This window comes from Ambystoma mexicanum, chromosome 6q (assembly GCF_040938575.1).
Source record: "Ambystoma mexicanum isolate Mex_15411 chromosome 6q, UKY_AmexF1_1, whole genome shotgun sequence".
Taxonomy (NCBI): Eukaryota; Metazoa; Chordata; class Amphibia; order Caudata; family Ambystomatidae; genus Ambystoma; species Ambystoma mexicanum.
In genome coordinates this window covers 707,408,304-707,552,482 of record NC_090937.1, presented here as the reverse complement: position 1 = coordinate 707,552,482, position 144,179 = coordinate 707,408,304, and positions in this window count along the sequence as shown.

Below are 144,179 nucleotides of genomic sequence, written 5' to 3'. Positions count from 1 at the left end.
GCTTTTACAAAACTTCCAGTATAAACGTTAGCTAACGCAGATGCAGAGTTTCACCTGTGTCATTATGACAGGTGTCACGTCACACGCTGACGTTGTAAACACTGTGATGTCTTCACGTTTTTACGTGATGATGTCATGATATAAACAGCAGCCATTTTTTCACTGATATCAGCGAGTTAGAGCGCGACTCGCAGAGCGGAGTCCTGGAGTTCCTACCTTTGCTGAAGGTAAGACAAATTGAGAATACAGGCTGATCTTTTTCATGTGTCAGCACACTGACACTAGAAGATACCATGGATAAAAACGAGATGAAAGTCGGCTATTAGCCTTCTACAATGGCCATATTAGCCATTTATTACCTCTGAATCAGCATGTATTTTCCAGGCACCGTTTTGTAAATACCTCCATCTAGCCATTTTGGTAAATTTTGACTCCACCTATAGCATTGTTTGCTATAAGTGATGCTAACCTCACAGAGAACATTTAGTTGCAAGCTCTACTTTTAAGGTTAAGACACCAGAACAACCTACTAAATCATATTCATATGTTTCCCACAGATACTACTGGGGCAATTTCCCGACTCAAAAATCTATCCAACACAGGATTTTTGCAGCGGATGGTGACCACATTATCTAAATTTCCTAAAGTGGCACCTTACGTTAAGAAACATAGGCACACCAAGTGTGAATACAATTTGATATCTCCCTTTTTTGACACAAAAAGCCTATATTAGAATTCAGGATTTAGCATCCCTTTTAATTAGCCTATTATTATTATTATTTTTATTGTTTTTCTAGGTTGCATATCGATTGTGAATTTACACAACCACTTAGTCCGTATTGATAAGACTACTACTAATAGGAATAGCCAGTGAAGAGACTAAGCATTGGACATCGAGGTGATTATTACACTTAACAGTGATTAAAATCAACATGACAGATATCAGTTAAGAGAAAGATCTGATTTTGCTTTTGTATATATTATAGGTTAATAAGAAAAATTGCAATGAAGAGGGCAAACTACTCTTGAGGAAAGGGATAAAACCAACCACGAAACGCGTCGAGTACTATAAATCAACACTTTCTATGTACAAAATAGGATGTAAGGCATTTCTCCACAAAAGTGATGAAAGTGTGATAAATATATTGTGTGCCCACGAGGAACATTGTGCTAGAACTTGAATATGACTTGAAAATGTATAATTTTATGTATGACATGAAATGTTGAAATTGCATTTACTCAAGAGCTGTTAATTCAGTGAATTCTAGATGCAAATTAGTAGCATGTGATTCATATCAAAATTAAAATGTACACATTTTTTGACATAATCAGTGTCTAAAATTGGTTCTTTAGAAAGAATATAAATGTATAGATATAATTTTCTTTCAAAAACAAATTATTACGATTGACACATAATTGATTGTCTTTACAATTGAAAGGGTGTGCAGGGGACGGGAGAGTTCCACAAGAGTATGGACATCTGTTTGTTCTGTACAGCTTTGAGACAGTGACAAGTGCTAGATTGTCAGTACATTTCTCAGCACAAATGACATAATTGATAGCATTGGTATTGGTGCAGACGACACACCAGTCCAGCAGGCACCATTATTAGATAGGCTCATAGAAGCACTTATGCGTCCATCGACCATCAATGTGGTGAAGTGTGCAGCACACACCAGTGATGCAGGATCAATTTCTCATGGCAACAAGGCTGCCTACTAGAAGCAAAAAGAGCAGAATATTTTCCAGAAGTATCTGACATTGCGATTGCACCAAATAAACATACATGTGCACACAACATGATGTTGAAGGAAAGTTTTAATAAGCACAAATTTCCGAATTAGAAGGGTGGGCACTACCCGAAGAGCAAGAGTTATGGAAAAGAAGAGGGTGCTCATTGTTCCCCGCACATGCAATGTGACAGCAGGATACGACCTGAAAACCTGTAATGCCTCTAGGGCTACTTACAGTAGCTTTAGAACAGTTGCATTACCCAGCACACACATCAAGAGAGTGTCTTGCAGAGCTGATCTTTGGGGAATGGTTCGTTCCTAATCTGGCTGAGCACTTTGCTAACTTTGTCAAACATTTTTTGATGTTTCAGAAATTCAAGGCTGGGCATACTTTGCAAACAGTGAGAGGAGCAATACCCTGCCCTACAGAAGCATTTTAGCATTTGAAGTTCGACTATGTGGATATGCTCCAAAAGTGTAATGGCTACAGGTATATGCTATTTGTTGTATGTCAATTTTCCCAATGGATTGATGTCAGATGTGCTGCAAAGTTCCTCACAGATGAGGTATTTCCACGATGGGGAATGTGTCAAATTCTCTGGTCTGCCAACGGACCACATTTTATAAATGATGTATTCAAGCACATCACTATCCTTTTGGGCATAAAGCCTATATTTTCATCTGCTTATCACCCACAAGCAAATGGCGTTTGTGAGCACCTAAATGGCATCCTAAAAGAAAGAATTGCCAAGCTAAAAGAGACTCTGAAAAAAGGCTGGTTGCATTGCCTTCCTTCTTTCACAAGGAAGTGGCACACCCCATGTTTCCAGGGTCTTTATGTAGTGGAGGGAGACTATCACTCAGTTTGCAGTGAAGGTGGAGGGCAAGCGTGCTTGTTTACACCTCATCGATATCAAGATATACAGAGGGGAGACCCCTCTTGTCTGCAAACATCGACACCGAAGGTGAAGAAGATGTGAGATGACCACAGACAAGATCAATGAGGGCCAATCTCCTACAAGAAGAATAAAGACACATTCTTTTTACATATGCAAGGCCAGTTAGTACGACATCCTCTAAAAAAATGATCACCTAAACTAAAACATGACATTTCCAAAGTAAAGGAAAAATAGTAAACATTCCCCATGGAAATCATATTCCCTTTGGTTTTGTCCTTTTGAACACTTTTCCCTTTTTTGGGAGCCTGGAACATCTGTTTGGCCATACTGTCATTTAATTTAAAAGCTTACATTGTTTTAGAAAGATATTTTCTCTCACTCTTGGCAAAGTTTTTCTTCTGAACACTTGTTTCCTAACAAACAAAAGGAAATATGTGTTTCTATAATGAAATGAGATATCGCCTTTTAGCACCTGGAAGAATTAACATCGATACACATTGGCAAAAGAGAGATACAATAACCATGACGATAGGAGCCGTTTTTTTTCCTCCTTTGTGTGTCTGTATTTTCTTTATTGGTTTGTAGTCCAACACTATAGGGCCTATAATCCGATAAAATCTTTTTCTGTTCTTCATGATGTTAACACTAGTACAATATGTATAGTAGTGAAAAGGTCCCTGGGAAATACCCTAAGCCTAGCAATCCCAGGGTGAGGGCAAAAAGAAGCGTGCTAGATGACTCAAGGCACCTGAACAAGTATATTGATGATTCTGATTGTGTAGCTAACAATCTGTGGTACCAATTCTTGAGCAAAGTAAGGAGTGAGATGTTTAAGGAGAGCTGTTATGTGTATTCACCCATACCCTATGCCATGAGTGCCTCCAGGATATTTGTGGCCACAGAAATACCTGCACACTGTGCACACTGCCTGACACACTTAACACTTTGCACTACTATGGGGAGATTTCAAGGAAGATGGGCCACCTTGTGATGGATGACAAAAAAAGAATGTTCCCTTATGAGGTTAGCTACATTAAACAAACATCCATAATGGATGAAACCTGGACAAAAAATAAAGTGATACAATATAGAGTGGAAGGCCTGAATAGAGGAGAGGTTAAAATAACGTACAATAAGTTGTTAGAATGCATCAACTCAGCACTGAAGGAAAGATTTGGCTGCTGAGACAGACCCCAGTTACTAATATACAGCACATATTCACCTCAGAATAGACTGAATATTCCAAATTGATAATGTGGGTAGTGGACGAAGCAGGCTCCCTACCCATAATATCCATGAAGAAAGCCACTTTATGCTACATGAATAAGGGCCCAGTAAAAGTAGGGGGGATGAAGGGTGCAAATGCCTTTTTGACATGTCTGGCATGAAAATAGGCACAGCTGTATTAATGGGCCACTATTGGGCTTGTGCTTCAAAGGCATATATGCAATTTCCTCAAATTGGGGAGGCCTACGATCCCTGGTGGTAATTAGTACACTGGCTGAGGAGCAGATTGTTGATTTCCCCAAGATGAATGCACACATAAGAAACAAGAGGTCCCTTACCATTAAGCGCACAAGAAGGGATAACTATAACTTGGCAAAGATGGCAAAGGCATATGGCAACATAACAGATGAGCATACATTGTTCAGTAGAACAAAGGTGTTCTTGGCATCATTCTTTACTCCCGGGTTGCAGGCCAATGTGAATGCCAAATGGTTGCAAATAACCAGATCGGAGCTGTTGCAGACCATAAGTACAAAAATAAAAGGATATAATAGTAGTGATGTAAGGGAAAAGATGAGAGCAATAAGACTCATGACCCTCCAAAAAAGGTAAGTTCTTGATCTGATAATGATCATGGAGGGGGCGTGTGTACAATAGTTGGACCTTCTTTCTGCACACACACCCGCTCAAGATGAGGAAAATGGGACTCTCACAAAGGCAATATCTGCCTTGACAAAAATCCACACAAGAATAGTGCTCCTCACCAGAGTCACTGATCACAAGTATATCATCTTGAAAGCATAGCACACCTCGCATGTCACCAAACAATCTATGTATCACCTTTTGGAAAACCGATGAGGATGACATAAGCCCAAATAGCATTCAGAAAAATTATTGAAATACTCCTTCATGTGTTATGAAGACTGTGAACTTAAGCGACTCTATCTCCAAAACAATCTGGTAATATGAGGATGATAAATCTAATTTTGAAAGCATTTTTCCATTTCCAATCATGCTTAGTATTTCTCTCATATTTGGCAGAGGGTGCTTTTCCACCAACACACACTTGTTCAGATCAACACAAAACAAAATGCTTCCATTTGGCTTCCTTGCCACCATAATGGGTGACACCCACTCAACAGCATTAGCTCTCTCAATTATTCATCCATCACACCATTTTATTAACTTTTCATTTACAATGGGCCTCATTACGACCCAGGCAGTAGAGGGTTAGCGGTGCCGATAAAGCTGACGGCGCTGTTAACCCTCTACCGCCTCATTACGAGGTCTGCTCACGGGTCCCGCTAAGGACGTCTGGTAAAGCTGGGTGTCCTTAGCGGGACCCACTAGCAGACCAGGATGCTAACAACGGGCCCGTCATTAACGGGCCCGTTGTTAGCATCTTCCCCATTCCCATTGAGCCCTACGGGGCTCAAATGGGAATGGGGATGTACCGAGTCTGGGTCCCGGGAAAGGGAATTACCGGGCCCTCCACGGTCCGAATGGCCTGGTAATTCCCCATTCCAGGAACCCAGACCCGGTACCCAGTATGGGGGTAGCCATGCCGCTAAAAGCAGCATGGCTACCTCCATACTCGTAATGAGGCCCAATATCTCTGAAAGTCAAAGGCACTGGTAGAATTTAGGACGCCACTGGAGCACTTCTTTCTTTCACAATAATCTGGTGAATCATGCCTTTTAGTCTCCCAATTATTTCAGAAAAGCGTGGTGCAAATAGTTCTTCCACTGAAGTTCCTTCACTGCATTGAACATGTAACACTTGTTCCTTAGTATTAGGGTCCAATTTCTTGTCCAAATGGTTTTGTTCTTTCCACCCTAAAGTAGATGTACCCTTAAGTGTTACATAGATTTTTCCAAATGTTGTTCTTCCCTTAAATTGAAAATTTCCTACGAAATATCCTAAAGGTTCAATGCAGTCCATATCCTAACCTACAATTTTGATATCAGGTGGCGTTATATTTTCCACCTTTGCTTCCAAATCTTTCTCATACACCTTACTTTCTATTAAGGTCACCTTGGTTCCAGGGTCCGCCATCATCCACAGTGCCTTCCCATTTATCAAGTCACTTGTCATCGGGCTTTCATATGAACGGCGCACCCATGAGGAGAACCGAGATGGTGAATAGGGCTGTGCAGGCCACTGGCACCCTGCCCTGCCTTGTGTGCCAAAACCTGCGTCCAGGCCAACCACTCGCCAGAGTGCCACTCAGCCTGGATGCAGCCAAGCCATTGGGGAGGAGGACAGCTTAGCCTCCCCAGCATCCCAGGCTGAGCCACAGGCCAAAAGGCGATGTGGGAGGCCCCCAGCTCCCTCCTCAGACTCGCCTCGTTCCTCTCCTCCATCTGCCCTCCATCCCCACCTCTAGACCTCCCTGCCACATGTCCAACCAAATATGGAACACCCTGCCCATCATGGCACCATCACATACACCCCTGCACATCCCCAGTTTCTCCCTGTACAGCACCACACACTTGCATGATAAAACTGTATGTACCACACAAAATGAAAACAAGTTCACCACCAACACTTGTCTGTCATGACTTGTAAGTTGCAGACATGGCCTGCCTATGTGTGTAGTGAAGTTGTGCCTGTGTACGTTGAGGGCTGGGGTGAGACACATTGTGAACACGCTCCCACATCTACACATGTATATTGGACACACAATATTATTACACACATCACCATGCAACAGACAATGACCATGTACCCTTCAGTTGTTCCAGCAGTCGGCATGCACCCATTCAACACATCCACACATCAGTCCAGTGATATCCAATGCTGAGCAGTACTGCAGTAGCATCCCTGTGTGTAGCAGCATCAGTATACCAATCACCCAACATACACACACCTGCAATACGCCAATAAGCTGAACAAGCTACATACCACATGCTGGAGTGACGCAACAGTGTCCAGGTTCACCAGAAGCAACGTTTCCACATGCAAGGTAGCACAACAAAAAGTCAACAGTCACATTGCACATTTGCCCCATACACTGGTCACTGGACAATGATGTTCGTGCATGCATGGCGATGCAGGTCATGCCATACATAATATGCACACATCAGACATATATAGTGGCAAAGCCACACAAACATGTGTCATGCACACAATGACAGAGCAACAAGGTGTGCAGACCGGACACAAAGACATTCACCAGTCCAGGCCTCAGCAAACACCTCAATACCTGATATCACATGGAAATGTCATAATTCCAAACATTGATGAGCCTGTCTGGGTCACAAAGCCATCATGTACATGACATTCGCAGGCAAAACCAACACACTTAGCCACTACCAACAGTCAGCCTCCTGATTGGATGCAATGCCAATCATGGCAGGCATACACACCAGCGGACCTTGTCTGCTGCACAACACGAATCAAGGACAGGTGACACATGATGTCATAACTCATAGGTACCCATGGCACATGCAGAAACATGAACAGTATATGACACAGGTGCCTATGTATGTACACTGCATCACAGTCCTGACTGATAGGGTCAAGCTGTCCCCAGCATGTGCACAGCAAGCCTAATGAAGGGCTCTGTCCTGTTTGTTCAATTTGGGCAACATCAACCGCTGCCTCGCAGTAGAGTTGGCACATAGAGCTGGGACACGGACATGCCATTGCCGGTTTGCGTGCCCATGGCCATCTGCATGTGTTTCTGTCTAATAGCCATCTGACATGGAAGTGAGCAGGAAATGCTGTGGAGGCAGGGCTGACAAAGACCCACAGGAGGGACCCTCCGGTCTGTGCAGGATGCTCACGAGGAGAAGGGTTGGGCAGCCCACTGTAGTGGCTAGGAAAAAAGTCATGTTTTCTGAGGGGAGAGCCAGTAGCTCGTGGTTACAGCATGGGCTTACCAATATCTAGGTTGCAAGCCTTTCATTGGCTAGAAAATACTAACATGGTAGGTTGAGACATCTGATCAGAGGAAATAGGTCAAATTCATAGCTTTTTACTTTCATAAATATTGTTTTATCTTTATTTTCATTACAAATGACTCAAAGATAAAGCAGCAAATGTGTTTATCGACACTAGCATTGCTAGTTCCCATATACAATTTCATACATTACTCCATTGACAATAAAAACAGTGCATCATAAACCTTCAAACTGTTTGGCTGAGCTTTCCAGTGGGAGGATATTTTGTTGCTTTTTACCTTTCTAAAAACATTTTTTTTATTTGTATTGCCATTATGAATGTCTCAAACAGAGGAGCAGATATGTTTATCCCAACTGGCATTTCTAGTTCCAAGATGCATATTTGTTAATGACCCCTTTAACAGCCATGTCATAATGAATAAATATAGGCTTTCTAAAGGAAGACTCAGTAACACATTGATTGGAGCACAGGTTTACCAATAGCATAGTTGCAGCTTCAAGTCCCCCATTAGCTGGAAAATACACAAACTGGTGACAGAGCATGGGTGGAACAATAGTAAGGCTGTGAAATACAATCCCTTCATGGCCTTGTGTCAGACCTTGCACCTGACGAAACCCTGAGGGGTGTGTGCTTTGCCCCCAACTGCGCCAAAGAGTGAACTAATAACACACTTCAGGTGGGATTAGGTGAAAAGTATGGGAGGCATGTGCCTGATTCTCTCCTGGCTGCAAAGGAAAACACCAGCAATTAAAACCAACTGACCTGTAGCAGGGGTTCATACAATACCTGATAACGTAACTCTGTAGGCAAGAAACCTAGAAAATCTGGGAGTGGGCAGCAGGGAACCAGAGTTTTCCAACCAAATGTCTTAATCCATTCATCCAAAACACAAAACCAGTTTAGGTCGATACCAAAAGTCAACTGTTGCGGCCCCAAAATCCACAGGGGCCACTCAAAAAGGAGAATCCTGGTGCACAGTTCCACAAGTCCAATCCAGGGAGGAAAATCAGAGCCAGAGAACAAAGATCCAAAAGACAAGGAAAAACCCAAACGTTTCAAAATCAATCCAAGAAAATCCATGGAAGGGGCAAAGGAGTCCAACACAGTCACAGGCAGACATGGAGAAGGCACAAGGAGAAATCCCAAAAGATGGTCCGAGGTGGAAGAGCCAAGACAGACCAGCTGATCAAATGATGGAATCCAAAAACAGAGCACCACAAGACAGCAAAGCGGATGGCATCTGAAATGCTCTGAGCCGCAGCTCCTGAGGTCTATTATTTATGGGTTATTTATGGGTTATGGCAGGGCTGCCTGTCATTGGGCAACCGCCAGTGTGACCATGCCTCTGGCTGTGGCTTAGCCACCAAGGGACATGGGGAGTGTAAGTCCTGGCATCGGAGCCTCTATTTGCGTTTGCAGAGCCGGTGGTGAATAGAGACTGCAACCAGCTGATGCCTTCTGGCACTGACAGAACCCCTCCCAAGGCCCTGCAGTCCCTGTGGGTTATCCAGATAAGTTGATGAAAATGGCACACCAACAGTGGAGTGTGCACCTGAAAGTCAGCTTTCCATGTGTCCTTCTCAGGCACATACCCAGCCCAATCAACCAGGTATGCACACTGCCCTTTTGTACACAGGAAACAAGAAAGAATTTCCTTGACTTTGTATTACTTCTTTCCCTGCACCATCACAGGGGCGGGTCGATTAGGAAAACGGGTCAATTGTGGGAAAAAGTGAGAGACGTGAAAAACTGGGTGGACAGACCACTTGGCTCTTGGTTGGGAGCTTCAGGCAGACATTAGATTGAGGACTTGCAGCATGGGGTAAGGTCTAATGTACTGAGGTAGATGTTTGCGCTTATCACAAAGTCATAGGTAACAGTTCAAAAGCAAGACCATATCCCCCTGTTGATACTCCGGTGAATCAGGTCTATGCGTATTTGCCTGTGCCTTAGTACAGTCTTGTTTGTGCTGTAGATGGTCTGAGATGGAAGAACGTATGGATCGACTGTGAAATACGTTCCTCAGTGGTTGGATTGTCTATGGAGACATGCACGTCAATTGGGATGGTCTTTGGGTGCCAAGCATATAAGGCATAGAACCAACTGAGGAGTGTGGTGCATTGTTGTAGAGAAACTCTGCCGCTGCCAGCAGGGAGAGCCAATTTGACTGAATATTGGGGAATTAGACAACACAGGTACTGCTCAAAGGCCTGATTGACTCTCTTTGTTTGACCACAAATATGGTGTCATAAACCTGTATGTTTGGCTAATCCACAATAAAATCCATGGAAATAGCACTCCATGGTCGTTGAGGTATAGGAAGGGAGCAAAGAAGGCCTACAGTTTCACTTTCGGGTCTTTGCATTGCGCGCAGACAGAGCAGAATTGCACGTATTTCATCCCATCCATTCTCATGTTTGGCCTCCAGCACCATTGGGTGAGCATGTCATAGGTCTTCAAACCACCAGGGTATGCAGAAATCCTAGCATCGTGGCACCAACAAAGAGCCTGCTCCTGTATGCTTTGTGCGGGAAGGTAGAATAGCCCCTGTGAAACATGTAATCTCTCTCATGTAGTAAAAGGAGGATTCCCCATGATGGGATGCCTCATTACACGGATGGCGGCAAGGGTTTACCAGTACCGGTATTTTACCGGTACCGGTAAATCCTTAACGCCTTACTACGAGGTCCGTTTGCGGGTTGGGGAATTTAACGCCTGCTTTTTGCAGGCGTTAAAAACCAACCCGCAAAGGGACCAGGGAGCTAATTAATGTACCGCAATTTGCGGTACCGTAATTAGCGCCTTCCCCATTCCCATAGAGCCCTATGGAGCAAAAATGGGAATGGGGAAGGGCAATGGTGGAAGGAGGAATTACCGCCCTGCCAACCTTGGAATAGGGCGGTAATTCCCCTTTCCACCAAGGCGTTGCTGGTATTTTACCGGCATGATGCATGGCACTAATAGCGCCATGGTTCACTGCCATCTGTGTAATGAGGCCCTCAGTCTTTTAGTTCCCTTATCAGATCTGGCGGTAGAGTGCACAGTCAGATAACCCACCCGATCCAGGGGCATAATAGGTTGCGAGAGCACCGGTTCGCCCTTCGAGCCATACTGCCATGAGAGCATGCCCGCTTTTCTGTTTCTTGACCTGGGACGATAGGATGCACATGAAAGTGTTTCAAAGCGCTCAAGGAGGGTGGGAACAAAGGGAAAAACAACAGTCGCTCAGAGCCCTTGAAATTCGGATACAATGGGCCTCATTACGACCCAGGCGCTAATGGGTTAACAGCGCCGTAAAAGGCTGCGGCGCCGTTAACCTATTAGTGCCTAATTACGAGGTCCCTTTGCGGGACCTGACCTTAAGCGCTATGGGGCAAACATGGGGTGGTAATTCCCCCTTTCTCCATGGCGGAGTCGGTAACTTACCGGCATGGACCATGGTGCTAATAGCACCATGGTCTTCCGCCAGGGTCGTAATGAGGGCCAATAATATTCTGCACATTCAGAGTAAGTGCGTAAAATACATTTAAAAGTTGATGCAGCAAACCGGCCTGACGGGAATCCTGCAGTTTCACCAGTTCAATTAAGGGGAGAAGACAAGGGGGAACAGACAGACGATCATCAAGCACGTTGCATTTGCGTTGTGCAAGTGCACAGGAGGTCACAAGGAGGGGGAGGTTCAAGTGCACCCAGTCAACGGAGACTGGGTTAAGTGCAGAGAGAGCCACTATCTTGGGTTGTTCTAAGTGCAGTGAAACTGGGTGGGGCTAGGGACCTGAGGCAAGTGTGAGAGAGGAGTGGCGGGGGTGTCTGGGACTGGTGAGACTCTGAGGTACACCAGGTGGCCAGTCAGCAAGCTGTAAGGAAAGGGAGGGAGAGATGGAGAGAGCAGAGGGCTAGGTTAACAGGGTAGAGGGAGAAGAGGAAGGTCTTGAGGAGTTTCCAGAATTTAAGAAGGTCAGGCTCAAGACGGAGGGTGGCAGGGAGGCTATTCCAGAGGGAGGTAGCTGCTGAGGAATAAGGATCTCCCTCCAAATCTCTGCTTGGAGAACAGGCTCACTTGCAGAAAGTTGGAGGTAGATGAATGGAGGGCTTGTGAGGGACAGTATTTAGGTAGACAGCGTTGCAGGTTGTTAGGTCCCAGGCCCCAGAAAGCCATGTGGACAATGCAGAGGGTCTTGAACTTGATCCTTGCAGCCACAGGGAGCCAGTGAAGAGATTTCAGAGCCAGAGAGATGGGCTTGAGGCCAAGGATAAGTCTAGTGGTTCTGTTCTGAATGAGTTGCAGGGCAGAAGAAGGGAGGTTGAGGAAGATTCTGTTGCAATAGCCAGCCTAGAGAGAACTAAGGCTCTGGAGATAGTGAGCCAGTGGGGGAAAGTGAGAAAAGGAAGAGTACCTCTGAGGAGGTGTAGCTGATAGACTTTTTAGAGATGTCAGAAATGTGAGAGGAGAAGGAGAGAGTGGAGTCGAAGATGACCCCGAGATGTGTTGCCTCGCAGGTAGGTGCGGGCACAGGTCCAAGGAAGGCCAGCCAGAGAGAAAGCAGGAAAGGGGGAGCAGGGGTCCCAATTAGAACGATCTCAGTCTTACTGGCATTGAGGCAGAGGTCGTTTGCAGCACACCATGACTGAATATCGGACAGACAGTCAGATATGAGCGAGGAGGAGGAGGTGGCTCAGGTTAGCCTGAAAGATAGTTGCGTGTCATCCGTGAACATATAAAATAAATGGTACCACAGGCATTGGCGAGCACAGGCACACACTGTGGAAGCCATGGCGGTAAGGTTACGCTGGTCAGTAAAGATGGTGACCTGGTGTTTAGCCCCCAAGAGAGGATAATGCCACTCGAGGAATGGGGCTCGATGGCTAATAATTATTTTTCATTGACCATGTAATTTTGCTCTGCTGCTGTCATGTTGTAAGTGAGTAAAACCACTGGATGCAATTGACCAGCTTTAGCACATGTTTGGGACAGGACCGTGCCCATGGCCACAGCAGATGCATCGCCTTCCACAATAAACGGTTCTTCTGGATCAGGATATTGTAGCACAGACGCTGACATGAATGCTTGCTTTAAGGTTTTAAATGCATTTTGTGCTTCAGAGATCATCAAAATGGTTGCTCCTTCTTGGTCAGTAGGGATAAGGAAGCCAAAATACCAGAGAAGAAATGGATCAAGCGCTGATAGAAATTGACAAACCCTAAAAAGGACTGGAGTTCCTTTAGGGTTGTTGGTTGTAGCCAGTCCAACACGGCCTTAACTTTGGTTTGACTCACCTGTGTGCCCCTGGAGGAAAATATAAACCCCAGGAACTCCACTTCTGCAGTGTGAAAGAGGCATGTCTCTGCCTTGGAGTTCTAAGTATTCCCTTGGACTCTCAGCAAGATGATCTTAAGGTGTTGGATTGAGTAAGAATTTAAAAAGACCAAACTGCCATCCAGGTATATGATGACAAACTGATCCAGGAGATTGTGAAAGTAGCAGGGGCATTGCAAAGTCTAAAGGGCATTACCTGATAATCGAACAGCCCATACTTCATGTTGAATGCTCTCTTCCATTTGTCCCCCGGATGGATTATTACCAAATTTTAGGCACCCCCTAAGTCCAACTTAGTAAATAAGACATCAGAGCTGCTGGTCCAGCAAGACTGAGATCAGTGGAAGTGGGTACTAATTCTTCATAGTGACCAAGTTCTGGGCTTTTTGGTCGTTTCAGGGTTCAAGGTCTCCTTCCCTTTTCGGGACAAAGAAACAAGAGACACTGATGGGGACATGGAGAATCTGGGAGAGGGCAGCAGGTGTTTATATAACCAGAGTTTGCCAACCAATGTTCTTAATCCATTTATCCACAACACAAAAACAATCCTTTGTCCAGATCCTAGTTAATACCAAAAGTATACTGTTCCAGTTTCAATATCCGTGGAGGCACTCAAAAACAAGAATCCGGGTACACAGTTCCACAAGTCCAGCTCATGAATAAATCCAGGGAGGAAAACCAGACTCCAAAAACAAAGATCCAAAAAACAAGGTAAAACCCAAAAGTTCCAAAACCAATCAAAGAAAAATCCAAGGGAGGGCAAAAGGAGCCCGCACAGCCCCAGAGAGACACTGAGAAGGTACAAGGAGAAATCCCAAAAGGCGGTCCGAAGTCGAAGAGCCAGGAAAAACCATCTAATCAAACGATGGAATCCAGAAATGGAGTGTTGTAAGGCAGCAAAGCTGATTGCAGCTGAAAAGCACAGAGCTGCGCCTCCAGAGGTCTTTTATTCATGCCTTATCGCAGTGCGCCCTGTAATTGGTCACCCACCAGTGTAACCAAGCAGTTTGTGGCATAGCTGCCAGGGGACATGGGAATTTTAGTGCCAGTCACGGTGGTGTGCACCTAGTCTTCATCTGAGCCTCCATTCACGTTTGTGGCTCCGGCAACGAACAGAGACTGCAGCCGGTTGGCGCTTACGGGCACTGACATCTAGCAGATTTTCAAACTTGAAGGCTTAGCTTGAAGGTAATAGGTCAGACTTTTAGTTTGTAATGCTTTTTACAGGTATAGAAACATTGTTTTATCCTGTTGTTCATTACAAATAACTCAGAGAGCAGCAGGTATGTGTATCATCAGTAGTATTTCTATCTCCGATATTCACCTTCATACATTACAACTTTGACAGCCAAGTCATAAAAAACCGTGCTCTTTAAAGACTGACCAGTAGTTAATGTGCATGGTTACCAATAGCAAGACTATAGGGTTCAAGTCCTTCATTGCACCAAAAATCCCCAAACTGGTTGGTTGAGCTTTTTTGGGAAGAACTCGATCAACTTTATAGATTGTAATTCTTTTTACTGTTATATTTTAAAAAAAAATGTTCATTAGGAATGACTCAGATACATAGAGCAGCAGATATGTTTATCCCAACTGGGATTTCTAGTTGTGAGATGCCCCATCATCCATTACACCTTTGACAGCCATATCATAATGAATAAAGCTATGCGTAGCACAATGGTTAGTGCCAATAGCAAAGTTTGAGATTCAAACCTCTTTTTGGATGGATTGAGGTGTGCATTTCGTAGGAAGTAGGTTAACATGCTTTTTACAGTTGTAGAAAATTGCTTTGTGTTTACCTTCATTACAAATATAGCAGAGAGAGAACAACCAATGTAGTTATTCCAATTGGCATTGCTATATCCTATGTTCATCTTCATACATAACACTGTTCAACCTATCATGAGAAGTGTCATGCTTTCAAAAGATTGACTCAGCAGCTCAATGGTTTGAGCATGGATTGCCAATAGCAATGTTTCAGGTTTACACTCCTCGCTGGCTCAATCATACTCAGAATGAAAGGGTGGTCTGTCAATTTGGAGGAAATGGATCAGATTTTGAGTTTTTATAACTGGCATTGCTAGTTCACAGATGCAGCTTCATTTCAATGTTCTCAAAAGGAAGACTCAGGTTAGAACATGGGCTAACATGGGTTAACCATTGGAATGGTTGCAGGTACAAGCACTTCATTGGCTTGAAATTACTCCAACTGAAAGGTTAAGGTGTCTGCAGGGCAAACATAGGTCTTCTAGATTGTAATACATTTTACTGTTAAAAAATATATTTTGGATACATATGTTCATTACATGACATGACAGCCATGTCATAATGAATACAGATATGCTTTGCAAAAGGATACTGAGTACCACAGTGGTTAGAGCATGGGTTTGCAAATAGCATAGTTACAGTTAAATTACTCAAACTGAAAGGTTAAACTCTATGTTAGAAGGAAATTGGTGACATTGTTTAAATCTTTTAACTATAATAAATACATTGTATTATCTTTATTTTCGGAGAGAGGAACTTATGTGTGCATTCCAACTTTCGTTTCGAATTCTCAGATGCTTCCTCATCCATTACACCATTGACAGATATGTCATAAAGAAACACATATGCTTTCTAAAGGGAGACACAGTAGCTCAGTGGTCAGACTCCAGGTTTCAATTAACAAGGTAGCGGGTTGAAGAGTCTTGGCATGTAAATATCAAATTGTGTGAGTGAGCTGCCATCGGAAGGCAGTTGGTCACATTTTAAAAGCTCTTTGCTGTAACAAAAACATTGTTTTGTCTAATTACAAATAGCTCAGAGCGAGAGAAACAAATGTTTATCCCAAGTGGCATTACAAGTTCTAGGATACTTCTTCATCCCTTAAACCTTTGACAGACATGGCATAGTGCAACAAGAAATGCTTTCGAAAGGGAAACCCACAGCTCAGTGGTTTGAGCATGAGTTTATGAATAACAAGTTTGCAAGTTCAAAACACTCGTTGGCTTAAACATTTCAGACTGTTAAGTTGGGCTGTCCAGTCAAAGGAAATAAGTCCATTTCTAGTTTTTAATGCTTTCTACTATTATAAATACATTGTTTTTAACTTTATTTGCATTACAAAGCCTCAGAGAGAGAAAAAAGAAACAGATATGGCTATCCCAACTAGCATTGCTAGCAACCAGATGCTTCTTCATCCATTACAGCTTTGACAAACATTCCATAATGAAAATAGCTATCTTTTCTCAAGGGAGACCCAGTAGCTCAGTGGTTACAGCATGTGTTTGCCAATAGCAAGTGTCACAGATCGTACAATAATTACTTCAAGCCTCAGAGACAGTCCAAGGGTTTTATTGATGTTTTGTTTGGTTCTATGGCCATCCCTCTCTCTCTCATCTTGGTGAGCACCTCCCCCAATAGAGGGATCCCTGGAACGTTAGAATATATATATATACAGTGAAACAACTGGTTAAAGGGACGTCATGGTTAAGCTGCTCTAGTAAAAACCTATGAAATTAAGTGAAAACACGTTGTTAAAGGGACGTTATGGTTACAAGTAAAACAGAAAAACCCCAGAAATTTGCATTCTCTGGTAAGCTAAGCAACCATAACTCGTGTCACCACTGTGCACTGCTAAGACTAACGCCCAGGACATCAAAGATGAAATCACATATATCACTGATGACATCACATATCGGGCCACTTGTTTTTGTTCACTGACATATTTAAGTCTCGGGAGGATAGCACAGGTGTAAAAGTGCTTGACTTGGAAGCAAGATGACGCAGAGCAAAACAGGTTCGATCCCCGGCCGCGCTTAGAAACCGCTGGGTATTAAGCGCATTATATATAACCCTTCATATTCATAAACCAGCCGGTTTTGTTCACTGACAGTCAAAATATGAAAATTGAAAAGGTGCTATATATCTAGACGTTAACCTTCTTACATGTTCTTAAAGTGCTTTCCTTGGAGTTTGGTCTCAGCTCATGGTATACATATATGGGGCAATAAGCAGGCCTCAAACACATAATTAATTTATAGACAAGATGATGAACTTTAATGTTATTGCCATTTTCTGATGATATTGTTTGTTTCTTCCTTACTTTAGTTTTCCTGTATGTGCATCTGATTTGTATGCATTGTGGATCTTCATATGCATTGTTTTTTACGAACACAAGTATGTAGTAAGCCTTGAATTATTAGCTATTTATTCCTTGTTTAACATTACTCAAAACTCTGATAAGGTAGCATTCATTATTTTACTGTCCAAAATTACCAGATTAAAAAATATTGTACTTGTATGGTACATGCTGCAGCCATTGCCTATCTGTATGTATGATTAGGTTCCTGTATTAACAACACTCCAATATGATGTTTTATTTAGATGAGTACATTCTTTAATACATTAAGTAGTTCATGATAGGTCTCCCGATCACCCCTGACATCTTGTTACCAACATTATAAACACAACTCTTTCTAAGGACTTTTCATAAAAATGTATTTCATATGTGATGTCATCAGTGATCTTATCAATGATATGTGTTATGTCATGTGTGATGTCCTGAGTGTTAGTCTAAGCAGTGCACAGAGGTGGCCTGAGTTATGGTTGCTTAGCTTAGGTGGATTTCTGGGTTTTTCCGGTTTTAATTGTAGCTGTAATGTCCCTTTAACAACGTTTTTTTCACTGAATTTCATAGGTTTCTATTAGTGCAACTTAACCATAACGTCCCCTAACAACATTTGTTCTGTGAATTACATAGGTTTTATGAATGAAAGTCATTAATAATTTCTTTTAACATATATGAAAGAACTGTAAAAGTCCTTTAAGAAACATATTGATGTGTGTCATTATCAGTAGTGCATGCTGGAGAAGCAAGTCATGGTTGAATTGCCTAAGGCATGAGGATTGACCATGTCCCCAGCCCCACCAAACCACCCCTGTTATCCACTGCACCTACCCTGCATCCTAGTTCAATAGCCACTATACCCTCGTAATGGGACCAATGTCCAGTGCTCATGGCTTGCAGTCATGGCCAGTCTCCACAATCCATGGGGCATGGGCTTTGGCCAAGGCACATTCCCCAATAGGCAAATCGGAGAGGGCCAGGCCCACTACCCAGGCAGCTAAGTTATAACACTATATTTTGTGCTAACCTCCCCAGAGATAGTTTAATTTGTTTACAAGTGCAATGTTGTGTTTTTACCGCAATGGCTGCGGACTATGGGTGCTGTCTGTGAATCCAACATGGCGTCCGTTTAAACAGTTTTGACGTATTGAAAATTTGGTGAAAATAGGTATGTCCAGCGGTTTGGGCTGTAGGCGCGGGAAAAACTTTTTTTTCATTGCGTCTCAGAGGATTTCTACACATTTTGGGCCCCCCCTATAACTTTGCCCACACTGGATGAAACCGCACCAAACTTCACAAAATCATTCTGCGGGGGCATATACTTCTTTGCAAAGTTTGGTGAGGATTCGTCCAGGGTGTTAAAAGTGATAAGCTGCCCAAAAAATGCTCTTTCTATGAGTTGAGAAACGTAACCATAACTACAGGGCCGCTATCACAGGCCCTGTAATATATATATATATATATATATATAGAGAGTGAATGTGACCCCTACAGTCTAAACTAAGACACACACTGACTGTTATGATCTATAGCACGGTTGGCTAGTCTACCTAGACACCCACAGGAACTTCCTTACTGCCCCTACTCTACCCAATGGTCAGTGTTCTACAGGGATAGGGATTTGTGCCTTTCAGACACCCTGCCCTGCTTGATTCAGTCTCCTCTTATCACAGTCACAAAATCCTCATCCTCGTTTTATCTTTGACTACTCTCCCCTATACACATTTTCTCACTTTTAGTCTCGTCCCTCTCTCCTCTTTCCCTCTGAAGTTTCTTGCTCCCTTTAGGCTTTACCTCAACTCTTCAATGTTAACTTTCCCTCCTCCCCACTATAATTCACTCCACCTGACTGCAACTGCCTCCTCCACCCTACAACTCCCTCCTCCACACTATGACTCCAACCTCCACACTACAACTCCCTCTTCTAAACTACAACTCCAGCCTCCACATTATGACACCTTCCTCCACACTACAACTTCCTCCTCCCCACAACAACTCCTTCCTCCATACTATGATTCTGTACTCCACACTAAAAGTACTTTACCTCCACTCCCCTTCCTAATCAGTCACACCTCTTTCACTAAGGTAAATACACTTCACTTGCACGCCTTACTCTGTCTGACTTAATCACACTTCTCAAACTATCACGCAATCTCAGTACCACTTGCACTCACTAACCATTACTTCACCTTCTCCAAAAATCACCTCAATAATCAGCTGCTACTTCCTTCATGCTGCTGGTCTCTTGGTCCACCACATTCACCTTCTCGGACCTCACGTGAACAACACAAATGTTTGGGCTACCTGTGCTTCTCTATAAGTCCCCACTTCTTCTGCCATTGTTCTGTCACCCTGTCCAAACTAGCTGTGTTTCCCCCCACTGGAGATGTTGTGTGGAAGTGGCAGGCCATTCGTGCTCCCTTCGCCCATTCAGTTCAAAATGCATCACTTGCTCGACCAACAGTTGGGGACACTTCCTTTGCCCCTCTGTGCATAACCAGCCCTCGTGCTGACAACAACATAGGTGGGGCTGTTGCAGAGACACTTGGCATCCATTTTGGACGCCCTCGACTCCATCTTTGGACTAGGCCTCACTGCGATAATATGAAAAGGCTTCTCTCCCCTCTGCAGTGCTGCACACAGCGCGCTCAAAGTCCCCCACCTTTTCTCCCTATGTCTGAAAGCCTCGCTGCTCCATTCTCACGCCTGGGCCAGAGGCAATTGCAACAATATAAATGTAACACCTCACCCTTCCTCTGAGATCACTGTCCTGTGCGTGAACCGGCTCGAACTAGGCTTTGCAGCCCATCCATCTCCACAAACCTGCCTGTGCCCTCTTACCGCCGCTGTTGGAAAATGACTGCCAGCATAACCCCATGGCCCCGCTAGGTACTCTCTTGATGTGCCAGATGTGTAACCGTGGTGTGATGCCCACCCCAGTGTGCCCCAACTAACAAAAGCCAACCTCTGTCACGGTATATTGCACCTTAGAACTAACAAATGTCAGCATGCCCCCTAGTTCTTCTGATGTGCCCAGACCCGCCCCACGATCAATTATCCCACCTGGGCCAAGACCCCTGAGTCCTGATAAACCCCACAAGCCCCCATTGAATAATGGTGTTATAATAACTCTAGACTTTATATAGTATCATGATTTGCTCAAAGAGGCCTTAGTGATTGTTATTTAGTGCATTCTCAAAACAAATATGTTATGTTAGGTTAGTTAGTGCCTGCTCTGCTTCATCGTGACCTGACCCTCACCCCACCCGGACACAGGCAACTGGACCTCGTGGCACGCACCCTCCGGCCAACTGAACAACCAATCCAGCGGGAGCAACGTCATCAAAGATATATGCAGCCGAATGTTTTACCCAATCCTGTGTCCATGTAGTCCCTTATATGATGATGTCAATTGTGACGATTGTTACCTTCTTAAGCTGCCACACTTGTAATGTTTGCCAGAGCGCTCTCGGGCAGCAGAGTTCTCTGGAAGCCAATTTCATATAAACGACTAAACTCTTGCAGCCTGTTCTCCTGGTCTCATTCCCAGATGGGGTGTGCCTCATTCCTTTGTATTTTGGACGTGTAAATCGGGAGTGGGCCTACTATGTTACAATTAGTGAAAACAGTAAATAGGGGGCTGTGCCCCACACACTTTCTCAGCATGGGCTTGCTGTAGTGTAGCAATGGCGGCCCAGGAAGAAAACTATCCAAGTTCATGTTATGGGGGGGTTTGTCCATGCTCCTCTAAGTTACATATAGTTCATATCATTGCCTGATGGTCTACGGAACTTCTTACTGGCTGCGTGCTTTTTCTGCAGTCACTGGCGATCACTGCACATTCATTCTCCCTGATGCATATGTGCAGCATTTGTAGCTCACTTTTTTTCTCTACAGTCTGTGTCTGCGGCTGTGCAACGAACGCTGCGCGAGACACTGGAGGGATGTGCACACTGGAGTGAGTCCGGATTCTTGCTATCTTGCTGTGAGTGACGAAGAGTACAGGAAGGCTTCTTTTTCTCTGCCGTTGTGTCTCTGGTCACTTCTCCGTTTCTTAGTCTCTAAAACAAACAGCAGCTAGCATTTTGCTTAAGAAGCATGGCTTGAGTCAAATAAGTATTTCACAATGACATGCTAGCACGAGGAGAGGGACATAGGAACTCAGACCTGCTCATCTGCCAACGTCCTCCAAAGAGGAAGGACTGGCTCTGCATTGCTCCCTGTTAGGCCTCCCAGCACTAGCATAGAGGGGATTATATCCTCTCTTGACAAGGCCAGTCAGGCAAGGTTGCAGATTCAAGAATCGCATTGGCTTGAAAAGGCTCTGGATGGTGGTTTGACATGTCCATCAGGAGGAAAGAAGTCCAGTTGTTATTGTGGTACTGGCCCATCTGATCATGGGCGTTTCACTGCAATTGTTGAAATTAGCTTTTTTTCCACATTTTTCATTCTGTTTGTTTAAGGGCTAGGCCAGGTTAGGGTGCATTCAAAATTGAATTTTGGGGTGCTAACGTGGTGGAGGAGGGATGGCAGCATTTGGGGGTTGGTATGGGCGGCTTGGCCCCATACAAACCACCATAAATGCAGCAAAATGCAAATACAATCCAATATCCCAGATCAGTTAGTTTTTAAAACTGTTTACTGTTATGCATACATTGTTATATCTTTATTTTCATTATAAATAACTCAGAGAGAGAAATATATATATTTATCCAAACTGGCATTGATCACGTGCAGATGCCTCTTCGTACATTGGACCTTTATAAGACAGACCATAATGAAATAAATATATGTTTTCCAAAGGAAGACCATGTAGCTGAGCCGTTACAGTATGGGGTTGCCACTAGTAAGGATGCAGATCCAAGAAACATTTGGCTTGAAAAGATTCAAGCCGGTAGATTAAGATGTCATACAGGAGGAAATAATTAACATTTTTAGTTTTTAATGCTTTTTTACTGTTATAAAATATTGTTTTATCTTTATTGTCATTACAAACAACTCAGAAAGTAGCAGATGTCTTTATCGCAGCTGGAATTTCTACTTCCGAGATTCCTCTTCATCCTTTCAACCTTTGACAGACGTGTCTTAATGACAAAAGCTCTCTTTTCTGAGAGTTGAGTCGATAGCTCATTGAGTAGAGTATGGATCTACCAATAGGAAGGTTGAGCTGTCTGAGGTCGGGAAATAGATCAAGTTTTTAAATCTTTTTATTGTAACAAATAGAGTGTTTTATTATTATTTTCATTACAAATAACTCAGAGAGAGAGAGAGAGAGAGAGAGATGTGCTTATCCAAACTTTCGTTGCAAGATCTCAGATGCTTTTTCATCCATTACACCTTTGACAGACATGTCACAATGAAAACATACTATGCTGTTGATAGGGAGACCCAGTAGCTCTGTGGTTAGAACATGGGTTTACAAAAAATAAGGTTGCAGGTTGAAGACACTCATTGGCTTGGAAATTAACTGTTTTACTGACCGTTGGTAGGAATTAAGTTATTTTTTCTGATGTTCATGCTTTTTAATGTTATAAATACATTGTTTTATCTTTATGTTTGATCCAAATAACTAAAATAGAGAGAATACGATTTGCTTATCCTAATTGCATTGCTAGTGCGCATATGCCTCTCCATCCCTTTACACCTTTGACAATGATGGAGGGATGAAAAACAACATTATTATCTAAAGGGAGACCGAGTTGCCTAGTGGTTAAAGAATGGGTTTATCAATGAAATGTTTTCAGATTAAAGACCATAATTGTCTTGAAAATATCGAACAATTAGGTTGAGTTGTCCATTGTGAGGAAATAAGTCAGATGTTTATTTTGTAAAACTTCTTTCTGTTATAAATTCACTGTTTTATCTTTAATCATCATACAAATGTCTCAGCCAGATAGAAACAGATGTTTATCCCAATTGGCATTGCCAGTTCCCAGATGCCTCTTCATGTATAGCACCTTTAACAAACATGCCATCATGTCAGAGGTTTTCTACAGAAAGAACCAGTAGCTCAATTGTTAGAGTATGGATTTCCCAATAGCAAGTTTGAAGTTTCAAGGACCTCATTTACTTGGAAATATCAAACTGTAAGGTTGAGCTGTCCACTGGGCGAAGATATTTCACATTTATAGTTGTAATGCTTTCTATTGCTATAAATACATGATTCTATGTTTATTTTCACTCCATATAACACAGAGAGAGAGAAAATATGATTTGTTTAGCCCAACCAGCATTGCTAGTTTCTGGGTGCATTTTCACCCATATACAGGCCGATTCATGGAATAATTAGCGCGGCGCAAGTGGGCAAAAACGTGCGAATCGCAGTGGAATAGCGAAAATCGCAGTGCAAGTGCGAAAATCGCACGAAAAGCAGCGCACATCGATTCATGGAAGGCCGTGCGCGAGAAAACCAGCGGATGTGCGATAAAAAAGTGCGCGGCGCACGTTGGCGCACGTTGGCGCACAGGCCATCTAACAGCGTGCGCCAGGTCACAGCGAAAATCGCACAGGCCACAGCGAAATTCGCACATAGCGCAGCGCACGCAATAAAAGTAGGCGGAACACGGGCGTAACACTCGGAATGGGGAACAACTTGCCAAAACGTGGGCGTCACGGGGGAAGTACAGGGCACAAGTGCGCGGAACGCCCACACGCTCGCCTACAACACGTATTCATGGAATAGAATAGGGGAAAAAAGCGCACGCTCAAACCAGCGCACAGGCACAAACACGACCGCCACAAGAAAGGAGGCGGTAGCGTCTCTGCGGCTGTAAGAAATGTGCGCCAAAAGGTGCTCCAACAAATAGCACCTATATACTGCCATGATGAATGTCCCATACTGTGGCCCTCCAGGAAAAATGACGTGCAAAGGGGTACCCACAAACACGGACACCCGCTGACAAAAAATATGTGTGCATGTATACCGGGGTGCGCGGGAAGTGTCACACGCGATTTGCAGGGTACGTGCATCACAGGGGTTCGCGTGAAGTTATTCACGCGATCGGGCCTGGGGGAGCGGGCTACGTGTATTACAGGGGTTCGCGTGAAGTTCCTCACGCGATCGGGCCTGGGGGAGCGGGCTACGTGTATTACAGGGGTTCGCGTGAAGTTCCTCACGCGATCGGGCCTGGGGGAGCGGGCTACGTGTATTACAGGGGTTCGCGTGAAGTTCCTCACGCGATCGGGCCTGGGGGAGCGGGCTACGTGTATTACAGGGGTTCGCGTGAAGTTCCTCACGCGATCGGGCCTGGGGGAGCGGGCTACGTGTATTTCAGGGGTTCGCGTGAAGTTCCACACGCGATCGGGCCTGGGGGAGCGGGCTACGTGTATTACAGGGGTTCGCGTGAAGTTCCTCACGCGATCGGGCCTGGGGGAGCGTGCTACGTGTATTTCAGGGGTTCGCGTGAAGTTTCACACGCGAATAGCCTGGGGACGTGAATTTGAGGGGTGCGCGGGAAGTTCCACACGCGATCGGGCCTGGGGGAGCGGGCTACGTGTATTACAGGGGTTCGCGTGAAGTTCCTCACGCGATCGGGCCTGGGGGAGCGGGCTACGTGTATTTCAGGGGTTCGCGTGAAGTTCCACACGCGATCGGGCCTGGGGGAGCGGGCTACGTGTATTACAGGGGTTCGCGTGAAGTTCCTCACGCGATCGGGCCTGGGGGAGCGTGCTACGTGTATTTCAGGGGTTCGCGTGAAGTTTCACACGCGAATAGCCTGGGCGCGTGAATTTGAGGGGTGCGCGGGAAGTTCCACACGCGATCGGGCCTGGGGGAGCGGGCTACGTGTATTACAGGGGTTCGCGTGAAGTTCCTCACGCGATCGGGCCTGGGGGAGCGTGCTACGTGTATTTCAGGGGTTCACGTGAAGTTTCACACGCGAATAGCCTGGGCGCGTGAATTTGAGGGGTGCGCGGGAAGTTCCTCACGCGATCGGGCCTGGGGGAGCGGGCTACGTGTATTACAGGGGTTCGCGGGAAGTTCCACACGCGAATAGCCTGGGCGCATGTATTTCAGGGGTTCGCGGGAAGTTCCACACGCGAATAGCCTGGGCGCGTGTATTTCAGGGGTGCGCGGGAAGTTCCACACGCGAATAGCCTGGGCGCGTGTATTTCAGGGGTGCGCGGGAAGTTCCACACGCGAATAGCCTGGGCGCGTGTATTTCAGGGGTTCGCGGGAAGTTCCACACGCGAATAGCCTGGGCGCGTGAATTTGAGGGGTGCGCGGGAAGTTCCACACGCGAATAGCCTGGGCGCGTGTATTTCAGGGGTGCGCGGGAAGTTCCACACGCGAATAGCCTGGGCGCGTGTATTTCAGGGGTGCGCGGGAAGTTCCACACGCGAATAGCCTGGGCGCGTGTATTTCAGGGGTGCGCGGGGAGTTCCACACGCGAATAGCCTGGGCCCGTGCATTTCAGGGGTGCGCGGGAAGTTCCACACGCGAATAGCCTGGGCGCGTGTATTTCAGGGGTGCGCGGGAAGTTTTACACGCGAATAGCCTGGGCGCGTGTATTTCAGGGGTGCGCGGGAAGTTTTACACGCGAATAGCCTGGGCGCGTGTATTTCAGGGGTGCGCGGGAAGTTTTACACGCGATTTCTGCACGGTACGTGTATTTCAGGGGTGCCGGGGAGTCCCACATGTGATTTGACAGTGTGGGTCCTCCCAGGTGTACCCTGTACACCCTCCACGGCCCCTGCAGGCAGCCCACACCACAGGGGACTACCCTGCATCCCTGGTCATGTCCCGCAGGCAGCCCACCCAACATGGGCATGCCCCCCAGCAAAGGCACATGTCTCCTTGAACTAATGAACACCAACACATGTCCCCTTGCACCCCCACCCCCCAGCACTGTGGGGCACATGCCAGCAGTCCCCCACCCATGTCCAACTCATGTCCCCCACCACCCCCACCCCCCAGCACTGTGGGGCACCTGCCAGTAGGCCCCCACCCATGTCCAACTCATGTCTCCCACCACCCCCACCCCCCAGCCACCAGGGTCACCCTCCACCAGGGCCCCACTCATGTCTCCCACCACCCCCACCCCCCAGCACTGTGGGGCACCTGCCAGCAGGCCCCCACCCATGTCCAACTCATGTCTCCCACCACCCCCACCCCCCAGCACTGTGGGGCACCTGCCAGTAGGCCCCCACCCATGTCCAACTCATGTCTCCCACCACCCCCACCCCCCAGCCACCAGGGTCACCCTCCACCAGGGCCCCACTCATGTCTCCCACCACCCCCACCCCCCAGCACTGTGGGGCACCTGCCAGCAGGCCCCCACCCATGTCCAACTCATGTCTCCCACCACCCCCACCCCCCAGCACTGTGGGGCACCTGCCAGTAGGCCCCCACCCATGTCCAACTCATGTCTCCCACCACCCCCACCCCCCAGCCACCAGGGTCACCCTCCACCAGGGCCCCACTCATGTCTCCCACCACCCCCACCCCCCAGCACTGTGGGGCACCTGCCAGCAGGCCCCCACCCATGTCCAACTCATGTCTCCCACCACCCCCACCCCCCAGCCACCAGGGTCACCCTCCACCAGGGCCCCACTCATGTCTCCCACCACCCCCACCCCCCAGCACTGTGGGGCACCTGCCAGCAGGCCCCCACCCATGTCCAACTCATGTCTCCCACCACCCCCACCCCCCAGCACTGTGGGGCACCTGCCAGTAGGCCCCCACCCATGTCCAACTCATGTCTCCCACCACCCCCACCCCCCAGCCACCAGGGTCACCCTCCACCAGGGCCCCACTCATGTCTCCCACCACCCCCACCCCCCAGCCACCAGGGGCACCCTCCACCAGGCCCCCACTCATGTCTACCACCACCCCCACCCCCCAGCCACCAGGGTCACCCTCCACCAGGCCCCCACTCATGTCCCCTATCACCCCCAGCCACCAGGGTCACCCTCCACCAGGCCCCCACTCATGTCTCCCATCACCCCCACACCGCAGCAGTGCAGGGTCACCCTCCACCAGGCCCCCACTCATGTCTCCCACCACCCCCACCCCCCAGCCACCAGGGGCACCCTCCACCAGGCCCCCACTCATGTCACCCACCACCCCCACCCCCCAGCCACCAGGGGCAGCCTCCACCAGGCCCCCACTCATGTCTCCCACCACCCCCACCCCCCAGCAGTGCAGGCTCAACCTCCACCAGGCCCCCACTCATGTCCCCCTGCACCCCCACCCCCCTGCCACCATGTGCAGCCCCCACCAGGTCCTCACAATCCCCAATTATGTGCGTAATGGTCAGCCTCCACAGCCAAAAAGCCCTACCAAGTAACCCATTCACCCACATGGAAATGGAAATCACATGTTACACCCCCAATGTACATGAAGCAAATGAACCCATGTCCGTCACACACATATTTTCAAATTGAATGGGAAAACACACAACATGACATGCATGAAACCAATGAGATGAAACCACACAGTGAACAATGGAAAAAAAAATGTATTGAAAAAAATACAAATGCCAAAGAAAGAAAACTAACTACAATGTAAATGTGAAAAAATAAGCTGCATGTCCGCATAATAACACAAAACTAGAAAATCAAATCAAAAAAATTATGTCCAAAGTGAAATGTAAAAACTCTCCATGCAACAAAGAACTATGTACAAAAATAACAAGGGTCCATCATCACAACTGAACTAAGGAAACCTCCTAAAAAACCTACCTAAATATCAACTATATACAAAAAGTGGAGCAGTGTCCGTCGACTCCAAATAATAATAAGAACGAAAGGAAACCTAAAACTAAAGAACTATATACAAAGGCGGCGGGCAAGTCCAGCGGCTCACTCTGTGGTGTTCCGGGCCAGGGCATCATCGAACTCCTGTTCGATGTCCCGGAGGCGGTCCAGTTCCATGGCCCCGAGGGTCCGCAGGGACGACGCCGTGTCCTCCTCCAACCCCCTGCGGATTGCCTCGAGGCAGGATTTTCACGTGCCAATTCACTCCGTACCAAGCTGGCCACGCGTGAGCACACGGGAGACCACGCTCCTGCCCAGAAGGCCGAATTACTGCCCCCCAGAGCCCCGAGCACGCTCCCACCTGCTATCTGCTGCTGCCTGACTGCCTGCTGCCCACGTGCACTGCCATTTGCTGCCTGCACATCAGCCAGGGGTGCTGTTGCTGTGACCACCCCTGCTGGAACAGAAGACTCCCGACTGGAATTCCATCGCTCCACAGCCCAGCCCCAGGACCCAGTTGCCCACCCACTCCTGCCTCTGGGGTTGTCATGTCGGGGCTAACACCATCTGCGACCACTGACAACCCCCGGCCAGAGAGGCAGAGGGGCACCAGCTTCAGTGCCACCGAAGTTGGTGTCCTGGTGGAGCAAGTCCTGGGGCAGTATGATGCCCTCTTTGGAAGTTCCCGCGCCGACAAGGAAGGACGGACTCGGATCTGGACTGACATCGTGACTGCCATCAACGCGGAGGGGGTGGCAGTCCGGGACTTACAACATGTCAGGAAGCGCTGGGAGGACTTCAGGTCCAGGACCCTGAACAAGGCCCGGCGCCTCTTGAAGGCAGCGGATGCCAAGGGGCGCCGGGGCCACTTGTCGGAAGAACAGATGGGGGTCCTGGAACGCATATCCCCAGCGCTCCACGTCCAGGTCCTAGAGAAGCAGAGCCGTCTGGAGTCGAGCGGTGAGTGTACATGCATCCTGGTTGTGAGCAGGGCGTGTGGTGATCATTCCCCATTGTGCCGGTTGCACATCTGTTTGTATGGGGTGGAGTATGGGTGGGGGTGTACAGGGCCGTGGGGCTGACACATGCGAGGGCTGTAATGTGTGAGACATGGATGGTGCTTGTGTGTGTGGGCTTGCATGGCAAATGCAGTTGTGCGTGCACACATGTTTGGATGAATGTGTATGTAAGTAGACATGTCCGTGATGTCAGGCATGTATGTTGTTTTCGGCTGCATGTATGAGCACTGTGTACATGTGCATGTGTGTGTATTTGTCAAAGGTGCAACAGTGATGCTACATGGATGCATGTGACAGCGGTATGTGGAAGCCTGATTGGCAGATGTGACATGGATGCCCGTCTGAACAGTGCGACACTTGGCAGAGGTGTAGACATGCATGCAAGTGTGGTGGTGTGTGTACATGTGTGGTGCACTTCCTGTGTTGCATGTGATGTATGGCTCCCCTTTGGCTGCTGATGCTGTTGTATGTGTAGGGATGGTGGTGGCAGTTGCGATATGGCTGTGGTATGGCTCATTTGTGCCAGTTGCAATGACATGTGTGTTGGGGATTGTGATGACATGTCTGAGGTTTGCCAATGCCACTCATGTGCAACTGTCATGCGTGTATGTGTCCATTGTACAGTGCCCTGATGCCTGTGTTTTGTTTCTCCCTGTCTGCAGCGTCAACTGATGAAGAGGGCGGAGAAGGTGCTGTGGAGCACAGCGGCGGGGATCCGACCGCCAGCCGGAGACGCAAGGCCCGGCTCCCCTCCCGTGTTGTCATCTCGTCGGGGAGTGAGGAGTCCGGTGCCGCGTCCCAGGCCGCAGCTGCCGGGGGGAGGTCCAAGAGGCGGAGGTTGCAGTTGGACTCCTCGGCAGCAGAAGGGGCAGCTGGGACCCCACAGGGCCCAACAGGGGAAGATGGCACGGAGTCATCCAGGTTGGTGGGGGGTCTGGTGGAGGAGGAGGCCGTGCAAGCACCAGAGACGGGGTCTGGAGGTGGGGATCCCACTGGTGCTAGTGGTGCAGTCCAGGACCAGGGACAGGAGGCAGCACAGGCGGCCGCGGAGGTGCCTGTGTGCAATCCTGTCCCCGATCCTGTCCCTGCATCATCTTGCACCAGCAGGGATGCCTACGTCCAGACCCGTTTTCAGGCAGGGGATGAGCTGACGTCAACTGGCCTTCCTCTGCCTGCGGACGTGGCTATCCAGGTCCGGGTTGAGCCTGTCCTGGCTGGTGTGGCGTTGCGTCAACGGGCCATGCGAGGTCACCTGCAGTCTTTTCATGGAGAGACTGCACGTCATCTCGAATGGCTTGTTGACCACGTCAGCCTGCTGGGACAGGTCACCCAGACCGGATTCCTCCGTCTGATGGGGCTTGTTCCGACCCCCTCCTCAACTGGACCCCCTACGCGCCAGTCGTCCTCTGTGCCATCTTCCCACCCATCAGTCACCTGGGTGCCCTGTGGAGCTGCCTCTGACAGTGCGGCCAGGCTGGTGGAGGAGGCATCCCTGCCACAGTCGGGAGTCGGACGTCCAGCAGGGGTGGCCACATCAACAGGTGCACCCCAGCCGGTGGAGGATGTGCAGGCAGCAGGAGGCAGTGCACGGGCAGAGGCAGAGCAGCAGCAGCAGCAAGATGGTGGGAGCCATGAAGGCTCGGGGCCTTCGACATCGGAGGGGCAGGCATCGGCCGGAGGGCAGGAGGACCCAGGACAGAGAGTGTCTTCCGTGTGGCAGCGGTTGGGCCACGCCATAGGTGCGGAGCGGCGGCGGGCGGAAGAGGCGCGGCTCACAATGGTCAGGGCGGAGAACTCCATGCGGAGGGCCCTGAGGCGGGCCGAGTGCCTCGAGGCTATCCGCAGGGGGTTGGAGGAGGACACGGCGTCGTCCCTGCGGACCCTCGGGGCCATGGAACTGGACCGCCTCCGGGACATCGAACAGGAGTTCGATGATGCCCTGGCCCGGAACACCACAGAGTGAGCCGCTGGACTTGCCCGCCGCCTTTGTATATAGTTCTTTAGTTTTAGGTTTCCTTTGTTTTTTCTTATGATTTGGAGTCGACGGACACTGCTCCACTTTTTGTATATAGTTGATATTTAGGTAGGTTTTTTAGGAGGTTTCCTTAGTTCTGTTGTGATGATGGACCCTTGTTATTTTTGTACATAGTTCTTTGTTGCACGGAGAGTTTTGACATTTGACTTTGGACAAAATTTTTTGGATTAGATTTTCTAGTTTTGTGTTTTTATGCGGACATGCAGCTTCTTTTTTCACATTTACATTGTAGTTAGTTTTCTTTCTTTAGCATTCGTATTTTTTTCTAATACATTTTTTTTTACATTGTTCACTGTGTGGTTTCATCTCATTGGTTTCATGCATGTCATGTTGTGTGTTTTCCCATTCAATTGGAAAATATGTGTGTGACGGACATGGGTTCATTTGCTTCATGAACATTGGGGGTGTAACATGTGATTTCCATTTCCATGTGGGTGAATGGGTTACTTGGTAGGGCTTTTTGGCTGTGGAGGCTGACCATTACGCACATTGTTAGGACCTGGTGGGGGCTGCACATGGTGGCAGGGGGGTGGGGGTGGTGGGAGACATGAGTGGGGGCCTGGTGGAGGGTGCCCCTGGTGGCTGGGGGGTGGGGGTGGTGGGTGACATGAGTGGGGGCCTGGTGGAGGGTGACCCTGGTGGCTGGGGGGTGGGGGTGGTGGGTGACATGAGTGGGGGCCTGGTGGAGGGTGACCCTGGTGGCTGGGGGGTGGGGGTGGTGGGAGACATGAGTGGGGGCCTGGTGGAGGGTGACCCTGGTGGCTGGGGGGTGGGGGTGGTGGGAGACATGAGTGGGGGCCTGGTGGAGGGTGACCCTGGTGGCTGGGGGGTGGGGGTGGTGGGTGACATGAGAGGGGGCCTGGTGGAGGGTGACCCTGGTGGCTGGGGGGTGGGGGTGGTGGGAGACATGAGTGGGGGCCTGGTGGAGGGTGCCCCTGGTGGCGGGGGGGTGGGGGTGATAGGGGACATGAGTGGGGGCCTGGTGGAGGCTGCCCCTGCACTGCTGGGGGGTGGGGGTGGTGGGAGACATGAGTGGGGGCCTGGTGGAGGGTGCCCCTGGTGGCGGGGGGGTGGGGGTGATAGGGGACATGAGTGGGGGCCTGGTGGAGGCTGCCCCTGCACTGCTGGGGGGTGGGGGTGGTGGGAGACATGAGTGGGGGCCTGGTGGAGGGTGACCCTGGTGGCTGGGGGGTGGGGGTGGTGGGAGAGATGAGTGGGGGCCTGGTGGAGGGTGACCCTGGTGGCTGGGGGGTGGGGGTGGTGGGTGACATGAGTGGGGGCCTGGTGGAGGGTGACCCTGGTGGCTGGGGGGTGGGGGTGGTGGGTGACATGAGTGGGGGCCTGGTGGAGGCTGCCCCTGCACTGCTGGGGGGTGGGGGTGGTGGGAGACATGAGTGGGGGCCTGGTGGAGGGTGACCCTGGTGGCTGGGGGGTGGGGGTGGTGGGTGACATGAGTGGGGGCCTGGTGGAGGGTGACCCTGGTGGCTGGGGGGTGGGGGTGGTGGGTGACATGAGTGGGGGCCTGGTGGAGGGTGACCCTGCACTGCTGGGGGGTGGGGGTGGTGGGAGACATGAGTGGGGGCCTGGTGGAGGGTGACCCTGGTGGCTGGGGGGTGGGGGTGGTGGGTGACATGAGTGGGGGCCTGGTGGAGGGTGACCCTGGTGGCTGGGGGGTGGGGGTGGTGGGTGACATGAGTGGGGGCCTGGTGGAGGCTGCCCCTGCACTGCTGGGGGGTGGGGGTGGTGGGAGACATGAGTGGGGGCCTGGTGGAGGGTGACCCTGGTGGCTGGGGGGTGGGGGTGGTGGGTGACATGAGTGGGGGCCTGGTGGAGGGTGACCCTGGTGGCTGGGGGGTGGGGGTGGTGGGAGACATGAGTGGGGGCCTGGTGGAGGCTGCCCCTGCACTGCTGGGGGGTGGGGGTGGTGGGAGACATGAGTGGGGGCCTGGTGGAGGGTGACCCTGGTGGCTGGGGGGTGGGGGTGGTGGGTGACATGAGTGGGGGCCTGGTGGAGGCTGCCCCTGCACTGCTGGGGGGTGGGGGTGGTGGGAGACATGAGTGGGGGCCTGGTGGAGGGTGCCCCTGGTGGCGGGGGGGTGGGGGTGATAGGGGACATGAGTGGGGGCCTGGTGGAGGCTGCCCCTGCACTGCTGGGGGGTGGGGGTGGTGGTTGACATGAGTGGGGGCCTGGTGGAGGGTGCCCCTGGTGGCGGGGGGGTGGGGGTGATAGGGGACATGAGTGGGGGCCTGGTGGAGGCTGCCCCTGCACTGCTGGGGGGTGGGGGTGGTGGTTGACATGAGTGGGGGCCTGGTGGAGGGTGACCCTGGTGGCTGGGGGGTGGGGGTGGTGGGAGACATGAGTGGGGGCCTGGTGTAGGGTGACCCTGGTGGCTGGGGGGTGGGGGTGGTGGGAGACATGAGTGGGGGCCTGGTGGAGGGTGACCCTGGTGGCTGGGGGGTGGGGGTGGTGGGAGACATGAGTGGGGGCCTGGTGGAGGGTGACCCTGGTGGCTGGGGGGTGGGGGTGGTGGGTGACATGAGTGGGGGCCTGGTGGAGGGTGACCCTGGTGGCTGGGGGGTGGGGGTGCAGGGGGACATGAGCAGGTGTGCAGGGTAGTCCCCTGTTTTGTGGGCTGCCTGCAGGGGCTGTGGAGGGTGTACAGGGAACACCTGTGAGGACCCACCCAGCCTAATTGCGTGTGATAATTCCCGCACACCCCTGTAATACACGTACCTGGCCAAATCGCATGTGAGAATTCCCGCGCACCCCTGTAATACACGTACCCAGCCGAATCGCGTGTAGAACTTCCCGTGTACCCCTGTAATACACGTACCCAGCCAAATCGCGTGTGATCATTCCCACATACCCCTGTAATACACGTACCCTGGCCAATCGCGTGTAGAACTTCCCACGCACCCCTGTAATACACGTACCAAGCCAAATCGCGTGTGATAATTCCCACGCACCCCTGTAATACACGTACCTGGCCAAATCGCATGTGAGAATTCCCGCGCACCCCTGTAATACACGTACCCAGCCGAATCGCGTGTAGAACTTCCCGTGTACCCCTGTAATACACGTACCCAGCCAAATCGCGTGTGATAATTCCCACATACCCCTGTAATACACGTACCCTGGCCAATCGCGTGTACAACTTCCCACGCACCCCTGTAATACACGTACCAAGCCAAATCGCGTGTGATAATTCCCACGCACCCCTGTAATACACGTACCTGGCCAAATCGCATGTGAGAATTCCCGCGCACCCCTGTAATACACGTACCCAGCCGAATCGCGTGTAGAACTTCCCGTGTACCCCTGTAATACACCTACCCAGCCAAATCGCGTGTGATGATTCCCGCGCACCCCTGGAATACACGTACCCAGCCAAATCGCGTGTGATAATTCCCGCGCACCCCTGGAATACACGTACCCAGCCAAATCGCGTGTGATAATTCCCGCGCACCCCTGTAATATACGTACCCAGCCAAATCGCGTGTGATAATTCCTGCGTACCCCTGTGATACACGTGCCCTGGCTAATCGCGTGTAAAACTTCACGCGTACCCCTGATATGCACGTTACCCGCTTTGCGTTCCTTGTTTGGCAGCCCTGTGGACTGGTCCAGGGTTAGCGCTGCCCTTTGCGATGATTTAGCGATTTTGATGGCTTTTCCTTGCGCGAGGGCGTTCTTGGGGGCGTTACTGGCGCTGCTGCAGGGTCGCTGCGATACTCTGCGCCACGGCTGGTTTGGGAGCCTGAAATCCATGAATACGCTGTGCGCGGAAATCGGTTTTAGCGCACGTGCCTGGCGCAGTCAATCGCACGCGGACACTCTGCGCCAGCCGCTTGCGACACTTTTCTGCGAAATTCTATGAATTACCCTGTAAGTGTTTGGCAGACATGCCAAAATGAAAAAAGCTATGCTCTTTAAAGATCCAGGAGCTCAGTGGGTATAGCATGGTTATATCAATGGCTTTGTTGCATTTTCAAGAGTCTCCTTGGCTAGACATTATTTAAAGTGATAGGTTGAGTTATCCATTTGGGGGAAAAGGCCACGTTTTTCATTTTCAGTTTTAATGTTTGTACTGTTACAAGTACATTGTTTTAACAAATTACTCAGAGAGATAGAGAAACAGATGTGTCTAACCCAATTGGCATTGCTAGTTCTGAGTTGACTCAACAACATTTACAGACATGCCTTAATAAAAACATATATGCTTTCTACCAGGAAACCCAGTAAGTCGGCAGTGAGAGCATGGGTTTACCAATAAAAAATGTAGCATGGACAAGACTTTCAGTGGCTTGAAAATATGAAGCTGAGAGGTTGGGCTGAAATATGACAAGTTTAGAAAGTTTTTACTGCTGTAGCTACATCATTTTCTGTGTATTTGTATTGCAAATAACTCACACAGAGATGAGCAGTTATGCTTATCCAACTGGCATTGCTATTTCCCAGATGCCTCTGTAGAGTGGAGGGTGTTGAAGTTGAGGGTGGATTTGTAGTAGGAAGCAGAACGTAGATCGTTGTAGTAGGAATGGGGGAGTGGTAGAATGGAGGCAGGGGGAGGAGCTTGCAGGGGGTGTAATAATAAGGATGAGGGAGGAGTATACATCAAAGGGTGGAGGTGAAGCCTCGAGGGAGTGAAAGAGATCAGAAGGACAGAGGAGAGAAGAAGTAGTGTGAAGTACAGAGAGGGAGATGAGAGGGAGGTAGATTAAAGATTGATTCAAGCAGGGTGTCTGAAACCCACCACCTCTGCCCTTTTAGAGCACTAACCACTAGATAGAGTATGGACAGTGTTAGGCAGCCCCTCATGGAGTTTAGTTAGAGAAGGCATCCTGCCTTTAGTCATCACAACCAGTTTGTACCAGTGCACAATCTGTTTTTTGAATGTAGAGAGAGGTCCCTGCTGTAGAGACTGGCACAAGATTGTGCTGTGTTGAAATTGTTTGAATATATATTTTTCTATTTAAATGTTTGTTTTGAACCCATTACGGAACACATGTTACTTAGTGTGTAATTCCATTGTAAGATGTGTTTTGAAAAATCATTAAATGATACATTTAACAAAGCTCAAATTTTGTGAGTTGAGAATTGGTAGGCTTTAATAAGGCAGGAAAGCCCAAAGCAATATTTGATCATTTACATAGCAAGCAAGGGCGTGCTACCCTCTGCTCCTCATATGCTCAACAATGTTTTCTTACCAAGAGTTAAAACGTTTTGAACATTCTTGAATATAGGGTTGTGCATGTCACCTGGTATTGTTTTCTATTGTAATTTGACTGATTTGCACATATGCATAGAATGCCCTTTTTAAAAAATAAGAGCATTGCCCGACGAAAAGGCAGAAAAACAGCATTGACAGACAAAAGGCAGAACAAATAGGGTTCACTCAAGAGGATGCTAGTACGATACTTAATTTGATTAAAGATACTGAACTGTTACTGGACAAAGTATGTAAATTCACGTTTTCAGAAGAGAAATATGCCTCAACATTAGGTGAATATTACAAAACCAAATGAATTCTGAGGGGGCTTAGAATTGCATTCAAACTCTCATTATGGCAACAAAATACGGAGTTCTTAGAGAAATGGTGCAGTATTCTGTACACATGTTCATTGGATATGATTGCATTAACAATTGAGGAATTATCCAAATCCCTTGAAAAATCAGACCAAGAAATAGAAGATTTATAAAGGAATTTATCACACCTTATTTACAGTACAGAACTGGAAGACATTTTAGAGGACATTGGTCATAAGCTTGCGGGATACAAAAAAGATTTAGAACAAAGACAAATCTGCAAATTCATGCTACACTATAAGAACAACATAGTATACACATGGCAAGAGGTATACAGTGGGCAGACGACAAGGCCTGATACAGGCAAACAAACACCTCTATTGAAACAAGTATTGAGCCACTATCGGAAGGCAGTTCAGACAGAGAATACATCTTAACCTTCTGATCGTAGAGCTATATAACACCATAGGAACTGGTTAATGATAACATTCCACCTGGAACTGTTTTAGGAATAAAAGTCACAAGAAGGGGGGAAAAAGACAACTAAGATCCAACATGACACAGAAAAAGACTGGTGTTCAATATATTTAAATATGAATATTCTGATTTTGAACTTCATACACTTCAAAAAGGATTAGCTTTCACACTGAAATACAACTCCTCTCTTTTCAAGGACAAGATTGACTTATTTAAATTCACCAGAAAACTGAAATTGAGAGTCATCCATGATTCATACAAACCGGTTCATGGTGATCCTACCTTTCCCTTAGTTTACAAGGACTTCAAACCTAAAGGTACATTCTGCCCGAAAATACCAAATAGAGCAATAGATGCATTTGAATCATCTGTTCCTAAAAAATGTAAGAACATTTACATACAAAGACGCCAGATAAAATAATTGAATTCAGAATGAAAGGCAGGTGACCAGAAGCTTATTTCAGAATCAGTCAATCCCAAGCAAACCCGCAGATAGGGGGGGGGGGGTTCTATTGTCATAATGTACACCAGTAAATATATCGAGGCTATATATCAACACATAAACACATATAGGAAGGCAAGACTGACCTTTCACTAGATAGTGATCCAACTGTAGAGGAGGTCCCAAGTATGGCCTGCACTACAACTGTCCATTTTGAAGTACCAGTAACGTTCACGCCGAAATATGTGATGTATGATGAGCAAATAAACCAGCAGAGAGCTGCAGTGGGGCTCTGTCCAGTACCTATCAGAAGAACAGCAGCACCTATTGAAGTACCAACACCAAGGAAAACATGGACAGTAAGGTACCCATTGAGAAAACCATATCAACAAATGAAACGAAATGAAGATCGTCTGAGTACAGTCCCTGAAGAAGCCAAAAAGGTCTTAATGGAAGACGAATGGTGACGTCACAAGAACTCGGACTGACCCACATATAGAAGATATGACGCCCTGAGAATGACGTAAAGAGACTAAACACCGTAGACAAGGGACATTGAGAACCTAAGATGAAAGGACGATGTCAAATGTAAGAAGCTTATGCCATGAGCATGACGAAGATATCCAACCAGTTTGCGCATGTACATATGCTTGGAACCGCAAGAAAGCTAAGAAAATCATGCGGCTTGCTATGCTTAGTAGTAAGATAGATTGCGGCAAGCGCCACATATACATATCTACCTCAAAGAAGCACGTGGTATAAGTATACTTCCACTATGCACAAAAAGCAGAATCAACCAAAGGTTACTAAAGGCCACATGAGGAGAGCTTCATACTTAACAAATCAAGAATAAAAGGCAGAAACGAAACTCAGCAGAGGCAAATTCGGGCCAGAAAAGCCAAGGTCGCATCAGCTAAAATAGATGAACAGTAGCTACAATTAATGAAGCAAGGAACAGAATATCCTGCTCAGAAAGGTGAAGATAAGAAACGGAAGGCAGGTGGTGGGCAAAATGAAAATCAAATACACAAATTACATGGAGAAGAAGGCAATTTCACTGTGTCTGAATCATGTGACCAGCCGAGCGAGAAGAAGTGAGACTTTGGGTGTCATTACGACCTGGGCGCAAAGGGATACCGGGCACCGGTAATGACATCGGTAATCCCTTTGCGCCCTATTCCGAGGTCCCTTTGCTGGTCCCTCCCTTAAGGCCTGGTAAAACCAGGCGTTATGGACGGGACCCGCAAAGGGATACCGGGTCAATAACGGTACCGCAATTTGCAGTACCATTATTGACGCCTTCCCCTTATGGGGAATGACTTTTCAAATGGGGACTTACCGGTCCAACAAAGGTCGGAATAGACCGGTAAATCCCCATACCACCAAGTCGGTGGCGGTACCGGTATTGGTGCTAGTCATGGTGCTAATAGTGCCATGACTAGCACCAACCTCGGAATGAGGGCCTTTCACATCTACGCATGGCAGTGGGCCAGGTGAAGATATCAGAACTTTCCCAGACAGGAGATGCTGTCTCGAGGCCAACCACAGTGAAATAATTGAGACATGGCCACTGAAGTGATGATTGATTGTAACAATAATTGGAGGAAGGCCGGGGGAGCTGGTGGGCACCCTGCACCTGGCCGACCATTCTGCATGCTGCTAGGCAAAGTGGAATGTATGAGTGGGGTTGGTGCCAACCCAATCATAATTGACCAAGTATTCTAAGGTCCTATAGTTAGTAGAACCAATGGGACGCAGTACTTTTAGTCATGTCTACAGTAGCCATTTTGAAGGAAGGGCTTAGATGCCCCACCTGATAGTGTTTAAACAATCCCCTTACTCCGTTACCATATACAGAAATAGTACCTATATTAAAGTTACCTTCCTAGAACCAATAGAATTGCATGCCAACTTTTAAGCATTAAACATCAGTGATGACAAGTTTTTAGTATAAATTATATGTTATATGTTTTTTATGAAGTTCGTTGGAGTTGTGAAGCGAGAGGGAAGATCACGCATCTGCTGAGACTCCCCCTTTTTTGTACTTGTCAATAAACGGACTGCCTTTGCCAAACTGTTGAGTTGTCATTGTTGATTTGATGTTTGCACATTAATCTGCATCCCCATCCATCTCACGGGTGCTGCTATTCCATCTTAGAGTGCTATTGGGCAAACCCCAGCTCTATGGGCCAGTTGGGGGTCCTGGTGCACACTTGGTAGTAGAGGATGGTTTTTCGATTATCGATTAGATAAGACACCCATTGACCGTCGACATAAAGTAAATCTAGGTCCTCGGCAATATCACAAGTCCTTTACCATCCGGCTAAGTAGACCGTGAAGTTCCCTGTAGATAGTGGTTAAAGTAAAGAGCAAAACTTGCTGGTAAAGGTCTGAAGGGACCTGTGTTTCCCCCACAAAACCCCTTCCCACGTCTACGAGCAGCTGAGCGGGTGAACGGCAGGAGAGGCAGTGACAAAGGTATCCAGAGAGGAACATGTGAACGGTGAGTGAAAAAGACTAAATGCTTTGGCAAAAAGTGCATGCTACAGAACAAGTAAGGGAAGGTAACAGAGGGAGGCAGGAAAACAAAAATACAGTCAGAAGTAGAGTAAAAAGTATATATATATATATATAAGCGGAAGGAAATATTGACTCAAAGGGTAACTGAGTAGTAGAGAAGAATACCGAGGAGGACACCCTAGAAGAGAGAGGATACCGGGAGGACACCCGAGAAGAGAGGATACGCCCAAATTCCTATGCTTAATATAGCAGTCAGATGAAGCCTGCATCCATAGTCCTGAATAAAATAGGAATAAATAGAAAACCACAGCGGTTAAAGATGCTGTGAAAGGGATGGGCTTACACTCCATGTCGGGGTAACATTAGGGGCAGAGGTCTGTGTAGCCAGATGGAGTTTGTCTAGTCTGTTAACGTGTGTCTTATGTGTTGTTTGTTGTGATGTCATAGGATGACATTTTTTCCTTCAAGGAACTAGCATAAAAATTGTGCGATTGAGTAACTGAGATATTGTAGAATATGAACCGATGTTTGTTGATTGAAAAGGGTGGTATGCATTTTTGTGAGAAAAAAACGGGATTGGAGCTTGCGACGATTGGTGCTCGCTCATATTGTTGAAGTTGTTTAAAAAACGAAAGACATAACAAGTGTTATATAAAGAGAAAGTGAACAGATTTAAACATGGAACACATGACCCATTGGTACATCTGTGCAAACAGTTGCCAAAACATGCACCTAAGCTGAAAAAGTACAGTGCAGAATGGGTTAAAGGAACCGCGAACAAGATGTTTATGCCATGGCCCCAGGGTGGATAGCTATCTAAAATGGTCCTACAGCACATGACGACATACTTGCACGCCACATACATAGGCAAAAAGTTAGACAAACGCCTAACTAGTTAAGAGCTTTGGAAGATGTACCAAGAGGATAAGGAGACGCTGTTAAATTGGATACTTAACATATGCACAGAGGTGGGTGAGACACCATCCGCGCCACCCGCCCCATCTGAAACGAAAAATGAAGTTGGTAAGGATGAAGGGTTATACCTGCTAAGAGAACTTAAAGCAGCTACGGGGTATAGCAACCCGGCATTTGAGTCACCTACACAAAGTAGTGACAAAAACCCAGACAAGGACACAGATAGAGATGTCACCTCCAAGTCCCGAGGGACAAGGAGAGACGCGAGAATGAGATATAAGACCAGGCACAAGCAAGTACATCTCTCGATACAGAGAGAGAGGGCAAAAGATGGAGAGGAAATGAGGATAGAACTGATGAGATAGCATTCACACAGAATGAATGGATGGGAGTTCAGATTTTATAGAAATTCGATGGTAAAGGCATTGATGACGCGAAACAACAAGGGAAGCTAGATGATTTACAGAGAAAGGAGAAGGAAAAGGAAAAAGGATTGAGAGACGAAAGAATCAGGAAAAAAGATAGGCACAGATGAGAGCATTTATATTGTGAAGAGCAAGAAAGGCTATGTGATCATAAGCAGCTAATGATCAGGACAGACAGGAGCAGCGGAGAATAGAAGAAGAGCAAAGGATACGAGAGAAAAGAATAAAGAGACAAAGGGATGAGGAAATTCGAAGGGCAAATGAACGTAGAGATGCAAAGAAAGAGGAAGAAGATAGAGTCAGAGAAGAAGCGAGGAAGCGCAGAGAATTCGATGACGACATAGAACGTAAGCGAAGACAAAGAGCACGTGATCTTGAATATCTGGAAAGGGAGGTTAAAAAACCCGATCCACTAGTAGATTAGAAAGACATAGAATCATTCTTTGCTGAGTATGATGCAGTACTAGCCACTTCTAGTGCAGATATTGAGGATGACTTCGACACCAGAAGCATCGGAGAGACAATCGATACAATATATGATGAAATGGGGCTAGAACAAGTACCTCAAGGAGGAGGGGGAGGAAGAGCGCCTGGAGAGCACTCAGCTTTCCGATGCTGAGGACTCTTCCCAAAGTAGTAGAAATAGAGAGCTGTCCCTAGATAGGTTGGAAATCAGTAAGAACAAATAGGATGCGAGAAGTTGCACGAGGTGGGCACAGACAATGTCGGACACCGAAAGAGAGGAACATGAGGAAAAGGAGGAATAGAGGAGACATGAAAAACGATTCTCAGGAGGAAAGGGATAAAATGGTCAGATTCTAGTGGGTCTGCACCGAGGGCCTCAGAGTCAGCCACACAGTCAGACCTACACGAACAAGTATCTTACAGTCAGAGGGGGGTGTCTCCACCACCCTATGTGAGCCAGCTAAGGACATTGCCAGGTAGACTGCGATGCGGGAATATTACTCCTGCAATAGACAGAAAAACAATGAGAGAAGAGAGAGAGGGCTATGCGTCCCAATTTCCGTTGCTCAAGAAAGGTGGATCGAGACCACTGTATATTCCATGGCCAACCATGGATCGGGCAAACCTGAAAAATAAGCTTCCAGTGCTGAAATTGGGGGGCCAAAATGACAGGAGGGAAAACATTAGCTGTAGGGGATATCAAGGGTCTTTTAATCGCCATACCTGGTGATAGAGTTGACGATGTGTGGACACGGGTAGGTTACCCTGGTGTGACTAGAGATAATACTGCACATGACGGAGCACCGTTTAACAACTGCAGAGCCGCGGTATGGAAAGCATTACGATTGCTATATCCGGATACTTCCGACAAGGAAGCTATTATGACACAGAAGATGAAGGAGTCGGAAGATCCTTTGCTTTACATTCAGAATTTCCAAGACACGTGGGTACGCGAGACTCGTGAATCTTGGGTGAAAGCTATACCTGTATTTTACCATATGTTATGCCAAGGGCTGCCAGATCAAGCACAAAAGCAGCTCAAGAAATTGGTAGCAATCGAGGCCAAACCGTGGTCCGAAATACAGTTGACCATAGTGCACTATTGCAGACTGCTGCAAGAAAAGAATCACAAAAAAGAGGCTGCACGAAAAGCTGAAGAGGCAAAATTAGTGCAGAAAAAATTGCCAAAATATGCCATTGAAGGGGCAATGATAACTAGCACAGATGGACTGAGCATGCAGCATGTCCATAATCCACAACAGAGTAATCAGGGCAATACTGCGTTTTACCCCAGAGGAAGAGGATTTAGAGGAAGAGGATGGCAGAGTAATCAGGGAGGTTTTCAGAGTAATCAGGGAGGCTTTCAAAACATGCAAAATGGCAATCAAGATATGTCAAATGGGCAAATAATCAGAACACCTCCAATATGTTTGTTGTGTGGGATGACAGGGCATCTAGCATGCACATGCAGAAGTCAAGGTATGATGCAAAACGACCAAGGAACAAGTTCAGGTGTGATGAATCCATCTGTAGTTTTACAACAGGGAGTTAAATGGAGTTGCACAGAATCACACAGTGCAACAGCAAATGCCAGGAGCACAACAAAGCTTGCAACCTCAGAATTTGATGAATTTTCCGATGTAACTGTCACAGACAGTAAGTGCAGGACGAGCTGGGAACTCTGGATTGAGAGGTAACACTGGTGATGGGGGAAGTCCATTCACGCAAAATGAGACAAAGTTGTATATGAACAAGGACAGCTCACTGGGAAACCTGATGTGTTCTACCCTATCAGTGACACCAGACCGTCACCAGGAACCAATGGTGGATGTTGTTATAGGGGATAAAGAATATTCCTTCTTAGTTGACATGCGTGCAACACGTTCGTGTATACGTGAAGGCAAGTTTTCCTTGTGCGGCGATGCTATAAATACTCTGGGCTTCACAGGAGCTACAAGTGGTGTTCCATTACAGAATCACTTCCGGTCTCTATAGGAGAATGGGATATGAATGTACCACTATTATATTCAAGACAAACACCAGTAAATATCTTGGGGCGAGATCTAATGACAAAGTTAAACATGACAATCTCGTTCACAGAGAAAAGCACAGTATGTTCAACTTTAGGAATGCACTATTTAAATTTATGCGAGATGTTTAGAGCATACGCAGCACACACAGCTATGAGAGCTATCCCATGAGAACCAGAAATATTTGCATATGGAGTATGTGTGCTAATGGCAGGACTGCCAGGCCTTGCAGACAAAACCATGAGGAACCCAGATGAATTTCTTTTTAGGCCAAGAATACCTATGCATGAGGAAAAGGAACAAGTATTTCCCTTGGTGATACACACAGCCTCTATACAAGGGAAAATGGCTTTGATCGATGGTTGTGATGATGAAGGCCGATAAAGGTGCACAGTAATCGCCATTGAAGAAGGGCACAGAGTGACTGATGTCACTGATGACGAGATGGGGAAGAAACAACAGTTGAGGTAAATCTCACTTTCTGGGTGAAAATTATCAAAAGAGAAGTGCCCCAGAGAATGATGTTGGCACGGAACCTTTCTGAATATTTCAAGGAAAACATGGCCCAGGTGCTTGTCTCAGTATGGATCACATGCCCATATGACATAGGCTTATTGAGTCGGAGAAGTAAAAATTAAACTGAAGCCAGGAGCAATTTTACCAAAAGCATGACAGTATCCCATGCACAGGGAGGCAGATGAAGGAATTTCCAAGACAATTTCTGCTATGATGTAACAGGGCATCTTAGTGACGTCAGAGTCATCATGCAACACCGTGGTTTATCCGATTAAAAAATCAAAGGGAGGGTCTTGGAGACTAATTCAGATTTACGCCCGATGAATGATATTGGCTAAATTCCCTTTAGTCCCTAACCCGGCTACAATCCTATGTAATATACCTGTTGAGGCAAAATATTTCACGGTGATTGACTTGAAAAATGCATTTTTCTCAACACCATTGCACCGAGACTCACAAGATCTAACGTAATTTACGTTCAGACAAATGCATCAGAAAAGCACAAGACTACCCCAGGGTACTATGAGTCTCGGTGCAAATGTACTTAAGCAATATTGCATTAGAAAGTGTTGTCTTGCTATATGTGGATGACATCTTAATTTGCAGCACTACAGAGGAAAGATGCAAACGCGATTCTATTCAGCTATTGACTATATTGGCTGAAAAAGGATATAAAGTTGACAAAGAAAAGTTACAATATTGTCAACAAGAAGTGCTGTACATAGGCCAGCTGATCTCACATGAGGGGAAAAGGGTTACCCCTGAAAGGGCTGAAGCCATACTGAATGCAGCCAAGCCACACACAATAAAACAGATGCAGAGCTTTTTAGGTCTTTGCAATTATGTCAGGGCATGGGTCTTTGACTACAGCTCATATACCAAGCCCTTGTTGCAGGCCCTTAAGAAGGCAGAGGTGACGAAAGGAAAAATTGAATGGTCTGAGACCATGGAAGAAGGGTTTACTGAACTCAAGAGAGCCATTTGCACGGCACCAGTTTTAGGGATTTCCAATTATGCAGAGGAATTCTACTTGTTTTCACACATGAATGGCAGCGTTATGACGGCAATGCTCACAAAGAGAACCACATTGGGGTACAAGCCCCTGGCATATTACAGTGGAAATTTGGACCCAGTGATGAGAGGTCATTCCCCTTGCGAACTAAGCGCAGCTGCCACAGTGTTCATCATAGAGAATGCTACAACCATTGTGATGGGATTCTCCATGATATTGTACGTCGAGCATGCGCTATTTGCTATTCTAGAGAAACCAAAGGGCACATTGACATTGCAGAGGGCTTCTGCCTATGAAGTGATCATATTGAATCCATCGATAAAGATAGTTCCATGCAAGATAGTGAACCCAGCTATGTTCATGGCAGAACCAGTCACCGAAGGAGAACCGATGTATGACTGTGCAAATTATGAAGAATTCTATGATGAAATTCCCAGAGTGAAAGAAAATGCATTGGCAGAAGGAGAAATTGTCTTCGTTGACAGTTCCTTGAGAATCGATCAAAACGGTGGGCAAAGATATACAGGTGGTGCTGTGATGAAGCACAAAGCAAATGGAGAATTTCGAGTACTCATTAGTGCACGATTACCATCTCACTATTCAGTACAGAATGCAGAATTATTGACGTTGATACTCACGATTGAGAAACACGCAGAGCAGGAAGTATTGGTGTACAGTGACTCCGCCTATGTGACGTCGAAAGTGCACGCAGGCCTAACACTCTGGAAGAGGAGGAGCTACCTCTGAGCGGATGGCACGCCAATGCAGCACACAGCCCTATTGTATAAACTCATTAAGGCACTACAGCTCCCAGTGGGCACGCGGTTGTGAAATGCACCGCCCACACGCAGGGGACAGATTTTATCTCGCAAGGGAATCAAGCAGCAGACACAGAAGCCAAGCATATGGAATCCAAGGGTGAGACGATCATGGATGTGGAAGTCACTGATGTGAATGAACAAAATGATTGTTAGCTCAAAGTGACCCTGAAAGCTAAAATCCCATGGGGCAAACCCAGTTAATGGAACTCCAAGGGGAGGCACCACAGGAGGAGAATAATCTTTTGAAGCGGCGAGGGTGTTCTTAAACTCCTCCGAAAGCTTGTGGCGACAAGACAGCACTGGTAAACCAGTAATGCCTATAGCCCTGTTCCAAATAGCATTGGAACAGTTGCACTATTTAGCACACATGACAAAAGAGAATCTTGCGGCAATGCTCTCTGAAGACTGGTTTATACCGAACGTAGCAGAGCATGTTGCATTTTTTATGATAAACTGTATAATCTGCCAGCTGTTCACAGTTGGGCACACACTAAAAGTAATTAGAGGAGTCATCCCAAGGCCCAATGGACCTTTCCAGCACTTGCATGTCGATTATGTCGATATGATTCAAGTATGTAACGGTACAGGTATCTAATTGTTGTGGTGTGTCCATTCTCTAGATGGATAGAAGCAGGTCCATGTACACACCCAGACTCTATGTGTGTGGCCAAAATCCTAGTGAGGGTGGTATTTCCCAGGTGGGAAGTATGTGAAGTCATGAGATCAGATAATGGAACTCATTTTGTCAATGAAGTTTTTCAACAGCTTAGCTTGTTGCTTGGTATAAAGCCCAGGTTCTCATCAGCGTATCACCCACAAGGTAATGGTGTATGTGAGAAGCTCAACGGCTTGTTAAAGGAAAAGATAGCCAAGTTGAAGCTTCCTCTAAGAAAGGGATGGTTACAGTGCCTTCCTTTGGCTCTGTATGCACTCAGAAACCAAACTGGTTCTGACCATAATCTTACGCCACATGAAATAGCAACAGGGAGAAGGATGCACACTCCCCTGACACCCCGAGACAGAGCTAGATGTGATGGCCAGCCGCCAAGAGAAATCTTAGGGTCTGAAATGCAAAATGATTTCAATTGCATGACATCTTGCTTTATTGTAATTTCATGCCAGCAGCAGCAACGACGAAAAGGGTGCAGGGCAGCACAGAACACAGAAGGAGATACTACTGCAGACACAGCTCTGAGTCTATGTGTTCCATTAATCTTCCCTGGAGACACCGTGCTGGTGAAGAATCACACGAGAAAGAAGTGGGATGAGCCAAGGTTTAACGGTCCCTTTACAGTGGAAGATGTCACTCCCTCTGCAGTAAAGCTACAAGGAAGAAGAGCTTGGATCTTTTTGGGTGACATCAAGCCATACATCGGAGAAGGCGCCCTGCCCTCACCCCAACGAGTAGAGGCTACAGACGATGGGGAAGAACAACAGCACGTGCAGACGAGATCCATAACGAGGAAGACGGACGCATAACCTGCAGCAAAGCAAAGACAAGGAACTTTTGTGCAAAGTTGTGGCTTCATTCTTTTAACATTCCTCTGAGCAAAAAAGAAGATAAGGACATAAAAACGGACATTCTGTGCATCCTAGCTGCAAGGTGAAGAAGAAAAGTGCACATGTGAGCCACAGCATAGTCTGTTGACTTTGAACTTTGGACTGGGGCACAATGAAGCCTTGACAAGAAAAGAATATGCCAAATTCTGATCGTGGACACATAATTTGGGTAGAAAATACAGTATCCAGATTCTTTCAACACAGAGACCTTATTCGGAATTAGTTATGGTGTCCCACAGTAGTGACATCTCTAAGGACGTGTTAATATATTTCGAGCTAGTACTGAGATCATACCCGTCATTGGTGGGGAGGCTCAACAGCATCACTACATTTCTTCAAAATCCTGAAAACGAAAAGACAATAAGGAGGCTTCTCACAGTGATTGCTGAGCAGTTCCTCCTGCTTCCAGAATACAGCGAGGAAAAACCAAATGTACCAAGCAGAGGAAGAAGTGAATAGGCTTATCAACGTACTGTTCTTTCGCCTAATTGAAGACTGCCCAGATCTTGGTGGGAGAACCACAGACATTTTGACATTTTTTCGGATCCAGCAAACACAGAACTTTTAAGTATAATCCTGAACGGAATTATCATCCAAGTTGCTCTCCACACACACCAAAATTGCAGAAACTGTTCACAGTGAGTGAGGGTCAAGAAGTTCCAAAACTTCAACAAGGGCAGGACAAATGTCCCTGTCACCAGAAGATAGCAGATTGGCAAGTAATGTCTTTTTTCGCCTAATCAAGGATTTCCCAGAACTTGTGGGGAGACCTGCTGATGTTGACGTCCTCACATTCATCAGAGACCCAGCTAATTTTACACAGATGAGCATGCTCTTGCATGGTATTGTGATGCAAGTCGAACTCTCTAACCACCAACAGAACTATCTGAGGAGATTTTAAACTTTTCGCCGAGGGACAGATCGAGAGGATATTGCTAGAAGCGCCACTTTTGTTATACTGACAGGAACGACATGTCTTCTGGAGTGAAGCAAATAAGAGCAACGATTGGGAACTTGTGTATTTTGAACATGCACAGTAAAGAGTCTTGCTGAAGTATTTCCTCATACGTGGAAAAAGAAACTGTATCCAGAGACAATAGACAATCCATTGTTCAGGCAAAGAGGGACAATTGTTTTATTACCTGCAACTCACAAGCAGAACCAGTAGAATCCAGAAATAATATTGTCTAGGATTGTATTAAAGTTAGTATCTTTCAACTGATGATCGAGATGGGGAATCAAAATAGCAACCTAGTCCTCCCTCAGGAGAAGAGACACTCGTATTTTTCCGGAACTAAATGCTGTAGATTAACCTATAAGGGTATCATGAATTTATGTATTGTATTCATCATTGTTTTACTGTCACCGACGATTAGACCTGCATTTTTTATTGGTGCACAAAGCGTTCCAATTCCAGTGCACCAACCTAATGATGTACGCATGAAGCCTACAAAGGCACCCAGACCTTACATAGTCATTCCAGTCCCTAGGAGGTCTGATAGCGGAATGAGTGAACTTGAGATGGATGTGATTAGCAATGACACACACACACATTTATGGTAACAAGCAAATTGAAAAGCCGGAGACCGTGTCGGCAGAGTTTGAATGTAAAAAGGTTACTGACAACCACATGCATGCAAATGATGAATGCACACATACCAGGTCTTGTGTCAATAACTACAGAACCACAGACCAAAGAAGAGGGGAAGGTTGGATTATTAACAATGAGAAGCTCTACGATCAACAACGTCAAGAGCCACATGAAGGATGCTGAACTCTTGAAAAGACAAAAGGAGTTGGAGAGGAAACCAACGGAAACCACATTGATGAACATCCTTGATACAGCACTAAGGGAGACAAAGGCAAGCACAGAGAAAATCTCACAGGCACAGATGATAGCAGAATCAATATGGTCGTTCATAACCAGAGCCAAGAAAATAAAAGAGGACAAGGAAAGAATTGCCAGATGTTCCTCTACTCAACTGGCACAGATAAAGGTACCTGCACCATGGATCAGGATACTTGAGAATCCTCCAGCAAGAAGAAGCCATACTGATGCATTCAAGGATGTAGTTGTAGCAAACTACATGAAAACCTTAAGAATCAAGAGAAGCATTCAAAGAGATGACAGTGAACTGAACCAATACTTTGACAGCACAGCACATTTGGAAAACAACATATGGTACCAACATATGAATATATGAAAGAAGTTGGAAGACGGAGTTCAGAGGGGAACTGCTTTGTTTGTGCACTCCTACCTTACAGCATGGGAAAGTCAAAGATCTTTGCAGCTGTAGAAATTGATGTCCAGACAGCACACTGTCTATCACACGTAGCGATGTGAAAGACCAGAGGCCAGTTCATGGGTAGTGATGCCTCACTGAAATGGGCAACTGAAGCAACCGATCCAAATGAAGATGATTATGTCCAGGACATAAAGACAAGAAACAATGGAAAGACGAAACACATTGTGATCAGATATGAGAAGCCGGGAGTTAAAGAAGCAGAAATCAGAAGAGAAGTGAACCAGAAGCTAAATGTCCAAGGAAAAACTCCAGAAGAGGCTCAAAGTGGAAGAACAGAGGCCAAATGCAGATTTGGGGAACAGTGCTTTCACCAGACAGATGGGAGAAAGGAGTAGTAATATGCAGAGCATGTATGGTCATTGGTCGTTACCAAGGCACCATTGACATAGTACGGAACGGATGTAAGCCATTGTGGCCAAGGCTTGCAAAGCTGCTGACATTAGTCGAAGACAAAGGAGCACCCTTGCAGATAGTGCCACTGAAAAGCCCAAAATTCTGCTTCAGGAATAATGGCACTAAGAAGATGGGAGATAATCAGAACTGTGGAAGAGTTTTTGATTCTCTTGGAATGGTGCATGGAACTGCAGTGATTATGGATCATTATTGGGCATGTGGATCCAAAGCATATATCAGACTGCCGAGAAACTGGAGAGGTATATGCACGATAGTGAATGTCCACGTTCCAGCGTTGATGATTCCGAAAAGTGACCTGAACATTGACAGTTTGCCGAAAGCAGATGCTCACCTGAGGAAGAAGAGATCTGTGGAACTGATGAATAGAATGAAGAGAGATAATAACTTTTCTACCAAATCTATAGAAGCGTTTGATGCTATCGCTTATAAAAATAGGCTGTTCAGCCAGACCTCATCAGTGTTCACGACAATCTTCATGCCAAGAATTCAGGTTGGAGCAAGTACTAAATGGTTGCAGATAACCAGATGAGAGTTACTGCAGACCATCAACACGACCATAAAAGGATTCAATGCAATCAAAGAAGAGTTGAGGGCGATCTAAATAATGACTCTCCAGAACAGATATGTCCTTGACATGATCAAAGCTATGGATGGAGGTGTTTGTGCATAAATCGGAGAATCATGTTGCACATTTTAACCTTCTCACGACAAAGAGAATGGAACTCTAACAGAAGTATGCTGACGACAGTACATAATCCAATGATTGATGAAACTAATGAAGTGGACGACGACAGCTGGTTTAGATCATTGTTTTCATGGGTTCCACAATGTATGGCATATGCATTCAAATTCCTAGTAGCCCTGTTAGTGATGATATTGCTCGGATTTTGTGTTATCAAGATAATAATCTCTCAGTGTTAGAAAACTGGCAAAAAAGCCATAGGGATGAAGATCATGATTGATGTCGAACCAAGATGGAAGCCCAAAGACCTGACTGACGAAGAAATAAGAGACTTTGTGAAGGCCAGCATTAATGCACCAGAAAGAACATAGTTTCTATATCCCAGGAAGCATAGAAGTTATGTGGGAAGATGGATCTATTGCAACCCAAATGGACAGTGTCAGCTAATGATGTGGAATAAAGATGAACACGTAAGAACAGCAGGACTTTTAAAAGGAGTTATGAAAATATGGACCCCAAAGAGACATTTCTTCAGACCATGTATAGACCCAGAAGATGAAGAGAAAATAGACCCAGACGATGAAGTGAAAGTGAATGCAGAGGATCCAAAAAAGAGGGATACAAAAGAAGTGATGAAAGTGGTCAATGAATCGCCTAGAGGGAGGAGTGTAGAGGAGGTCCCAAGTATGGCTTGCGCACCAACTGTCCATTTTGAAGTAACAGGAACGTTCATGCAGAAATATGTGACCTATAATGAGGAAATAAACCAGCAGAGAGCCGCAGTGGGGCTCTATCCAGTACCTATCAGAAGAACAGCACCTATTGAAGTACTGACACCATGGAAAACATGAACAGTAAGGTACCCATTGAGAAAAACCATGTCAACAAATGAAACGAAATGAAGATCGTCTGAGTACAGTCCCTGAAGAAGCCAAAAAGGTCTTAATGGAAGACGAATGGTGATGTCACAAGAACCTGGACTGACCCACATATAGAAGATATGACGACCTGAGAATGACGTAAAGAGATGAAACACCATAGACAAGGGACATCGTGAACCTAAGATGAAAGGACAATGTCAAATGTAAGAAGGTTATGCCATGAGCATGACGAAGATATCCAACCAGTTTGCGCATGTACATATGCTTGGAACCGCAAGAAAGCTAAGAAAATCGTGCGGCTTGCTATGCTTAGTAGTAAGATAGATTGCGGCAAGCGCGACATATACATATCTACCTCAAAGAAGCACCTTGTATAAGGATACTTCCACTATGCACAAAAAGCAGAATCAACCAAAGGTTATTAAAGGCCACACGAGGAGAGCTTCATATTTAACAAATCAAGAATGAAAGGCAGAAATGAAACTTAGCAGAATCAATAAAATACAAATACAAATCGTGCAAGAAAAGCAAAGGTTGTATCAGCTAAAATAGATGAACAGTAGTTACAATTAATGAAGCAAGGAACAGAATATCATGCTCAGACAGGTCAAGATAAGAAACCGAAGGCAGGTGGTGGGCAAAACGAAAATCAAATACACGAACTACAAGGAGAAGAAGGCGATTTCACAGTGTCTGAATCATGTGAACAGCCGAGCGAGAAGAAGTGAGACTTTCACACCTACGCATGGCAGTGGGCCAGGTGAAGATATCAGAACTTTTCCAGACAGGAGATGCAGTCTTGAGGTCAACCACAGTGAAATAAATGACACATGGCCACTAAAGTGATGATTGATTGTAACAATAATTGGAGGAAGACCAGGGAAGCTTGTGGGTACCCTGCACCTGGCCGACCATTCTGCATGCTGCTAGGCAAAGTGGAAAAGTATGAGTGGGGTTGGTGCCAACCCAATCATAATGGACCAAGTAATCTAGGGTCCTATAGTTAGGAGAACCAATGGGACATTGTACTTTTAGTGACGTCTACAGTAGCCATTTTGAAGGAAGGGCTTAGATGCCCCACCTGACAGTGTTTACCCAATTCCCTTACTCCGTTACCATATACAGATATAGTACCTATATTAAAGTTACCTTCCTAGAACCAATAGAATTGCATGCCAACTTTTAAGCATTAAACGTCAGTGATGACAAGTTTTTAGTATAAATTATATGTTTTTTATGAAGTTCGTTGGAGTTGTGACGCTAGAGGGAAGATCACACATCTGCTGATATTCATGAGCCGCCCCGTTTTTTGTACTTGTCATTAAACAGACTGCCTTTGCCAAACTGTTGAGTTGTCATTATTGATTTGATGCTTGAATATTAATCTGCATCCCCATCCATCTCACGGGTGCTGCTATTCCATCTTAAAGTGCTATTGGGCAAACCCCAGCTCTATGGGCCGTTTGGGGGCCCTGGTGCACACAACTGAGGGAATTAAGGAACTAGTTAAGAATGCGCTCACTAGGGCTCACAAGTGGAAATGGGTATCTGATAATACACTATCATTCCTCACCAAACCCCATCCTGTCATGCCCTCTTTTTATCGGCATCCCAAAATACACAAGGATTTATCTAATCTCTCTTTTACCCTATTGTGTCAAGGGCAGGGGTTTTCTTCAACCTTTGGCACAATATCTAGATTCTAGCCTGCAAACAAAGATACAATCTACTGATACTTTCCTAAAAGACACCAGCCATTTTCTTTGTTTATTAAAAGCTACAGGCAAACACCATGAATTGTACACTATTTGCCATTGACGTAGTCAGCCGCTACTTATCTATCCCTCATCAGGAGGGCCTACATGCAATTGAGTGGCTGCTTCTTAAACATGATTCCATTGGAGCTGCACAAATATTTTTATTTTATTAGAATTGTTAAAAGTTATGCTATGCAACAATTCTTTTCAGTTTGAGAACAAGTATTACTTACACATTTCAGACACCTACATGGGGTCAGCAGCATCCCCCACATACACCAACATATTTATGTTTTTTTTAAAAATGGTTCACGTATTACAAAATGAGAAATGGAACTTTACATATAGTCAAATGGCTCAGATACATTGATGACATTTTTGGTATCTGGTATGGATCGGAAGATCTTTTGCTTGAATATTTTCATTGCCTTAACAACATGGATCCTAGAATTAAATTCACAATGAGTTTGGCAAATCTGCCTGTAAATTCTTTAGATATGAATGTCTCCTGCTCTTATAATTTAGAATGGCTTACCATCACCATTTACTGCAAACCTACTTACAGGAATTGCACATTAAGAGTGAATAGTTTCCCTTCAGATAGGATTAAACAACACTTACCGTATAGCTAGTTCCTAAGACTCAAATGCATAATTTCAGAGGAAAATGAGTTGGCCATAAAGCTCTATTTCATGTGTAGCAGGTGTATAGAACTCAGTTATAATAACACTTATATTGGTCAAGCTAGGGTCAAAGCATTATCCAGAGAGACAATCAGTATTTTCAGCCACAGGCACTAAACCATCTCCAGACCTTATTGTTGTAGTGACATATGCTAAACAAAGTTAGTTCCTTCAAAGATCAATTAGGAAACACTCAACAATCTTTGCCCAAGACATATTTTTACATTAAACTTTTCCTGATGTCCCTATATTTTCAATTAAAAGAAGTCACAATCTAAAACAAGAATTGGTAGTTGCGGAGTGGAGCCGTGTGGATTCACAGGCAATATTAGATATGCCAAGAAAAGGATTATCTGAATTGTGGCAATTGCAACACAATTTTTAAGGGTCCAATTAGTTACCACCCTTTAAAAGGTAAAACAATATATCAATTTAATTTTGTCACCTCTGTAATTTATTCTGTTAAATGTCTTTGCAGAAAATTCTATGTGGGAAAAACAACACGCAAGGTATAAATCTGTAACGCTCACCTGACTCCCACGGAGGCGCTGGTCTAGTCTGGGTTGCTGTGGCCTCTTCGAGCATGATGCGCAGAACTCGGAACACCGACTGAACAGGACCCTCAAATCTTGCTTGTCTGGCCCGTAGGAATATCCTTCTGCAGATGAGAAAGGGGATTAACAGTCTGCAGAATAGTGTGCTTGCTCCCCCCTTACCCCCTTCGTTCTTCTCTAACTTCCTCCGAAATCCCCGGTTGAAGCTCACCTTATGGATTGAAAGGATGAACTCTCCATCCTGCTTCTGGTGCAGGGGCGCGTGTTTGTCCAGTTACTCCACTGGTTTTCAGAATGGCACTGGCAAAATCCACTTGACTTTTCCAAGCGGAACGCCGTAAGTATGAAGATTACAAAAGTTCAAGTGTTGAGCCTCCTTTTCTGTTGCCTTCCTAACCTGCGATCTGTCCTTTATTTCAGGTGCAGAATGAAGGCGATGCGTTGAGGGATTGAATTGCCGATGGTAAACTCAGGTGAGTTAGCGATGGGGGCGATCCCTCTTAATGTCTTTATATTCCTCCAGTAATGTCTTTTGTCCTTTCCCCATAGGGGCCGGGGTGCGGTACCTGCCAACGAAGCGGCGCCGACCCGAAATGAGGAATGATCCACCAACAGAAGACCGGTAAGTGTTATGGCGGAAAATTAGGCTTTCCTCATATGTTCCTTCTGCTCACCTTTTGTCTCTTCTTCTCTCCCCTAGGCGCAGAGATGTGGCGACCAGTGCAGACAGTCGCGGTGGAGCCAGAAGAACTCCCGAGGACAGGTGAGCGAAGCGTGGCGCTGCAGCGAGCAACGCAGCGCTTTTAAATGAAAGTCTTTTCTCAGGAACGCTGACGTGAAGGTTCCGGATGCAGGTAAGAAGTTAAGATAAAATTCTTGGTTTTCACCTTTCTCTCCTCTTCTTTCCTTACAGGTTTTCCAGGATCGAGGCGGGTGTGGCTGGAGACCTGATGCAGGAGCAGACACGGTGAGCGTTCAGCTGCTTGGATGCAGAACAACCCGAAGCGTGAGCTACTATCTGGGCGTGGCTTAAATAGCCCCCAAAGTAGTTCCAGGTAAGTATCCTTCCCTGGCCACGCCAGAGTGGCAAAATAGTCCCAATGAAAAAATAGTCCCTTTCAGGTCTCAGGGAGGCCTGAATCTTGCAGCATGGTCTGCATCAGGTAAGTGCACAAAACACCTTCCTTTATGAGCCTGGCGCCTATGGCGCCAGGACTGATGTCCAACATGAGCCTGGCACCAAAGGCGCCAGGACAGAGTCCAAAGAGCCCCTATAAGGGGCCTGCTGGGCTTTTACCCGGGGCATGATGCCTGCTCCCGTGGGTGCTGGGCCTGGCCTGGTGCTCCGGGGGTAGGCATCATGACAAAATCAGATGGAATGAACATCGGTCTACCATCAGACTGAAAAACACATGTAGGCTACTGGAGAGATTTATTCCTTTCATGACTTTTCCATTTTTTTTTCTGACTAATGTCAAACTCAGCCAGAATAGACTGTGAACCCAAATATATTACTTACCTACGGGAGCTTAGGGTGTTTATCACATAAAAGGGAGCAACTAAAGAAATTCTATGTTCAAAGATGAATTAAAAATCTTGTGCGCAGGCAATACCAATGAAAATTATTATTAATCTATATGAGATGCCTTTATGGAGAACTAAAAACATCTAAAATGTGTTCATTAGGAATATATTGAGATTCATTTCCATAATCTGATATTTGACAATTCACTTTACCAGCATACGTAATACATTGCTTATGTTTAAATTAACATTATGAAAGAAGTCAGATTGCTGTATAAAAGGTTTTGAAGATTTATCCCGATGTACTCATGTATTAATCAAATATGTACACACGATACAAGCATTTGCAAATTAGCATGAGACGGTAGTGCTGCAATGTCCATGATAACATCTAAAATCCTTATATCAGGGATATATCTAGATGAATTATTATAATCTTATATTAGCCTAGTTACTTTACTGGGGTACGTGATACATTACTTCTATGCAAACAACACATAATGAAAGATGCCAGGGTGCTGTAAACATATTGCGACTGGATAGCCAGATATATCCTTGTATCTAAAAATGTGTTCACTTATGTTAAAGGGTTTATTTGAAATTACCACAGCACAAGCACATCAGTGTCATGACATCATAGCGCATTACTCGGTACACAAACTCGACCTCCATTTTGTATTAAAAGAGTGGACCGTTGCAGAACAATCGTGTGTAATCCTCTGCAGCAGGGACCTCTCTATACACTGCAAAAACTGTTAAAGTTTAGTTAAAGTGCCCAGATGTATAGCAACAAACCCACGAAATTCATTGCATTTGGTAAGTCATGACTGGCTTAACTCGGCACGCTCCCATGGATGTCCCCCATAATGCCATGTCCCCCATACCATTTTGTATGTCTTTGTGAATCCCTTCTCTTATAATATGTATGCGCTAGTGGGCTTTGCAATGGGAATGCACAGAGTTAAGCCCGTCGGCCATGCCCACTGTATATTTTACAACATAACAAGTTCACTAGCTATGGCATTCGCCCATCGTTGTTCCCCCTGTATATTTTATGACACTACCGCCATAGCCTTTTTTTGAGGGTGGGGGAAGGGTGCTTGTGCGTACAAAATTGTCTGCAGAATTTCAGCCAGTTTCATCGTACAAGACAAAAACTATTAGCAATTCATTTTTTTGATTTCCAATGGAATTCACCACTCAGCTTAACTACCACTGCACTATAATATGATTACCAAATCCCCTTATCTTCTTTTCAGGAAGACTTCAACTGAGGTCGTTTGGAGATAACATTGTAGAATATACAGGCACCTTAACAAGTGTGACTTAAGTTGAGGTGTAGGGGTGTGTTGTTGAAAAATATAATAATGAAAAAAATACAAATTGGAACCAATTAGATAGTATGAAACCTCAGATATACTAATCTTACTATATGCAACGTCTGACAAAATGTTTCTTTCGTTTTTTTAGCCTGGTGATGCTTCGGATAAAGGTTATGAGACCAAAACACGTTAAGAACACAATTATGTTCACATGGCTGTGTTGAAATTGGATGGATTAATACTGTTGTATTAAAATGTTTATTTTGTACCCTTTCGGGAACACATGTTAAGAAATATGTACCATTACTGGTAAAGAAAATTAAATGATGAATTTGACAAAACTCAAATTTTGTGATTTGAGCATTGGGAGTCTTTCCTAAAGCAGAAAAGCTCAAAGCAAAATGTGTTCATTTATAGAGAAAGCCAGGGTGTGTTACCCTCTGCTCCTCATATACTCAACACATGTTTTCTTTCCAAGGCTAGAAGCTTTGTCGAAGATTCCTCATTATGGAGGGGGGTGCATTTCACCTAATATTGGTTTAAAGATTATAGGTTTACCCTTAACAAAGTTACAGGTTCACAACTCTCATTGGTTTGAACATAAAAACTATTCTTTTGAGCTGTTCATTAGGAGGAAATAGGTCACATTTTTAATTTGCAAAGCTTTTTTACTGTTTTAAATACATTGTTTTATCTTTATTTTAAATACAAATAACACAGAGAAAGAGAAACAGATACTTGATCTTTAACCCCCCACGAAAAACATGACACTTTGCCCAGAAAAGATGTTTCCTATCCTGGCAGAAGCAAACCAATCCCAAGGGGAAAACGATTACCCACACGCCCCTGTGCAGATTTTGCGTTAGAGCACTCTGCTCAGGCTCTCAATGTACTAGTATAGTGTTGACAAACAGAAACTGTTCTGATTCGGCAACCACGCACTCAACAGAAGCATAAAAGTAATAATAAAAACACTTGTAAAATGATTGTGCAAGGTTTAGACAGAGCCGTGGCCATGGTAACCCATCTTTATTTACTCCCATCCATATGCAGCCAATCAGAGAGCTTCAGGAATGTTTTAATGTTGCCTTAGCATTTGTGCTGTTGCTCGAGTAAAAGAAAAACGATGAAGCCTTATCTTACTGCGAAATGCCCTGCGTCTACAAACATCGTTTGCAGGGGATTTTTCTGATAATTACTGAACTGGCAACACCTAATCATGATAAAAAATATCGTCCTCTTAACGTCATTCAATAGTTTCAGACGTTAACTTACTGTTCCTGAAATGTCCCAGATTTATAAAATTATCAACAGTAAAACATAACATGGGCTTACTCCAAGCTCTCGCTGCACAAATATTTACCAGAGAGCAAGGCTTTGGCATATTCCTGTCCTCGATAATCCCCTCCTAGATGTCTACTTGCACCGCGGAGCTGGTGAATAATTGTAAGCAGGCACATTAAAATATGATGTACAAGTTCTTAGCAAAACGTTGCTCTAGAATTCATTACACTCAAAATGATCTGAGAAAATGAGGCATCTTCGAAGCCATTTTTCATTCCTTGCACTTTCCCCAAAGCAACTATGGTCAGTAAAATGGCCATCTAATGCCCAGATTACTTACTGGTGATCCCATTACACTGAGTCCTACCCTTACCAGCAACAGTCCTTAGACCATGAGGCATGATGACTCACAGACAGGCACCCAGTGGAAAATTAAGGTGAGGAGAAAGGAAAGCCTTGTCCTCAGTTTGGCAGCTCTGGCAGGGAGGAGACCGTGACCGTGATTAGCAGAGCTCCCATGAACTCCAGGGTCTGGCTGAGTAGCAAGGATGATTTTTGGGTTTTCAGAGGTCAGACTAAACCATGCGATGGTGGAGCACACCTGGCTGGGGTTCCGAGTGTCCTGATACTTGGATGGAGCTTGGATCAGGCATTCATCCAGGTATGTACTATGTTTGTAATTCACAACTCTCAGAGATACATACATTCCTATGTATCATGAAGATACATCATAACTCTTTAAAGATACAAAGGGGTTTGCTAGGTCTTTGCTGCCCTTGTTGCTGACTGCATCAGCAAACTGTACATACACACGCAGACACACACACACACCTGTGACAAAATCCCCTGCCTAACTCTAGGAACATCTAATGGGCATATCCTAAGGGGTAGGGTGCCTCCCCAAGTGAGTGGGTGATGGGCTTCCAGGTGGTATGGGATGGATCCCCATGTCACCTACACTTTGTGCCCTGTGTAAGACAGAACTGTGCATGAGACCCACTAAGGACACAGTCCCTAGGCAGCTCCCACACCTAGGAAGTGCCTTATGTATTTCTGTATCCGAGGAGTTTGTAAGCACTGTTCCTGAACTCCTCAAGTGAAGAATACCATGAAGATAAGGAATTGGATTCTTAAATTGGACACCAATCTATATATGATGGCCACATTACATTTTTCCATTAATGTTGGCATTGCCCCAACTCAACTCACACACCAAACTTGTTGATGGTCTCCACGGCCATCAATCTGGATTCTGAGCATCCAGAGGCACAGAAACTGCCCTCCTGCACACCTGTTTGCATCCCTGGACTCCAACTCCCCAGCTGTCCCCATCCTTCTCGATCTCTCCTCAGCCTTTGACACAGTCAGCCATTCCATCCTCATACTAAGGCTCCACAATACCCTTGATTTCTCGGAACGGGCACCGAACTGGCTGACATCCTTCCTAATTTAATGCTCTTCCCAAGTCATCCTGGGCACCTTCTCCTCTCCTACTTCCTTCTCCATCTGTGGTGTCCACCAGGGTTCTATCCTCTCCCCTTGGCTCTTTAAATCTTGGTCAGCTTGCACACCTCATCTCCTCTTTCTCCTCCAAAATCCAGTGTCACACAGATGACACACAGCTCTTTTTTAAACTTCATGCTGACCCTCTTGCACCCTCCATCATCCCTGACTGCCTTTTTGCCATCCAGTCCTGGTGCACCTCCAACAATCTCTGCCTCAAGGCCTGTAAAACTGAGATACTTCCCATCAGGTCCCCTGCACCCTCCTTCTTCCCTTCACTCTGGTTTTCATCTTTGGGCTCTCCCCATGATCCTTCTTCTGAAGCCAGAAACCTTGGAGTCATCTTCGACTCCTCTCTCTCCTTCCTCCCTCACACTCAGGCCATTGCCAAAAAGTCCCACTTTCAGCTCTTCCTTCTCAAAGGAATTCTCCCTTTACTCACTTTCCCCCAGAGGCTCAATGTTACCCGTGCCCTGGTTCTCTCTAGGCTTGACTCTTGCAATAGTTTCCTCCTGAATCTACCTTCTTCCACTCTGCGACCCCTTCAGCTAATCCAGAATTGGGCAGCAAGACTTATCCTTGGCCTCAAGCCCAGGGACCACATCTCGCCTGCCCAAAAAAGTCTTCACTGGCTCACGGTTGCTGCACAGATTAAATTCAAATCCCTCTGCATCATCCACAAGGCTGTCTGGGCCCAGGGACCACACTATCTTCAACTTTATCTCACTAAATACTCTCTGGCACCAACTCTTTGTGTGTAAAGCTTTTCGCTAAACAGAGGGTTGGTGGCCAATCGCTTTCCTCAGCTGGCTCCCTCCTATAGAACAGCCTCCCCTGGCCTCTGCTTCTTGAGGACTTGTATTAGATTCCGGAAGCTCCTCAACACTTTCCTTTTTACCTCCTCCTTCCCTTCTTCTCTCCTCTGCTAACCCCACAGTTGCTATGATGGGTGTCCGGGGCCCTCATATATCCATGTATCCAAAACTTATTATGGTTGAAAACGTAGGCTTTTATACGCAATCTGGTGTGAAGTCTTTCGTACTCCATCCCTCTACATATAGTGTAACCACATGTGTATATTTGTATATCTGTATATAAGCTTGCTATTATTGTGTGTATGTATATATTCTTGTTGTTGTAACTAAGCTTTGCATATACTTGTAACTCCTGCACCCTGTTACCTGAGGGTATGATCCTGATTTCGTCAAGAAGTGGGAACAGATATTGAACAAGTGTTCACTTGATTTAATACTGTTGACGATAGAAGAACTGTCCAAATCTGTTACTAAGTTGGACAAAGAAATCAGAGAATTAAGTGAACAAATTAAAATCAAGTGAAGAACTAAAAACCATTCTGGACGATATTAACCAATCACTGGAACAATACAAGAAGGATATTGAACAACGGAAAGTCCGCAAATTCAGACGTGACACCTTGGACTATTCGCAGGATATTGTATACTCGTGGCAGGAATACTATCAAAAAGCGAGACCACCTCGTCCTAATAGACCTCCCAGACAAGACAATAGTGATATAAGTAGTGATATCCCATCCAGCAGTGAGAATAACGAGGTCCCAGGGACACAACAGAAACTCCTTCTACATCCATACATCCTACCAGTGGCGTAATACACACATCCCAAATAGCTTCAACTTCATCGGCTACACCTCGTACTTTTTTAGACAAAGGACCACATGCAGAGGGACAAAGAAATCTAAGATCAAAGAACAAACCCAACAACATCTAGTGGTCAACTTATCCTCCAAACAAATGTCTAAAACACAATTGACGTTCTGAACCTTGGATTATCATTCACTCCAACACAGAATACCACTCATTTAGAGGAAAGGATAAATCTACACCGACTAATGAGGAAAATGCGTCTTAAAGTGTTTTTTGATGTTCAACCACCAATGGACAACCTTATCAATACGGACTACTTAGAGATTGAACCAAAAAGTACCTTTGACCCGCCAATTCACAATACTACACTGATTTGGGACATAGATGCTAAATGAACTTAAAACTATCAATTACAACAAAATCAAGAAGTACAACAATAGGAAACACCAAAGCAAACTTATCAAAGAATTAGCGGACGATAATACTTTGAAACCTGCAGATAAGGGCGGAGCTATCGTTATAATGGACACTACCTTCTACAATGAACAATGCAGGTCATTATTGGTTGACAGAAACACATATATACCAATTGATGAAGACCCAACAAACAGTATTTTAGCAATGATCGAGACAGTTTTACTGGAAGCAACAGAGAATAACTGGATCACTGAAAAAACAAGAACATTTCTGTACAAAACCAACCCGATCATACCCGTATTTTACGGCCTTCCCAAGATACACAAGCAACTACCAAGACCACCCCTGAGACCTATTGTCGCTGGAACTGACTGTGTTTTTCATCCGTTAGCCATTTATGTGGACCGTGTTTTACAGCCCATTGTACAAAATACCAGTACTTACCTACGTGACACGACCCACTTCATAAACATCATACAGAACATAAAGGATCTTGACTCCGAGGATTTACTTGTCACTTTAGATGTTCAAAGTCTGTACAAGTCTATCCCGCATGACATGGGCATGGAAGCCCTGGAATGGGCCTTACTACAAGAACCAAACTGCATAGCGGACAAGACCTTTATCTTACAATTAACCAAAATCATTCTACACAACAACTACTTTAGATTTAACAACCAATTTTACCTTCAAGCTTCGGGTACCTCGATGGGGTCAGCAATGGCCCCAGCCTACGCCAATCTCTTTATGTATCATCTGGAATGTGAACACCTCATTAAAAACAACAACTGGAAAAGTCAACTCATTTGTTGGATGAGATACATAGACAACGTGTTTTTGATTTGGAGAGGCAACAAAGAACTATTATTGAATTTCCTGACTTTCATCAACTCGATCAATGAAAGGATTAAGTTCACGATGGAAATAGGCAACCCTAAAATTCACTTTTTGGATGTGGAACTAGAGATCAGAGGAGACACAATTGTTACCAACCTATTTCCAAAACCAACAGATGTTAACAACACCTTACATTATCGGAGCTATCATCCTCGACATCTATGAAACAACCTACCGTATATTCAATTTCTTCGAGCTAAAAGAATCACATCAGTAGAATCTACACTAGTATTGAAAATGGACAGAATGTTGGAGAAATATTCTAAACAGGGTTATCCGGAAGAAATCGTCACTACAGCCAGAAACAGAGCAACACAAAAAACACGATCTGAATTATTGAGCAAATTACCAGAACACAAAGAAATACCTTTTTTGTATACTCTGAAATACTCAAGTCATAGTCCTCATATAACCAGACTTATACGAAACAATTGGAGTATCATCCAAATGGATCCACATCTGTTGAAACTCTTTCCAGAACCCCCGCTGATAGCCTACAAAAGAGACCGAAACTTCAGAGACCAACTGGTAAAAGCGGAAAGAAGTCCAGAATCTCGACAGACCACTCTTCATACCAAGAAGGTGGGAACCTTTGCCTGCTTGCATTGCTCAAATTGTAATAACATTACCAAAGGAGATTATGTTAGGCATCCGCGCACAGGAGCAAAAATAAAGTTAAAACACTATACCACCTATGATACCAAATCTGTGATCTATGCCCTCAACTGTCCGTGTGGAATATACTACGTGGGGCAAACACAAAGGAGAATGAAAGAGAGACTAAATGAGCAGAAAAGCCACATTAGAACACACAATTTATGTTCTCCAGTAGCAAGACATTTCACAGAGAACAAACATTCAGTGGCTCAACTCCGCTTCCAAATACTGGAGATAGTAAAGCGATCACCACGGGGTGGCAACCACAGAAAGAAATTAGGCCAACGAGAACTATTCTGGATCGACAAATTGGACAGTATGAACCCTCACGGTATGAATGAAGATTTCCATTTAGGAGCATTTCTCTAATCGGATTCAATCCAACCATCATAGCTTAATAAATTACATTACAGTTGGAACTCGAGACATAATAGCTCTTAAGAGGATGTCTACAATCTAGTCCACACTCCTGATAGTACACTACAACACAGCATCAGCTTTTATTGATAGATACCTAAACCAGGCCTGTTATGTCCCCCTGTTCAGAGTTTTTAGATCTTTGGGATTAACCATCTAGATATCCTGAGACCACTCATGAGGGCCTAAAACATTTAAAACCATTCTACATTTGCGAAATCTATTTTTTACCCATGATAAAAACAGTAGGTACTCTGCTTTGAATGTGCCAATACAGAGATTTATATCACCCAAGTACATTGGTAAATGTTTTTTCCCCCGTGGGATGATTTCCTTTCATTAGAATGTAAGTATGGGTGCCCCACTGATTGATTCAATGTTATCCCTGCCTTTGTAGGGGTATACTATTCCCACATTATCCACGTATTGGGTGAACCCTGGGGTGCCATTACCTTAATCCAAGAATTCTCGATCCGATTCGGACCATCCTCTGGAATTTCTCTCCTTTACAACAGTATATCCAATCGCTGTTGTCAGTCTCTATGAGCTTAGGATAGTAACCCCAACACACACAGAAAGCTGTCAATATGCCGTGAGAGGACGCGTGGTGACGTCTGAACTATTTATTTGGACGGCATCATTGAACCCTCACCGCTGGCATCTGTTTTATTACTTTTTTAAATACTCTACTTATAAACATTTCATTAATTAGTGCCTTTATAAGCATCCACAGTCAGTCGGTCTCTTTCGGCATTTGCATTGGAGACATGACCTCTTTAATATTACACTGTCTACACATACCTGATTTTTTGTGACGTGGGAGCGTGATGACGTCAGATGTTTACATCTGGCGTCATTGCGCTGCCTCGTCTTGTAACGTCATATACAGACACGATTGCTGTGAACGGCACTAATCCTGCCACTGCTCACCCGGAGGGTTTCAAGCTCCTGTTTTGGATGGATGTGAGACCCTTGACACCTAGAGTAAGTAAATAAGGGAACTCTGCACCTATACTTCCGCATGGCGCACATACATTTGTTCAGAATAGAATCGATGCACAGTTTCTTTCAGATGGGACTTTTTCTCACATACACCCTGCATGGGTTAGTTAAAGCGTCACCTTGATATAGTATAGACTTACATCTCTCAAGGCACACCGCAAAAGCACTTGGTGGAATCTGGGACCTTTCCCACCCTTTCATTTTAACCACTTTCATTCAGTGGTGGCAACTAGGATAATTCTGGAGACCATTTGAATGTATTAATCTCCCTTGTTGTCTACGCACTATTCCGTTGTACATTTGTCAGCTCTGAAGATAGTACTAAAATAGCCTACTATTATTCTTTTAATGCAGAATCCTGTTCATCCATTTGTGATTGAACCTCTTTCCCCGGGACATCGCCCTGGGACTTCCCCAAGAATCTTTTGCATTTCTCTTCCGGTTTCTGGCGCTGAAGATTGAAGGACTTCTAACTTACATGGCATGTGCATCCCATCGGGAGGTAAGCCATCGAAGATTATATCAATATCTATACCTGCTCTCAAACACATAAGTCCCTGTAGTGAATATTTAGCAATACTTTATTTCATTACATTTTAGAGTCTGTATCATAAACCCTAGAAGTGGGTTCCTTAGAATTACAAGCAACTACGAGTGCTGCAGCAACGACAATCACATGAACACACTTGCCACTGGAGGTATGACCCCTCCCTCCTTTTTATTCATATTTTTGACTGGACGTTCCTCAAATTTGGGAATGCCTAGTATTCAGTTACTTATGAACACCTGGGAAAACTTAGAATACAGTTTCTTATGAACAATTGATGTATTTACAGGCAGTCCTTCTCCGTATAATTTGGAACCGTGATCTCCTTACAGAATCACTTTGGGGCACCTATGCCAGGTAGGGACAGCCCTAGCTTTATAAGCAATGTTGATTAATCTGTAAATGTAACAACTCCAGAAATGTATTCTAAGATACAACTACTTGTTTTCAGAATCTACAGATATCAGAACACTGGAACAAAGAATATTTGTTGAATAGACCTACAATTAACCACTCCTGATGAAGGACATTTTTTTCCAAAACTCGTTGAGTTTTTATTACCTCTGACTATATGAAGGCAATATGGAATTAATATTGTAACTCTGTATTTTGAGTTGGAATGTTTCTTTTGCTCCTCTATGCTGAATTGGATGAAAAAATAATTTGCTTAACCATAAACTTATCTACGCCTAGTGTAGTTAACCTTTGAGTAATCTCTCCAATTTACATTCAATGGATCTGACCCATTATCTCTACTACTGAATATCCGATAAGAGCACTTATTTAACTTGAATCGGTAGGAATATACAGTTATGAATACTATTGACCAATTGTTTGTCATTGTACAATCCCTCGAGTGTGCAGGGGATGTGTGTATTTCACAGTTCGTGGACACTTTTCTTTCTTTTTTACTCTTTAATGTGTTATCTAGTGGGTGGCATGAGGTATGCAATGCCAAATGTCAACAGATGTGCAGGCAACTCATTCAGTGCTATGCGCTTGTTTGTCTTCTTCCTGCAGCTCGTCGTTGATTTATGTGCAGGCGACACATTCAGTGCTATGCGCTTGTTTGTCTTCTTGCAGCAGCTCTTCGCTTATTTATGTGCAGGTGACAAATTCAGTGTTATGCGCTAGTTTGTCTCCCTGCAGCAGCTCGTCACCGGTGTATGTGCAGGCAACACATTCAGTGTTACACGCTTGTTTGTCTTCTTGCAGCAATTCTTGGCTGGTTTAGCTTTACCTCACCACTCCTTGGCTTGGGAAGTAGGTTATGAGCTGGTCTAGGGAAGGTTAGGAACGAAAGGGTGGTTCTGGCTGACAAATAAAGGATTAAGCCCCAGTCCCCCTAAATGTAAAAAGAATAGTACTATCAACATCAAACTTGAAATAGCATAATACAATACAGTAGTGAGAGTAAAATAATTGTGGCACAGGACAAAAAAAACATGCCACTTAGGTGTTCTCTCTTTTGGTGTTCTCTCCTATCATTGGCTTTGCTTAGGGTTTTGCTAAGTGAGTTAAGATGACTTGCGCACCAGAGGCCTAATTCCTTCCCATAAAAAGCATTCCATGAACATTTGATAGACTGCAGAAAACATGTCAGCCACCATAAGATTCCCAATCCCAGAAAGTCTTTAAGTTACCTAAAAATGTAAAGACTAACCTGGAACTTATACGCTAAACGACAAGTCCCAGAGTGCAATTTTCATCTGAATATAATGCCTCAGACCCCAGATAGAACCATAAGTCTCAGAAGACCCAAGGTGGCTCAGGCTATGCTGATGTTCATTATGGTTCCTTGAACTAACACTTTAAAGGAACCAAAACATTTTATACAAAATGGCAGCTGTAGCCGACCGGTGAAAGAATGAAAAACTAAGGCACGCACCTCAAATGTAATTTAAAAAACAAGTAACATTATGTGTTCTCTGGCAGAGCCGGGTTGTGGCTCAGGACTTCTGGTCCTGCCCTTCTTCCGTCCCCATGGAAAACAGCTGGAGGCCTCAGTGCAACACTACTGGTACAGGGATCCAGGTGATGTGCTCTGTCAATTCAAGACTGGATGTGAACTTCAGGTGATAGGTGGCGTTGAGGCATGTGTGACCTGGGTCAAATGAGTTATCCTACTTTCACAATTCAGGTGAAAGTTTTTTTTTTCTTCAAGTCTTTTTCAATCCACCTTAACTTTATTGGTGTTTTGTAAACATGACCCAATGCTCAACCCAATGCACTGGTGATCCCTAATAAGGGTGAAACTTGAATTGAATTGAATTGATATTTTATTTCTATTGCACTCATAAACAAGTGTTTCAGAGTGTGACAAGGCAAGGGAGGAAAACAGGGGAGAACAAAACAACGATCTTACTAGGCCCAGAGACATTGAGAACGCGCAAGTGCATGGGAACTTGTATGTAGTTGTCTGGCAGCCTTGAGAAATGTCTGTCTTGGGTTGATAAAGCTATGTATAAAGTAGCACTGTTCTGTAAAACAAAAACTATTTACTGCCTGGTGCAAAATGATTGCATTGCGGCTAATTTGCTTACCCACAATGCCTTGCTGATGTGGCGCTTATCTGGAGATGAACCTCCAGCGATGGCTAATAGGTGGCTCAAATGAGTTATCCTACAGATATATATTACTACAACATCTCAGCATATGAGAGGAGGGACTCTTAACAATCTTGAGCGATAAACAATTTATCAGGCATGAGCCAGGAAATGCAAATATGTTAAAATGACATTTTATTTAACAAAATGTCCAACATTTCACCACTTCCTTAACCTAGTCATAGAATGCAAAACAAACATTTTGTACGTGATAAAAACAAATTAAAAAAAAGAGATTGACCAATGGCTGCTTAAAACCTCCATGAATATGACATACTTTTGCAGTGCATTGTGATTTGCCATTTATTTATCAACTATGCAGCTATATAGTTAAGAGAACGTTGAAATGAACTAGTTCAATGCAACTAAACCCTTGAAGCATGATGTTTATATTCACTTGAAATTAAGAAGTACTGTTAGGTATTCAACATGATATGGGCCTTTAGAAAATAACAAAAAACTTGGGCTATTCTCACAAGAATAATATTACATATATACTAGACGACACACTTAGAGAAATGTATGTATATTACAACTATGTCTGTCCTATTTGTTGTCACCTTGCCTTTATATATACTTTCAAATGTGAATTGTAAATGTAACCACTTGTAACTCTTTGCAACATGTAATCCTGTGCCCAGATGCCTGGGGTTAGGTGCGCTATATAAATGAATAAATAAATAAATATGGCAATAGACAGGAATCACATAATATTGAATATGTATAACTGTCCTTTAGGGGGAACACTTTGCATGATAAGCCAGACAAGTACATTAGGTACATAAAGCAGTAACCTAGAGCTTCAGAGTATGTTCAAAGATAGTCTGTATGGATGCAGTCACATCCGAAAAAGGACCTCGTTATAGTACTTCAGAGCATGGCCAGGGACTAAATAGATTTTCTCTCAGTAGTGAAAGCATTGCTTCTCTACAGTCTAGAGATGGATAGTACAATACATGAGAAATAACAGATTTCAGAATCTCAGAACTTTTTTCTTTTTCACACCACTGCCAGAAAAGTCTAAACTAAGAAAAGGTAGCTCTTACCCATATGAAAAGGCATTCCTAGTGCTCCAAATAGGATTTTGAGATGGAAGTATTTTACTCCCTTTTTTTAGTTGGAGAGTAAATCCAAATTCAAGATAGTAAAAATTAGTTTCCTCCTTCCCAACGGAGTAAAACATATCTGAAATTCTTCCAATCCTTCCAATGCATGTATACAGTTAAAACTGATTTCGAAAACATTGCAAACAAAACATTACAAACAAAACCGTTGTATATCGAAGTTCCTTGGATTCATATCAGTTATTAAAACAGTAGAAACAATATCTCACAGAATAATTTCCAGGTGTATACCACTCATATGCATCTTTATGACACGTAGACACAGGAACTCTTTAAAACACTGTAAAATATACAGAACCAGCTACTAGTTAGTTACATTGGGTATTCATAAATAAAGTACCTTCCTCTACCTGCATTACCTCCCTGCCACTCACTCCTACTGTTGTTGCCAGCCACTACTTCTGTTTCATGGCTTCTCCCTCATGTTTTACTATCTCTCTCCTTACCACTCTACTCTGTCTCGAACTTTCTGTTGCTCTGTCTCCCACTACCAAGTCTTGCATTTCCACCTGTTATGGTCTGTTGCTCTGTCACATTTCCCTGCGTTTTCTCTGCATCCTATTATTGCTGTTTCACTCGTCAGCCTTGCTGCCCCATTGCTCTAACTCCTGTCTCTCACTCTCCTGCTTACCCTCTTCCTCTGCCTCTCTCATATCATCACTCCGGCTTTCTCTCCTTTCCCATTTTATATCTGGCAGTCTCTACTGTGATGATCTTTCTTCCACGGTCTTAGATCATGTTCCTTCCTTTCTCCTGTCTTGCTTTTTTCCATTTCCCTCTCTGATACCTACTCTTGATTCGTTTCCTTATTGCCCTGCCTCTCACTCTTTCTTTTGCTCTGCTTATATCCCTCACTTATGTTGCTGGTTTTTGTGTGTGTCTCTCACCTGCTGTGTACCTATTTCCTTAGTCTCACTTTCTTTGATGCTGTAACATCTGTTGCTCCTTCTTCCTGTTCTTGCTCTTCCTTCTGTTTTGGCACACCTATTATGTTCTCTGTTGTTCTGTCTGTCCCACCCCAACCCGCTCTGTTGCCCTGTTTCTTTTAGGCTCAGATTAGATTTTAGATTTTATTTACACCTTCGACTCATTGAGTCTTATGTGACAAGAAAATACATTGCGAGCAAAATAATATACAAAAAGAAATGATGCATAAAGCATTAAAACATTTAAAACTAAAAGAAATATCATCCTAATAAAACATCAGGATAAGACATACAATGATATGAAAGATATAAAAAGACAGTGACTATAAAAACACATCTTGGACCCCTGCCACGGAGAGGAACACCTGAATAGCAATATAATGAATAGCTCCTTTGAACTTTACAGGCTCGGTAGCAAAGGATGTATTTTAGAATGTGGGCGAGAGCTAGTAATGGTCCTCCTGTATTTATGGCCATGCTCGCAAACCGCAGGACTTTTTCTAATCCCAGTGGTTTCCAACCTTCTTCACTATCTAGGGCCGGGCTACGAAAGTAAAACTTGCAATAACTTTAATCCTATTACTGTCCTTTTCCCCCAAAATAAAAATCATGACATCATCTGGATTGTCCAAAAATGCCTTGATTTCTAACAAAAAGTAAGATTTGTTGAGCCCTGAAGGAGTCGTAAGCCGGGTATTCCAGAAGAAAGTGGGGAAGATCCTCTCTCTCTTTGCAGAGCACATTATACATTTTGGATGCAAATAGCCCTTCCACTTGTTGGTGACCGAAGCAAGGGGTACAATGTTCACTTGCGCAAGAGAAAAGAGGCTTCTCATCTGTAGGTTGGCAAGTATCAATAGGTACGGATGGTGGACTTCCCCTCCTACATATACATCATTCCAGGGGATATGAGCCAGACCAATCGTCTCCTCCTCGCTCAGCCTCCATTGTCTTAGCTTTTGTGCTTCTTTTAAGTTATGCAATGAGACCCTATGACTGTCAGTTCAATGAAAATCCTGATTGAGAATGTAGCTATGGCCCAATTCGGTCCTTCAGCAAGTTCTTCCTTTATAGGGAGTTGGGTGTTTGTGAAAAATGTTCATGCTATGCCAAACCCACCAATTCTTTTATTTCAGAGATTATCCTCTTAATCGCATAATTGCCTGGACTGTCCAACACCCTTCTCTCTTGTTTCCGGAAGTTGACATCTGCATGAAGACCAGCTGATGAAAAACATCTGGATGAATATAGCAGGTTCCTCCAGAAGAGCCACTCGCATATGCCTATTTTGCCAGTTGATTTGTTGAGGCCCCATAACTCTGCATCATATTCTACGGTACCTCCCAGCTTTGCACAGTAGATGTTTTCAATTACTGTTGCATAGTTGTCCCTGTATTTGCGGGCTAACTTGATGATCGCTCTGCCAACATAGGAGGCTTTTCTGCAAGCCGATTCAATGTGGTCATTGCAGCAAAGATTTGATGTAAATATCATGAAGAAGTAGGAGAAACTATCCACTAATTCTATTACTTCCCTCTCTAACACGAATCTGGATTTTGGTTTGCCCCTGTTTGCATTGCTGAAGGTCATCACTTTCACCTTGCCTTTATTCAAGATTAAATGGCTGCAGGAAAAATAAGAGGAGACTTTAATTGAGCTCTGAAGGCATTGAGAGCCGTCACAAAAGGGGCGCAGTCATCCGCATTTAGAAGCATAGGTGCTGAACTTGCCTTCTTGTTAGGGATGTATCTTGCGGCTTCCTCAACATTTTTCATGATATAATTTATATATAGACAGCAAAGAATTGGGGCAAGTAGGCACCCCTGGTTTTACGCCTGTCGTAGTTTGGACCTTTTGTGTCATTTGGCCCTCTGCTCCATAACTTATTTGAATGGTTGTCTTAGTGTAAAGAGTCCTTACTTTTTCCAATCCCCAGGGCTGAAAGTTTAACCCACATCCTCTGTCTGGCCATTATATCGAAGGCAGAGAAAGAAACCTAAGAATGAAACATAAAGGGCAATTTTCTTGGACAGAGCATACTTGTAAGAAAGATGCCAGAGAACAAAGGCTTGATCGACAGTGGAGAGCCCTCATCTGAAACCGTCCTGGGCCTGATACTAAATGTCATTTTCATCAATCCATCTGTTTTTAAAAAACAACGTTATTTGTTATTTTACACAGGTACGTCAAACATCAAATATATTCCAATTACACAACTTGTACATCACTTTCAATTAGCAAAACCTATCAAAGCATGTCTTCTTCTTCAGCTTTATCGGCGAGGTGCTGTTTATATCTGGCCCATATGTTTTTAGGTCTTGTGGTAACTTGCAACAAATCAATATATATTTCTTCATTGTCGTTTGTCCAGATCATGTCTCTGTCCCAGTCACTCTTAGTGCGGGGGCATTTGCTTCTCCATTTCAACAATATCTCCCTTTTGGCCAGTAATAAACTTACATTCAATAATTTCCGCCATGTTGGGTTCATCTTCCCTGTGGCCCCCAGTAAACATATCATCGGTGACCATTCAATAGGTTGTTGAGCCATGTCATCCAATGTATTTCAAACCTCTGCCCAGTAGTCTTTCAGTTGTGTGCATCACCAGAACATGTGGAAAGTGTCGGCCTCTTCACAGCGACATCTAGGACATAAGCTTTCTGTTGTGGGATATATGCATTTCAGTTTAGTTGGATTGTAGTGTATCCTGTGTACAACCTTATAGTGAATCAGTTTATATCTAGTATTGCACGATATGTGTTTTGTTAAGGTGCATATTTGTGTCCATTGGTTGTCACTGATCGAGGGTCCCAGGACCTACTCCCACTTTTCTTTGGCACTATGTGTCACTGGTGGGTGGGTTTGAATGATGGTCTTATATAGTGTAGATGCTGATATCTTCCCCTTCCCGGCTGTAGACCTATATCCCAGACCCAGGTTTATCGTTGGCTCTGATGGAAATTCGGCCCATAGCTTTGCGATGGCAGACCTCATCCGTATGTAATGCAGCTTATGTTTTGGTGTGTCTCCTACTGTGTCTTTGAGGGTTTCCCATGTCACAAAGCGTTTAACTTGGAGCAATTGCCCGCATTGCATAATTCCTCTAGCACCCCATTGTATCGCTACCTCTTTGTCCAGAGTGGGAGGTATATAAGGAGCGCCCCGGATTGGCATGCTCGGATGATACAGTTTGTCTGTGCCATGTATGTCAACTATTTTAGCCCAGGCTGTGGTTGTGACCTGTGTGGGGTTAATACTATTGTAGCGTTTAGGACGTGACGTCATCAGGCTGTGGAGTAGTATGGTCGATTTCGGTATTGGGGCGTCATTCAATGTTCCCTTAGGGTTCAGGAAATCTGTCACCCATTGTGCTGCATAGTGTGCTTGAGCTGCCAGATAGTAGATTTCAAATTCTGGTGCCGTTAACCCTCCCTGTGGGTATTTGTCAGTGAGAACCCTCCATTTCAATCTAGAGTGTCCGCCCCACATCAATGCGGTACATGCGCCCCCTATTTTTGCAAATAATGCCCTGCCTGGCCATACCGGCACGGTGCTAAATAAATAGAAGAGTTTAGGAAGAATTATCATTTTTATAAGGGCGATTCTCCCTAGCATTGATATTGGTAGGGAACTCCAACGTGCCATCTTGACACATAAAACGTCAGCGAGGGTGTCGTAATTCAGTGCATGGGATAGCTGCGCTGTCCTGGCCACGTTCACCCCCAGATATTTGATATGTACCGGACTCCAAAGAAGGCCATGAAGGTCGGATGTTTGACAGTTGCCTCCGTGAGTGGGAACATTTCTGATTGGGCAGCGTTCAGCTTCAGACCCGAGGACTCGTCAAACCGTTTGACCACCGATAGGACCTTACCGAGGGTGTGCCCAGGGTTTTTTAACTATAGCAAAATATCATCGGCATACAGCATAATAATCTCAAGCTTACCCTTCAGCAGCACTCCATATTTGCCATATCGAGCCCTGAGTATATCAGCCAGGGGATCTATCACCAGTGCAAATAAAAGGGGGGACAGTGAACAGCCTTGACGGGTGCCCCCTAGTAGCTCCAGTAGCTCTGATAATGTGCCATTAATACTTATCCTAGCATATGGGCGTGTATAAAGAACCATGACTCATTTAATAAAGTTAGGGCCAAACCCATAATTCTGTAGGACCCTGAATAGCAACCGTCAGTATACCATGTCGAAGGCCTTTTGCATATCTAATGAGACTGCCACTCCTTGTAGTTCTTTGGGTATTGCCGTTAGAATATTGTGGCAGCACCTAATATTCGTTGCCGTGGTTCTGCCCGTTATGAATCCCGCTTGGTCCTTGTGGACCATATAAGGCATTAATGACATTAGTCGTGTGGCCAGGATCTTTGCAAAAATCTTAGCATCAGTGTTTATTAATAATAGTGGCCTGTAAGAGCCACAGTCTTCCAGGGTTTCCCTGGCTTGAGCAGCAGAGTAATGACCGCTTCTCTGGTGGTTGCAGGTAGCTCCCCTTTTTCTAGGGCTTCTGTTCAGACGGCATGTAGTTTGGGGATGAGGAGTTGGGAGAACTCTTTGTAGAATTCTGCACCAAGGCCATCGGTGCCTGGCGCTTTCCCATTGGGCAATCCTTGATGGCTTCAGATATCTTTGCTTCAGTGATCTGAGTTTCTAAGGCCCCCCTAGTGACGTCTGATAGAAGTGTTGTTGGTATTTGGGTTAAGTATTGATCTATTTCTGAATCTGTGGCGATGCTCTGTGGAGAGTATAAGTGTTTTTAGAAGTCAAAGAATGCCCCCTCGATCTCTAGTCAGTCCGTGATCACGGTTCCATCATTACGTGTTATACATGGAATACTAGTTGGCCCACGTTCTCCTCGTACCATCCTGGCCAGCAATCTACCTGGGTGTTCACGCTCCCCATATCGGCGAGCTGCTGCAGGCTGATCGAAGTAGCGGATCTCACGATCAGCTGCTTCCCTGAATTCGTCCATCTTGGTCTTAATGTCTAGCCCCAGTTGTGTAGATGGTGCTTGTGCATACTGATTCTGTACATTAGCGATGACTTTTTCCTGTCACGCTAGATCCCTGCGGATGTCCTTCAGGACACCAAATTCAGTTGACATTGCGGTGCCTCTGATGCACACCTTGAACGCCTGCCATAATACCGCTTGGCTAGTCATTGAACCTTCATTCATTTCAAAGTATTACTGAATATGTTGGGCTAGCAATGTCTTGTAGACCTGGTCTTGTAGTGCTGCAGACTTGAACCTCCAGGGGGGTCTGTTTATTTTAATCTCCGGGATTTGCAATGATATCTGGATGGGTGAGTGGTCTGAGTATGTCCTGGGATAAATATGAGTATTGCTAATCCAGCCTAGTGCCTCATGGGATAATAGCCATACCTCTATTCTGGAGTGCATATCGTGCACCGAGGAGTAGAACGTGTACGCCCGCTGGGTGCCATTTAGAGAGCGTCATACATCCCTGAGGCCTAAATCTGCCATGTGGGTGAGTATCATTTGGGCTGCTTTGGTCAGTGCCCTCGGCTGGTCCGATGTGCGGTCTAGATCTGTATCGAGAATGGTGTTTATGTCGCTGCCACACAACAGATGAGCCGTGGGGAATTTTGCAAGTTTCCTGAACAATGTGGAGTAAAAACCAGAGTCGTCTATATTTGACCCGTACATATTTAGCAACAGCACCTCTCTGTCTTAGAGGGTGCCATGCACCATGACATAACTTCCCTCTGGGTCACATTCTGTGTTGATGCATGCAAAGGGAATAGACTTATGTATCAGAGTTACTACTCCCCTAGCGCGGCTTGAGTACAATGTGTAGTAATGATGTGGTCCCCAGTTAGGGGCGAGTTTTTAAGTTTGGTTCTGTAATAAGTGGGTTTTCTGCAGGAATACTATCTTAGGTCCTAGCCTAGCGATATATGCCATAATTTTCCTTCTCTTTATCTGGGATCCCAGCCCTCGGACATTCGAGCTAAACATTGTGATATTCTCTTTATTCGTCCTAGCCATCATCTCGTAACTTCATTTGGTGATGCATATGTTTTTCCCTCTCTATGAGTATGGCTGCGTCCTTTCTCAGTACCTGTGTGCTTTTAACTGTAACTCCCTCTTTCCTCAATTGGTTCCCCAGCAAATTTACCCATTTCCATCCCCCTCCCTCATAGTTACCAAACTTTAACTTCGACTCTCTGCCCATCCCCTTTCCCTCCCATAACTTTGATATGCACTTGCAACAGGGGGGTTCTGCTGCGACATTCCAGGCCGATGCACTTGATATTCATTTCCTTCCCGGCCAGTTCTGCTTACTGGTTGCTCGAACCCATATTGAATAGTGGGAGTACACTCATTACTAATAACAATAATTCAACTCTGAACTGTTGATACTAATTGAACACCCATGTAGGGGTACCTCTGCCCCCTCCCCATTATTCTTTCATCTTGCTTTATAATCGTGAACGCATGGCATTTCAGGCGTCATTCTCGTTCATTGGCTGGTGAGTTGGTAGTGGGATGTTGGCCTCAATGAAGCTTGCCGCCTCTTCGGGGAATGTAAATAAATAGGTCTTATTTTGGTATTGTAGCCTTAGCCTGGCTAGGTAAAGCATTGCATAGGGAATGTGACGTTCACACAGTAGCTTCTTGACCCCGGTGAATGAGCGTCGTTCTTGCTGTACTGCCAGCGTGTAATCAGGGAATATGCGGATAGTGTTGGCCTCCCATCTCAGTTCTTGTTTCTCTCTTGCCGTTTTCAATACCAAGTCTCTGTCTCTGTAGTCCATCATACGCGCTATGATGGGCCTCGGGTAGCATCCCGGCCTGGGTTGTGGTGCCAGAGATCTGTGTGCTCGCTCCACTATGAACATGGGTGACCAGCCGGGGTCACCCAGAAGGTCTCGTAGTAGTTTTTCTACAGCCAGTTCCATGGGTCCCTTCAAGACTTCTTTCCGGCATACCAATCATGCGTATGTTAGTGCGTCGGTATCTGGCTTCCAGATCCTCACACTTTATTTTGACCGTTCCCAGTTCTTTCGCCATTGTTGTCACATTGTTTTTTAGCGCTTCCAGTGTGTCCTCTGTGTTTCTGATTCAGGTCTCGGCTTCCATGATATGATGTGTGGCCTTGTCTAGTTGTGTCTTGATAGAAGCTACGTTGGCTGTTATCCCATCTAATTTTTCGTTGAGAGAGGTGAACTGCCTGCGCGTCCATTGCGGTTATTGGTGTGGCTGGTTGTGTTTGCGGTGTAGGTTCTGTGGACATAGTGGCCTCAGTCACCTTCTTTGTTGCTGTTGTGAATTTGTCTGTCACGCCTTTCCCTTTCTTCGGACCTGGGACCTTGGGCATCGTCCTTTAGTAGCTCTGGGCCTGTTATTGTGTTTGTCCCTCTTGGTTGTGGTCTGTTGCGCAGTGCCGCCTGGGTCTCATCGACTATTTTATGACCAGAAACCTGTGAGATGAGATAGGGTGTTGGCATCAAGGAGTCATCCCTGCCCGCTCCTTGCGGGGTGGTTCTGTGGCTAATGTTCCCCAAATTGCACTTAGATTGTATTCTCCTTCTTGCCAGCCTCGTCCACCCTCCATTGCGTTGTGGTCATGTGTGATATAGTGTGTGTTGTGACCACTGTCATGTGGGCTATGGTTGTAGCATGCAGAATCACCTCCCAAGACAATGCGAGTTGACCGCTGTCTACCTTGGTTGTAGCGCAGATGTGTGTGGGCCCAGTTGCACTAGGTTGTGGTTAATTGCGCCTTGGTGATATCTGGTTCTCCCTTATCTGTGATCCCTCCTGAATATGTAACTAAAACTTATCAGGGGGAAGGTGCTTCAGGTTTTCTTGCCCCAATGATGTGGATTTGGTTGCTTAGCTCTTTCCGTTACTGAGTTGGATCTGGGAGGCTGTCTCACGCGCCCTTGTGCGCAGACCGGTCCTTACGGTACGTCCGGTTGGGGAGTGGCTGATTTATGTTTGGAGGGCCTCTTTTCTATAACCATAAGCATCTTACTGTGGCCCAATGGTACATTGGGTGGGGGCCGTTGCGGGTGTGTTTTGGGCTTCTGTACTGCTAGTGCGAATGAGCAGCTGTTGCTGAATTGCATGGTTCACAATAACTCTGTGTCCATTGTTTTGAGGTAGAGTGAAGGCGTGTGGTGCCCAGCTCACTCTTATTATGTGTTTTCTGGGATGCAGCAGTGTTCACCTCACACGGGTGCTGAGCATTAGGGGTGTCAGATTGTGCTCTTGATAGTACTCATGTCGCAGGTAAAATGCTTGCCACGGCCCTTGATTATTGTTGTGGTATAACCGTTCTAATGTCACGCGTAGGGGCACCTTCCGTGTTACAGGCCGATATGCCTGCGTTCACTGTCCGCACTTGATAGGCTGAGGGAGGTGGGGGCGGCCAGCAGACCACCACATAGCGCGGGAGGACTCGGGCCGGGCCGATAACACTCGCTGCCCGCCGCCCTCCCTCCTTACCGTTGTCTCTTACGCGTGTGTTTAACACGGCGTAACTTCTGCAATAAGCTGCAGACACAAACCAAACTTGTTCTTGGGTTCTAGATGAGTGCGTCCACCAGTTTGTGGGCAGAACCGGCATGCTTTAGAAGAGTTTCGGATATTTCAGCCCGGAATGTCACAGGAGCTCACACAGGACCAGCCATTTCGCTGTGTGCGCAACAGCGCCCCCCATCAATCCATCTGTTTAATTCCTGGAGGTTTGTATGACAGAAAATGTTGCAGTCTATATTGATCAGACTGGTGGACCGATAAGACTTGACCTCAGTTGTAGGTCCCTTTTTATACAAAGGGACAACTGAGTTCAGCCAGGATGGAGGATGTATACCACTGCTGGCAAATAGGGGAAAACAGTACTAAAAATGTTAGCCCACTAATCTTAGACTCAGAGTTGTTGTTTCTCTTGTGTTCTTTTATTTGGCTTTTGCCAAATCAACATTAAATATTCCTAAAGCTGAAAATGCGTTTTACATTTTCAAATCTAGCTCAACCTGAACATTAAGGGGTCCTTTAAAATGTAGGCAAACCTGCTTTTGGGAGTTAGGCTGGACATTTGTCCAGCAGATGCTTCACTTGCTTCTGTGCAGATGCTTTTTCTGCAGTGTATACCATTACAAGTATAGCAGCCCAGATGAGATGTGTTTCTGAACCATTGAACATTTAGTAGTTCTCTTGATACATAGAAATCCAGGGCAGTTCTGCTACAATTCAAATCTGTAATTTGCTGTGCATTGTAAACTCGTAGCTCTTATGCAGACACATCAACTCACTGAGATAACAACAGGATTGCAACTAGCAGGTTAAACATTGATCTATGCAGCAGGATTATTAACCCACTCAGCAACATTTCCTGACATGCTATTGACTCAGAAAGGCCCATAGGGTGGTGTCAGTCTCATGTAATTCTCACCTGCCATCTGCCATGACTGTCTCGTCACAAGCTCTATGGAGGTTTGAATGGACTATCCTACACATAAATCGGGAGATTTATGAGTCTTGTGCCTTTGAAAAGGGGTAGGTATTTGGCAGTGTCACTAACCAGTCATATATGGGAGAGGGATAAATCATGAGAAGCACTAGATTGAGAGTCTTTCACTAGTGTATATAACTCCCACTGTGGAGCATGGTGAGAAGAGCTCAGACACTGTTCTTCTTCAGTTTTTGAGTGAACACATGTTGCTAATGTGCCATTACGGCAGCTCTCTTGAGAAATTCAGGTACTGTCATAAAATATAGCAGTCCTGCTGAGATCTGAGGGTATGATGCCACAAAATATGCATTAGCCAATTTTCCGTGCTATGGATAGTTGACATTGACCTATGAAAAAAGGTACAGCAGCTTAGCTTAGAAACTGGCATAATGTATCTAAATGTATATCACAACTGTTAAGAAGTATTGGTATGATCATTCCCACGAAAAGTATATACATCACTGCTGATGGCTGCTCTTGTCCATTTAATAACTATGAGCTAGTTCTGCTGGGAGGGGTTGCTACTGTTCCCTTGAAAGTATAAACCCCCATCAAAGAAGTGCTGGTAGAATTTCACACTTCCTATCTGTCTGCATTATACCTTGACCAGGGGTGGGGGGATTTAAGGTAAAGTTCAGACCACATGCCCAGCCATTCATTGCTTTCGCTCTCTGCTGAGACTACTAACAATATGGACTGGGCCCTTTCATGCATGTGCACACAAACACAATCAATCTTTTAAAAATATACAAAAAACATCTTTACATTTAATACCACCTGCCTTTCCTAATCACAAATGCCAAAATCAACTGCTTGCTGGCAGGTTCTCCAAACTTCAACACATCAAAATCCTCAAGCCATTAAATGCCTAATGAGCTTCTGAAACAAAGAGAAAACCCAAAATTAAATGCACAGGCAGGTCACTGCCGAAATTGGAGCCTGCGCCAACTATTTACTTTGCAAAATTGGACAAATGATTCTGCTGCAGTTGAGCTGCCTTTATGATCCAGTCTTCCAAATCAGGTTCAATAAAAAATAATTATAATATTATTTCCCAAAGTGTCCTAAATCATGTGCATGGCACATTTGTGATGAAAAATGCCTCCAAAGGGAAAGAATATTCACTCCCATGTGCCAATTTCCCTCCCAAAAATAAAATTTTAATAAAGAATTATCAATAAAGCAGAGCATTAAACAGAGCATGACTCATCCCTATTTGCTGTCAGTAGTGGACTCCATGATTTATGGGGTGCTGCCAAGAAAAGCCTGCGTAACTGATATACATGCATGAAAAATTAAACTTGTCACTTTCACAAGATGCAGGTGCATAAAAAGGCTTGCTATACACCTTATCTGGAGGCCTGATTATTTCCTATGGTAGATGACCTTCAAAAGTAACCTAAATGTTTTGAGGACAAATGGCTATTTTTACAAAGCAAGTTGAGCAGATTTTGAACTTCTACTCAAAGAAGTAGAAGTAAAGAACACTTTTCTGTGATTAATTATTTTTCTTCTGCCATCTGGTTCTCCCCAACGGTGCCAGCCTCTCAATCCCTTTGTGACTCGTTCTCAGATTTTTTTCTACACTAAGGTAGTGGATATTCGTGATAAGATCTCAAACTGTAAACAGCTCATAGCAACGGCTCTCTGAGAAAGGGTGGATGCCGATAGCATGGGATGGAATATGTTTCCTGAATTGTTGGCCAATGAAGTTCTGCAGGCAGAGGGGCATTTGAAGTCGGCGGCCCCGTCTGACCCCATTCCTCTGGCCACTCTTAAAACGAGCTTGCCGGCCATGATCCCTTGGGTTATGGAGGCAGTGAACTATACTTGTAGGATGGGTATGATCCCCACCGAGTTGAAGCAGACTATGGTGATTCCTCTTCTTAAAACACCCTCCTTGGATGTGTCAGTGTTGCCTAATTTTCGTCCTATTTCTCATCTTCCAATTTTTATGAAGCTATCAGAGTCTCTGATAGCGCCCATACTTTCTTCTTTTTTGGAATCTTCACTAATCTTTGACTCCTTTCAGTCGGGGGTTTTGACCGGTATGGTGTACCGAGAGTGTCTTAGTGTCTGTGGTCGATGATCTCACCATGTTTGTGGATCAGGGCAGAGTAGGGGCCCTGAATGTATTAGATCTGCTGGCGGTCCGTCCTTGCCTGGTTTGTATCTTTCCTCACTGATAGGAGTGAATCACTATCCTTGCCTCCTTTTCTATCCTCTACTCGCACATTATTCTGTGGTGTTCCGCAGGGGTCGGCCTTGTCCCCCATGCTTTTTAACATCTATATTCAGCTGTTGATTCACCTCATCCGTTCCTATGACTTCTACTGTTATTCCTACGCTGACAACACCCAGATCCTGGTCCGTCTTGACGGGTACCAAGTGACTGCAGCCTCTGAAATGCAGGAGTGTCTGCCAGTGGGAAACTGGATGAGTGCAAACTGGCTGAAGCTGAATGGGGACAAGGCCGAAATCCTGGTGGTGGGATCCCCTTCTGCTTCTGCTGTATGGTCTGCTTCCGTTTGGACGCCCACCCTGGGTGATCTCCCCATCCCGGTGAAGGTGGTTACGAATTTAGGGATCATTCTATCATCTGACGTATCTATGCCATCTCAAGTCAGTGCAATCTGTAAGACTGGACACTTCCTTCTTAGAGTGCTGCACAGAGTTCTGCCTTTCTTACCTGAACGTCTGCGACCGCTGATTGTGGCTTCCATAATTACCAGTCGGATTGACTATTGCAATGCACTCTATTTGGAGCAACCCTTGGTATTGATACATCTTCTACAACTGCTGCAGAATCTAGCAGCTAGGGTGGCTACCACCTCCCCCTACGAAGCCTATATAGGTCCTGTGCTTCGGTCCTTGCACTGGCTCCTGGTGGCTCAGATGATTAGGTTTAAAGCTCTGTGCTTGGTACATCGTGCCTTTTTTGGGCAGGGGCCGGAATACCTGCAGGACAAATTTCCCCCCCTACATTCCAGGCAGACCTTTGCATTCAGGTGATGACAATTTAGTGGCTATCCTGAAGGTCCGCTTGGCACGTGTGGGTGGTCGTGCCTTTTCATATGGAGCCAGTAAACTGTGGAATGGGCTTCCATCTAGCATTAGAGGCCTGGTGAACCATCTTCACTTTCGACAGGCGCTGAAAACCTATTTGTTCGAGGGCCACGGCTGGGGCCGGTATCTCTTCCTTTCCTCGCACCAAGATGCCTTCGGGCAAAAGTGCGTGCTACAAATGCAACTAACATAAGATAACATAACAAAGATATGATATTTGTAGTTTACACAAATTGGTGATGATCAGTAGATGGCAGGGAGTTAAGGTGGCATAGTTTCCAACCCTTGTCAAATTTCAAGGGTTTTGTTTCATTAAATCTGCAACTGAATGTCACTTCAACTAAAGTTCTTTTACCAAATGTAATAGTTTTGTGGTGCTATTCCTCCAGGCAACAATACCTGCACACTTTGCCAAGTAAAAAGGGCGCAATCAGTTCCTATACAGTCTTCATTTTCTTGATAAGCTAAGCAATATGGGGTACTAACCACAATCACGGATATTTCCTTTCTCCCTCTATCCATCTCAATACCTGTTGCTCCTCTTCACCTCGAAGTCATAACATTGACATGTAAACTTGCCAACACAAAATGGATTTGGATTTACTGAAAAGCAATGCGTTGAATTTTCAGTCAAGTCTCAGACCTCTGACTCTTTCCAGGCAAAGGGCCTCATCACGAGTTGGGCGGTATCCCCGGCGGTATTACTGCCAGGGCTATTAGTGTTGCCAGCAAACCCCTCGGCACTATTAGCGCCGGATCACGGGTTTGGCGGGGAATGGTAAGTCCTCATTCCTCCTTGGGCCCAATGGGGAATTTTCGGAGCTCCTACCGCCGGCAGTATTAGCGCATCAGTAATAGCTCTGAAAATGGGCAAAATCACTGTGGATTTTCTCAGCGGGGGGTAAATCCTGCCAGACCCATGATTTCACAGAGCCTTAAATGCGGCGGTAATAGCGTTACCGCCGCATTTAAGGGTTACCGCCAAACTCGTGATGAGGCAGAAAATGTCCACAAGAGCGTTCTCTTTCATTCTTGATACATTATTAGTAAACCATGCTACCCTTGCCTGGCATTCTCTTTTTTATCTTTAAAGTAGTCATCCTAGTGTTTTCTTAAACATTGCAATAATTGTCCTTATTTTTCTCCCTACATACAGGATAAACCCACTTTAAAACAAATTATACTTCTTTAGTTCCTCCTCCTCACAAATGTCCTCCTCTATGCCCTAAACCTCCAAACAGCTTAATTATATGCTTTCATTATGTGCACGCTATATGCATGCCTTACAAATTTCATTTGGAACATCACAATGTTTGTCGAAATAGTCAAAAATGACCTCTGTCCAGACACTACCAATATACACCAAACTGTCTCATGATGGTTCTTGGTCCCTTCTCACGTCTTCCCCTAGGATGAATTCAGTCGAATCTAGCCCTTTATATGTGCTTTTTCATACATGATATACATGTCAACATCTCAAGGTCACACTGAGATGTTTCCACCGCAGAAGATATCAAGATGTTTTTCAACCCAGTGCCAAAAGACCCCATTAAAAAAAAAAAAACATAATGAATACCAATCTGGGTCTGTTCGCACATTTCTGGTGTATATGTCATTTGAAATTACTCCAATTTTCCTTCTCGTGTCCATATTTCCCTTCTCGCCAATCAGATTAACACACAAAACACATTATATTAATTATATTTAGAGTGCAATCTCTCATTTGATCTCCTTTTTTATGCTTTTGCCATCATGCTCATAAAACATTGAGATGTCACATCAGGAGGTTGGAAAATCGCTCTGAAAAAAAGGGATTGCTCTGACATTCAAAAACTCCAGAACTTCACTAACCTGCCTCACAAATGCCTCCCCACATCTATGCTACCTTTAAACTCCAGGAATGTCGTATCATGGGAGATAAATGAAAGATTTTAGTTGCAGGGGCAGCCCTCTCTTCATCGATATTGCTTCCCACTACAATACAATGGGCCTCATTACTGGTCCGGCGGTAACCCTGCCTGTGAAACTGGCAGGTTGCCGCCGGACCCAAAAATATGTACAGCACCTGACTTCCCGGTAACACTGGGGGGATTACAACCCCGTCGATCCGGGAAGTCAGGCACCAGCAATTTGTAAGTCCCCATTCCCATAGAGTCCTATGGGACTCTATGGGAATTGGGACAACGGAAGCACTGTCACCATTGTTCACGGAGCTGGTGCATCCGTGACGGCTTGCCTACCATGGAGGCTATGCCCGGCAGGGGCAGCCGTGTCGGGCACAGCAGCTCCGGCAGGAAAACCCATAGTGTGCCGTCCGGAAACAACGGTGCCGGTAGGCTTACCGGCACCGTTGTTTTCAGACTGGCACACTTGTAATGAGGCCCAGTGTCAGTGCATCCCCATAATACTGACTTCACACCACTGCTGACTGACTGATAAAACTTTAATTTACCAGGGGGTTACAATTATAGTTACTGAATTGCCTGCTTGAACATCTGTTAAGAGCACTCTTTCCGGACATTTCTGTCAATCTATGTGGAAATGCTTTAAATCTTCAATCTTTCCTCTTATTGGCACAGGAGGCTGTCTCAGGAGTTAAGTATGATGTTTAGTCTAGTTCCAAATGGGTTGCTGCTGAGAATCAAGGGGGCAGTTGAGTTCTGCAGTTCCCAGGGCCTGGAATTAAGGAACTTGAGGCCTCCAAAATATAGGAATTGGCACACTTGATGAGAAAAAGAACCTCTGCAATTATGGCCGCTTTCTTAATTGAGAGTCAAAGCAGATTAAGAGATGTAAACAAAAGAAGCTTGATGGGGCCAGTGATAAAATTGCATCAATAGAAACCACTAGATTTGTCCTGGTAGCCAAAAGTACCAGGCAAGAGTGTATCTCCTCGTACCATAGTAGGTGTAAATTAAGGGATGGAAACTTGGTTTTGAAGGATTGAGCTACACTGGATTGTCACTAATCCACTACCATTTCTTACGGACATTGGACTGTCAGATCCCACCATAGCGCCACCTCAAGAATATTCTGTGTATCATCAGTCTATCTGATGAGCTAGAAACTGAATGACCAAATCAGTTTAGCCATTGAATGCTAAAACGCAGAAGTTAAAATGGAAGTGCAACTACCCTTTGCCAGGTGGAATGCCACAGATCACTAATGTGGGCTTTAAGAAAAATGGGGTTAGATCAACACGCCGTGTGAGGTCAGTCAGGAAAGATTTTATCTAGCTAAGCACCAAAAATGACACCGATATTGGTTCATCAAGAAACGAAAATGGCATTACCAACAATGTTGATTGCGCCTGACTGATCCAACACAGACAGTTAATATGAAATCAAGTCCCCTGTTTTGGATACCTTTTAGTTTGTTTAAAATTGCAATAAAGACACACTCCATGCTGTGGTGGAGAAAAATCTGGTTATAGATGGGCAAGTAAGTTGTTATCTTCCGCAAAGTTCTGTAACTGTTAAACTGAACTGTGCCAGAAAGGGTAAATTAGAAAGAGGTAAATATTTCCAGTGGTCAGACGGGTTGAGGAAAGGCCTCAGCACAGTTTTGCTCAAAGGAGATGTCAAGTAAATCCTTCACTATGTATGCGTTTTCTAGCTGTACATTGTGAGCCTTGTGATAACACAAAACCATGTTTTCTTGAGGGTTTCAGGCTGTGAACATTGGACAACTATCCAGAAATGGTCTTCGCCCGTATAAATGTAAATATGACATCCCTGTTCTTCAAATAAATACAACTACAAATGAAAATTCCTTGTTTTGGGAAATACATACAAAATCAAATGTAATATGCAACGTTTACATGCAGATAGTTATGTTTGAGTGCCACAATGGTCAATAATGTAGCTCAATGTACTAGGCACATGTTGCAAAGATATATCTGTGCTCATATGCCAGGTCACAGTACCTAATTCCAGGAAGACCGACTGAGCATTTCCCCTTTCTGAGGTTGTTAAACCTGTGAATACAAATTTTGATGATATAAACAATTACTATGCTACAAAACAATGTACCTGCACTAGGAAGCACTGTTTATAAAATGTAACATGCTATTAGCAGATCTAGAGCTCGGTCCCTCTACACAAATATTTCTAAAACTAGGAAACAAGGTCCAGCATGACTATATATTTACCGGCCCTAATGAAAAGCATAATCTCTTAGTCAGGAGATGTAGTTTGGTAGCCTAAATGTAGGCTCATACCCTAGCTTTCCCATGGGATGATACTGTGATCCTGGACAGATCATCTTATGTTGCTGTACAGCACTGTCCTGTATTTCATGAAAAGGTGTGCCTTCCCACATTATGTTGCCATTCTTTAGCCTATTTCCTCCTCTTTCTTTTCATAGAAGCAATTTGAGAGGAAGGAGCCCTAGAAAGGAGAAAGCAGGCCAAATGTCACAGGGTTCTGATAAGTATATGTGCAGGTCTGCTTATTTGGGAATCGTACCAAAATTCGGAGCAAAATCAACCGAATTTGTGTTTACTGTGCATTCGGCAGTAAACGAAAATAATGATTCCCCATTATACTGTACAAGCCGAGCAGGTGTTGTAGGGGTGTCCCCTGATCCCCTTACACTGATAACGTGTTTGGGCCATCAAAACATAGATCCCTTTTTCAATTGTTTTCTAGAATTTTCAATGCTCTTTTTCAAAGGATGCAAAACAATCTGCAAGTTTATCAACCACTGATCACAGGCAGGTGACCACATCACATAGTTTATTCTGTTGGGTGTTGTCATAGAAACCAAACTGATGCCATTCTTTTCAGGGTAGCAAGGAGAGAGACCGTTTTATTGGGCCTCATTACACGGTAGGCGGTAAACCATGGCGCTATTAGCGCCATGGTTCATGCCGGTAATTTACCGGTACCGCCTTGGTGGAAAGGGGAATTACCGCCCTATTCCAAGGTTGGCGGGGCGGCAATTCCCCCTTCCACCATTGCCCTTTCCCATTCCCATTTTTGCCCCATAGGGCATAATGGGAATGGGGAAGGCGCTAATTACGGCACCGCAAATTGCGGTACCGTAATTAGCTCCCTGGGTCCCTTTGCGGGTTGGTTTTTAACGCCTGCAAAACGCAGGCGTTAAATTCCCCAACCCGCAAAGGGACCTCGTAGTAAGGCGGTAAGGATTTACTGGTACCGGTAAAATACCGGTACCGCTAAACCCTTACCGCCTACCGTGTAATGAGGCCCATTGTCTTTCAATACAAGTCTACAGAGTTACATGTTCAATGTACCAGAAAAGTCCTGCAACAACCTACACAATCCAGCAGACCTCCACCTATACATGTCACAAACCCATAACCAAACAGAAATTTGCATAAATCTTCAAAGAATCTAAATGTACATTCCAGTCAGTAAGTGTAGGGTTTACTCCCCTGTCTTTCTCCTACTGGATAGGCCCACTAATCTATCAAAGATGCAGATGCATCTGCTGCCCCGATACCATCACTCAGATAGTTCTGGAAGGTCCTGTGTGAGAAGAGGGATAGAATCGCAGTCTTCCCTCACACACGTGGCTATAATGTTCCATTGTTACCTTGTACTGTCCAAACGATATGAAACCTCAGGTGCTTTGCAGCTCTAACGTCTCATTTAAAAGATTAAGTTAGTTCTCAGGAAGTAACATCACAGAACATATCACACTAACACCAATCAACTGTTGCAATGAAGTCCATTATTATTAGCTGTTAGGAAAGAACATTATTGAACCTATTACAAATGCATGTCCGACATAAAGGCACAAATGAGATCGGACCAAAGAAACCCTATAAAGAAATATATTTTCATCCACAGTGTACTGGGAAAAGGGAGGGTGACAGTCCCGGTTTTGGGGGGTGGGAGAGTGACAAATTAATCTGCAACAATTATAAATTAAAGAAACATCATAATCCTGTCTGAATTTATTGGTTGTTGGCACCAAAAAGAACATCATTGTATTAATGAATGACAATTTTTTGACATGGTGAAAAAACAACAACACAGCCGACGCGCGTTTCAACCTTAGTCTTTTTCAAGGCTGTGATGTGTGAGTTGGTTATGTGAGATGGTGATACTCTACATAACCAACCAAGAAATAAATAATGCTTGTAATGACAAAACAATAAGACGTGATCATTGATTTTACCAACTCGCACAAACTGTGACATTATGGACTAACATATCCAACCAGCGCCAAACCGAACCATGGATTTGTCATCCCCACAAAGCATCTAACCAAACAGGAACCTTGGAGTTGGTCCCTAGACAAACCAGGATTAAGGCTGCAGGTAGATCTAGTAAAAAGCAACAAGCAGGTGTGCAGGAGAGAGGGAGTCCTAACACCTTAACTCCAACCTTTGTTATTAGCATGCTTACATCCACTGTCAAAACCACACTATTTATATGCAGACAGGGCTGGACTGGGAACCAAATGAGGTCCTGGAAATAATTTTCAAAGCGGACCCACATTGCACATTTTCAGCAAGCCCAACAACTTTCCAATGGGAAAATGTAGAAATACCAGACAAAAGAGGCCCTTGGTGCAGAGGCCTTCTGCGAAATCTCCAGAGTTCCCTATAGGCCAGTCCACCCCTGTATGCAGATACTGTGGGATGGGTGGGTTGGTGTGCGGGGATGGGGACAGAGGGGAGAGGGGCGAGCTGGGTAGCCAACCTTCCATGTACCTGCCACGCACATTAACTGATTATGCCAGAATGTCTGGCTGAAAAACAACTAAATAGCATGCCACGTAATATCAATATAGAACTGTGTCTTAGCATGCTTACACCCAACGCCAAAACTGCACAATTTATATGCAGATACTGTGGAAAGGGGGGTGTGGGTGTGGGGGAATAGTAGTCCTTTTATTTTGTTGGCCATGCCTTTTTTTTGTTTTGAAAATCAAGTTACCCTACATGAAAGCCTTTATTAGAGGCCCCTGCACAAGCATGCCATAGTGCATGTCGCACACCACACCAATCGACCCCCAGAACCTCTCAACAATGTACTTCTGGATAGCCACCAGCGATGAAAGGCCACACAAATGACAGATGTTTGCTATAGAAACACCAAAACACTACGGTTTCATGTCATTTCATCGTGGAATGTTTTTTCGCGGGCTTTTTTACCGTGGATTTTTTAATGAAAAAAACCCATCGAATTTTTTGGGTGGGGGGGCCCAAAACCCCAATCCCATTTTTTTAAAATATATATGCCGAACACCCACATGCAATATATATATATATTTTTCCAAAACCACCTCCAAAAAAATTCTCTGAGTTTGTTTCAGTAAAAAAAATCGCGGTAAAAACCCCGCGAAAAAATCATCCCGCGATGAAAGGACTTTGTACCAACACTACATAAACCATGTTTTCGAATGTTGAACAACCAACGTAGATTTTAATGAAGGCGCTCTTGATTTCCCTTCATTGAAAATAAACGTTCCTTGGCAAACTGGTGCTATGTTTCCTAGAGAGTAGGGAACATTAAAGCAATTTCCATGCTGCACACAAACTCTAACAACAAGAACGACAATTTGCCTTATTAAGAGTCTGTGAAAACAAATGTATTTCTCATTGTTACATTGTGCATTGAAGAGTGTAAAAAAAGAATGTTAATAAAAGAAGCATGCATAAAAAAATAAGTTGCAAATTCAAGCAAAATATCCCAATCAAAGAAGAATGTGGAACTGACTGTGTGAAGTCAGCGGGTCACTGCCTGCGCACGGTAGTGAATGGCGTTTTGCACTTTGATTTTCTGAGTAAGAATTTCCAGTCTTTTCCTGCGTCGTTTTCTGTCAAAGTACAAAAAGGCCCCCTATCAAAACCAGATGCTACTGCCCCTCTGCACAGTTTCAGTTATCAATATCGTGTTTGAAAGGACCGGCATCGTTCAGTGAAATCCGCACTACGCCTGCGAGCAGATCAGGCGGGGCCGGGCTGACATGCCAAGTTCTATCGCAGCCCATTTGAAAAGTCAGATTCCAAGTGCGCGTGCCTGTCCTGTTGGCCTTTTGATTGTGAAAGGAAGGAAACACAACGTTCACAGTATTCCCAGTATTTGTTCTTCTTGGCACAATAAATAGGATTGCAAATAAAAAGAAAACAAATATTTATAACGTTTGAGGAGCTGTCGCCTAATTTCTTAAATTAACTCACTTTGAGAAACAGAGAATGTAACAACATTTGACATGCATTTTTGTTCTTTTTAAAACAGATCTCACAAGGCTCGGCAAAAGCAGAGCGCATTTGAAAAAAATGTCCCAGCTACTGCCGAATGTGGGTGGGCCGATCGGGGCATTTGGTTTTTGATAGGAGTCTGGACTTGGTTAAAGTTGGTTTTGTCACTCCTCACCACTCTTTCCATTCTCCTACTCGTTGGATTATCTGTGTGCTCCGACTAAGTATTTTGCAATTAATTTTTCTGCTTGGAATGTAAACCCCTAACGACATCAAGCAAAAAATACTAGCGAATATAATGCATACCCTAGTTACTTGCCCGTAATCATTTTAGTCTCTTTCGCTGCCTCATCACTACAGTACTTACTGTTGAGGTGCCCTGCCACCTATCAGGAAACTATTCTGTATTACACAGGCTGTGGTAGCGGCAGTGTAGTTATGGTTAAGTTGCTCAACTAATAGGAAGAGCACTTTTTGGGCGGCTTATAACTTCGCTCCCCCTGGACGAATCCTCACCAAACTTTGCAAAAAAGTATATGGGGTGCTCTAAATTTTTTTGGCAAGTTTGGTAAGGTTTTGTCAATGGGGGGGAAAGTTGTAGTGGGGTGTCCCAACATATTTGTGGCAGGAGCGGCGGCTTGCTCCCGAAAGTGTGCTTTTGTAAATTTGGTGTAAATCCATCCAGTAGTTTTCTTTAAAGCAGGCAAAATGTAAGTCCCAAAAAGTTAGTGATTTCCATGTTTGCTCCACAGACAGTCCTCTCTGATTGGTCCAGAGGGCAGCGTGGTGTCCGCCGACACTCAAAGTGACCGCTGATTGGTTTCTGAAAAGCATGATTTCTGTCATATTTTTCCAAAACGCCCACCATGTTCTATCCGCAGACAGCCACTCGGTCTATGCATAGCACGGTGGGAAACAGGGCTGGGAAACATGTTTTAGGTGATTTTTGTGTTGGGAAGAGGGGCTGGGAAGGGTGGGGGAGTGAAAGATGGTTGATATCATGCTATTTGTTTAGGGGGAAAAAGAGCGTGCGGGGCACGGCAGTCCACGGAAACCGCTGTAGTCCGCGGACAGGGCCTTGGCCGGACAGCTTATGTGGTGACTGCAGGCAGGCTTTATTAGGGTAGGGGAGTGGAATGTAGATGATATGAAGATGTTTGCATAGGTGAAAAATAAGCCATACACCCAAGAATCTAGGCACTGGCACAACTACTGCAATATCATACGGCTATGCAATCAATAATTTGGCCACAACTGTTGCAGTGGGTAGTGCTTGTTGGGCAGTTGGAGAAACATGTTTGGGATAATTTGGTAGAAATATAGTAGGACAAAGGGGCCCTTTTTTGTTGAAGGGGGGCCTGACTCTAGAGGTTAAATGAATGAGCAATAGGAAGAAGTAGAGTCAAAAGCTACCCCTGTTCCTAAAACGCACTGTAGGTGCATACAAGCTGCAGCATGGGCTAGTTTTAGCAAATATTAGCCAAGAAGAGATCACAGAGAAGGGAAATAGATCCACAGGGGTATATTTTAATTAGTCACTGGACGAACATCTAAAAAAGACCAGGGACAGGATGGTCTAGATAAAGCAAAATCAATCACAAAAGTAGGCATACATTTTGTGTGGGTCAGTAGCAGAACAATAGTGCGGCAGAGAGACAATAAAAGCACATTTTCATGTACTACTTAGGAATAGTAGCACGCGTTTCTTCTCGACACACAGCAGTGGGTGTTTCTGGTTCAGAGCATAGTAGGCCAACAGAGAAGTGTGTTGGAGGCAAGTTGTCTGAAGGGACAGAACTGTCTTGAGGACGCTGTTGATGGAAGGTATGGTGTATACCTGTCGGGGAAGATGACAAGGGAATTGTCAAGGGGTGGTGATCTGAGAAGTGCTGAACTCAAGAGTAAATTAAAAAGGGGTTGAATGCTGTAGTTGTAGGACCTACCTGTATTAGATAAGGTGTCATCTTGGAATTGGAAATAATTAGTTAAAAGGCATTCTGAAGTACTGGCTAAATGAGATTAGTGAGGAGATCTTGCTGAGGCTAAGATTTAGGAAAGGGCTAGGTGTTAGTCCAGAGGTCGCGGTAAATGCTCATAAGGAATTAAGGTAGTGTGGAGAGAGAATCTACCTTAGGTGTTATGCAATAACATCCAGTCGGGTAACGCTGTTTTGCCAGTGTCGAAAAAGTGATTTGCTGCTTAGTGGTGAATAGAATTTCTGGGCATCAAGAATGCAGGCAGCTAGATTCCTAAAGAAAAGGAATGGGTATTTTGTGTTAAAATCGTAGGCTGGAAGGTGCAACGGCTTGGAAGTGCTGATCTGAGTGTGCCACGTGAACTAGAGTTAGATTTCAAGTCATTGTGTGCCGTGTTGTGGTAGAATAGGGCTGATTATGCTGCCCCGTAGACAGTGCAAAAAAATGCAGTGTGATTGTTGGACCGAATTGGGAGGCTGTTGTGACAAGTGGTGCAGTTTAAAAAGGTACAGCGTCATTATTGAATGGCTCGTGGTGCTTGGAGCCCTGGTGTTGCAAGCCTATTTGTGGCACGCAGCGATCCATGCTGCAATACTGGAGCTGAGAGGCACGAATAGTGTGTTAATGCTAAAGGTGGGGGCTAGATGTAAATAGAGCAAGATGTGGCACCGAATCATTGTGTGAAAGATGACGTGAAAATGCTCCGTTCAGAGACATCATGCAAGAAGGTCACGAGAAGTGAAAACGAGCTAGGTGTGGCGAGAGAATCTAGGAGTAGTGACTTACCGAGATGGGACGAGATGTATCGTCAGGTAACAGGGAACTGCTCCGACTGGAGCCATGTCGTGCTCGGAGTAAGCGTTTCTACTTTGCGCATGCATGTGGCGCGTTGTCCTTCCAGCCACTGATTTTATTCAAAAAAACTATTGAAGGACTATGAACAAACTTTATTGTCAATTCTGCGCTGAGTCACATGCGTTGGTCTGGTGGTGTAGAAGTGCAGCCATGTGGGAGGACTGCATATTATTGGCATGTTTTGTCACTTGGGGTTGGGGAACTGGACCAATATGTTATAGCGAAATAATTGTTAGCAAAAACGTTTTTCGACACAAAGATGAGTCGTGGCAAGAAGTACAATTCTCAGTAATGCATTCAAAGTGATAGACACGACGTATTTGACACAAAAGTGACATGGAGTGCCAAGGACTGGGTGAACAGTTTAAGTATTTTTGAATTAACACATACCAGAGAGATTTCTAGAGTACTACCTCCAGAGACAAAATGCTAGACATATAAGGATTATTACATATAAGAACAGTTCTTCTGAGGTGCTTAGAGTAGACATATTGCACAGTCACAGTTGATAAAGGATGTGGCAAAATCAACAAGGTGTATTTTGTGAAAGGGTAGAACAGGCAATGCAGTATCTAGTAGTTAGAACATACAGGGAGCACGTTCTCTGCATGGAGATTTTTATGCACTTCGAGGCACCCAATTCGAGAAAAAAGAATAGAAATTGGATGGCAAGAGAAGCCTGATGGTAGCGGTCTCAGGGGATATCGTAGACAATATATGTCTGAGTGGTGCAGTAAACAGCTGTTTAGTTGAAGAAGAGGTTCCATTCTATGCAAACATTAAGACCTTGTTTGACTGAGTTCAGTCGATAGATCCATTGTTGTTCGAGTTTGCGAAGGGCCAGGTCTTTGTTACCGCCTCTGAAAGGATTCTTTGCAGTTTGCAGGATGAACCAAACATGTCTTTGTGGCTGTGGTTTTAGCCTTAAAATGTGCCACCATGGGTTTGTCATCCACCAAGTTCTTGATGCAAGATCTGTGCTCACATATCCGTTGTCTGATTTCTCTTTTACATTTGCCTACGTACAATAGTTTGCAAGGGCATTGGATCATGTAGACATACCATTTGGTTTTGCAGTTGGTCCGGAGCGTATACTATTAAGTAGTACATGAAAATGTGCTTTTATTATCTCTCTGCCGCACTACTTTTCTGCTACTGACCCACACAAAATGTATGCCTACTTTTGTGATGATTTTGCTTTATCTAGACCATCCTGTCCCTGGTCTTTTAGATGTTCGTCCAGTGACTAATTAAAATATACCCCTGTGGATCTATTTGCCTTCTCTGTGATCTCTTCTTGGCTAATAGTTGCTAAAAGTAGCCCATGCTGCAATTGTACGCTCCTTCAGTGTGTTTTAGGAACAGGGGTAGCTTTTGACTCTACTTCTTCCTATTGAGGTTATTTGGTGACTGCAAGAGGACTTGTTAGGGTAGGGGAGTGTAATCTGATATCTGCAGATGGTGTTTGAATTTGGAAGTTAAGAGCAAATTGTCATGTATTGGTTGTGGCCATTGGCCACATGCTTGTGTGCATTGCCGTATTATGCTGTGGTGGTTGTGGCCAGTCCCTAGACTCTTGGGTGCATGCCTGGAGGATTAAAAAAACCCTAGTACATTTATTCGATATTATGAGTCCCACTATGTGTTTTTGAAGTTTGCAGTACTTACAGGAATATTTAAGGTGCACAAATAAGTGCATTTGCTGTTACAAGCACTGTTGCAGTAGGAAGAATTGTAATTGTGTGTGTGTCTTGCTTTTTGAATGTGCTGGTGGCATGGCTGTAGTTAGTTACCAGTTGGCGTATTCTAACTGTTGATAGTTTTACAGTTTCCAAGGGTATGTTTTGAAGCACTTTCATTCCTGTGGGTGGATTTTAACTCTTTCACTTTTGGAAGTAATATTGCAGTACTATGGGTGTCGTCAGATACCAGTTGGGGTATTCTAACTGTTGATAATTTTACAGTTTTGTGGGGTATGCTTTGAAGCACTTTCATTCCTGTTGGTGTATTTTAAGTCTTTTACTATTGGAAAGTGATATTGCAGTATTATGGGTGCAGTTAGATACCAGTTGGCATCTTCTAACTGATGCTACTTTTATATAGGGTATGATTTGAAGCACTTTCATTCCTATTGGTGGATTGCAATACGTTGGAGAAATCGTTTCCATTTTCTTTCATTCATTTATTAAAAATTACGCACAACACTGCTGTAAATGTACACATGCATTTATTTGGTTTCCTTCAAATGGTGCTGCAATGAATAGTTTTAAACGCATTGGATTTTGTCATTTTTCAATACATGTTGATGGCATGCTTTAGTAACATACCTCCAGTTTTCGTTTTGAGTGTGAATTGTGGGAGTTTTAGTGCAGCTTTTTTAGTGGGAGAGGTGGTTTTAAAAGTGACAGAATGAAAGAAGAAAATAACAGTTTGCATCTTAGAATGGGTGATATGGGCACGCATGCATGTTGTGGTAATATATTGAAGTTTCACACAGGATCTGGCACTTAAACGTGCTGTGGAAAGGTTTCCAACATGTTTTTCTTTTCTTTTACAAAACAATCACAGCTGCTGAAATTGAATTATGTGTTTTGAAACTGTTATGAAAGTGCTCATTAAAATAAAACTTTCTAAGCACACAGCATTGTAATTAACTGCCAGATGAAGTCAGGAGATGGGACAAATGAGAGTGTGAATATTGAGTAGGTTATGCAGGGTAAGTGGCAGGAACCCTGCTCCTATGCGTTTGTAAAAGAGTTGGAAGTTTACGTTACAAAACATATGCATGCCTGTAGTTTGTGTTGATGGATGCAGATGTGGATAAAACTTGAAGTAGAAATCTTGGAGAGTTTTACAATAGTTTTTGATGCAGGTGCTTGGGAATAACAGGAGACCTGTACTCTAGGTGTTGAACAGTACATCTGAAGTGTTGAGCTGAGATGACAGAGTTAGATGTAGAGTTCTTGGATGTGATTGGTGGATGGGTGTCTGACTGCTTAACAGTAGCCAATGCAGAAGTACTGAAAGAATGAAGTGGAAAGGGAATAAGGGCTGCACTGTGTTACGGGGTCAATGGACACCGTGGTAGTCTGTGGACAGGCCGTGCTATATACAGATCTTTCCATGATGCCTGGCATGGAAAGGGGATTGTGGAGATTAGCCAATCAGGTGTTCTGGTTGTGCTTTATAGGAAGAGAGGGTAATACTTTTTTGCATTGCTGTGTGTAGTGAAGATGGCTGTGGTTGCAGAGATGGAGAGAGTCAATGTGTGGATTGTGGGAGATTGCTTTGTTAGTGATCTGCAAAGGTATGCAGAGAGAAGTGACATTTCTGCCAACCTTGGATTTGAGGAAGTGGAGGCTTTGTGGTGTGGTGTGCCTGACTGCAATTTGCAAGGTGCACTTGGTCGAAATATGGCCACTTTCAATACTCCAGATGTTCTTGCGGTGCACTGTGGAGGACTGCATTTGGGGTACATCAGTGCAGTGAGTTTGCAGAGTGCACTGAAGGTCTTGCTGAAGGCACTAATGCTGCTTTATCCATCTGTTAAGGTGGTATTTTCTCACATGCCACCCAGAACACTATGGAACAGACCCAATGTCTTCTGGCCTCAGCAAGATGCAGGACGGTGTCTTGTAAACAGAGGCATATCTTCTTTTTTGTGTAGTGTTGGGATGTTTTTTTTTGAGAATGAGCACATTAATTCTCTGAGTGTGATTTATTTTACTGCAGATGGCATTGGAACTGCAGATGGCAATGTCCAACATCGGAAATGCCATTTTCCTTTACACTGTAAGGGAATATTTGAGGTTCATGTAATTCTGTAAGGAAGAAATCAAGAGAAAAGCCCAAATATTTTATGGTGTTTGTTTACAAGCCTCTTACAAAAAGAGGCTCTTCTCAGAGCCACCACTAAAGAGAAAATACCTTATCTTGGGTTTAATTTCTCTACCCATCCCCTTGAATTGGACAATCTGTCAGCAGACAGCACATGGCACATCCGGGGCTTTTGAGGTTGGCGGGCATGGAAATGGCACTGTGGAGTCCGGGGGATTGGCCAATAAGGTTTCCTGGGCGTGGTATGCAAGGAGAGAGTGTGGCAGAAGGTCTGTTTGCTGAGAGTAGTGCAGGTCGCTATGGCTAGGTCTTTCAGGAGGCAGAGTGTGTGGATTTTGGGGGACTTGTGGATCCATTGGTTGTAGGTGTATGCAGAGCAGTGTGGAGTGGCTGAACATCTTGGATTTCCTCATGTTGATGTGAAGTGGTATTGTGTGCTCGGCATGAAGTGGGTGGACTTGCTCCCATTTTGTAGCAATTTGGTCACGCTCCAACATCCGGACATTATGATTGTTCATTGTGGAGGGAACAGTTTAGGCCATGTAACTGGAATTTCACTGCAGTTTACAAAGAAGGAGATATTTGGGAAAATGATGGACATGTTCTCGAACTCCCGACTAATTTCTTCTCGCATTGCCCAGAGTCAGATGTGGCTGAGCTCCACTTCATTTTGTCCACAAATGGAGAAAGCGAAGTGCAACGTCAAAATGGCAGTTTGTGCATTTTTGCGAGATGTTGCCATGACGTCTTTCGATAATGAAAACATTAAATTTCACAGCACCAACATTTTCCGCAGAGATGGAGTACATCTGACTGGTGCTGGTAATCAGCTTTTTTTTGCAAAATATCCTAAATGCTTTTCAGCCCTTTTTGCAAATATATTAAGCATTTTGCAGTAGGTGTTGCCTACATTTCAACTTGGAAAACAGTTTTAAAAACAAAAATACAAAAAAAGACTCTTTCAGAGCCATCACTTTCTCATGCAAATGAGTGCAATGATTTAAATTCTGCCACCACCTACATTTTTTTGGATGTCCGTGGACTACCGCGCTGTCCATGGACTTTGTAGGCTGTGCAGGGGCTTGCACTTTTTTTTGGTATTTCTATTTTTGAACTGTGAGAGGTGGCTCTGAAAAGAACCGTTTTTTATGATTCTTTTGGCTTTTTTAAACAGGACACGCAAGGGAGGGAAGGGAACGGAGGGTGTGGAAGGGGCACCAATCACAGTGACGAAGGGGCAGGTGGAGAGAGGAAGACATTGGGTGGGCCTTACTTAGGTAGGGAGCACTGTTTCTCCTGCTCCCGAACTACAGCATCGAAAGCACTTCGGAACTGCTCCCCCCTGCAGAGTGCCGCATCACAGCACATAGAAAGTACAGTGACCCTTGAAAGGGAAGGGTCCACTGCGTCATGTATGGCCTGCGAGAAATCCTCAGGGATCATCTGGCCCACAGCAGTGTCTCTTGTGGTGGCAGGAGCAGATCTTGAGGATGCAACAGTGGATGTCAACCTGCTACCACCTTCGAAAGGGATGACCCTCCGAACTGCTGCCTTGTGGTTAGACCTTAGGTGTCACTGCATGGAGGTGGTCGTGTAGCTATACAGCCCAGGCTTTATTGCACTCAGTGCATCGAACCTTGGCCGCACACGCCTTGGGTACCGCCCCAATTGTGGTAAACAGCCTCCACACCCAAGACTCACACTGGCAGCTGGTAACTGTCAGGCTGAGAGGTCCTGTGTCCGTGGAAGCTGCTGAACCCCCGACAATCCCCCTGAAATGTAATTCCCAGAACTAGATATTAATTCAGCTCTGTAAACTACACCCCAAAGGGAAAGGGGGAAGTGGATAACATAACAACACCAGGCTGACTGTGTCAAGGCTAACGAAAGCTGAACCTGCAGAGGAAACAAGAAAAGCAGATACAAATCCTTTTATTACTTACTTAACCTTTAGAGTTGGAAAGACTTTAAATCCTTAACTAATAAGTAAGAATCATACCTGGTTCTTCTCTTTAAATTTCTTAGAGAAGCTTGTAAAGAAGCTGAAAATCTCTCTTACTTGAGTCTCTTGAAATTCACAGCAACTTCTTATTTTGGGCAAACCTGGAAAGTTTTGGTCTTTGCCTTTTTCCAAAGTTAACTAATTGTCCAGTTAAATTGTCTTTAATATTTTCTTTTTTTCTTTCAAACTTTTCTTTAGTTTCCAAAACCTTTTTACAATACAATAGAGTTTGAGAATTCTTGAAGAAACACATGCAAAAGCACATGCGCAGATGATCTCAATGCTGAAGATTTGCACGTTGAAAACTTCCCGCGCTGAAGAACACGTGCACTGTAAGTCCACGCGCAGAAAACACACGCGCTTGTAAACACACGCGAAGCAGTATTCACGAGCAAACGGATCTCGCGCAGAAAACACACGCGCTAGTATACACACGCGCTGTTGAACTCCCGCGCCTATTCACACACGCCTTATAACCCTCGCGCCAAAGAGTTCACACGCGGACTGAATCTCGCGTAAGAAGGCACACACGCTGGTAATCACACGCGCAATTGAGTTCTCGCGCAGAAGCACATGCGCTTGAAAACACACGCGCAATAGAGTTCTCACGCGGCGAACAGATTCTCGCGCTAGGAAGCACACGCGCTGGAACTCACACGCGCATTTGAATTCTCTCGCCAGGAAGCACACCGCTGAAACTCACACGCGCAATTGAATTCTCGCGCTAAAACAACCAGCTTGAAAACACGTGCTATTTTCACTCGCGAGGAATCAAAGACGTTAAATAATTTTCGCACGTGCAAAGGTTCAAGGGTTAGTTTCAGATTACACGTAGTACGTGTTTAACAAATAGCGTTCACCCGTTGACCTCGTGCTTAATTTCAAGCGCACTCAAACAGTTCAAAATATAAATTCAAAGAAAACTTTTTACAAGTTCTCACTTAAATGTCTTTAAGATAAACAGAGCAGCAGTCTAACAATCTCGAAACAAAGTCACTTATCTCCAGAACGATTTCCTAAAGATCTTCAGAGTTTCCTGTCTTCAAATCGCATTCCTGACAGCTGAGAACTTCTCCTGAAACCCCCAAGAAAGTGGCCGCTCAACGGCTAGCGCATGAAGGATAAAATCCACCAGGCCCAAGTCTTAAGCAGGAGCAGCCACTACACACGTCCTCTCAGCTGGGGCTTAGATGATGAAAGGCAAAGAGTGACAGTTTAGAATGTTCATTGTTGTTCTGCAGTGTTTTCTAACTAATCAGAGCTGTCACTGTGAAACTCCATTTTGCCTTGGGTCAGAACCAGGATTCTGAATCAGGAAGTTAAGGCCAAACCAACTACAATAGAAAACTACCCACCCACACAAGGCTAATCTAAAAAAGGATAATAAAAGAGAAATAAAGGGAAAGAAACTTGAATAAGGGAAAATAGCCTGAATAGGGGAAGGAAACCTGCCAGTACCCCCCTCCTAATGCCCAGTCCCTGGGCCTACCTAATGTGGATTTTTAGCATGAAACTTAGCAACTAAACTGGGAGCATGTACATCAACTGAATCTTCCCAAGATCGTTCTTCAGGTCCATATCCCTCCCAATCAATTAAATACTGCAACCTTCCCCTCACTCTCCTGGAATCCAAAATTTGTTTAACCACAAATTCCTCAGATGAATCCTCCAAAATCACAGGGGAAGGTGGTGTTCTAAATCTAGTTCCTGAACAAACTGGTTTTAAAAGGCTAACATGGAAAGTAGGATGTACCTTCAAATGCTTGGGTAATTTCAATTGTACTGCCACAGGGTTGATGATTCTCTCTACCTCAAATGGGCCTACAAATCTTGGACTGAATTTATTCTTCCCCTTAATTTTTAGGTACCGGGTAGAAAGCCAAACTAAGTCTCCCACCCTATATTCAGGACCAGCCTTCCTTTTCAAATCAGCACACCTTTTATATTTCAACTTGTTTTCTCCCAGCACCTTTTTTGCTCTATCCAAGTTATTCTTTATTACCAGCAAACGATCTTCCACTCTAGGATTCCCGGAATCCTCCAACACCTCAAAACTCAGAAAGCGAGGATGAAACCCACGACCCAAAAAGAAAGGGGACATAGAAGTAGCATCTTTATCACAATTGTTGTAAGCGAATTTTGCAAACCATACCAAATCCACCCATTCCTCTCCAGCTTGTAAGTAACACCTTAAAAATTTCTCCAATTCCTGATTTACTCTCTCCACTTGTCCATTAGTCTCCGGATGATACCCAGAAGTTAAACTAATGTCTACCCCAAGTTTCCTACAGAAGGCCCTCCAAAATTTTGAAATAAATTGAGATCTCCTATCAGAGATAACTTGACTTGGGAGTCCATGTAGTCTAACCACACCTTGCAAGAAACTATGAGCCAGTTTTTCCGCGGTAACCTCTCCCTCCATTGGTAAAAAATGCGCTTCTTTAGTAAGAAGATCCACCACAACAAGAATGGTAGTACAACCCTTATCTTGAGGGAGATCAACAATGAAATCCATAGAAATAGTGTGCCAAGGACGAGGAGGAACAGGTAACAGCTCCAATAAACCATGCGGCTTCCCAACTTGACTTTTTGCTTGTGCACAGACTACACATGTTTTAACAAAGTTCAATGGGCCTCATTCCGAGTACAGAGCTAACCAATGGCGCTATTAACGCCTTGGTTGACGCCGTACCCGGACCGGCAGCGCCTTGGTGGATGGCGGAATTACCGCCCCATTCCAAGGTTGGCGGGGCGCTAATTCCCCATTCACCAAGGCTCTTCCCCATTCCCAAATGAGCCCCCATAGGGCTCAATGGGAATGGGGAAGATGCAAATAACGGTGACCGTTCATTACGGTCACCGTTATTGGCTTGCAGGCCCCTTTGCGCCCTCGACTTTAACACCTGCTCAAAGCAGGCGTTAAGGGCGAGGGCGCAGAGGGAACTCGGAGTATGGCGGTAAGGGAATACCGCCACCGGTCTCGTTACCGGTGGCCGCTATCCCTTACCGCCATACTCGGAATGAGGCCCAATGTGTCTTGGCGAATTTTTTCCCACCAAAAGTTCCTTTGAACCAATTCCAGAGTTTTTCTGAAACCAGGATGTCCTGATAAAAAGGATTCATGACAATTTCTCAAAACCTTTTCTCTTAACTCTTCAGTAGGTAAATAAAGCTTGTTATCAAAAAATGGTAGACCGTCTTTCAAACTTCTGGCTGGATCCAGTCTCACCCACTCCTCCATCTTCTGCAAGGACATATTCTGGCGAATTTCGTTCAAAAAATCCATTCCTTTAATGGCCCCGGCTAACAAAAAACGTTCTGGAGCAATTAGAGGTTCTGGCTCCAGAATCTCTCTCTCCTCACTACCAGGAAATTGGCGGGATAAGGCATCAGCTTTTTTGTTCAGACTTCCGGGTTTAAAGGTCACAACGACATCATAATCGGCAAAGAATAAGGACCAACGAAGTTGTCATGGAGACAAAGTTCTTGCAGATTTTAAAAACAATAAATTTCGATGATCAGTAAGAACCGTTACCGTATGTCTTGCCCCTTTCAGAAAATGCCTCCATTCTTCAAAAGCGGACTTTATTTCTAACAGTTCACGATCTGCAATTGTATAGTTCACTTCAGCAGCAGAAAACTTCCTAGAAAAGAATGCATCTGGATGTAGCTGACCAGTAGTTTCATGCCTTTGAGAAAGCACCGCCCCCAACGCTAAATTTGAAGCATCCGCCTCCACAAAAAAAGGATTAGAGAGATCAGGATGAATTAGAATCGGACTAGAAGTAAATTTTTCTTTTAACTCTTGAAAAGCGTTTTCTGCTTCAAGGTCCCAGTCAAATTTCACTCCTTTTTTCAAAAGTCTCGTTATAGGAGCAACCAGCCGAGAAAAACCTTCGATAAATCTCCTATAAAAATTGGCAAACCCTAAAACACTTTGTATTTCCTTAACCTTAGTAGGAGTGGGCCATTCAAAAACTGCTTGAACCTTTTTAATATTCACTTCTAAACCCTTAGGTGAAATTATAAAACCTAAAAACTCCACAGAATCTGCATGGAATTTACTTTTTTCCAATTTGGCAAACAAATGGTTTTCTCGCAACTTTTGTAAGACTAAGCGAACATGTTTCTGATGTTGATCCAGGTCAGAAGAGAAAATCAAAATGTCATCGATATACACGACAACAAAAATATTCAGGAATTCTCTAAAAACCTTGTCAATAAAAAATTGGAAAGCCGCTGGAGCATTGCATAAACCGAATGGCATAACTTGGTATTCATACAGCCCGAACCGGGTCTTAAACGCTGTCTTCCATTCGTCCCCTTCCAGCACATGCACAAGATGGTAAGCTCCTCTCAAATCTAATTTAGAGAAAATATTTGCTCCTTGTATTTGATTAAGCATTTCCGGAATGAGAGGAAGAGGATACCGGTTCTTAACAGTGACTCTGTTAACTGCTCGATAATCTATGCAAGTTCGAAGTGTTCCATCCGGTTTTGGTACAAAAAATAAAGGAGAGGCCGCCGGAGACTTAGAGTGACGAATAAACCCTTTGGCCAAGTTTTCCGTTAAATATTCTTTTAAATAATCATTCTCTTTCTCTGTAAGAGCATATCCTCTACGACTAGGCAAAATTGTTCCTGGCTCCAGCTCAATTTTACAATCAAAGGGCCTATGGGGTGGTAATTCTCCTGCCACTTTCTCATCAAATACGTCCCAAAAATCTTGGTAACACTGGGGAATTTGACCCACTACAGCTCCCACATCATGACATCCAATTCCAGTCTCAGCCAGAAAGCTAGACACTGAATTACTTTGTTTGACATCTTCCTCAAAGAGACTTCCTGAAAAGCAATTCTCTTTACAGAAATCTGACTGCCTGTTAATTGTCCTAGCACTCCAATCAATCAAAGGATTATGGAGAGTAAGCCAAGGCATACCCAAAATAATCTTTAACAAAGGAGCATCAATTAACTCGAACAAAATTATCTCTCTGTGACCTCCTGTTAACTCCAAAATTAAAGAACCAGTTCTGTGAGTAATGGGACCAGAAGATAGAGACGTACCATCAACAGCCCTAACTTGCTCTACAACCTCTTTCTGAAGAATTGGAATTCCCAAAGATTTTGCCACACCCCAATCCATGAAATTCCCGGTGGCACCTGAGTCAACCATAACGGGACCATTTCCCTTACACTCCAACTCAAGGAACAAGGATACATTTACGGTTATATGGGGAACAGCTGTCTGCACAGTATTGGCGATCTGTTGTACCTTGGCCGCTGAAGTAGAAGTCTTCTTGGGAGTGTAAGGACAATTCCCTAAAAAGTGCCCACCTCTTCCACAGTATAAACACAGACTGTTATCTCTCCTCCTAGCCCTTTCTTCCATAGTTAAAGGACCTCGGACCCTGCGAGGTGGATTATTCCCTTTGGATCTACTCTCTACTTTAGATCTATCCACTTTAACTAGAGACTTTACGTCACTCTGACTATGTCGCCTCTCTGCCTTCCTTTCACTGAAACGAAAGTCTAATTGAATAACCAAATCAATCAGAGCTTCACAAGTAGAAGGGCCCTCAACCACTCCTGATAATGCATCCTTTAACTCATCTCTAAGGCCCCGATAAAACAACGAGGCCTGTTTATCCTCCGGCCACCTGCTTTCTAACACAAGGGACTTAAATTGTATTATATAAGCGATCAAATCTCTATTACCTTGTTTTAGTTCTAAAAGTTCACCATCCACTTCCAGAGATAGCTGTCTTCTATCAAACATCTTTCGGAATATCTCTAAAAAACTGGTGTAATTTCCTAGAACCGTACTCTTTTGACTCACCAACAACCCAGCCCAAGCAGATGCCTCCCCAGAAAGATAGGACAACATAAAAGTTATCTTAGATGCATCCGTGGGAAAGATCTCTGGTCTACTCATAAAATGTAATTCACATTGCGTCAAAAACACCCAAAACCTCTTGGGGTCCCCATGATAACGTTCTGGAGGCGCCAAAGGAACTGGCATAATTAAACTCCTTACCCATTCAGCCACTGGAGGGGCCCGTTGTATTTGTGGTAATCGATCTCCACCTTCCCTTTCTAACTCAGGTGGAGAACCAGCACCCCCTGAAACCTCATCCTCTCTCCTTTCTCCCCTCTGTTGAATTTGTATTACTTTAACACTCAAGTCATCCACCTTTTGACTAAGTAAAGCATTTTCATCACAGGATATTTTCAACCCCTCCCGTAACTCCCTGATCAAAGATCCTAATGCCTCCATGGATTCGTCGGGGTTCATAACAGCTCGGGCAGACTAAATTATTGGCCTTTCATTCTGTCAGGCTGAGAGGTCCTGTGTCCGCGGAAGCTGATGAACCCCCGACAATCCCCCTGAAATGTAATTCCCAGAACTAGATATTAATTCAGCTCTGTAAACTACACCCCAAAGGGAAAGGGGGAAGTGGATAACACCAGGCTGACTGCGTCAAGGCTAACCAAAGCTGAACCTGGAGAGGATACAAGAAAAGCAGATACAAATCCTTTTATTACTTACTTAACCTTTAGAGTTGGAAAGACTTTAAATCCTTAACTAATAAGTAAGAATCATACCTGGTTCTTCTCTTTAAATTTCTTAGAGAAGCTTGTAAAGAAGCTGAAAATCTCTCACTTGAGTCTCTTGAAATTCACAACAACTTCTTATTTTGGGCAAACCTGGAAAGTTTTGCTCTTTGCCTTTTTCCAAAGTTAACTAATTGTCCAGTTAAATTGTCTTTAATATTTTCTTTTTTTCTTTCAAACTTTTCTTTAGTTTCCAAATCCTTTTTACAATTCAATAGAGTTTGAGAATTCTTGAAGAAACACGTGCAAAAGCACACGTGCAGATGATCTCAACGCTGAAGATTCGCACGTTGAAAACTTCCCGCGCTGAAGAACACGCGCACTGCAAGAAAAGTCCACGTGCAGAAAACACACGTGCTTGTAAACACACGCGAAGCAGAATTCACGTGCAAACGGATTCTCGCACAGAAAACACACACGCTAGTATTCACACGCGCTGTTGAACTCCCACGCCTATTCACACGTGCCTTATAACCCTCGCGCCAAAGAGTTCACACGCGGACTGAATCTCGCGTAAGAAAGCACACGCGCTGGTAATCACACGCGCAATTGAGTTCTCGCACGGCAAACAGATTCTCGCGCTAGGAAGCACACGCGCTGGAACCCACACGCGCAGTTGAATTCTCTCGCCAGGAAGCACACGCGCTGAAACTCACACGCGCAATTGAATTCTCGCGCCGAAACAACGCGCTTGAAAACACACGTGCTATTTTCACTCGCGAGGAATCAAAGACGTTAAATAATTTTCGCACGCGCAAAGGTTCAACGGTTAGTTTCAGATTACACGTAGTACGAGTTCTCACTTAAATGTCTTTAAGATAAACAGAGCGGCAGTCTAACAATCTCTAAACAAAGTCACTTATCTCCAGAACGATTTCCTAAAGATCTTCAGAGTTTCCTGTCTTCAAATCGCATTCCTGACAGCTGAGAACTTCTCCTGAAACCCCCAAGAAAGTAGCCGCTCAACTGCTAGCGCCTGAAGGATAAAATCCACCAGGCCCAAGTCTTAAGCAGGAGCAGCCACTACACACGTCCTCTCAGCTGGGGCTTAGATGATGAAAGGCAAAGAGTGACAGTTTAGAATGTTCATTGTTGTTCTGCAGTGTTTTCTAACCAATCAGAGCTGTCACTGTGAAACTCCATTTTGCCTTGGGTCAGAAGCAGGATTCTGAATCAGGAAGTTAAGGCCAAACTAACTACAATAGAAAACTTCCCACCCACACAAGGCTAATCTAAAAAAGGATAATAAAAGAGAAATAAAGGGAAAGAAACTTGAATAAGGGAAAATAGCCTGAATAGGGGAAGGAAACCTGACAGTAACAAGGATTTCCACTACCTCATCCTCTTCGTCTTATTGATCCCCCTCTGCATCACCATTCCTGTTCCCCTCCAGATGGTGGTGGTGGTGGAGGAGATTCTGATGAGGCAGCTGTGGTAGCCATGGATGCCATTGTATAGAAAAAGCAAGAATCCAGAATCACCGATCTCCAGCAAGTGCTCAGTCCTGGTCAGCTAGAAACACAATGAGGAGCAGCAGTGGGGTGTGGACTTTTATAGGGGTGCTGTCCGCGGACAGACGCATGCTCCGCGGACATCTTGAGACCACGGTAGGTCTCAGAAAGGTACAAAAAGGCTCTAGATTGACCAGGGCATGATCTGGGACCTCTGCAAGGGTGAAGTTTCAGCTTAAAACACCTTGGATTGGCAAAAAATACACTTTTAAACGGTTTGGGGGTAAGGACAGTGTCTGCGGATACTCCTAATGCTCAGAGCGGGTGCCGTCACATGATGGCACCCCCGGACATCCGCGGATTGGACGGCTGTCTGTAGGACATCGATTGCGTGAGATGCAGTGTGTGCATGCACACAGGTGTCTGTAGGACAGGGGTTGGGACCCCTGAACCAATTAAAAGTGCGACACATGTGAGCGGACAGTTCTGGATAGGCAGGTTTTCGGACGGCACAGGGGATCAGATGCACATGCGCCTAGATGTCTGTAAGACAGAAGCGTGATCCGCAAACTGATTAAAAGTGCATCATAACTTTACGGACATCTCCGGACAGGCACAGTGTTCGGAGGGCACATGGGATCAGATGCGCATGCGCCCATGTGCCTGCAGGGCATGGGTGGGACCCCCGAACTACTTAAAAGTGCGTCACAACTTTACAGACATCTACGGACAGAAGAAGTGTTTGTAGGGCACAGGAGATCGGATGCGCATGCGACCAGGTGTACACAGGACAGGCTCTGGGCCCCCGAACTATGTAAAGGTGTGTCATAACTTTGCGGACATGCCCGGACAGGTCGCACTGTTCGGGGGCACCTCCATTTTGGTTACAGACAGCCCAGGCAGTCGCGCTGTCTGCAGACACCAAGTAGGCTTTTTAAAAAAAAGAAATCACACACACACCAACAATACATACACAAATATTTATTAAGACACAGAAATACACTCAATTAGGAAAGGGAAGGGGTAACAGAATGGGAAACATATATCGGGGAATTGGGGTTTTATACAGATTGTTCATGAAGGGAGGAATGGATTTCATCGTAGCATTGTGGATTGAAGGAATTTGGTGGTATGATTAGCTGGGACAGGGGGAAGGGCCACAGGTACAAGTGGGGCAGTGGTATTGAATATTGTCTGTAATATGCCTTTTGACAAATGTCATTAACTTTTCAAAAGTAGCGTTCAGTTCATCTATTTTTGCAGAGAGATTTAACAGTTCATTAGCAGAATTTTTACTTTGGGGCTGCCTGTGGCCATCTTCTTGCTCATTTGGCAGTAATTCGGGGGCACTTTCTTTATTTGCACTATGGACTGTTAAACAGAAAACCATGTTTTAGTGACAGGTAAAACAATTTACATTAATTGTTCTGCTTTAACAATTGTATTCTGTACCATTAGAGTTATTGCCATCACTCATTTCATCATGGGGGAAATGTTCTTCTAACCAGTCCTGGGTTCATGCCATTTATGTATAAAGAAAATAATACTGCTATTTCTCACAAGTTATGTACATCCAACAAATTCTACTGTTACTGGAAGAAATAAAGTGTACTTACTACTTTTTGTAAGGGTTTTTTCTAAGTAGCTTGCAGTTGCTTCTGAGAGTTGCTTCTGAGTGTGTATGCAAGATTGCACTGAGGTAATCTATCTATCTATCTTATATATATATATATATATATATATATATATATATATATATATATATACATATGAAAAAAAACTTTATTAACGGGACGTTCCAAATCTGTGTTTCCCCCTATGTATATGTTTCATGTGCTGTGAGTGAACCACAAGTGAATTACTGTAAGAACATATTTGAAGTATAACTCTACAAATATAATACTTGAATATGAATTATGAGTATATGAATTTTTAGTTCCCGACTGTTACTGGCCTAGATATGTCAGTAAGGGAACAAAGAGGGAGCCAGACATGTGATGTCATCAGTGATGTCATCAATGACATTTGTGATATCATCTTTGATGTCTTGGGTGTTAGTCTTAGCAGTGCACGGTGGTGGCGCGAGTTATGGTTGCTTAGCGTACAATAACTGGCGAATTTGAAGGGTTTTTCGGTTTTACAAGGAACCATAACATCCCTTTAACCCCTTAACAAAGTTTTTTTCACTGAATTTCATAGGTTTGTAGTAGCACAACTTAACCTTAACATCCCTTTAACAAAGTTTTTTCACTGAATATAAATATAGATAATGTAAATGTTATACATTTTTACTAAGACTCCCTTAGCTTACATACATATAACATAGAAAATACTGAACCCCCTGACTCGCTAGTAATTTTGATGACCACGGACCACGCACATGTCTGCGGACGGGCATGGTCACCATCAACACTGTCCAAAAACTCAGGGGATATCTTACATTATTGTATCATACAATAAAAACACCAAACAAGTTCAAAAACCACCACATAAATACATTACATTTAATAATAAATAAGAAGTGGAAACTGTATATGTAAGACACCAACCATCCACTGAAATAGTGTTTCCAATATAATGGAATATACCAAAACAAAATAAATATGCCTCCAACAGAATGACCTCACAGAAACTGTGCAGCAAGAAGCAAGAGCATACCTACACAGCAGTAACACCAAAAGTTTGTAAGAAACTAGTAAGTACACAATATTTATTTCATATATGTATCAATTTTCAGTATTACGTACAATAAAACTAATATATATATTTCTTTTTTACACAGAAATGTCCAGTACATTGGAATGGCTGTAAGAAAATTTCCCACGAGGTGAAATGAGTGAAGACAGTGAAACTAATGGTAGACACAACATTTCTCTATATAAGCCAATTAATAACCATTACTTTATGTGTAGTTAACATATATTTTTAACAGACCATACAGACAATAAGTATAATATACCAAGAGAGACATTAGAAGATCCTCTGAAACGAATGGAACTAAAAATGTATATGTTAATGAAAAGTTTCAATCTTCTAAAACAGCTTGTTGAGGACCACATTAAAGAAAAGATTAAATATCACTGTCCCACATGTACCTGTTCTCCCTCTCCATGTCCCAGCCAACTATCCCCAAACCCTGCCCAGCAAGAAAACCGTTACAATGAGACTTCCATCCCTTCCTCCCCTTCTACACATCATGTCCAAACCCCTAATTCCCCCGTATTTGTTTCAGTTTCTGCTTCCCCCTCTCTTTTGTAATTTTTATACTGTTAAACAATAATTCCATTTTAAGTGTGTTCTTAGTATATGCCTGTGTCTTATTTATTTTTTTAAAAGGCAGTTAGGGTGTCCTCGGACAGCACGGGTGTCCGATATGTCCACAATGAACCAAAATGGGGGTGTCCAAAGGACACTATACATGTTTCTACTGTCATAATTAAAATGGAGGTGTCCTTAGAACACACAAGATGTCCGCCTGTCCGCAATTAACCAAAATGGGGGTGTCCCATGGACAATATACCTGTTTGTACTGTGCGTAATTAAAATGGTGGTGTCCTTAGAACACACAAGATGTCCGCTTGTCTGCAATTAACCCAAAATGGTGGTGTCCTAAGGACACTATACATGTTTGTACTGTTCGTAATTAAAATTAAAATGGAGGTGTCCTTAGAACACACAAGATGTCCGCCTGTCCGCAATTAACCAAAATTGGGGTGTCCTATGGACAATATACCTGTTCGTACTGTGCGTAATTAAAATGGTGGTGTCCTTAGAACACACAAGATGTCTGCTTGTCTGCAGTTAACCCAAAATGGGGGTGTCCTCAGGACAATATACCTGTTTGTACTGTTGGTAATTAAAATGGAGGTGTCCTTAGAACACACAAAATGTCCGCCTGTCCGCAATCACCCAAAATGGGGGTGTTCTAAGAACACCCACGCTGTTAGTACTGTCCGCAACCAGAATTAACATATCCGTAGAACATATATCCTATCCGCCTGTCCGCAAAGTTTTGACACACATTTACTTTATCCGGGGACTTCAACACTGTTCGTAGAACACCCACGCACATGCCCACCATACTCTTGGTCCTTCGAACATCGCGCCTGTCCGTAACTGTCCGCCGCACGTGTGTCACACTTTTAACGTGAATGTATCCATGACATCATCATGTGACCGCACTACGCTGAGCATGTGTCCTGATTTGCGGACACAGTCCGGCCCCTCGAACATTTAAAAAGTGCACTCCAAAGTATTTTACAGTAAAGGTTCACCATTGCTCATGTCCCAGACAATGTCCCTGCCGATCTACATACTTTCTGGAACTTTTTTGAGCCCTTTCTTGGTGTTCGAAGTGTTCGGGGATGCCGCAGGTGTCCACAAAGCACGCCCCAGCATCCCTATAAAAGGCCAAACCCCAGAGCCGATCCTCATTCTGCTTTTGGATTTCCAAGATTTACAACAGGACAATTGTGCAGGATGCTCTTCTTGGTTCCTGGTCCCTGGTTATTAACCTCCCAGATGGCATCCCAAATTGCTTCTGCTGTTACTGCCTCGGCATCAGCACACCCAATCCCTCCACCACCCCCATGTCCCCAAGGGCCTGCAGAGGGCAACAGGAGTGAGGATGCAGAGGAGAGGGATGAAGAGGATGAGGTAGTGGAAATCCCTACTACTAGCACTAATCGTGAGTCTTGGGTGTGGCGGTTATTTACCACTGTTGATGGAAAGTCAAAAGCTGATGCGAGCAAGGTGATCTGCACTCAGTGCCGCATGGTGCTCAGTCGTGGTAAGCCTGGTTCATATAGCTATGGTACTACATCAATGAAGCGAAACCTAAAGTGGTTCCACATTGGGGATATTCGTAAGGTTGTACCTTGTGATAAACGTAGTAGGTTGAGTTCCTCTGCAGCAACCTCCGTTTCCACTCCTGTCACCACAAAAGACACTCCTTTGAGACAGCACGTCCCTCCAGCTGCCTCACAGGCCATCCATGAGGCTGTTGACCCTTACCTTTCAAAGGTCACAATATTGTGCATGTACTGCAATGCAGTACTCTGCAGGGGGGAGAACCTTCCGAGTGCTTTCGAGACTGCGGTCAAGGAACATCAGAAGGTCTGTGATCTAACTCAATAAGCCCCACCCTACTTCTTCCTCTCTCTACCTGCCCATTCTTATCCCAGTGGGTGGTGTCTCTTCCTTACCCTCCTTTCCTCTCCTTTCCTTGTGTGCCGTGTTTAAAAAACAAAAATAAAATAAAACAACAAAAAAAACAAAGGCTCTTTTCAGAGCCGCCTTTCACAGTTTAAAAATAGAAGTGACAAATAAATACTGCAGTGCTCTGTGCATTTTTTAAAGTCTGCGGACAGTCCGCGGACATGTATTTTTTGGGAGTACTGCCCTATCAGCACCATTGCACTTTTTATAGGGGGAAGTGGTGGCTCTGAAAAGAGCCTTTTTGTGGTGTTTTCTTGTGTTTCAAAAACATCAAATGGTCAACACCTGCTGCAAAATGGATTGCTGTAATTCCAAAAAAGATTGCAATGCATTTTGTATATTTCACAGAAAAATCTGATGGCCGGCATAAGTAAGATGTACTCCATCTCTGCGAAAAATATGTCTGCTACAAAACATACAGGGTAATTCATAGAATTTCGCACAAAACTGGCGCACGCGGCTGGCGCACAGTGTCCCTGTGCGATACACTGCACCAGCCGCGTGCAATAAAATCCATTTCATCGCACAGCGTATTCATGGATTTCAGCCTCCAAAACCAGCCGTGGTGCAGAGTGGCGCAGCAACCCTGCAGCAGCGCCAGTTACGCCCCCAAGAACGCCCTTGCGCAAGGAAAATCCATCAAAATCCCCAATTCATCGCAAATGTCTGCGCTAACCCTGGACCAGTTTACAGGGCTGCCAAACAGCAAACACCAAGCGGGAATGTGTATTTCAGGGGTTCGCGTGAAGTTTCACAAGTGATCCCAACAGGGTACGTGTATTTCAGGGGTGCACGTGAAGTTTCACACGCGATTCCATCAGGGCACGTGTATTTCGGAGTGCGCGGGAAGATCCACACGTGATTGGCCTGGGTACATGTATTTCGGGGTGCGCGTGAAGTTTCACACGCGAATCCTGCAGGGTACGTGTATTTCGGGGTGCGCGGGAAGTTTCACACGCGAATTCAGCAGGGTACGTGTATTTCAGGGGTGCGCGGGAAGTTCCACACACGATTGTCCTGGGTACGTGTATTTCGGGGTGCGCGTGAAGTTTCACACGCAAATCCTGCAGGGTATGTGTATTTCGGGGTGCACGGGAAGTTTCACACGCAAATTCAGCAGGGTACATGTATTTCAGTGGTGCGCGGGAAGTTCCACACGCGATTCCATCAGGGCACGTGTATTTCAGGGGTGTGCGGGAAGTTCCACACGCGATTGCCCTGAGTATGTGTATTTCGGGGTGCGCCGGAAGTCTCACACGCGATTTCAGCAGGGTACGTGTATTTCAGAGGTTCTGGGGAGTACTACACAAGAATTGGCCGTGTGGGTCCTCCCAGGTGTTCCCTCTACACCCACCACGGCCCCTGCAGGCAGCCCACACCACAGGGGACTACCCTGCACCCCTGCTCATGTCCCACAGGCAGCCCATCCACCATGGGCATGCCCCCAGCCAAGCCACATGTCACCTTGCACTACTGATCAACAACGCATGTCTCCCAGCACCTCCACCCCCCAGCACTGTGGGGCACCTGCCAGCAGGCCCCCTCTCATGTCCCCCTGCACCTCCACCCCCCCAGCAGTCAGAGGCACCCTCCACCAGGCCCCCACTCATGTCCAACTCATGTCCCCCTGCATCCCCACCCCCCAGCAGTCAGGGGCACCCTCCACCAGGCCCCCACACATGTCTCCCAGTACCCCCACCCCCCAGCAGTCAGGGGCACCCTCCACCAGGCCCCCACCCATGTCCCCCTGCACCCACACCCCCAGCAGTGCAGGGCACCCTCCACCAGGCCCCCACACATGTCTCCCAGCACCCCCACCCCCCAGCAGTCAGGGGCACCCTCCACCAGGCTCCCACACATGTCTCTCAGCACCCCCACCCCCCAGCAGTCAGGGGCAGCCTCCACCAGGCCCCCACTCATGTCTCCCAGCACCCCCACCCCCCAGCAGTGCAGGGCACCCTCCACCAGGCCCCCACTCATGTCTCCCAGCACCCCCATCCCCCAGCAGTGCAGGACACCCTCCACCAGGCCCCACACATGTCTCCCAGCACCCACACCCCCCAGCAGTGCAGGGCACCCTCCACCAGGCCCCCACTCATGTCCAACTCATGTCCCCCTGCCCCTCCAGCCCCCAGCAGTCAGGTGCACCCTCCACCAGGCCCCCACTCATGTCTCCCAGCACCCCCACACCCCAGCAGTGCGGGGCACCTGCCAGCAGGCCCCCACTCATGTCCCTCTGCACCACCACCCCGCAGCAGTGCAGGGCACCTGCCAGCAGGCCCCCATACATGTCCCCCCAACACCCCATGACGATCCATAATCATGGCCCCCATGCCCCCTCAATATACTGCCTACGCCACCCCAGTCCGAACACACCACCAGATATGACATCCACCCCACAAAGAAATCACCAGCACATGATGCATCCCAAATGGCTCGTCTGCACATCAACATATATCTGTCAAACCCACACAATGACAGCATGTGAATGATAAAACACACATTGTGACATGCATGAAACCAAAGAGAGAATACCACACATTGAAGTACCAAATGATAATGTATTAAACAGAAAAGCAAGGCAATGAAATGGAATAGAAGAAAATGGAAATAATAAATGAAATCCAGCATGTCCAATAAATGAAAAAGATGCATGAAATCCAATTGAAAAGCAATCCAAAAGCAAGTCTCCAAAGTGTCAGTCTGAGAAAATAAATCCAAGGTGCAAAAATAATAAAAAACCATTGATCCATGGGGAAAAAAAATCAACAATCCAAATCCATTGTCAAACTATATACAAAGTGAACATCCAGGGTCCATGTGCCCAATCCTTTAAATGAAACCTATAAAATAAAATCCTACCTAACGAAGAACTATATAAAAGCAGTTGGGGCATTGTCCAAGCGCCCCAAAACAAAACCGAAAGGAAACTTAACACTAAAGAACTATTTACAAGGGCAGCGGGCTAGTCTGATGGCTCACTTCTGGATGTTCCGGGCCAGGGCATCATCGAACTCCTGCTCAATATCCCGGAGGCGGTCCTCTTCCATGGCCCTGAGGGTCCGCAGGGATGACGACATGTTCTCCTCCAACTCCCTGCGGATTGCCTCGAGGCACTCGGGCCACCTCAGGGCCCTCCGCATGGAGTTCTCCTCCCTGACCATCGAGAGCCGTCCCTCTTCTGCCCGCTGCCACTCTGCATCTATGGCGTGGCCCAACCGCTGCCAAACGGAAGACACTTCCCATCCTGGGTCCTCCTGCCCTCCGGCCGATGCCTGCTCCTCCGATGTCGAAGGCTCCGAGCCATCATGGCTCCCACCTCGTTGCTGCTGCTGCTGTGCCTGTGCCCGTGCCCTGGCTCCTGCTGCCTGCACATCCTCCACCGGCCGGGGTGCAGTCGTTGATGTGGCCACCCCTGCTGGACGTCCGACTGCGGCAGGGATGTGTCCTCCACCAGCCTGGCCGCACCGTCAGAGGCAGCTCCACAGGGCACCCAGGTGACAAATGGGTGTAAAGATGGCACGGAGGACGACTGGTGCATAGGGTGTTCATTTGAGGAGGGGGTCGGAACAAGCTCCAGCAAACAGAGGAATCCGGCCTGGGTGACCTGTCCCAGTAGGCCGACGAGGTCAACGAACCATTCGAGATGACGTGCAGTCTCCTCATGAAAAGACTGCAGGTCACCTCGCATGGCCCGTTGACGCAACACCACACCAGTCAGGACAGGCTCAACCCATACCTGGATAGCCACGTCCGCAGGCAGAGGAAGGCCAGTTGTTGTAAGCTCATCCCCTGCCTGAAAACGGGTCTGGACGTAGGCATCCCTGCTGGTGCAAGATGATTCAGTGACAGGATCAGGGACAGGATTACACACAGGCACCTCCGCGGTGGCCTGTGCTGCCTCCTGTCCCTGGTCCTGCACTGCACCACTAGCACGAGTGGAATCCCCAGCTCCAGACCCCGTCTCTGTCGCTTGCATGGCCTCCTCCTCCACCAAACCCCCCACCAACCTGATGACTCTGTGCCATCTTCCCCCGTTGGGCCCTGTGGGGTCCCAGCTGCCCCTTCTGCTGCCGAGGAGTCCAACTCTGACCTCTGCCTCTTGGACCTCCCCCCGGCAGCTGCGGCCTAGGACGCAGCACCGGACTCCTCACTCCCTGAGGTGATGACAACCTGGGAGGGGAGCCAGGCCTTGCGTCTCCGGCTGGCGATGCGATCCCTGCCGCTGTGCTCCACAGTACCTTCTCCGCCCTCTTCATCAGTTGACGCTGCAGACAGGGAGAAATAAATCACAGGCATCAGGGCACTGTACAATGGACACATACACACATGACAGTTGTACATGATTGGCATTGTCAAACCTCAGACATGGCATCACAATCGCCAACACACATGTCATTTCAACTCGCACACATGAGCCATACCACAGCCATATCGCAACAGCCAGCACCATCCATACACATACAACAGCATGAGCAGGCAAAGGTGAGCCAGACATCACATGCAACACAGGGAGTGCACTACACATGCACACACACCACCACACTTTCATGCATGTGTACACCTCTGCCAACTGTCGCAGTGTTGAGATCGGCATCCATGTCACATCTGCCAATCAGTCTTCCACATCCCGGTGTCACATGCATCCATGTTGCATCACTGTTGCACCCTTGTCAAATACACACACATGCACATGTACACAGTGCAGATACATGCAGCTGAAACCAACATCCATGTGTGACATCACGAACATGCCTACTCACATACACATTCATTCAAACATGTGTGCCCACACATCTGCATTTGACATGCAAGCCTACACACACAAGCACCATCTATGTCTCACACATGAGAGCCCTCGCATGTGTTAGCCTCACGGCCCTGTAAACCCCCCCCATACTTGGCCCCATAAAAACACATGTGCAACCTGCACACTACTGGCACACCACCACACGCACAGCTTACAATCAAGATGCATGTACACTTACCGCTCAACTCCAGACGGGTCTGGCTCTCAAGGACCTGGACGTAGAGCGCTGGGGATATGCGTTCCAGGACCCTCATCTGATCTTCCGACAAGTGGCCCCGGCGCCCCTTGGCATCCGCTGCCTTCAAGAGGCGCCGGGCCTTGTTGAGGGTCCTGGACCTGAAGTCCTCCCAGCGCTTCTTGACATTATGTGATAGTCGGACTGCCACCCCCTCCGCGTTGATGGCAGTCACGATGTCCGTCCAGATCCGAGTCTGTCCTTCCTTGTCGGCGCGCAAACTTCCGAAGAGGGCATCATACTGCCCCAGGACTTGCTCCACCAGGACACCAACTTCGGTGGCAGTGAAGCTGGTGCCTCTCTGCTTCTCTGGCCGGGGGTTGCCAGTGGTGCCAGATGTTGCAGTGTCCGACATGACAACCCCAGAGGCAGGAGTGGGTGGGCAACTGGGTCCTGGGGCTGGTCTGTGGAGCGATGGAATCCCAGTCGGGAGTCTTCGGTTCCAGCAGGGGTGGTCACAGCAACAGCACCCCTGGCTGATGTGCAGGCAGCAAATGGCAGGGCACGTGGGCAGCAGGCAGTCAGGCAGCAGCAGATGGCAGGTGGGACTGTGCTCGGGGCTCTGGGGGGCAGTCATTCGGCCTTCTGGGCAGGAGCGTGGTCTTCCGTGTGCTTACGCGTGGCCAGTTTGATACGGAGTGATTTGGCACGTGAAAATCCAGCACGTCTGCATGTAATTCGAGGAAAGGGCCTTAGCGCGTAAGCGCGTCAGCACACGTATGCGAATTCATTGGCCCAAAGGCCCCCAGCGTGTAAGCGCATCTATGACATTACCGAACATGCGTTTTCCATGGCGCGTAGAAAAAATAGGCACGTCAGAGTGTCATAGCGTGTAATTGGTGGAAAGGGCCTCAGCGCGTATGCGCGTCTGTGACGTGCATGCGCGGGCGTTTCCCTGTACACGGGTGCATGTTACACGTCCAATGACTGCACGTCAGAGTGTCAGCTCATGTAATTGGAGGATAGGGCCTTACCGCGTACACGCGGAAGTGACGCTGGACGTGTGGGCATGTTTAAAAGGTACGTGTAGAACGCCATTTCCTGGTACGTGCTTTTCGTGGAGAGCGAGTGGGTGAAATCTGTACTTCTTGTCGGTTCACACGCGATTTACTTCAAGGCGTTCCAAGTTCGTACTCCCTGTTATCTCTGACAGCTTTTTCTTTTTTTGTCTTTTTCCTGGGCCTGTTTCCTCAAACAGCGTTCACTTCTTCTGTTGTCCTGTCTCCTCAGACAGCGTACAATTCTTCTTTTGGCGGGGGTGTTGCCAACGCGCACACGCGTGTCTTTTTCACGCTATTTTTCCAGGCAGACGGTGAGTCGCGCACGTATTTAACATCTGTGCTTGCCCCGTGTGTCGCGTACCCCTTCAGAAGTCATTCTAGGCTGCGTGTGACAAGCATACGTTCATTTTTGTATTTCTGGGTGCCACAGCGTAGTGCAGGTTTATTTTTCCACGCACGTGGTCTAGGAGGGGTTGCGTGCACATTATCTCCCTTTTTTGGGGTGCCTGTGCGTTGCGTGACCCGTCATCTTTCTTCCCCCAGGGGTCACATACAGCCTTGCTAGAGCACTAGGGTACAAATTCCATCTAGTACCCTACCCCTTTGATCCCCAATTGCCCAGGACAATAGTTTACTGCAACTCCCATACGCACAACAACCTCAGTGCCATGGTTGGGAGGCGAGCACGCGGTAAGGGTGGGAAAGGTGGCCGAGCCTCAAGAGGTGGGCATGGTGGATACGGTAGGGGACGTGGCCGGGACTTGCAGGGTGCCCCTAGTCCCCATGTGTGGATGACCAGTCAGGGACACCCATGCCCCCCCCGGTTGAGGGTAACGTGGCTGACACCATCCCTGCTTAGCCCTTGTTGGACCAGCCCATTGTGGCACCAGACCTGGCACAGGGTGACTCCATGGCTGACTTCCAGGTCAGCAGGTCTAGGCCACGTGTGGCGGTGCACGTTGGTGTCAACAGGCCACGTGGATCAGGGGCAGCTATGTCATCTGCTGCCCCGAGTAGGCAGGGTGGGGAGGCTGCAGGGGCAGCTGTGGCTCCATCCACCCCAGCTCTGAGTCTCCCAGCCAGGACAGTGTTGGTCCCAGTCCATCCTGCTGACGTTCCCCCTGACTACATCACACTTCAGCTAATGCCTGCACCAAGTCCCATGGTGAGTGTTCATTCCCACACTCCTAGTCCACAGTCCACCCTGGCTCCTGCCCCTAGTGTCCAGAGCGGCGTAGGACACTCAGGATCCCCACCACCTTCCAAGCGGAAGAGGAACAGTGCTCGTCCAGTACAGGCTGATGCCCCAGACACGGCTACACAGTCCGGCCCGCTAAGGAAGCCCAGCTTCAATCAGGCCAAACTGGATGCACTTGTGGAGGTTGTGTCCGCACATGACAGCAAAATGGTGATTACTGCAGGATGCAAGACCACACCTGCACAACGTCTGGTACACTGGCAGACCATTGCGGACAGCATAAGTGCCCTTGGATTCGTGAGGCGCACAGCTAATGATTGCTACAAGCGCTGGAATGACCTGAAGCGCAGGGCAAAGAAAAAGCTGGCCTCAAGTCATGCCGCTACTCTAGTGACTGGAGGTGGGTCTCCAGCAGAGAACATTGAACTCACTCCACATGAGTATGTTGCTGGGACCTATGTCACGGAGGGACAGATCCAAGGCGTGGTAGACCTGCCAGATTACGAGGAATTGTCCAGTGAGTGCACATGCATGTGTGTGTCATCCATGTGCATGGTGTGTGTGTGAGGTCTTCTGAATGAGTGCCAGGTGAGGGTGTGTGTGCCTGAGTGGTTTGGGTCACCCATGTGCTTCATCCAATACATTCTGCGCACCAGGATTTGGGTATTGCAGTATCCCTTCTGGCAACAGTAGACATTTAGCCCAACCTCACGCCATTTGCCCTTGAAGTGTCATCTTGCCACAACATTGTTGCGTATTATTCTGTGTTCATTCAGGCTGATTGTTTGCATTCCACCACTTTCACTAGGCATTTCTCAGTCTTATTGTCACATGTGTGACATGGCTATGGTACATGCCATCTGTGTGATGGCATGTGTCATGTATGTGTATTGGACATGCCAATCACAGGCCAATGTGTGATGGCACTGCTAGCCAGCATGCAGCAAATGTGTTGGTCTTCCATCTTGGTGTCATCAATGTGTGCCATTTGCCTCCCCTTCATACGCAGTGACGGTGCATGCATGGGAGGGTTATAGTCATGTGGGACATGTGTCAATGAAGTACTGCTTCTGTTGCTTCTCAGCCCTAATTGTGTGCCATGGTGCTAATGCCTGTTCCCATTTCTTTTCTTTCATGTCTTTGCAGGGGATGACGCACTTGATACTGCTGAGGTTGTGGAGATGGTGCACACCCAGGAGGGGTCTCAGGCCCGACCGGGCACCAGTGAGGGACGTGGTGTGGTGGTGGGTGAGAAACCACACTTGCTGCAGACCATTCTCTCGAGGGGTGTCTCTGGGTGCACCTCCCCCGAGCTCTATTCAGGTGTCGGTTCGGATGATGAGACCTATGTGCTGTCGCAGGTAAGTGTTTCTGGGAGGGATTCTGTACTGTCCAACCCACCTGCACCAGGGGTGGTTACGGATGCAGGGTCACACTCCGCAACATCTGATCCTGTTCCTGGGCCAGCAGATCAGAGGGGGAATGCAGTCCTGAAGCCTCAAGCAGTGCTGGCACAGCAAGGCCAGTTCGCCTTGCCCCAGACAGGTGTGGTGCCCGCCGAAGCGGTGGCCGTACGCCACCTGGCAATACCGCATGGGAGCAATCCATATACGGTATGGCAAACCAACAGGCAGCATCATCTGAGATGATGGCTCAGGCCATGGATAGGGTGGCCACTTCCATTGTTCCCCAAGAAAGGCTGATGGAGCAACTACAGCAGACAACAGACTCCATTTGCCAGTCACACAGGGAGGACATGTTGGCGTCCAACAGGGACGGACGGGTGGCACTGGAGACTCTGCGGGAAACCATTTCTATTGAGTCCCAGGGCCACACGGAAGCTCTGAGGGTGGAACTCCGTCAGCTCTTGTGTGGGCAGTCTGTAGTCAATACTGCGTATACATTCCTAGTGCATATTGTTGTTGTATTGTACACTGCATGGTGTATTGATATGTGCCTCTGCATCCATCTCATCCTCCTAATTTTCAGGTCCATTCCTCATGTCTTCACAAGGCGGTCTACTTTGGAAATGTAGTCCATGTTGTAAGCAGTGTACCTACACTTTTGTGTGGCGCTAACACTGGAAGTGATCGAAGTGCTGGCATTATCAGGTAGTGAGACTACCAATTTTTTAAATCCGTACTGTCATGTTTATGGTATGTTTGAGGTTGTGTGGGTGATTTGTATTATTGCTAAATATTTGGTAATGTGTGTTGTTGGTCCTGCATTACTGTAAGCATTTCATGTGTGGCCAGTTTCCATTAGGGACAATGTACTTTGTGACACTTGTGTCATGTTGTGGGGATTACTTTGTTTGCTCTCACATAGCATGACATGCCATGGTGTGTTGTGTGGCGGTGCCGGGGAGGGGTTGGGTGACATGGCACTGCTCTCATGTTGTATTTTGCAAGTGGGTATTCATTTTTGCTGCATAGAAGTGTGTCTTTTGATGACACTGCATTGGTGGTGTTTGTGTAGGTAGGGATGCACACATTGTGACACTTCCAGGTGAACAATCTCAGGCTGCTATGGTTCTGACAGTTGACTGTCCCTTCATTCATCATAATTGTCAGATTGAGTCATCATTGATTGTCAGATGGTATGTGCCAGGGCTGTGTGCACTCCACAGGGGTGTGATTTCTATGTGAAGTAATTAGCCACCAGCTGCGTACGGGCTGCCTCACCCTGTGCCCTTTGCCCTCCCATGCGCAGCGGGCGTGCATGTGGTTGAGGATGTGGGGGCACCACCATGTCCACAGCCAGGCCCCGGCGTGTTGCAACATTGTGCAGGACACATGCTGCCACTATGATCCTGCACACTACTGGGGGAGCGTATAACAGCTGCCCGCCAGAACGGTCAAGGGAGCGAAAGCGTGACTTGAGCACTCCGAATGTGCGCTCCACTATGCCCCGGGTTGCAATATGGGCTGTGTTGTATCTTACCTCGGGAGGCGTGATGGGGTTCCGAATTGGCGTCATCGTGTGGGTGCTCAGAGGGTAGGCACTGTTCCCTGGGGAGGTGGTGATGGGTATCATTAGTGGGGTAGTGACATTACTCTGTATCTGACATGCATGCGTGTGCTGTGGCATTTATACTCACCAAGCAGCCATGCATCGCCATGCCGCCCAGCTTCCATGTCCCGGTTTAGGGTTGACATCCTGTAAATGAAGCTGACGTGGGTGGACCCTGGATAGTTGGCATATACTGAGGTGATGATTCCCTTGGCATCACATACTACCTGGACGTTGATGGAATGCCAGTGCTTGCGGTTTCTATAGATGTGCTCAGATGCCCTGGGAGGACGTAGAGCCACATGGGTGCAATCAATGCCACCTAGCACTTTGGTGCACATTGTGCCACCCCGTAGAAATCCTGGATGACAGCCTGCCTTTCTGGGTGTTCTGGGCAGGTTTATGTGCCTGCGGACTGATGGGCGTGCAGTGATGATGGCCAACACCTGGTGTAGGCACCGTGACTGCGTGGCCTGTGACACCCCCCCATGGCACTTGTCCGCTGAAATGATCCGGTAGCCAAGAAGTGCAGTACATTGAGGACCTTCTCCAGGGGGCTGAGTGATTGGGAGCACAGGGTGGGTGATGTGAGGTCATCCTCCCACTCACTGACCAGGTTGAGTATTATGTGAGGTGGAAACCTGTATCTCCCATACACCTGGTCATCAGGCATACCAAAAAGGCTGGTTCTGGGTGTAAAGATTCTGGCCCTAACTATCCTCCTCCTCCTCCTGCGGTATCCCACGGCCACTGCTGCTAGGAACGGTATATTCATCCTGGCGTCTGAGCTTGTTTGTTTTTTGCGCACACTTTTATGCTGCGCCGTACGTCTGCTTCCTGCGAGTCGACGTGCACCTGCTTCATGCTGGCGTAGGTTTTTCCGGATTGGAACGTCTTTTTTGGCGCGTTGTAGGCGACTGTGTAAATCTTCCCGCCCACCCCAGGAATACACGTACCTCACTCTCCCAGGCCCAGTCACGTGTGGAAGTTCACGCGAACCCCGTAATACACGTACGCTGCTGATGTCACGTGTGGAAGTTCACGCGAACACCGTAATACACGTACCCTGCTGATGTCGCATGTGGAAGTTCACGCAAACACTGGGGGTGCAGGGGGGCATGAGTGGGGGCCTGGTGGAGGGTGCCCCTGGATGCTGGGGGGCGGGGGTGCTGGGAGACATGAGTGGGGGCCTGGTGGAGGGTGCCCCTGAATGCTGGGGGGTGGGGGTGCAGGGGGACATGAGTTGGACATGAGTTGGGGCCTGCTGGCAGGTGCCCTGCACTTCTGGGGGGTGGGGGTGCTGGGAGCCATGATTGGGAGCCTGGTGGAGGGTGCCCCTGACGGCTGGGGTGTGGGGGTGCGGGGAGACATGAGTTGGACATGAGTGGGGGCCTGGTGGAGGGTGCCCCTGGATGCTGGGGGGTGGGGGTGCAGGTGCAGGGAGACATGAGTGGGGGCCTGGTGGAGGGTGCCCCTGACTGCTGGGGGGTGGGGGTGCTGGGAGACATGCGTTGGTGGGCAGTAGTGCAAGGTGACATGTGGGTTGGCTGGGGGGCATGGGCATGGTGGATGGGCTGCCTGCGGGACATGTGCAGGGGTGCAGGGTAGTCCCCTGTGGTGTGGGCTACCTGCAGGGGCCGTGGAGGGTATAGAGGGAACACCTGGGAGGACCCACACGGCCAATTCACATGTAGTACTCCCTGGCACCCCCGAAATACACGTAGGCTGCTGGATTCGCGTGTGGAACTTCCCGTGCACCCCGAAATACACGTACCATGCAAATTCGCGTGTGAGACTTCCCGCGCACCTTGGAATACACGTATCTTGCTGAAATCGCGTGTGAAACTTCACGGGCACCCAGGAATACACGTACCAAGGACAATCGCGTGTGGAACTTCCCGTGCAGCCCGAAATACACGCACACGCTATTTTTCACGCAGCGGGTGTCCGTGTTTGTCGCGTACCCCTTTGCACCTCATTTGTCCTAGAGGGCAACAGTATGGATCATTCATCATAGCTGTATATAGGTGATTTTTGTTAGCGCACATTTTGGCGCACATTTATTTCAGGCGCAGGGATGCTACCGCCTGCTTTCTTGTGGCGGACTTGTTTGGCCCTGTGCGCGTCTTTGCCCGTGCGCTGGTTTGCCCTATTCGTTTCCATGAATACGAGTTGTAGGCGAGCGTGTGGGCATTCTGCGCACTTGCCTCCTGTACTTCCCCCGTGACGCCCATATTTTCACGCATTGTTCCCCATTCCGAGTGTTACGCCCCGTGTTCTGCCTACTTTTGTTATGTGCGCCACGCTATGTGCGATTTTGCTGTGGCCGTGGCGCACGCCGTTGGATGACCTGTGCGCCGGCGTGCGCCGCATACTTTTTCAGCGCACATCCAATATTTTTCTCGCGCACGGACTTCCATGAATCGATGTGCGCTGGTTTCCATGCGATTTTCGCACTTGCACTGCGATTTGCACATTTTGGCACCTCTGCGCCGTAATTTCGGCGCACATTAATTCCATGAATCGGTCAGATAATGTTTTCATTCTGAAAAGAGGACATACCAACATCTTTCAAAAAGGCACAAACAGCCTTGTTAACATTGCGCCTTACTTTCTCCATTTGTGGAAAAAATTAAAAAGAACGCAACCACATTTGTCTCTGCGCAATACGGGAAGAAATTACTGTGGAGTTTGGATACATGTCCATGACTTTCCCAAGTGTTTCTTTTATTGCGAATTGCAAAGAGATTCCAGAGACATGTCCTAAACTGTTCCCTCCACAATGAATAATAATAATTATGTCTGGATGACGCTGTGTCACCAAAGAAGCACAGAGAGGTACAAAATCCACCCACTTCATTCCACGCACTCCATGCCAGTGCACTTCCATATGAGAGAATCCAAGATGTGCAGCCACTCCACAGTAATCTGTATGCATCTCCAACCAATTTATCCAAGAATCTCCCAAAATCCAGATAATCTGCTTTCTGAAAAACACAGCCAGAGCTATCTGCTCTTTTCTCAGGAAGAATACCTGCTAAAAACTCTCTCCTTACAGAACACACCTAGTAATACTTCTTAACCAATCCCTTGCTCTGCTCATTCTCATTTGCATGCCTCTCAATCCCAAAATCCCTGATTGTAATACGCGCTGTCTGCGGAGAACCGCGGTGTCCGCAGACAGATCAAAAATCTGAAAGTGCAGAATGAAAATTTAAATAGTGTTCCCCATTTCCCCTTTGAGGTTGGCTCTGAAAAGAACCTTTTTTTGTTTATTTGCAGATGCTTCAAAAACACTTTTTATTTTGTATTTTTTGGGTTTTTCTTTTTCTTATTTTTCTCCAAAAATCTTCACATTAGCTTCGTCAAAACAGCCCTTATGTTCCAAAACAGCATGGCATTTCCCATAAAAGATAAAGAAAGGCCAGCTTCTTTAAAATAAACAACATTATCAGAATCAATATACTCATTATTACAAAAGAACATATCAGCTCTAAGCATGAAAGCAAACATGCCTCGGTTGATTGCACACCTAGCAATATTTTGCTGAGGACAAAAAACAAAACTATTGTCTCATACTGTCCCAGGTAACAAAGCAGAAAAAATAACCTTGGCATTTGGAAGGACTTTCATGATTGCCTGAACCAAGTTTTGCAGATCTTGCAACAAAGTAGGGGCCCTGACATAGCCCAAATGCATAGCACCACAGTGCAGCGCAATTACATCTGGACTATTGAACCTAGCCATAACCTGACAAACTTCCAAAATTGCCTGCAAATGAAAACCAGGCACAGTACTCCACACCACCTCCACTCCTTTTACATCAAAATTCTTTGCCACATTCCTACATTTAGCATACTACTCCAAACTATCAACAAACATATCTCCGAGCACCAACACCCTGACTTTCTCCACCTCTGCCATCTTCACTACACACAGCCTCATTCAACACAAACCATAACCTCAACATCTGATTGGCTGATCCCTACAGCCCCTTTTCCATGCTGGATTTGCTGAAAAACCCCAGATATGGCACACCCAGTCAGCAGACAACCGCGGTGACCGCAGAGCGCGAAACATTGGGGCAGCCCTTCTACCCTTTCCACTTCACTCTCTGCACCATTCCCTCATTGGCTACTGTTAAGCAGTCACGCAATCATCCACCAATCACATCCAAGAAATCTACATCTACCTCTATCATCACAGATCAGACCTTTAGATGTACGATTGATCATTCTCAGTACAATTCGGCTGTGACTGCAAAGGACCTACAGCAACAACTACTATAAAATTCCACAAGACTTCTACTTGCAGATTCATGCACATCCACATGCATGAACACAGACTACAGGCATGAATATTTTCTACACAGTGCATGTACAGATCTTCTAGGAATACAATACATCCCAGGAGCATAGCTCAGCAGCAACATGCGCGCCTTGGAAGCAAGACGACACAAAGCAACACAGGTTCGATCCCCGTGTCCTCACATAGAAACCTCTTGGTATTTAAGTACGTTATAAATACACAACTAAGATCAAATAATTATGTAACTAAAAACAAACAATTCCTGTGACAGCGCCTCGATGCCCGCGGGCTGTGTGAGCGCTTTAAAAATGTAAAATATAATAAATAAAAATATAAACAGAATAACTGCTACTTACCCTGTAAAAACTGTACAATGAACTTACTGTCATTTCTCCACTCTGCTATGATGAAGTGTCAATTGCAAAAAAATATAATGTCATATTATAAGATGGGAGAAATAACAGTATAATTATGGAAACAAAAAATAACAATGTCTACATTAACAAAAGTGCTATAAACACACATATTCACTAACTTCTTTCTTTTACAATTGCAGTGAACACCACTCTCCTGAAAAGCAGCAGCGTCTGAAGTACGAACAAGGACTTAGAATAAACCTACTCTTTCCATACAAAACAGTAAGTAAAATATTAATATAATGTTCAAACGGTTACTCAAATACACTAGCATTTAAGTATTGTAGAACAAACAAGTGTATTAACCAGTTACCATTAGATGTAGTATTAGTGCTTCCCCTTACCAGTTCCATACTTTATATTGTCATCTGAATCCAGTATAGTAACACACAAATACAAGAATAGCCTTCCCAACTTGTTGTAGCTGCCCATTGCACAATCACACATCTCCACAATCATCCTTACCATCATACTCAGACACTCATGCACAAAGCATGCATACACTGCACAACAACCCAATCCACACTTTCTTTTTTTTCTCCAACAGACCCCAAAGAATGCCTACCAAAAAGCAACTCCGTAGAAAAGAACGCAGAAGTAGAGCAAATCAAAATAAAAGTGTCCAAAATAAGCATCCATATCTAGCAGATTTTGTACAAAAAGTTGAAACAAAACAGCTAATACAGTCATTAAGCGAAACAAAACAAGCTTCCAGTACAGAAACTTTCCCTCCTCTATCAAAATGTAAAATGAAACAGAAAGTAATTAACAAGACTTCAGCTACCACTACTGCTAGCGCTGCACTTATAAATCTTGATGTAGTGGCAAGTAAGCAAAGCATACCAAAAAAAATATTTTACAAAAAAAGTTCGCCCACAGTGTCCTTCAGAACCTTATACAAACTGGAGAGAAATCATGCACAACCCTTAAAACCTACCGTAGAAAATGAATTCTAGAAGCTCTCATAGAGGTCCTCAATCCTCCTCAAAAGGAAGTTATTTATTTTAGTTTTAAACAGAATGAAACCACTAACAAAACTAACTACTAAACTGCAAAAAAGACTTCTCAATAAACAGAATATCGACAGAAATAGCTTCTTAAACATCTGTGGAGGTGAATGGAGTCACACCACGACCACAGAGCCATATTTTAATGAAGAAGCATATAAACAAAAGCAAACAAACCCAATTGCCATACATAGCAGTGGACGAGGGTATGAAAAATGTAATAACACCAATATGGAACAGGAAACTCTGCTCACAAAAATATCCCCAGAAAACTCAGTATCACCTCCACATTCTACTGAACCAAAACATCCAGTCTACAAATGGCCGTGCACATCAATGTGTAACATTGCCAAAAAAATCTTTCAAATCTTTACGCTAGTTCCTCAATCAGTATGTAAAAAGCAAAGACAAATTCAAAATGAAACTACTACAAAATATGGATGCCTGTCCAGTGCGCATATATAGAGGACTACAAGGAAATTCATTAGCCTGCATTTCTAAAGACAGTATAGATGATGCACTGGAAACGTACCAAATGCGACAAGCCAAAGGATCTCCAATCAGCATATGGAGAAAAGGCTATAAGCACAGGCCTTTCCTCTACTCTTTCCTACTGGTAAAGGAGGAAGGTACAATGATAGACCTACACAAATAACAGCATCAGAATATCGCTCTTTACAAATGTATTCTGACGACCCCAGATTCAGACAAAACGTGCAATGCATATTCCACCTTCTCTTTGAAAGTGAACTAGCAACTCCATGCTACAGAGTAGCACACACATTTAAATCAGGTACCCATTTTCAAAATATGTCAGCTACACAATTATTACAAAAAGTGCAAGACGTTTTACAGTCAAGTATTACAAATCTTTTAGCAAACTTGCGTGGTACAAAAGAATACTGGTTCCAGCATCACGGAGATTTACGCTGTATGATAAGAAACCTTAGCCCACCCACTTGATTTTTACATTATGTTGTGCAGAATATGCATGGGAAGATTTACACGATTTCCTATGCATAGCAAATAAAAACAAAACAAATATAAATATAAAAACACCAGAAGAACTGTGCTTTCTAGATCCTGTAAAAATATCAAGATATTTGCATCATCGCTTCATTGCTATGCTACACTTTATTTGTAATAAGACTGTTCCTCCCCTCAGAGCAGTTCAACACTTCTTTTGGAGAAAAGAATACCAAGACAGAGGAGCACCACATATCCACACGCTATTATGGATTAAAGATACTCCTAAATTTGGTCAGCACAGTGATGCCACTGTTTTGCAGTTTATCCAAAAATATGTCACTTGTGAAATCCCTTCACAAACAACACATAGTGACCTTAATGCTCAAATTCTACAATTTCAAAGACACAAATGTGAGAAATATTGTCGTTGCAAATATTTAAAACAAGGGAAATACTACACCAAATGCTGCTTTGGTTTTCCTAGACCAGTTTCAGAAACAGGTCATGTAAACAACTTCATGTCTTCAGTCAGACATAGTGTCAAAGGTAAATCACCTAAGAACAAATATTACATAAAAAGAACAGAAGAATCAAAATACATCAATGATTACAATGCAATCATTGACCTCCTATGGATGCAAACATAGATGTGCAGTACATTGCAGACAATTCCACTGCAGTTGCATGATATGTCACAGCCTACTTAACCAAAACAGAGAAAATAGAGCTTCAGGACCTCTGGGATGACATAGCATCTGACAAAACACTATCACAGAAATTGTACAATTTAGGCATAAAAATGTTCTTTCATAGAGAATGTGGCTGCTATGAAGCTGTAGACCGTTTTAACCGGTACGGCCTTGTATGGAAAATCTGACAATATAGTATGGCTAAGTCTTGGTCCTCCTAAATCTAGAAAAAGAATTCTCAATCATATGAGGACATAGAAACAATAGCCAAAAATGATCCCAACAGCCAGGAAATTTTGAAAAAAAATTTATTGGACACATACTACCCAAACAGGAGTACCACTTTGGAAACCATGTGTCTCTACCACGTATCCCAAAACGTGGTGGTGGTACTTCACATACAAAAATAATGTTAAACCAGATTAAAAGAAAGGTATATACAAAGTTGTAAATTGTGAAGGCAGCTTAGTGAAACTTAACAAACACAGCTTAATAAATCATATCAAATTGTCATTAAAAACTCTTCAACATAAAGAACTGTATTACATGTCCCTGCCACAACTTTTTAAACCATGGAGAAAAGAAGAAGAGTTACTGGATACATATGACTCCTATGAAGACGCTTTCAAAGCAAATGAAAGCACTATAACAGACGTAAACTTTACACAGTACCAAACAATGTTGCACAATGAACAGCAACACGAAGAAGAGAAGAAGAACTCCAGGCCAATGTTCCCTCTAAGCTGTGCGCATGTGCGCTTGCCCAACTTCCTTCTGGGTGCCGCTCAGAAGAATTTGAGCAGCGCACACAGACAATTCCCACCTATTCAAAAGGATGTCATAATGCACAAGGGTCAGCAGGTACCTAATATTTGCTTTCTCTCAAAATGAAGCTAAATTATATGAACTAGTATTGATGTTCTGTCTAGCTTCTTTACAGTGCCCTACTATGCAAGCTTGACCTTAAAAGCCCCAAAATCCTAAAAGTAGAATACATCCACAATAGGTTAAAAACTAATATGAAAAAATGATTGCTTGAACAGAAGATGTAATTAAGAGATGTCAGCACACAGTAACCAAATTATCTCCCCTCCCTGCCCATGACTCCTATACTTGACTCTACCACACTTATACCTTATGACTCGAACTTCCGCCCTAGACCTCATTCAGATATATTACCAGACAAACTTGACTCTGCCTACCTCGACTCTACAAAAGGTAACCAGACTTCTACCTACATCCACTTGTTTTATGTTTCTAATATGAATGATGTTTAAGCACAAGACTTTCTGTTACTCATGGTGCCTTAGCAAAAGCGTCACCCAAACTATGTAGCCCAACTGTCAGCTCAAATATCAGATACTGAGTGCAAGTAACCAGGCTACTTGCATGTGTAACCAGATCTCATGATTCCTATTCTTTGTAAATCTGTCACACAAGCATTTTGAAGGAGCCCCCTTGCAAGTTAATGCATTCTAAACCTCAAATATTAATTTGCCCTCTAAGGATTTTCTGTAGGCAAATGTCATGTCTGCATAACAAGTGGAGAGCTTACAATATCATTTACCTGGCCTGCAAGGGATAATGGGTATGGACTATGCCTGTCATTGTTTGTCCATAGTATTAGGGCAACGGATATACAGATTACTGGAATGCTTTTCACACAATCTGCCACCTTTCCAAGTGTTTAAAGTTCCATGTGGCATAGATCTTAACAAATTATATGTTAACTCGCTGCTATGCAAAAACAGTTTCACTGAGCATTAAAGGTGGGGTATGTTGCAAACTATCTTGTATACACTTCATAGTAATTGTGCACTTACAGATTGATTGCAGTTTCTTAAACTGCACATAATATCATGGTGAGGTTTTAAATATGTTTTGCATTACAATGTATTGTGGGTATGCAAATATCACCGTTAGTGTTTTACTGCTAAAATCCCTCAATGTTTACAGAGCCCTGTCAACTGGTAATGGAGGCTACCACAGGAGTGGGTACAGATGGAAGGGCACAGGAGAACACTCCTTTGGGGTCAAAAACAAATCAACAAATTTCAAAAAACAAAACAGACCTTTTGGCAAGGCAGTACAGTGAAGGGAATGTGTTTGTTTTCTGAAGGATAGGATACTCTAGGAACAGTCTAGGAAACTGTGCCTTCGGTTTATTTCTCTGCTCAGTTGCTGAGGGCTTTTCAACATGATAATGTGTTTGTGTTTATTGCCTCTAGCTTCTCCATGTATCTTGTCCAACTGATAATAGTGAATTTCATAAGAGGGGTCCCTAGTTAAAGAAGAAAGTACACAATCTGTTGTACCTATGAACATTGCTGCTGTTGAATTAAAAGACAAATATATGTGATTTTCTTCAATGGTACTCCAGACAAAACATCAGCAAGACTCTAGTGGAATTGTGTCTAGGCTGTGGTGAGAAAGGGTGGGCATAATTGTAAGCTGCATTTTGTATCCTGTCATATCACTTCCTATGTCAGGGTTACAAGGAGGGCTCTGATATGATGTTACTCCCTACTCCGAATCAAATGATTTTTCACAGAGTAAGAAAGTAATTAGCTTTGCCAGAAGGGATATTTCATGTTTATTAAAATATGTTCTTTCACCTCAAATTTCCTCTTGAGATTGGGCAGTTTTATTATTTGAGTTTCTACTAATGCCACTGCTCTGCAGGTCACTGATTCAAAAACAAATATCAGTGGAACTTCGGGTAGAATCAGCAGGTAGGTTCATATATGTTCATGGTTTCCCGTTTTTGTTGGGCACATTTTCCTGTTTTTAAGGAATAACAATGGGTTGTGTATATGTCTCTTAGCTGTAAAGGTTGGTTTTGAGCAAATGTCACATCTCACAGGACCACATAAGGTGGATAGCAAGCAGAGGCCCAGGAATTCTGATCATCATATTCTGTGGTGCAGTTATTCAAATGTAATTATCGTCCTTACACACATTTTGAGGCACGTTCTCCTGGCCCTTGAATGACTTCCTTGTAGTTGCCATTATTTCATTTACAAAAATGTTATCCTGTCTGAATTTTTTGACAGCCACATTTTTTTCAAAAGGTTTTACACACTTTCTGCATTGTCTCTAAGCAGTGTCCACAGCTAAACATATTGTTTATCCCGACCATACAGAGCTTTTTTGTGCATACAATTTTTTTTCTCTGCATAGGAGTCATTTGGGTAAGGAACTATAGCATATCTTGAAGTCTTGGACTCGTTGATGAGCTCTCCTTATAACAACATAAAATGTTTCTTTTTTAAGCCTATATGTTTGAAAAAATGTATTCAACGTATTCAATATGCACTGTTTACGCTGACTCGTAAAGAATTGCAGTGGTTGGGAAGGAAAAATTCAGTTCCAAATTCTTTGGAGATGGTCGCTCACCAACTATGCATACTCACAAAGTAGCTTACCTCGTAATTTACTTGCGCACATGGAAAATAATTTGCGCACGAAAGCTAAGCATTCCCGCACTTAGGGAAAAATAATTAGAGGGAACATTGCTCCAGGCCCAACTACAAGTGGACACTCCTGACAGTAGTCAACCTTCTGTAACAGGAAGCCAAGAACCACTTGGACAGCCACTAATAGCAAATGCTGCAGATTAGCCATGATAGAAGTAGAAAACACCATGCGTCAGTATGAACAAGCTACCAAAGACTTTGCTGTACTGAAATCACAACTGAACAATGAGCAGCATAGCATTTTCCAAGAAATAGCAAAACAAATTGATGGTGTGGAACATGAAAATAAAAACTGTACCTGCCAAGACTACAAACCTATACTGCCATACGTGAGTGGTGAAGCTGGTTCAGGCAAAACATTCTTAATCAAAATCATCAGCAAGTTCCTTCAACAATTGACAAACAACAAACTGTCAGCTGTTGTAACTGCCCCCACAGGTTTAGCAGCTTACAACATAGGCAGTGTCACTACACCGATTACTACTCCTTTCAGTAGAACACCAAAACAAATTAGACTATTACAAACTTTCTACAGAAGCTGCAATGGAACTATGCAGAGTTTTCAAACAAATGAAAATGCTGCTAATGGATGAGGTGAGCATGGCCTCCAACCTAATGTTGGCTTTGATTCACCTCAGATTACAAGAGGTCCTCAAAACAGAGTACGAAGAGCTCTTTGGAGGAAAACACATTATTGTTTTTGGAGATCTTCTTCAATTGACACCAGTGAAAGCTGAACCTATTTTTAAAAGCTTAGGGCACAAACTGTGCCGTAAAACTATTGGCAGCATGAGAAATGTCAGCCTTTGGCAACAAATCCAATACAGAGAATTAACAGAAAACACCCGCCAGTCTGCAGACCTCACATACGCCAACAGTTTTAAAAGTATTAGAGCTGGTGTACTATCTCAAGAAGCACAATCAATATTGAAAACCAGGCTAATCCCTGCACTCTATGGCTATAACTCATGTGCTACTGATGTCATGGAACAATTAGCACACAATAATTTAATTTGTATGTCCTTGATGCCAACTCTTGCAAGCTGTTCAATGAAGCAATGTTGAAAAAAGAAATGCAACCAAAAATGCAACCAAAAATTGAAATTTGCTCCACAGATAAACTGGACGTACATGGTATGACATTACCCATGTGTCAACAAGCTACAACAAGACTAAATACTCTAGAAAACTCTATCACCAACACAGATGGTTTGGAGAAAATATTAAAATTATCTTTAAACTGTAGAGTAATGCTTAAACGAAACCTTGACGTGGAGCAAGGACTAGTGTATTGAGCACTTGGTACAGTTGTTGGCTTTCACGTGACAACAACATTCAATTTGTCAATATTTTCTTTGACAAACTATCAGAAGTTAAAAGGATAGGATGCTCAACAGCCCACTTCCTTCTTTTCAAAGACATGTATGTACGCAGAGAACAATTTTCACTAACTCTAGCATACGCAGTTACCATTCAAAAATCACAAGACCTTACCCTAGATAATGCATTAATAGATATTGGTAGCACAGTCTTTAAAGAAGGCATGAGCTATGTAGCACTATCAAACTTGCGTACACCCGATGGGCTATTTCTAATCAACATTGATGCAAGTAAAGTAAATGCAGATATTCCTTGTATTCTAGAATACAAAAGGCTGCATTCACTCCACATCCCCCATCTAAAAACCTATCCAGTTGCACAAAAAGCAAAACGTTGTAAAAGAAAACTACTTCAAACTGAAACAATACAGGATATCACTGCAATTCCGCCAAAGAAAAAAAAAGGAAACTAATACTTTATCAAGTACCACAACCAAAGAAGAATCTACTGGTCAAAGTAACTCAACTACTTCTTCAAAGAAGCAACACACACTCCAAACAAATGACTTCAACACAGAACTGTCAGGCCCATTCACATTTTCAAATATAACTGCTGTAAATTGCTACACAAATGTAGCAATAAATATTCTTTCCAATTGCCACCAATTATTGAAAACATTTACTTACACAGTACAGACCAATTGTGTTTGCAAATGTTAGTCCTTCATAGAAATGCAACCAACAATCCTGACAACACTTAAAGTGTTCATGGAATAAGACAAGAATTGGACTACTGTGCTGGAATTGTCAAATTCACTATAAACTCACAAGAAGATCCACAAGAATTTCTAATGTACTTACTACAAGTACTGGGAACGAAAACATACCTATAAATGAAATCTTCCAGATTTCATACATGTGGAAACCTTCATGCACTCTCAGCAACCATGTGGCACTTGAATAAGTCCCTAATGAACGCTTTGTGCATGTATCCATACCTAACTGTGAATCCATTCCATTTTAGCAACTTGTACAAAATGCAAACCATGGCAGATTATGTACTACCTGCAATTCAGATAATCGCTCCACCTTAAAAATGCAGACACATAGTAAATACGTAATAGTAATGCTTTTACGTTACAATGCAGATGGTACCAAAAACAACTGTAAGCTGACTGGATTCACACATGGTCAAGTATCACTTGGTAAGAAAACCTTCACAAAAATAGGTATAATCTACCAAGCAGGAGCCACAACCAATGCAGGTCATTACACTAGAATTGTGGATGGTTTGAATGTAATGATAGTACCATTACTCTAAAGCAGAGATTGCCAGCAAATCTTGTAAACACTTACTTAATATTCTTAAAACCAAAATGTAATGTTATCTGTGTATGAACATAACTGATGAACCCATAAACATGCATCGTTGTAAGCCGAACCCCGACCCTCACCCGAAATGATTTGTCTCACAACATTTTGTCAAGTGTTGGCAATAAAAGTGTGTAGGATTTTATTGTAAAGATATGGTTATGCAGATAAACAAATAATCACATATCATAATATCGTACTTTTGGGCACCGGGTCCTGAGGTTACCCCCTCTGGCCCATGCCGCCTTCTCATGTCCCACGACTCATTGTGGACACCGTACAGTGCCCTGTACTTCTTTCCTTTGTTCTTCTCCCTTATTTGTAGGGTGGGAGGGTTTTGAGTTAAAGAAGCAAAGTGTGGAAGACGCTGAGTGAACAACGAACCTCCTGTCAGTTTGGGTCCCCGTTCAGGGTCCACAAACAGATTGTGTTCTCTTAGAGCATTCTGCTCTTATTTATAAGACCCGGGGAAGCCCTGGGTCTTTGATGTGTATAGTAGTGGGGGCTGTGCGCCAGCCCCCGGCCAGATAGCCGACATGTCTGTCCCCCTGAGGAGGGGGCAGGTCTTTGAACCTGGGCCCTGCGTGCCTGTTGGTTTTCCGTAGGTGATTAGCACCTTGTTGTTTGGAGGAAGGGTGAGGCGTTTGTTCGCACCTCATCCTTCCTCGGCTTTGTGTGACAGAGACTGCGTGTCTCTGCGCTTGTGGGGGAGAGGAGCAGGCGTGGGGGCGGGAGCTGGCCCTCTCCTAGCCTGCCGCATGGTAACGTCATTTACTCTGCCTCGCCTTGGGTGGCCCTGCGGTATTGCCCATAACTGATGAACCCATATGCATGCATCGTTGTAAGTCGAACCACGACCCTCACCCGAAATGATTTGTCTTACAACATTTTGTCAAGTTTTGGCAATAAAAGGCCGTAGGATTTTATTGTACAGATATGGTTATGCAGATAAACAAATAATCACATATCATAATAATATCATACTTTTGGGCAACGGGTCCTGAGGTTACCCCCTCTGGCCCATGCCGCCTTCTCATGTCCCACGACTCATTGTGGACACCGTACAGTGCCCTGTACTTCTTTCCTTTGTTCTTCTCCCTTATTTGTAGGGTGGGAGGGTTTTGAGTTAAAGAAGCAAAGTGTGGAAGACGCTGAGTAAACAACGAACCTCCAGTCAGTTTGGGTCCCCGTTCAGGGTCCACAAACAGATTGTGTTCTCTTAGAGCATTCTGCTCTTATTTATAAGACCCGGGGAAGCCCTGGGTCTTTGATGTGTATAGTAGTGGGGGCTGTGCGCCAGCCCCCGGCCAGATAGCCGACATGTCTGTCCCCCTAAGGAGGGGGCAGGTCTTTGAACCTGGGCCCTGTGTGCCTGTTGGTTTTCCGTAGGTGATTAGCACATTGTTGTTTGGAGGAAGGGTGAGGCGTTTGTTCGCACCTCATCCTTCCTCGGCTTTGTGTGACAGAGACTGCGTGTCTCTGCGCTTGTGGGGGAGAGGAGCAGGCGTGGGGGCGGGAGCTGCCCCTCTCCTAGCCTGCCGGATGGTAACGTCATTTACTCTGCCTCGCCTTGGGTGGCCCTGCGGCATTGCCCATAACTGATGAACCCATATGCATGCATCGTTGTAAGCCGAACCACGACCCTCACCCGAAATGATTTGTCTCACAACATTTTGTCAAGTGTTGGCAATAAAAGGCCGTAGGATTTTATTGTACAGATATGGTTATGCAGATAAACAAATAATCACATATCATAATAATATCATACTTTTGGGTAACCTGAGGTTACCCCCTCTGTCCCGTGCTGCCACACAACAGGGACGTCATTTCACCAAAATGCCAAGGGTAGTGGAAGTGACATCACATGACCTTTGCCCTCTGGTGAAATCACAGGAAGTGATGTCATTTGACCCCCCACCTCGACATGACATCACGGGAAGCGATGGAACACAACCTTTCATCCCGTGACAAAACAGGAAGGGACATCACATATTGTCCCTAAGTACACTACAACAGATATGGTTGCAATATCACTATAATGTTATATACATTTCCTACAAGAATGGATCACCATATGTATCATAAATATCAGTGTTTATAGGACCATATTACCAAATTACTGAGAATGCAAGCAGACATCCAAGGCCAAATGATAATGATAAGTTATTATACAGCACTTACGCTTAAGCGCTTTACATAGATCAAATGTACATACAATATCAGCCAACCTGTGTTGGTACTCATTTATCGACCTCAGAAGGGTGAAAGGCTGAGTTGAGGTGTTTAAGAACAGGCTAAATCAGTGGCTCACCACCTGATGTGCCTGGAAATAAACCTTTATGAGTCTAGCAATTATTTGATAGAATTCCAGAAAGAGTGTCACTGCTCAAAGTTATACACCTGTGGAACCCCGTTTCTTTTTTTAAGAGGCCTGCACAAGAAAGTCAGCCACTCCAAAAATAAAGAGCCACATGACACTGGCCACAGCCTAGGAGCTTACATGTAAAAAAAAAAGTTACAAAAAAGGTTTTTTAAAAAAATCTTTTTTTCTAGGGGTAGCAAGGGAGACCACAGGGGTAGCAAGGGAGACCTCAGGGGTCGCAACTGCGACCCCTGGCGACCCCCAAATGACATCCCTGCCACACACGGCCAGGTTACGGCTGGCCGTGTTCCCCCGAAAGTATCTCCTAGTAACAGCCTCTAGATGCGAGAGTTGCCGAGATTTCCCGAAAGAAATGTTCCATGCCTTGGATTGATAAGTGGGTGCTGTCTTTGTGAAAAATATCTGGATCACCCAGGGTAATGGCCGGGTGTTTTATGAGACCCACCCCTCTTGCTGCCCAGAATTTCTCTATTCCCCTGTTGAGTTTTCTTCTAGCATTCTCTACGGATTTGTAACAGTGAGCCCCCAGCCATTTCTTTCTGGGAAGGATGGCCGAAAAATATATTTCCGTTTCTTTCCTGTTGTGGGAAATGCCCGCCAAGGACGAGCAGATTTCCTCAAATAAGCTTCTCCTACCTGAGTTCAAAAGGTCATTGCCCCTCAAGTGTATTATGAGAAATTCAGATGGGTCTCTGTATGCGACCAGCTCTGCTAGTGTTTCGTGGATGTTGGCCCACCGTAGGCCCAGGTAACCCCACCATGAAGCGATGGTATTTTTAAACGGTGGACCTTTTTTGGTTTTCCCGCCCATCGGCCTGTCCTGAAGACAAATGAGTGGCCGAAAATCCATGCTGAGTTGAGCGAGGTCTTCCCGTCGCCTGTTATTTCTGCAGGGGGGGGAGGAAGAAAACGAAACAGGGATGACTATCCCAGGCCTCCCTGCCACGCCGAGGTGACAGCACCTATTCTGAAGGAGTGGGTACCAAAGTCCTTTTGGTCCCATCCCGTGTTGCCGATCGCTTTCATCAGCACCCCTATAAATTGGTAGCGGCTTAGTGCCGAGGCATCTCAGTGGATTAAAAACCTCCCCCCAACCTGGGGCCTTTGTGCATAATAAAGGTTGGTGATACATACTGGGCAGTGTGTTGCATCGTCGATGCAACAAATGTTAATGGTTCTTTTGGCCCCAGTTTTTGTTTTTTGGATTTCTATGTTGACACTGTCTTGTCTGACCCTGACTTCCATGACGCCTAAACCGTTTGTGGCCTTGGTGCTGGAGGCGATGAGCTCTCCAACCCGGAAGGCCCCGAAGTAGTCCAGAAAAAATGCTGTTTTGAATAGTACGATCTCATATGGGTGCCAGCATATGGCTTCCAACTGGTCTGCTATTTTTACCAGTATATGGAAATCGAGGGGGCAGCGAGTGTCTATCTGGGGCCTTTCCACTCTGGCCCATCCTTTCATAGCGTAGGAAATGAGGACGTTCTGGGTGGGATATGAGTCACCACATAATTTTGAGAAATATGAGATTGCTACTAGGTGTCTTTTTGCCCAGTCCCTCTTAAAGCCCTGCTCATGAGCCCATTTTAAGAATATTTCTATGTCTTTAAACGTTATTAACTCGACATGGTTTAACCCTGTGGCCTAAATACCGTTTGTAAGCACTTACTGTACTGAGTTGCAGTAGTGCTTGCCAGTGCTCTCGCTGCCATCTCTATTAAGAACCCTGGGCCAGGATTCGAACCTTCTATGGGAAGCGAGTTGTTGGCACCCGTTTTAAAGGTGCCTGTATCATGTTGGACATGCCGGCCTGGGCTCACTGGCACTGGCGTTGATGTCGGTATTTTGTTGGCACCCCTTTTTGAGGTGCCTGTTTCTTTTTGAGCAACCCGCCCATTGCTCTTTGGCGTTGATGCCGTTATTTTGTTGGCACCCGTTTTTGAGGTGCCTAGTTCTTGTTGGGCACCCCGGTCATTGCTCTTTGGTGCTGGCGTTGATGCTGTTATTTTGTTGGCACCCGTTTTTGAGGTGCCTGTTTTTTGAGCACCCCGGCCATTGCTCTTTGGCGCTAGCGTTGATGCCGTTATTTTGTTGCCACCCATTTTTGAGGTGCCTGGTTCTTGTTGGGCAACCCGGCCATTGCTCTTTGGCGCTGGCGTTGATGCTGTTATTTTCTGGTTCCCATTATTGCCCAGCATTCTGCTGGTATTGGCGTCATCTGCTCGTGGGCGTGCAGCGCTAGCTCCCGGAATCTTGGCCACTGAAAGCGAGATACAGCATCTGCAATATTATTGTCTGCTCCTGTAATGTGCTTTGCTTTGACCACAATGTTTTCTTGTAGTGTGACCGCTGTAATGGCGTGTAGGACTTTCAGCACTAAAGGGCATTTAGTCGATCTTCTGTTTATGGAGCCTACCACGGCCATGTTGTTGCACCAGACCAAGAGTTCTGTGTTCTCTAGCTGCCTGCCCCAGATGTGTAAAGTAAGCCAAATGGGAAATATTTCTAGGAGGGTGATGCTTCTTGTCCACCCTGCTGCTTGCCATGTTATGGGCCAGTGTCCTGCCACCCATTCTGTGTCTAGTATGGCTCCAAACCCCTTGCTCTCGGCTGCATCGGTGAAAAGGACCCTTTTTGTCGATGTGTTCAATGGCGTATACCAAAGTGTTGTCCTGTTAAAATCTTTAAGGAAATTTCCCCAAATTTCCAGATCTTGTTTCACCTCTGCGCCTAGTCGGATGTGTAGGTGGGGTTTGGTGTAAGATTTTATTTTTAGTTCAAGACTCCTGGAGAATACCCTCCACTGAGGGATAATTCGGGCTGTGAAGTTGAGGCTTCCAGCTAGGGACTGGATTTCTTTCACTGTGCCTTTGCCTTTTGTTGTTAAGCTTTGTATTTTTTCCAGGAGTTCTGCTATTTTTCTTTCTGGAATTTTGCATAGGCCCTTTGCGGAGTCTATTTCAATGCCTAGAAAGATTATGTTGGTGGCTGGCTTGGCCATTTTTTCGGCTGCCAGGGGGATGCCCCAATGCGCTGACATTTCTTCTAACGTCACCAGGGCTATGTTGCATTCTTCAGAGTTTGCTGGCCCCATTACCATGAAATCATCAAGGTAGTGTACTATCCTGAACCCTGGTCTCTGCTTTTGAAAGGCCCATTGAAAAAAGGAACTGAATTGTTCAAATAGGGCGCAAGATACTGCGCATCCCATGGGGAGACACCTGTCTACATTAAATTTGTATTTAAAAGTGAAATCTAGCCATCGCTCTGAGTCTGGATGAACTGGCAGTAATCTGAAAGCGGATTTGATGTCCAGTTTGGCCATCAGGGCGTTCGTGCCGCATTCCTGTATGAGTCTTACCGCTTCTTGAAAGTGTGTGTTTGATACCGCGGATTCGGTGTGCGGAATGCCATTGTTTAGTGATTGGCCTTTGGGATACGATAGGTGATGAATTAGCCTAATTTTCCCAGGTTCTTTTTTGGGGACCAGTCCTAGAGGTGATATTATGTACTCTTGGAGAGGCATGCGGTCCCAAGGTCCCGCGATCATACCTAATAGTAATTCCTTCTCAATTTTGCTTTTGAGCATTTGTGGGTTATCCCTGGCTGACTTCAGGTTGTTTGGAACACTCAGCGACCCGATGCCCTTGAACGGGATGACAAATCCCTTGGTGAAACCCTGCCAGATTGTTTTGCTGGTTTCTTTGTCTGGATAATTCCTGAGGGCCTCTCTAAAATTGTCTGGGTTGATGGGTGAGCAGCCCGGGGTTAGGCATGGGGTTGGCGGGATGCATCTGATGCTACTCTTTTGCATTTTTGGCTGGTAGTCTGGTGCAGTTACTTTCTGCGTGGTTACCGTTGCAGTTTGTGCATGTGTGTTTGTACCAGCATTCTTTTCCCCATGTGCACTGGTTTTTCCCAAAGTTTTTACAAGGGGTGTTGGATTTCTGAGAATGGATTTTCTTCTGCCTGTGGGTATTGGTTTTAGACCCCCCATGGCTGGTTCTTCTGAAAGGGCTGCTCCCCCTTTTTGTGGTTTTCATTGTCGGAGGGTCTGGGGCCCTGTGGGTTTTTGCTATTTTTGGGAGTTATCTGCGCAATCTCTTCTTCTGAAGGGGGCTCTGCGTTTAACATGTATAAGTCGTTCTGGACCTCGTCCCATTCTATGACTGGATGTCTGACATGCTTCTCCTGAATCTAATGTCGTATGCTAGCCAGGTTTTCCCTTTTTGAGCTATTTTTACTTCTCTGATTTTGTCCACGTATGCCCATAATTTTCTGCCATCGTGGGGGAATTTTTCTTCATAAATAGTTGCCGAGAGGGCGAAAGCCTGTAGCCAGTTGTTCCAATTCTGTTCTGCCTGGGCGTTTCTGGCTATGGCTTTCTCCTCTATCTTTTTGGGGTCCCTAAAAGCATCTTTCCCTTTGCGTTGGGCTTCTATCAGCGAAGAGATCTCGATGAACTCTTTGGCCCATATGGATTCTTTGATTGTTATGTCAATGTTCCA